General features: G+C 42.5%; 4 protein-coding genes across 4 annotated transcripts; 2 read left to right on the top strand and 2 right to left on the bottom strand.

Moving 5' to 3' along the window:
• Positions 1-9,074: 9,074 nt before the first annotated feature.
• Positions 9,075-11,098, top strand: mnx1 (motor neuron and pancreas homeobox 1). The gene is made up of 3 exons (XM_064943734.1): positions 9,075-9,549; positions 10,426-10,586; positions 10,811-11,098. The coding sequence occupies exons 1-3, from the start codon at positions 9,075-9,077 to the stop codon at positions 11,096-11,098; spliced, it is 924 nt and encodes a 307-aa protein (XP_064799806.1).
• Positions 11,099-18,861: 7,763 nt separating this feature from the next.
• nom1 (nucleolar protein with MIF4G domain 1) lies at positions 18,862-26,309 on the bottom strand. Its single transcript, XM_064941883.1, has 11 exons — positions 25,000-26,309; positions 24,667-24,779; positions 23,881-24,076; positions 22,933-23,256; positions 22,627-22,737; positions 22,089-22,259; positions 21,667-21,788; positions 21,428-21,560; positions 20,400-20,531; positions 20,063-20,172; positions 18,862-19,751 (listed from the first exon to the last, which is right to left on the bottom strand). Exons 1-11 carry the CDS (start codon positions 25,945-25,947, stop codon positions 19,574-19,576), a joined length of 2,538 nt encoding a protein of 845 aa, XP_064797955.1. The 5' UTR covers positions 25,948-26,309; the 3' UTR covers positions 18,862-19,573.
• A 40-nt stretch (positions 26,310-26,349) lies between these two features.
• On the top strand, positions 26,350-79,134 carry lmbr1 (limb development membrane protein 1). Its single transcript, XM_064941885.1, has 17 exons — positions 26,350-26,593; positions 34,581-34,653; positions 35,724-35,763; positions 37,128-37,267; positions 38,271-38,374; positions 50,588-50,714; positions 50,932-51,000; positions 51,256-51,320; positions 51,683-51,755; positions 56,172-56,261; positions 58,317-58,393; positions 58,970-59,047; positions 63,088-63,161; positions 63,569-63,659; positions 64,319-64,385; positions 73,101-73,262; positions 76,275-79,134. The coding sequence occupies exons 1-17, from the start codon at positions 26,531-26,533 to the stop codon at positions 76,358-76,360; spliced, it is 1,479 nt and encodes a 492-aa protein (XP_064797957.1). The 5' UTR covers positions 26,350-26,530; the 3' UTR covers positions 76,361-79,134.
• Positions 79,135-85,501: 6,367 nt separating this feature from the next.
• Positions 85,502-94,893, bottom strand: rnf32 (ring finger protein 32). Its single transcript, XM_064943733.1, has 6 exons — positions 94,725-94,893; positions 94,412-94,554; positions 91,599-91,756; positions 91,246-91,354; positions 87,154-87,321; positions 85,502-86,011 (listed from the first exon to the last, which is right to left on the bottom strand). The coding sequence occupies exons 1-6, from the start codon at positions 94,804-94,806 to the stop codon at positions 85,775-85,777; spliced, it is 897 nt and encodes a 298-aa protein (XP_064799805.1). The 5' UTR covers positions 94,807-94,893; the 3' UTR covers positions 85,502-85,774.
• Positions 94,894-119,168: the final 24,275 nt, after the last annotated feature.

Raw genomic sequence — 119,168 nt, 5'->3', positions numbered from 1 at the left:
ATCAACATACAGCAGTGGTTCTTAACCAGGGGTACTAGGACCCCTGTGGGTACTTCGACAATCCACAGGGGGTACTTGAGAACATTTATGAGATGCATGAGGTAAAATGCACAAGAGGCGGTCCCCGAGCCGAGCAAAATTCAGTTGGTGGTACAGTAATTGAAAAAGGTTGGGAACCACTGACATACAGTATGCTAATATTATTTATACTGCAATAGACATTAGAGTATACAATAGGCCTAGTTCAACTTCAGCTATCTCTAAAGAAGAGAGAGAAAATATATATAGCTCTGTGATATGCAATATGAATACAATGTAGGATGCATTAATAGTGTACATTTATGAATGGAAAGAAGACAATATGTCAAGATATCCAAACCTTAAAACATATTGTTTTATTATACAGGTTTATGTAAATTACTTGTGCATATGACCCTGGCTGTCTTATTTAGGAGTGGACTTGAAACTGCTGCTGTTCATCAGTAACATGCATGCCCCGCCCACCTGACTATCTGTATGTTTCACCCATCTATAGTATTTCCTGTGTTGGAGGGGTCCAAAATCTACTTGGCACTTCAATCTCGCTGGATTGATTGCTTGTATTTTACTCCTGCGACTCATTCTTCCTCTTGCTTGTGCCTGTCGTTTTTTCGTTAACGTTTTGACCACCGAAACGTTTTAATGACCTGTCCAAAAACTCTGGTAATGTTTGAAATACTCATCTATAAGAATGCTTAGTCAGGGCACTTTGTAAGTCGCTTTGTAAGTCGCTCTGGATAAGAGCGTCTGCTAAATGACTTAAATGTAAATGTAAATGTACTTACATCACAAGAAAGATAATAAATAACTTTATTTTAATGAGTTTTCATTTTTTTGTGGAATTGAAAAAGTTTAATTTAATACAGTTGAAATGTTTACAAATTAGATGCACTGAAATGTAAGCAACTAACGAAAATGACACCTGGATTATCCTGCTATTGACACACTTGTTGAATTATGCAACATAATTTGACAACAAAATTAATGAGGCAGTCTCAACAGCGCAGGTGTAGGTAGGCGTCATATTAGCTCTCAAACTCTAGGTGGCATTCTGCCATTTTCAGCCATTAGCTTTGCCCGCTACTACCTCACGTGAACTACAATCCCAATGCTGTTTTTAAAGTTTAACCGTGTTAATAATCATGTCATCAAATCAAATGTTATTGGTCACATGCACATGGTTAGCAGATGTTAATGCGAGTGTAGCAAAATGCTTATGCTTCGAGTTTCTGACAGTACAGTAATATCGAACAAGTAATTTCTGACAGTGCAGTAATATCGAACAAGTAATCTAACAATTTCCCAACAACTACCTAATACACACAAATCTGAAGGGGTGAATGAGAATATGTACATAGAAATATATGGATGAGCGATGGCCAAGCGGCATATGCAAGGTGCAACAGATGGTATAAAAACAGTATATACATTTGATATGAGTAATGTAAGATATGTAAACATTATTAAAGTGACATTGTTTAAAGTGACTAGTGATCCATTTTTTAAAGTGGCCAGTCACTAACTCAACAGCTCCTTCTGCTGTTTCCTGAAGTCCATGATCTTCTCCTTTGTTTTGTTGACATTGAGTGAGAGGTTGTTTTCCTGACACCACACTCCGATTGCCCTAACCTCCTCCCTGTAGGCTGTCTCGTTGTTGTTGGTAATGGCCACACAGTCGTGGGTGAACAGGGAATACAGGAGGGGGTTGAGCACGCACCCTTGTGGGGCCCCAGTGTTGAGGATCAGCGAAGTGGAGATGTTGTTTCCTACCTTCACCACCTGGGGGAGGCCCAACAGAAAGTCCATGACCCAATTGCACAGGGCAGTGTGCAGTGTGATGGTGATTGCATCGTCTGTGGACCTGTTGGGGCGGTATATACAAACTGAAGTGGGTCTAGGGTGGCCGGTAAGGTGGAGGTGATATGATCCTTGACTAGTCTCTCAAAGCACTTCATGATGATAGAAGTGAGTACTACGGGGCGGTAGTAATTTAGTTCAGTTATCTTTGCCTTCTTGGGTACAGGAACAATGATGGCCATCTTGAAGTATGTAGGGACAGCAGACTGGGATAGGGAGTGATTGAATATATCCGCAAACATACCATTTGATTGATCTTGTGTGATATGTCTTTGGAAGCTTATGGCCCTTATCTTTCATCAGCGAGAAAGAATCCTTCCAATAAAAAATATTCACTTACTGTAGTAGTTTTGCATAGATCCATACAGCTATGGGTGCCTCCATCCAACTAGACTACACTTCTGTTACACTTCCCAAGGTATTCTTACCCACATGTGTTTGGAGCATGCTAGAAAGCTAATTAGCGCTGGTCTTCCTTCTGTTTTCTGTAAACAATCGCTGTAACATGGATATATGGAAACACTAAGCCTAACAAGGTGTGTATCAATTGAACCTTTTGTTTTTTGACAATAATTTCTTGCTGATATGAAAGATACGACGGTCCTTATGCTTCCAAAACCATACCTCAAGCAACGCATGTTAATATTCAGATTGAGGGTTGGGGCTCTAAACAAAACTCCCCCATACAGGTTGTGCTTTCATCCAATGACTCTTATGTGTAATGGAACTGAGAGTCATGATCAAGGGCTAGCCTCATATATACTACAGTCATTTTCCTAAATAGAGCATGTTTTGATGATTGAGTTGGAGGCGTGCATGGCCACGCAGTCGTGGGTGAACAGGGAGTACAGGAGAGGGCTCAGAACGCACCCTTGTGTGGCCCCAGTGTTGGAGATGTGTTGGAGATGTTGTTGCCTACCCTCACCACCTGGGGACGGCCCGTCAGGAAGTCCAGTACCCAGTTGTAGAGGGCGGGGTCGAGACCCAGGGTCTCGAGCATGATGACGAGCTTGGAGGGTACTATGGTGTTAAATGCCGAGCTGTAGTCGATGAACAGCATTCTCACATAGGTATTCCTCTTGTCCAGATGGGTTAGGGCAGTGTGCAGTGTGGTTGAGATTGCATCGTCTGTGGACCTATTTGGGCGGTGGAGGTGATATGGTCCTTGACTAGTCTCTCAAAGCACTTCATGATCACGGAAGTGAGTGCTACGGGGCGGTAGTCGTTTAGCTCAGTTACCTTAGCTTTCTTGGGAACAGGAACAATGGTGGCCCTCTTGAAGCATGTGGGAACAGCAGACTGAGACAGGGATTGATTGAATATGTCCGTAAACACACCAGCCAGCTGGTCTGCGCATGCTCTGAGGGCGCGGCTGGGGATGCCGTCTGGGCCTGCAGCTTTGCGAGGGTTAACACGTTTAAATGTTTTACTCACCTTGGCTGCAGTGAAGGAGAGTCTGCATGTTTTTCGTTGCAGGCCGTGTCAGTGGCACTGTATTGTCCTCAAAGCGGGCAAAAAAGTTATTTAGTCTGCCTGGGCGCAAGACATCCTGGTCCGTGACTGGGCTGGTTTTCTTTTTGTAATCCGTGATTGACTGTAGACCCTGCCACATACCTCTTGTGTCTGAGCCGTTGAATTGAGATTCTACTTTGTCTCTATACTGACGCTTAGCTTGTTTGATTGCCTTGCGGAGGGAATAGCTGCACTGTTTGTATTCGGTCATGTTTCCAGTCACCTTGCCCTGATTAAAAGCAGTGGTTCGCGCTTTCAGTTTCACGCGAATGCTGCCATCAATCCACGGTTTCTGGTTTGGAAAAGTTTTAATTGTTGCTATGGGAACGACATCTTCAACGCACGTTCTAATGAACTCGCACACCGAATCAGCGTATTCGTCAATGTTGTTGTCTGACACAATACGAAACATATGCCAGTCCACGTGATGGAAGCAGTCTTGGAGTGTGGAATGGACAGACCTCAGCGTGGGAGCTTCTTGTTTTAGTTTGTGTATGTAGGCAGGGATCAACAAAATGGAGTCGTGGTCAGCTTTTCCAAAAACTGACCACGACCACGGATTTATTTATGCAAATAATTGTCTTTCTTTTAACACAAAATATAAACACAATATATATGAGTGTATTCTAAGAAAGAAGGTGACGTTTTACATTAAATTGAATCCCTAACCTCCATTCATTATTTGTCTGTGCTATAATTCAGTCAATATCAGAAGGATTTTTACAATTCTAAAAGTTCGGATCCATTGTCCAACTGTTGCAGTTATTAGAATTGTTTAATAATTTTGATTACCAATACTACTGTTCCCTCGATCTCCCATTTCTGTTCAGAAGGATTGATTGATGTAATCCTTTTTCTGTGTGAAAAGAGATATAAAGAGCTAATCCAGTAACTCTCCTGAGATACTTAAGCCACTTTCCACCCTCCGTTAAGTCAAAGAAGGTCAATCATTTGTGCCATTTTATGTGCAATTAGAAGTCATACAGTATATCATTGTCAAGATATTTTCATTATTTTATTGTTACAGTGATCTGCAGAAATTTCAGACATCAAGTTTTCAGTTTGCCTGCTCACCCCCACAATCATTTCTGTCTTAAAAACACTTCCGTGAAAACTTATCAACACATTCGCACTGCACAGCTGAACAATCTCTTAACGTGGACAAATCACAAGTGGTAAGTTAGCTGTTTAGAGTTGCCACAGTAATGGACAAAGGATAAAGGCACCCATTATGGCCTCACATTTTGTGCTTATACATGTTAACTTGTTTTTGTCTCAGGACAAAGTCAAGACATCAAGATCGGGACTATAGGTACACATTTCAAGATACCATAAACCTCTGGCCTGTCAAAGATTAATTCAGCATTGAAAAAAGGAAGGACTGCATGGTGTTGTAGCTACATCTAATCAATTTAAGCACACAGGTTTGAAGTGTCTTTTTATAAAATAAATCATCATAATGTACTGTCTGTGGGATGTCACTACACTACATTTCCCCTGAATACGAAATGGAAAGGCTTGACAGAAAATAAGGAGAAACGGGTTTTTGGGTGATGGATGCTCCTCAAGGAAATGCATTGCAGTTTGCTAATGGATAAAAAGACGCTTTAGGGGGTGCAAATGTTAGTATATTGTTTTCTTAAAAACACTTGATGTAAAAGTCTAAACAGTGATAGTGTTAATCATACTCAACTGCGTCATCATCAATGTATTGCTTTTGAGCAGAAGGCATTGAACATTCATTGTGCTGAACACAAGTGCACTTTATTCTTTATTATATTTAAATAGCGCCCTGTTTTGTCACATCCATTAGTTGTGATTTTCTTTGCTTGTGTTTAAAAATCCATGAAGGCAATATATTAATTAAATAACAAATCACAGCGAGATTTCTTATTAGCATGCAGGTTGACCAGCTGCTGCTTCTGCAAAACCAAATAAACAAATAGCCCTCCTTCAGAAAAAAAGAAAACGTCGGCCTAATAACTTAAAATAGCCAGGTTCGAAGATCTGTAAAGTAATTCTATTAAATAATAAACATGGTTGCTTTACACTTTGACAGGTGCACAATGAATCAATTCCATTGTCAGTTGGAAACAAACTTTCGAAGATTCCCTCGACAACATTTCAGGTCGTCAATCACCGTGTCTCGTGTCATGGCGGAATGAATGGCCTATCTCGCGTCATCTCGTTTGGTTGAAAACACTAAAGCAGACTGATTTGACCGTCACTCCATGTAATTGAAAATGTCCGTTGGGTTCATGAAATAAAATAGTTTCACCGTAAACACGTTGGATTACAGAAAGGTAAACCTATAACTTTTTAAGGGTATAATTCCAGCAGACTATAGGTGGATGGTGGTGTTGATGATTGGCCTAGGCTACTTGTTGTTTATGACGATGTGATTGGCCTAAACAACAATAACACCAATATGGATAATAATATTAATAATAATTTATTTTTTAACAATGTTGCACTATTAACAATAATGGATATTTATCTTAGAAAGAAAATTATCAACAATTTTGAATAAAACTTTTTAAGTTTTGAATAATTTTCATTCATTGGATGTTTACTCAAAATAAATTATTAGGCCATTGCAATTGGTCACTTTTTTATGAGATCCTTAAAAACGACTGCTATTTTCCTCCAAAATAAAACAAGATCTGCATTATAATAGGCCTATAGCACAAGTTACATTCTATTGAGTGGTTCATGTCACCATGCTGAAGGACATTGAGATAAATGATCAATAGTTCTCTGCAGCCAAACAAAATTGATGGCACGTCTCCAACAAATTAGCCAGCAATACTGAATTTCAAGAAGGACGTTTAGACATATTGCGTGTGTTGCAGAGAAATTAGATCTCTACTCAGGTCCAACAGTCTACAAAAAGCATATGCACAGGTCTTGCAGAATGTAATATTCCCACTAATGATATTCAGTAATGGAGTCTATCCTCCAAGGTCTTATATGGAAAGAAATAGGCCTGCTCTGCTTCCTCAACAAATGACATTGAGAAAATGATTATGTGCCACAAATGTGCTTAAAAACAATCCTATACATTTCAAGCCAGTGGTCATTTGTGCCAATTTAATTGAATGTGTTTATTGCAATAGAAGAGACAGTGCAGGTCCCCTTTAAATTGCATTTGCACAATGAACACATTTACCGAGGGTAATTAATATATAAACTATCTCGATTTGTCACTTTGATTTGTATTTTAGTTAATTGTGAAAGTAATTACGGTGCAAATGAACACCTTTCAGGAAAGACTGGGGTTTTAGGGTCCTCTTCCATCTCAGGGTGCCATATTAATTTTACCTCCTGTTGATGTGATGAAAAAGGGGAATAAATCTCCGTGATTGGTGCAGGCCAATAGTAAATGGCTTCATATTTCACTGGTGCTTTAATAGAAATATTCATGTGGCCCCTTAATGAAATTAAAACGGGGGTGGGGACAAAGCACAGATCTAACGGTGTGGCACTGTTAAGATATTAAGAAAATAATGAAAGCGAGATGTTTTAGTGATTCAGAAGGCACAGATGCTGTTCATAAATTCCAAAACTACCGAAATTGGACTGTCAAAACGTTTTCTTAATGGATCTCAAAGCTCATCATAAAAAAATACAAATTAATCCATGTTCGAAACGTCGAAAGGAGAAAATTATCTGAGGCCTGAGCGAGATAAAAGTCATATCAAGATAACCCCAATGCCATTATTTGATTAACTTTTAGGTTCAGGTTTAAGCCTTCTAATTTTGTGGTGCATACATGGATTCACTTTACATGATGCCACACATCAATCTAAGACTCAGCTATTATTCCGTAATCGGTCATGATATTATCAAGGTTTCCAATTAAATGGTGATCCTTTACTTGGAACTACCCAGTGACTTGTTGATTTCCCCAGAGCAAATAAACGTCTGCGCCGTTCCCAAGAGAGTGGTTAGCTGATGAATTGACAAAAACTAATCAGCTTTATTGGGAGACAAGTTAAGGGCAACAGGGTGTCAATAATTCTCATCTTGACCTCTTCTTCCATTAACTTTAAGTGGCTTATTAGACCAAAAGGCAACCACCCCAGAGCTATAGGCCTACACGGAGCCTATAGCTCAAATAACTAACTAATCTATGCTTCATATTTTGTGCGCTCAATTGTATCCGGCTACTACGGATTTTTCACACATTTTTGTCTCAATTGATGACAATTAGTGCACTTTCATAATTGCGTTTCCATAATTGCCATACATTGGAGCCTAAAATCTCAAAAATGTGTCGTGGTTTTGCATGTTTTCTTGGAAAACGAAGTCTACAGCATGAGGCGGGGTGTGTATTTAGCAGCTGCAAGCCGAGACATAAAGGAATAGATCCAGGGGGCAGCTAGGTGAGTTCAGAATCTTCAAATATATATGGTCTTACCCTAATTAGAAATATTTTATAATTTAATACACTTTGAAAAGTCAAATATAATTAAAGGAGTTAAAAAATGAAAATGTGTTGCATTGAGTTCATCCCAGAACACACAAAAAAAACTCCAGTCATCATATAACCTTTATTTTTTCAGGGTTCCGGGAGGCTATGCACTCCATGATATCAAGACAGTTAGGCCTACATTTCACATTTATATTGTGGGACAGAGCAAAAAATGTAGGCCTTTTCGATCTCTCGGGTTTGGGTAGTGGCATAAGGCAGGCTCTTAGCTAGATTTCCCAGTTGGGCTCGTAAGATCTCCGGGTCATGCATAGACACAGTTTTTCATTTGTGACGTTAAACTTTCGGGGGGAGGAAAATGTATTGCATGGCGCGATGAAGGCATACGTTTTCAGACATAACAAAATGCTACTATTATGCTACTGTATAGGCCTCATCCAAAATATTTTGGGGAATATGTATGTCATTACCAAAATGACGAAAACGTAGGCTAGATAAACCATGAAAATCCAAAATATTGAATAGGCCTACATGGTTGTGGGGCAAAAAGTAGGCCTAATGAAATGCATGCGACAATATCGAAAATTGGAAATGCGCGCGGATCTGAAGTTAGGATTCCCCTAGCCCCTCGATGCCCACCCATTGTCTTACATTGCAGAAATAAATAAATATATATTGTAGTCTACAATAACTATCCCTGTCACTACGGTGAATGGCAAACGATTCTCTTCACAAAGATGTAAACAAAACAAAACATTTTAATAGTTTCCCATGGTTGCAATCACCAGGCGTTGAAGTCTTCACAGTGGAATTAAATTAAAGTTACATAATGTAACTCGAAATCATGTCAATACAAGCTCTCAAACATTTTTTATTAAATGTATCCGTTTTATGCATCATTTCGATCATTTTCCTTGTAAAATGAAAATATGATTTTTTTAAACTTATTTAAAAACAACAACCAAAGTGGGGCGGTTCATTTATTGGAGAGGTATGCAATGTGCCGAAAAAACGCACCGTGAACATGTCTTGAATTGACCAATGGGACAACTCCATGCCAAACGGGTGGAACCAATCCCCTACCGAATAGGAATTAAGTGTCATGTGGAGTTTCACCGTTCACACTTTAACCGAGATCAAAACTTTGAGAGGTGGAACAACAACGACACTTCAACATCGTTTTGATAGGCAACTAACTGTTCAACGTCTGCAAACGACGGGGACACTGGTTCAAATGGAGAAATCTACAAATTTCCGCATCGATGCGCTTCTCGCTGTTGACCCGCCGAAGGTGCAGACATCTCCGCTTGCGCTTGTGACTTCTTTATCCTCCTCTTCAATTTCATCGTCCGGAAGTGTACACGCCTCAGAATTGAATGCCGACTCTTTAAGGACTGAGACTCCGTCTCCACCGAGGATTTCCTCCTGTGGTTTGATTCCTAAACCGGGCTTCTTGAACAGTCCCCACAGTATTGTTGGATTACATCCACAGAGTAGCGCAGGGATCCCTCCCCAGGCTCTCTACGGCCACCCCATGTATACCTACTCCCTCGGGCAGCACCCTGCCCTGTCCTATTCATATCCTCATGGGTCCCATCACCACCATCCCAGTGACTCCCTCAAACTGTCTGCCGGGACCTTTCAGCTCGACCACTGGCTGCGAGTCTCCACAGCGGGAATGATGCTACCCAAAATGCCCGATTTTAACTGTGAGTATTGTGAGTATACCTGTTTATTTTTCATCGTTTTGTCGTCTATGCTTTTACATTATTTTTGGACTTCTAATAAATAATTGTTTTTGCTTTACACGTGGCGAGTAAATTCATGCATTTTACATTATTGATCCAGTGATGCCTTTACATTATGGCCCTGTGACTTGAAGAAATGTTCCCAGCCAAAAAGGCTGTTTGAGTGAGAGGAGAGAGGGTGATAGGTTTTCAGAGAGGAACTAAAATGGACAGATAATGGACAGTGGGAAAGTGACAGAAGAGTGTGAAACCCACAGCCGACACACTGTTTGCTCACCAGATACTGCCTTTTTGTCCCTGTTCGTTTTAACAGATTTGTTCAAAATGAGGTGGCAAATAGCTTAGGTCTCATTGAGTACTTATTCTATGGCAATGTTAGATGTTGGCTCCAACAATATTTTGGCAATTTTGAACCGGAACTCGTACTGTTTCTTGAGGAGGCAGTGCATAAACGCAGACATTTTTCAAAGGCTATGTGGTCTCTATATATGTTCAATTTAAATCGGTTTCAGTTCAAGCTTTTCGCCATTTAATATTCAGCAACAAATTCCCCATTTTAACCTAAAAGTATTACCGTTTGTTTTTCAAAATTGTATCTTGCAAGCCAATATCATAGGTTTAAATGAAATTGCTATCTCAATTAGGACCCATATGCCTATTATTCCTCCGTTTTGCAGGCATATAAGGGTTATTAATATAGCCTAGGTCTGCTATATACTGCCTATCGAATAATGCATCCAAATGCGTGAATATTCCTAATGTCAAAACATGCACGCCCGTTGTCATGCTTTTTTCTTGACCTTATTACTAGAAATTGACTTATATTTTGTTTTCTAGCTCAGGCCCAATCAAACTTGCTTGGAAAATGCAGAAGACCAAGGACTGCATTCACAAGTCAGCAGCTCCTGGAGCTGGAGCATCAATTCAAACTGAATAAGTATCTGTCGCGACCAAAGCGCTTTGAAGTGGCTACATCCTTGATGCTGACGGAAACGCAGGTATATAAAGAGCTACATTTCTAACAAATACATGATTGTTTGAGAGACATTGTAAAACATACCACTATTAGGCTATTCAATCAGTTTTACACTGTTATTTAGTTGTGTGTTATATAGTCAAGTCAGGTGGTGCTGGAGGTGCCCATTATGCACGGCGCTTACGCGTATTCAAAAACGACCAATTAATAATTGAATAACGTAATATTTGTTATTTTCATTTTCAGGTGAAAATTTGGTTCCAGAACAGGCGGATGAAGTGGAAACGGAGCAAGAAGGCCAAAGAGCAAGCCGCGCAGGAGGCAGAGAATAAGAAAAACAACAAAAACGGCCAGGAGAAATCTGACGGACAGGAACAAACGGATTATCAAAAGACTGGTTCTGCAAAAAGTAACAGAATAAGAGACTTCAGGGACAGTGACGATGATGACGGTGGCAACTTCCTGTACAACTCCTCGGATTGCTCTACAGACGACGAGAGAAACCACACCAGTGATATAAGTCCACAACCTTGAGACAGGGACAAGGAAACGTGCATTTTTGAAAAACTATACACTCCTTAAACTACAGATGCATGTAGGCCTACAGTAATAAAAACATTAAAACCTACCCGGAAATTCAGAAATTAAATGAGAATAATTTGGAAAACACTAAAGGATCCATGCCTGACTGAGATTCAGTGAGTGCAGAATGGCTCTAGCAAGCAAGGTCAGATTGACGTTTTAGAAGGTAGTATTGAGGTACATTATTTGTAACATTGCATGGTTTTATGTGACAATGTCATGTTTTCACTCAGTTGTTTTAGGACCCTAATGTCCACTACAATCATATGGGTTCTCCACTATAGGGGTTATTATCATAATATTTTGATATGGCGACCAACTGTAAATTCAGACATGCCACATTTTGCATTTTCTTTTGTTTCATGTTTTTGAACATTGTGTGGTTTTACACTTATGTCATTGCGTCATATAGGCCTACCATTTACGTGCAGAAAAATGTTATGCGTTTATTTTTGTACACTGTGTTTATAAAATGTCTACATGTCTGCATGCTAAATTATTGTTTACCGTCTCCCATGGTACAGACGACATTAAATAAATGTGTTTTTCAATGCTGACGAATGTGAATCTATAAAACACACTTTTCCAACTATGATCCCATTTTGGTCTTAGTTTAGAGGTCATTATTTTTTACTTAACTAGGCAAGTCAGTTAAGAACACATTCTTATTTTCAATGACGGCCTAGGAACAGTGGGTTAACTGCCTTGTTCAGGGGTAGTACAACACATTTTTACCTCGTCAGCTCGGGGATTCGATTTCGCAACATTTCGGTTCCTATTCCAACGGTTTAACCACTAGGCTACCCTGCCGCCCCATCATTTCCCTTCAGGTCTCAGTATAACTTTGATTGATAAAGACTGTTGATTTTGTTTGATCAACACATAGTCCGGGAAGTCTGTCATTTTGCACAGGATGCAATAATGTTGATGACTAAATGCATATTGTGGTGCATAACGTACATTGTGCGAACAAGCAGGTTATTTTAATTAGTCACGATGTCATGTCTATATTTAGCAGATCGAATGGCAATCGGATGAGTTCAAGCCTTTGAAAATAATGCTTGTGTTGTGTATCTGCCTATACTGATTAACGCGCGGTTTCAAAGGTTTATGAATACGATCCCCTTGTTGGTTTGTTTGCTCTCCCAGCACGTTTGCACAGATCCAATAGTGCTATTGCGATTCCCATGACCCGACCTGTCAGACCAAGGAGGAAGACAGAATCTTCAAAAGTGTATAATAGCCTACTTAACATGTGTAGATTACATGAACCACATACTATAATGCAGGTCTTTCTGGATTAGACTATGTTATATGCAACTCAACAACATGTATGCCTTTATGCGTCAAATGTATAAAAGGCAACAACATTAAAGGCTACTGAGGTCACTATGGGAAGAAAGTAGAGCACTTAGTAATTGCAATGGCATTTGTGGCGATGTAATTCAGTCCAGGTTAGTAGTCATGCTATATATATATATACTAATTAGGCCTACATAGCACCTAAGAAGTTCTATGTCAGATATATTCCACTTCTATTAGCCATAATGCCTTTTCTAATATCTCTCTATATCCAATAGCTCTCCTATGATCCACATGTTTTGGTTGCCTGTTCACATTCACATGCAGTGTCTTTTTGTTCAGGAAACACAGACGTGTTACGTTGCAGCTATACATTTATAAAGTGTGAAGTGTTTAACAGTGTACCATGCTTCTCATTCAAGTTCGGCCAAATGCATTATGCATTTTTTTTTACTGAGAAAACAAGTGTTCCAAAATTTGTTACAAAAGTTTGGAGTTCCTGCTGTGTTAGTATTGGTTATTGATTGAGGAGTAATTCCTCACAGCTGAGTTTGCCCAGCTGTGTGGGTATATAGAGAGCGAGCTCCTTTATCAGCTCATCAACACCTCCCAGCCAGGTATTGGATGGGAAAACTTGTTGGGAGGGCATGACAGGGAGCAAAGCTTGAGGAAACATAGCTTTGAACAGTAGACAAGAGTCGTTACGTGTCCCAAATGGCACCCTATTCCTTTTAAAGTGCACTCCTCTTGACCAGGGCCCACAGGGCTCTCGTCAAAAGTAGTACACTATATAGGGAATAAGTTGCCTTTTGTGATTTACCAGAGTTAGTCTGAATGGAACACACACAGCCAACCATTGATAGTTGCAATCAACACACAGAAATAGGCAATTACAGTCACTGTACTACAGTGTAAGCGTTGTAAAATATTGAGCTCTTAGGCTAATAATAGGCCTAGCTTCTCCATATTTAGTTTATTCCTGTGTGACTATGTTAGTACTGTATAGTGTTGATTAAGTAGTACGTACTACAGATGATGGGATTACAGACACCTAACTGGCTGGTTGTGTTTGCTATCTGGACAGGTTTCAGTAGAACATCTTAGCAGACCTATTACAGCAGGGTCACCCAGGGGTCAATACCAACCTGATGACTCCCACCTGCATACAATAGCCTGTGTGATCTTCACTGACTCGTCTGTCTATTTATCTTGCAGTCCCAATCTGCCTCTAGTTGACTCACTGGGTTTTCTCGTTGTAAACCACAGAGACTGACTCATTCAGACCAGCAATATTATCATGGGAGTCTCTTCATGTAGCAGTTCAGAAAATGCATATGATTCAACTTTCGCATTCATCAAAATACATAAATATTAGACATCACAAAGGCTTTGAGGACGAAGGCACTGCCACCCTCCCAAAGAAGCCATTGTAAGGTCTGAGAGAGAGATGTTTCCTCTGAGTGACCCCTGTGGCCCTGTCTCACCCTCTGGCCACTCAGGCCCACACACAGATGAATGCAAACGTTATTAATGGAGCTAATTAATAGTAGCAGGCATCAAATGTAACGCAATGACTCTGCTATGCGACGCATGCAGCCACTGTTGTCAGAGACGGAATAAAAACCCAGTGTCCTTTCATTCTGATGGGTAGTCTACACAGAATATGAATGAACATGAGATTAGACATCACAAATACTCATTAACGAAATGTTGATACATTCAAGGGGGGAAAAACACCAAAAGATTGAATAGTGATTCAGTTGGCACATCTAGAAGAAGGCGTAAACATGGACGCTTGCGCATTGGAAGAGGTCAATCATTTCACAGAGGAACGCTAATGGCGTTGACAACAGATTAGAAAGTGACCTATAAAGTTGGCTATGGACAAGCAGATGCCACTGGCATACATAAAGCCATTCATTTTCTCCTCAACCACCTCCTCCTCAGCCGCAAGTCATGGTTAAGGTTGTACACCAAGGAAATGTAACTGTGTAGAATTTATAATTGAATATAGGGAGTGCACAACCCCTTGTTATTCAGAAAGATGATTAATCAACTAGAGATTCAAGCTTAAAACAGGCTTCAATAGACTGCTTTAGTACAATGTAATATTAATATACAGTACCTATAAAAACATACAAGTAGTGATGATGGTCCCGTAAATTCTATATGAATGCTCAGACATTGTTTCACACTGCCCCCGAGAGGATTATTTCTTATAACTATGGTGTCTGCTCAAAACAGGCTCCTAGATTGTATGACCACGGGTCTCCAACCTTTTCTAGCATGAGAGCTACTTCCCAAAAAAATCAAAACATGTGGCAAGCTACTAATTTTTTTTCATAGCTTTCACATAGGCACATTCTTCTCTTATCCTCTACCCTGCAACTCTTCCCCGGGTCTTTGGTGCACAAGAGGTGTGTTTTCTGTCAATATACAGTACCAGTCAAACGTTTGGACACACCTACTCATTCAAGGGTTTTTCATTATTTTTTACTATTTTCTACATTGTAGAATAATAGTGAAGACATGAAAACTAGGAAATAACACATGGAATCATGTAACCAAAAATGTGTTAAACAAATCTAAATGCATTTTATATTTGAGATTATTCAAAGTAAACACCGTTTGCTTTGATGACAGCTTTGCACAGTCTTGGCATTCTCTCAACCAGCTTCATGAGGAATGCTTTTCCAACAATCTTGATGGAGTTTCCACATATACTGAGCACTTGCTGGCTGCATTCCTTCACTCTTAGGTCTAACTCATCCCAAACCATCTCAATTGGGTTGAGGTCGGGTGATTGTGGAGGCCAGGTCATCTGATACAGCACCCGACCACTCTCCCTCTTGGTCAAATAGCCTTTACACAGCCTGGAGGTGTGTTTTGGGTCATTGTCCTGTTAAAAAATAAATGACAGTCCCACTAAGTGCAAACCAGATGGGATGGTGTATCTTTGCAGAATGCTGTGGTAGCCATGCTGGTTAAGTGTGCCTTAAATTCTAAATTACTGACATTGTCACCAGCAAAGCACCCACACACCATCTCATCTCCTCCTCCATGCTTCATCGTGGGAACCACACATGCAGAGATCATCCGTTCACTTACTCTGCATCTCACGAAGACGTCAGTTGGAACCAAAAATGTCAAATTTGGAATTCCAGAATTCCACCGGTCTAATGTCCATTACTCGTGATTCTTGGTCCAAGCAAGTCTCTTCTTCTTATTGGTGTCCTTTAGTAGTGGTTTCTTTGCAGCTATTCGACCATGAAGGCCTGATTCACGCAGTCTCCTCTGAACAGATGTTGAAATTAGTCTTTTACTTGAACTCTGCAAAGCATTTATTTGGGCTGCAATCTGAGGCTGATAACTCTAATGAAATTATCCTCTGCAGCAGAGGTGGCTCTGGGTCTTCCTTTCCTGTGGCGGCTCTCATGAGAACCAGTTTCATCATAGCGCTTGATAGTTTTTGTGACTGCACTTGAAAAAATGTTCAAACTTTCATGTCTTAATGTAATGATGGACTGTCGTTTCTCTTTGCTTATTTGAGTTGTTCTTGCCATAATATGAATTTAGTATTTTACCAAATAGGGCTATCATCTGTATACCTCTCCTACCTTGTCACAACACAACTGATTGGCTCAAATGCATTAGGAAGGAAAGAAATTCCGCAAATTAACTTTTAACAAGGCACACCTGCTAATTGAAATGCATTCCAGGCGACTACCTCATGAAGCTGCCTGAGAGAATGCCAAGAGTGTGCAAAGCTGTCATCAAGGCAAAGGGTGGCTACTTTGAAGAATCCCAAATATACTTAGATTTTTTTTAACACTTTTTTGTTAACTACATGATTCCATGTGTTATTTCATAATGTTGGTGTCTTCACTATTATTTTACAATGTAGAAAATAGCAAAAATAATGAAAAACCCTGAAATGAGTAGGTGTGTCCAAACTTTTGACTGGTACTGTACTTGATAAAATAATGGTTAATAAACAACTCTTAGAGCCCCATAAAATTATATTTAGTATTTTCTGTAATTCTGTTTGTTTTACTCTCAGTATTACAATTCTTCTTAGAGAAACAACAAAAATGTATGTTGTGAGTCTATGTCAATGATGAAATCACATCAGAAGACCAATTTTGAGGTCTGAAAATTTTTTAATAAAAGTGATTAAAAAAATAAGTAATTCTCCTTCAATTGAGCATTAATAAAACAAAAGAGAATAATGTATCAGTTTAGCAATGTTACTGGGTCATCAATAGTTAATAAAGCAAGAGAGGAATTTGTCGGTCAAGCATGTTACTGGGTCATCACTAGATAATAAAGCAAAAGAGGAATTTGTCTGTCAAGCGATGTTTCTGAGTCGTCACGAGTTACTACAGCCACAAAGTCATAAACTCCACCTATTTCCACAATGTCTCTAATTAAAATCTGTTTCTAAACCTAACCACACTGCTAACTTCTATCCACAAGAAGGTTATCATTAGTAACGCTAGCTGGTTACATACGGAATAATAGACAAATGTGTGAAACAGACAGAGGGTAATTTTGCTGGAAATTAATTGGCATATAAACTCAGTAAACTTTATGACTTTCAGGACCCTGTCTTTCAAAGATAATTCGTAAACATCCAAATAACTTCACAGATCTTTCCCATGCTTGTTCAATGAACCATAAACAATTAATGAACATGCACCTGTGGAACGGTCATTAAGACACTAACAGCTTACAGACGGTAGGCAATTAATTAAAACTTAGGACACTAAAGAGGCATTTCTACTGACTCTGAAAAACACCAAAAGAAAGATTCCCAGGGTCCCTGCTCATCTGCGTGAACATGCCTTAGGCATGCTGCAAGGAGGCATGAGGACTGCAGATGTGGCCAGGGCAATAAATTGCAATGTCCGTACTGTGAGACGTCTAAGACAGCGCTACAGGGAGACAGGAAGGGCAGCTGATTGTCCTCGCTGTGGCAGACTATGTGTAACAACACCTGCACAGGATCAGTACATCCTAACATCACACCTGCGGGACATGTACAGGATGGCAACAACTGCCCGAGTTACACCAGGAACGCACAATCCCTCCATCAGTGCTCAGACTGTCCGCAATAGGCTGAGAGAGGCTCGACTGAGGGCTTGTAGGCCTGTTGTAAGGCAGGTCCTCACGAGACATCACCGGCAACAATGCCGCCTATGGGCACAAACCCACCGTCGCTGGACCAGACAGGACTGGCAAAAAGTACTCTTCACTGACGAGTCGCGGTTTTGTCTCACTATGGGTGATGGTCGGATTCACATTTATAGTCGAGGGAATGAGTGTTACAGAGGCCTGTACTCTGGAGCGGGATCGATTTGGAGGTGGAGGTTCCGTCATGGTCTGGGGAGGTGTGTCACAGCATCATCGGACTGAGTTTGTTGTCATTGCAGGCAATCTCAACGCTGTGCATTACAGGGAAGACATCCTCCTCCCTCGTGTGGTACCCTTCCTGCAGGCTCATCCTGACATGACCCTCCAGCATGACAATTCCACCAGCCACACTGCTCGTTCTGTGCGTGATTTCCTGCAAGACAGGAATGTCAGTGTTCTGCTATGGCCAGCGAAGAGCCCGGATCTCAATCCCATTAAGCACGTCTGGGACCTGTTGGATTCGAGGGTGAGGGCTAGGGCCATTCCCCCAGAAATGTCCGGGAACTTGCAGGTGCCTTGGTGGAAGAGTGGGGTAACCTCTCACAGCAAGAACTGGAAAACCTGGTGCAGTCCAGGAGATGCACTGCAGTACTTAATGCAGCTGGTGGCCATACCAGATACTGACTGTTACTTTTGATTTTGACCCCACCTTGGTTCAGGGACACATTATTCCATTTCTTTTAGTCACATGACAATGGAACTTGTTCAGTTTATGTCTCAGTTGTTGAATCATGTTATGTTCATACAAATATTTACACATGCTAAGTTTGCTGAAAATAAACGCAGTTGACAGTGAGAGGACGTTTCTTTTTTTGCTGAGTTTATATTACGTTGGGCTTTTTAACACAATATTTGCTAACTAGTAGTGGGATAATGTCAGGCTTTGATTGGATAGTAGACGGGAACTTTATGTTTCTGAAAGATTGAGATGGGACACGTGGGGAAAAAATGCATTTACTTTCAGAAATGCTTGGCAGCTCGCTATCCACCTGTTGGAGAGCTCTTCACTAGACACTAAATTGAAGAATACACACCGTAACTGGGAAGAACTGCCTTTAGTTGTCAAATAAGAAACCCCCGTTTTCATTTTCCATAGCAAAATATTTTCCATTTTGCTACTGTGTACATTAATGAATATGACCCCAGTTTGACTGCTATTGACATTATGCAAATAAAGTTAATTAATGCACTGCCATGAAAAAAACACAAATGCATTGCGACCCAGTTAACCAGTTTAATCAACGTGAAAAAAAGGCTTATTATTGCCTCATGCACCGACATCAAATGTTTATAAACAGTTTGGAAACATTTTACTGGGTTAATCCTGTATTCATCTGTAAAATACATTTTAGTACACTACAAAATCGGTTGGGAACTGCTCACAACTGGAGGGTTGCTGGTATCAAATCCTCAATGCCGTTAACTGCACTCTGGAAATATTTTCCACTGTCATGTTCATTAGCAGTGCCACTTGATGAAGCCCCTACTTCATTTGGATATTTACAATGTCATCAGAAGTCATCTCTGTTGTTTACGAAACGGAGATCATTCAAATGAGGTCTGTCCTTATTTGGGGCAATCCTCAAACTCACACAAACACAAATTGGAGAAATCTTTAAAGGAATAGTGCAACTTAGCCAGAGTCAGATGAACTCGTGGGTTACCATTTTTGTGTCTCCGTGCGCAGTATGAAGGATGTTAGAGGTAGTTTCTCGAACCAATGCTAACGAGCGTTAGCGTAATGACTGGAAGTCTACAGGTACGCTAGCATGCCACATTGGCTCGCAAAACTACCTCTTAACCACCTTCATACTGCACGCAGAGACAAACATCTCTTGGGTTTGTTGTCTGTAAAAAAAACGAGCATGTTCCCCCAACAGGGCTCCTTTGTTCTCCTGGTGTTCTCCCAGGGTCTCAGTGTGTGTTTGTGTTTTACAGTTTGAGTTTAGTCTCTTTGGCCTCCATGGCCTTGGTGGCAACCTCGGCTCGCTCTGACAGAAGGTCTGCTTGCTCAGCTGGTCCCTGCGACTGGGCATTCTTCAGTAGGAAGTGACTGATGAACAGCTTCAAGCCCTCCCGCAGCATTCCTAGCTTGGGAATTCCCGAAATCCTGAGGAGACCGAACACAATGAAAGACATTGATACCAGACGTTTCACATAGTCAAACGTCAGCGGGGCGGTTTTACAGGATAGCCAAAGTACAAGGAGGAGAAGTTTTCATGACTGGGAGAGAAGAGCAATCTGGCCCTGATAGAATTTCTTCTCAACAAATTATAGAATGACTCAGAAAATGTATACGTGATGAAAACACGTGTTTATCATTGATATACCCTGGCCCGTATGCAAAATGTCATTAACGGAAACTGAGAAACTCAGTCTAAACTCAGTTTGGACTGGAATGTGATGCATTACGTCACTCACCTTCCAAATATGTTTGTAAGATCCTCCATCTCTGTGTCTTTTAACAGCTTAGTCAATACCTGACGCAGGAACTTGACTTTAGGCTTGTCCAACTCACCAAACTCTATCACCTACAAAGAGACCAAAAGTTAATTTGAAGGTAAGTTAGCGAGCTGACGTTTGTAGTGGCAGTTTAAAGAAACCCAAACCACGGATTTGTTTCTCCTGGCCCATAGACTACTTTCAGGGTCAGAAGAAAACCTAACATTAGGTTGTAAAATACTGAACTTCCCCTTTAACATTCATTAAATCACTTCCCTATGACCAGATTTCATCTCTATAACATGGTGTGTCAGACCTTGAGTATGGAGAGGGAGAGGCACTTTCTCCGGAGGAAGCGTGTGACCAGCTGGACCAGGTTGCTGAAGGTGCTGGTGGATAGGCTGGACAGGTCCTTGAATTTGTCCCACAGACTGAACTGAAATGTCATCTGGGGAAACATACAACAGAGGATCTGTGGGACTACTGGGGGTTTGGAGGATATGGAAGAATTCCAACAGTCTATCCTAGTTCCCCTAATCAATTCAAAAGCCTGGGGCCGTCTCAGAGTACCAGTGCATGTGCAATCATGTTCACTAAGATCCAAGAGAGAAAAAAAATAACAGATCCCAGTTCAGCATACCTACTCTGAGACGCTTTATGAATACGGGCCCAGTATTACAATCCATGACCCATTCCAACCACAGGAGGTTTCTGAAGGGAGAACTACTCATAATAATGGCCGGAACATAGTGACTGGAATGGCATCAAACACCTGGAAACCATGCGTTTGATATATTTGATACCATTCCATGAGCTCCGCTCCGGTCCTTACCACGTTCTCCCCAGTTAAAGGTGACACCAACCTCCTGTGATTCCAACCCATTAAATACAGCAAGCAAACGCATAATCCTGATCTAATCTGCTTGTGAACACCAAACATTTGCACCGCTTCAGATGAAAGCTCTTTAATGGGACACTGGTTATCACTATCATAGATGGGGTAGTAATCGAAAGGGAAGCTTAAGGGGAAGTGAGGGGTTATGACCATTGTCTACTTGCACAGCATGAAATGAAACATCAGAAAGGTGCGAGAGGGAGTAGAGACACTCCCTTGTTTTCCCCACACCGTTGAGGTGAACTGAGGGTCATAGTTGGGTGGCTATAGAGTGAATGTCCCAATCACAACGCATTGGAGCAATTAAGAACCACCAGAATGCCTGAGCAATCATTAAGCTCAGAGTAGGAGACTGTCCATGTTATCTTACTCAGTATGATCTAAAAGGCTAAACTGATTGTAGATCGGCACTCTGAGAGGCTTTCTAATTACGGGCACTGTTCTCTTACCTGGAACCGCCTGTCGTGCTCACAGAACTTCTCTCCCAGTACAGCATAGAAGGCATTGAAGCTCTTCTCCTGGAGGCAGCAGTCCATCAGCACGTGGACGATCTCCCTCTCCTGCTGGTCCTTCAGCCCCAGCCTGCGCACAGAAAACAACATAGTGCCAGATATTAAAACATGTGGCAGTGGCTAGCTTGGTATGCAAGCATTTCAATGTTGCAAAAGGGTAGGGAAACAAAACACACCGTATCAGCTTCTCAAAGGCATCGAGGTAATCCTCGCTGGTCATGATCACGCAGAATATATTTCTCCTGATGTCCGTGTTCATCCGCTGTTTCCGGGCCAGGTCTAAGACCTTGGCGCTGAACTGAGGAGACGGATGAAGGGAAATTGCCATTATGATCAGTAAAATACATTGAAACTGCTGTCCAGTTCAGAATGGCCACTCAAATGTTAATATGAAAGAGCTGCAGTAATGATTTAGTGGAGCAACAGGGGCCATGTGTATAAAACAGCTCAGAGTGGTCGTGCTGATGTAGGATCAGGTCTGCCCCTGTCAATATAATCTTACTCATTTTGATCAAAAAGACTAAAATGATCCTAAACCAGCACGCCTACTCTGAGACACATGATGCATACGGCTCCAGATCTTTTAGTTTTTTTGTACCTTTCCTTCTGCAGTAGTCTGTTTTGAGGTCTTGTTGCCCTGGCCACCCATCATGGGGAGTCCGGACCACGATGAGCCCACGATCCACCAGCGACCCACCTGCTCTGCAGCCAGGAGGTTTTCCAGGGAGACCCTCAGCTTCACATCACTGCCCCCCGAACTCTGGTGGATCTGAACTCAACAGTTACAACTCATTCACGTAATGCTCTGGGGTGAAGTTTCCCCTGAATAGAGATCTAGGATAAATTTATCCTTACCCAATCCCAACCTTCAATGTTAGCGGGGGAAATGCAAAACTGACCTAAAATCAGTGTCTAGTGGCAACCCCACCTTACTTCTTCATGCTCCCCTAATCTGGGTGCTCAAACCTATCACATAAACTGCTAAATGAGATTATAGCGCCCCCTGGCGGTTTTAGCTAAAAGATACCAGGGGAAACGTCAACAATGGAAGAATATTTCATGGCTGAGCAAAGAATGGTTTTGAGGATATGGTATGACAGTTGTAAAGGTGTAAGTCAATCAGATCCGTAACCCACCAGAGTTCTCTGCAGCTTTCTGAGTCTCTCAACAGGCTCTGGGTCGTAGCCAGGGATCTTCCTCATATCGTTGTTCTTCAGAGCCAACATGGTCTCCAGCATGAAGCGCACCTAAAGATTGAGAAGATATTCAGAAGACAGTTGGCTTGCTAATACATTTGACTTGCAAGTTGCTCTGGACAGGAGTCTCTGTCAAATGACCAAAATCAAAGTGTAAAATGACCCTGGTTGAATAATGTTACCAACAATGAGGTGCGTATAGACAGTGGGTGATGTTGAGAGTGGTGTTGCTGTGACAAACCATACCCTATTTTCGTCCTGGAACTTGGTGCCCACACCACTGGCCTTGCTCTGGGCCTCAGAGATGAGTTCTTTCAGCGCAAGGGCATCATCCTTCCGCAGGGCGAATCCTACGTTCTTCAGCACGAACAGGACCAGCTCAATGTCCTTCTCGGCGAAGGCCCCCAACAGCATCTTCAGGATGTCAAAGATAAGGAGGGCGTGCACCACCTGGAAGTTGTAGAGATGTGCCACCATGGCCACCAGGTTGTCACACTCCTTGCCTTCGCCGGGGCTCTTGTACAACTCAGCGAACTGCCGCACCACCGTCTCCAAGAAATTAGCCCCCACCTGCAAAATGGTACATCATGTCAAAGGTCAGAAAATAGAGCAAAGAAGTCAATGGAACCCAGAATGCTGGGGGCGCTGTGAATGTGTGTATGTGGCTATTTACTGATGGGTGGGGAGTAAACAAGACTGAAAGAGATAATGCTAATAGGAAGGTGTGAATTGCTACTTCACCATTCATCAAAAGGGGAGGAATTAGGTTATAAAGGAACTGGAGACAAGTCACACTGACGACGTATATCAAACAAACCACAAGCTAACGATCTTTCACAGGTTAAATGGTTACTCCTTTTCTCACACCGACTGTTACAAAATACTATTTTCTTCTTTTCGTGCTCTTATCAGAAGAGCATACAGGGGTGAACTAAAGGTCACCAAGAGAGAACAGAGGTCAAAACATTTATACCTGTTACCAATCCATTAGGATTCAACTGTCATTTATAGCTGATTGTGACTAACCCCCTCACTTATAAAACTATGCCTATGTCCCAAAGAGCAACATATTCCCTATAGAGTGCTACTTTTGACCAGAGGCCTGCACTATATAGGGAATAGGGTGCCATTTGAGACACAGCTGTGTGTGTGTGTTGAATGACAGGTAATTGTGTTAATGCGGTTCAAACCTACCTCAAGTCCCACTGTGTGATGCAGGATGCTGACAAGCAGGACGTGTTCCATGAGCAGTCTGTCAGGCATCAGGGCTGGGGTGACACAGGCTGCCAGGAGGATCTCCGTCAGGGTGTCGTTCATGTCCTTCCGGCTGGAGCTCATGTACAGCTCTTCCAGCTGGCCACTGATGGACGCCATGTTGGCCTCACTGAGCCTACGGAGGAGAATGCAGCACAGGACGACAATGTTTGAACCAAGATGGACACCAAAACAGGGGTTGTATGTTTACATGTGACATTTTAGTCATTTAGCGGACGCTCTTACTCAGAGCGACTTACAGTAGCAACTGCATACATTTTCGTACTGGTCCCCTGTGGGAACCGAACCCTGGCATTGCAAGCTCCATGCTCTACCAACTGAGCTACACAGGCATCTCAGAGTAGGAGTGCTGATTTAGGATGAGTTTATCATTTTCAGTCGATTACACGGACAAGGGGGACCTGGACCCGTATCCACAAAGCATCCCAGAGTAAGTGTGCTGATATAGGATCTGTCCATATAATAGCATTCATTATGATCTAAAAGCTCAATCTGATCTTAGATCAGCATTCCTACTCTGAGATGCTTTGTGGATACAGGCCCAGATCAGCACTCCTTCTCTGAGACGCTTGATACATATGGACCTTGAGCACCACTTGCACCAAAATATGAATTGAGACAAATCCAGTGTGACATCAGATAAAACAGTGCCACAGTACATTAAGATGAAAGAGCATTTAGTAGTCAAGATCATCACACCATTACCTGTTCACAAGTCCTTTGACTTGTCTCTTCAGTCTCTCCAACTCAGCTCTGCGCTTATCATCCCCGGTGTCCCGTAGGTGAGGGGGCACGTATTTTCCTGCTGACGGGACAGCCTATACATACAGAGTAGTGTTTCATTCTCAGTCTATACATTTAGGTCCGGTTTCCCAGACACAGATTAAATCTAATGCTGGACTAAAAAGTGTTTTCAGCAGAGATTCTCCCACTGAGCTTGATTTTTTTTGTCCAGGACAAGGCTTAATCGATGTCTTGGGAAACAGGTCCTTAAATTTAGCTGAAATTCACAAATTAGATTCTAATTGGGCAACTTACAGTGTCAGCTTTCGGCCCTGCAAGCATCGAGTCTCCACTCTCATCTCCCTCATCCTTTACATTCTCTTCTTCCGAAGCTATTCCACCACTCTCATCCATCTCACTTTCGCTATCCTCATCCATTCCATCTTCTTCCTCCTCCTCATCTATCTCATCTTCCTCGATGGTATCCAGGTCTCCATCTCTGCCTAGTTCACTGCCCTCCTCTTCAGAGTCATCTCCTTGTTCTTCCTCCTCTTCGCCGGACATTTCAGATTCACTGTCTTCCAATTTCCTTAATTTCTCTTTGGCAATGTCCATGTCATCATCACTGTCATGCATTATCCCCGAAGCTGCCGATCCAGCATCCAGCACCCCCAAAATGTAATCCAGTCCATCATCAGCGAATGACTGGGGAAGTTTTTGTTTGTTTTTCCTTTTGTTATACCCAAGAGATCGCTCCAACCTCTTAATTTCTCTGTCCTCAGCAATATTTGCTTCCAAAAGGGCTTTTTTTCTTGATTCCTCAAGTTTGTTTCTTTTCTTTTCTTTCTTAGAAGGTTTCTTAGGTCCTTTTTTCTCAGCCTTCTCTCCTGCGGCAGTCTCAACAGGAGTTGACTTGGGTTGTTGAGATACCGGCTCGTCTTTCTTGACTTTTCCATTAACCTTCTTTGTTTGTTGTTTATCAGATAGGGTTGCAACTTCCTCACTGTCACCAGTGGAGGCTTTGAGAGCCTTGTAGCCTTCATAGTGATTCTTAATTTTAGCCTTTTTCATCTTTCTTTGCTCCTTACGCATTTCTTTTCTATTTTTCTTCTTAACAAATCTCAAGCCACTGCCATCTTCCGTTTCTTCAGTTTCACCACAGCCTACCTTACTTTTTACAAAGTCGTTAACTGTCATCATATACTTTTGCAATTTACCAGTGTCTTTCTTTCCTTTCCTCTTTGCTTTCCCCTTGCCTTTCATCTCTGCAACAGATATAACTAACTATCGATAACTACCTAGCTATGCTATTATTATTACTTGGCGAAAGACACTGACTTTTATAATTAAATTATTTTCTGTGTCTCACCGAGTTTAAAGCGTGGCGAGAAGCAAACAAGCTCGTTTATGATTATGAAGCAAGAAAAGCTTGTTTATGAAGCAAAGAGGTACCAAAAAGTTTCAAATAAATAAAAATATAAAACCTACCAGTCGTTACCTTGGAACACATGAAATATATAAACAACACTATCTTAAAACGTCAAATTATAGACACGTGTATATTCATGACGGCAGCCATTGTTGTTGACAATCGACCCAGGAAACACACACACCGGGGGGAAAAACAGCTTCCGGGTCATTATTTTTCGTCGAGGAATGATGATGTAATTTATTTTGGGGCGTTTTTTTGGGCGGTGGAAAATGAGCGGACTTCGTTGGAACGGCAACAGTGAGCTTTGGCTGTTACCTGAGCTGTTTTTCTTTTGACCATAGACAGGTTTTTATGGACGTTAGTTGTACGACTAGTGTGTAGTGAGGCAATTTACTTGCATTTGCAATATGAAGAATGGAAGAAGACGATGTTACTATCAGAGAACAGAATTTCCACAGCCAAGTTCGAGAATACATTGTAAGTTCGTCTCTCCAGCTTGCTAACGTTTGATATGTGGCGATGCTGCTTACAGCTGACAGGTCAAAACCAGCTAAGCTAACTTTGGCTTGTTAGATAGCAAGTTGCACGTAACTAGCTACCAGTGCCAATAGTCTAAGGTTACCCACAATGTAAACGGTTGACTATGCGTTCAAAATGTATAAGAGTAGTTAACTAGCTAGCTGGTTAGCTCGCTTTTATTTGAGCTCCACAACGATGGTTAGCTACGTTGAATCTCCAAGTTTTGTATTTTTTTATTTCACCTTTATTTAGCCAGTTAGGCTAGTTGAGAACAAGTTCTCATTTATAACTGCGACCTGGCCAAGATAAAGCAAGGCAGTGCGACACAAACAACAACACAGAGTTACAAATGGAATAGACAAAACATACAGTCAATAACACAATAGATAAAAAGCCTATAAACTGTGTGCAAATGAGGTAGGATAAGGGAGGTAAGGAAATAAACTAGGTCACAGTGGCAAAATAATTACAATTTAGCAATAAAACACTGGTGTGATAGATGTGCAGAAGATAAATGTGCCAGTTGAGATACTGGGGTGCATAGGAGCAACAAAAAAATAATAACAGTATGGGGATAAGGTAGTTGGATGGGCTATTCAAAAATAGGCTATTTACAGGTGCAGTGAGCTGCTCTGACAGCTGGTGCTTAAAGTTAGTGAGGGAGATATTAGTCTCCAGCTTCAGTGATTTTTGCAATAAGTTCCAGTCATTGGCAGCAGAGAACTGGAAGGAAAGGCGACCAAAGGAGGAGTTGGCTTTGGGGGAGACCAGTGAAATATACCTGTTGGAGCGTGTGCTACGGGTGGGTGCTGCTATGGTGACCAGTGAGCTGAGATTAGGCGGGGCTTTACCGAGCAAAGACTTATAGATGGCCTGGAGCCATCTATAAGTCTGGTGACGAATATGAAGCGAGGGCTAGCCACCGAGTGCATATAGGTCACAGTGGTGGGTAGTATATGGGGCTTTGGTGACAAAATGGATGGCACTGTGATAGACTGCATCCAATTTGCTGAGTAGAGTGTTGGAGGCTATTTTGTAAATTACATCGCCGAAGTCAAGGATCTGTAGGATAGTCAGTTTTACGAGGGTGTGTTTGGCAGCATGAATGAAGGATGCTTTGCTGTGAAATAGGAAGCCGATACTATATTACATTTTGGATTGGAGATGATTAATGTGAGTCTGGAAGGAGAGTTTACACTCTAACCAGACACCTAGGTATTTGTAGATGTCAACATATTCTAAATCAGGGCAGGTGCTGGTAGTGATCGGTTGAAGAGCATGCATTTAGTTTGACTTGCAGTTGGAGGCCACGGAAGGAGAGTTGTATGGCATTGAAGCTCATCTGGGGGTTAGTTAACACAGTGTCCAAAGAAGGGCCAGAAGTATACAGAATGGTATCGTCTGCGTAGAGGTGGATCAGAGAATCACCAGCAGCAAGAGCGACATCATTGATGTATACAGAGAAAAGAGTCGGCCCGAGAATTGAACCCTGTGGCACCCCCATAGAGACTGCCAGAGGTCCGGACAACAGGCCTTCCAATTAGACACACTGAACTCTGTCTGAGAAGTAGTTGGTGAACCAGGCGAGGCAGTCATTTGAGAAACCAAGGCTGTTGAGTCTGCCGATAAGAATGTGGTGATTGACAGTCGAAAGCCTTGGCCAGGTCGATGAATACAGCTGCACAGTATTGTCTCTTATCGATGGAGGTTAAGTAAGTTAGCTAGTTAATTAACTTGTCATTGTTCAATATGATGGTAGCGGCTACCCAATTAGCTTTCCACATCGCTTGCCTTAATCCATTAGGATTATTATCTTGCTTGCTAAGAGCTAGGACAGTAACAGTTAAACACACTAAACTGGTTCTGATAGAGCTGCCTCTTACATGGTGCTCTCTTGGGCGTAACGTTGTTGTTCAAATCAAGCTCTCATCTGTCTCATATTCTAACTATGTAAAACTGAAACTGCTTGACTATGCTGTCCTATGGATGTGTTAATACTTGGTTACCCAAACTCGGCCCTGCAGACCCCAGGAGATGCTAAGTATTTGTTGTTGCCCTAGCACTACACTGCTGATGCAAGTAATCAACTAATCATCAAGCATTGGTTATGTGAATCAGCTGTGTAGTGTTAGGGCAAAAACTAAACGGGAACCCATTGGGGTCCCCAGGACCGAGTTTCGTAACCGCTGTCCTAATTATAACTTGTTTAGCCTACTTATGTCACTGGCATCACACATTTGACTTTCACGTGTATATGACTATAAAGTGTATTTGCAGCTAAACCAGGGTGTATAGGGTTTCTTGCACCAGACAGGCCAGAGTGTGTTATTGATATGTGTGAAGTAATAATGACATGAACTGCAGGATGGCACTTCAATGCCCCCCTACCTTCAGAGTCATTCCATGTCATTTCAGCAAGCTATGACACCCACCGTCTCAGATGGTTCTGAAATCAATTCTGCACTTAGAAACAGATTAGTATTCCTGTAAAATTATCTTGTTAAAATTGTATTTGATCTCTGTAGAAATGAAGCTAATTGATTGTACCCAAATAGTCCCTTTACATTTTTAGAATAAACATGTTATGTTCAGAAATCCACAGGCTCGAGCGGTCACGACAACGCAGATGGAAATTCCAAATAGTATTTGTAATGTCCACAGAAACATGTCAAATGCTTTTTATAATCAGTCCTTTAAAATATTTAATCGATAATACGATGGCTGCCCAAGCTCTGTTGCGCAAGCAAAACTCATGTGAACACCTGATGCGATGTTATCTTTCTCGCTCATTTTTCAAAATAAAAGCCTGAAACTATGTCTAAAGACTTGACACCTTGATATCTCTTTAAATGGAGCGAAGGCAGGCTATGGAGCTTTCAAAATAGAAGCCACATCCTGGTTTGATTTTCCTCAGGTTTTCACCTGCAATATCAGTTCTGTTATACTCACAGACAATATTTTGACAGTTTTGGAAACTTTAGAGCATTTTCTATCCTAATCTGTCAATTACATGCATATTCTAGCATATGGGCCTGAGAAATACGTTTAATTTGGGAACGTTATTTTTCAAAAAATAAAAATAGTGTCCCCCTAGCTGAAAGAGGTTAACTGACACCACACTCTGAGGGCACTCACCTCCTCCCTGTAGGCCGTCTCGTCATTGTTGGAAATCAAGCTTGGTGGAGATGTTGTTTCCTACCTTCACCACCTGGGGTCGGCCCGTCAGGCAGTCTAGGACCCAGTTGCACAGGGCGGGGTCGAGACCCAGGAGGGTAATATGGTGTTAAATGCCGAGCTGAAGTCAATGAACAGCATTCTTACATAGGTATTCCACTTGTCCAGATTGGTTAGGGCAGTGTCATTGTGATTGCGTCGTCTGTGGGCCTATTGGGGTGGTAGGCAAATTGGAGTGGGTCTAGGTTATCAGGTAGGGTGGAGGTGATATGATCCTTGACTAGTCTCTCAAAGCACTTCATTGTGACAAAAATGAGTGCTACGAGGCGATAGTCGTTTAGCTCAGTTACCTTCGCTTTCTTGGAACATGAACAATGGTGGCCCTCTTGAAGCATGTGGGCACAGCAGACTGGGATAGGGATTGATTGTATATGTCCGTAAACACACCAGCCAGCTGGTCTGCGCATGCTCTGAGGATGAGGCTAGGGATACCATCTGGGCCAGCAGCCCTGCGAGGGTTAACACGTTTAAAGGTTTTACTCATGTTGGCCACGGTGAAGGAGAGCCCACGGGTAGCATGGACCATGTCAGTGGCACTGTATTGTCCTCAAAGCGAGCAAAAAGTTGTTTAATTTGTCTGGGAGCAAGACGTCGGTGTCTGTGACGAGGCTGGGTTTCTTTTTGTCATCCGTGATTGACTGTAGACCCTGCCACATACGTCTCGTGTTTTGAGCCTTAGAATTGCGACTCTACTTCGTCTCTATAGTGACGCTTAGCTTGCTTGATTGTCTTGCGAAGGGAGTAGCTACACTGTTTGTTTTCTGTCATGTTTCCGGTCACCTTGCCATGATTAAAAGCGGTGGTTCGCGCTTTGTTTTGTACGCATGCTGCCATCTATGGAGCTGCGGCTTGGACTATACCATCTTCATCTTATGTAATGCTGTGAATCTGATTGTTGTTTTTTCCCCTGTTCAGATAACTTACCTGTTGAAGTTACTTGCGTTATTTATAAATTATAGGGCTGTGAATTGTCAGGGACAAGCTTTGTTAATCTGTAAACCGACAGTTTTTTTTGTGTGAAGATTTACAGTTGAAGTCGGAAGTTTGCATACACTTAGGTTGGAGTCATTAAAAATTGTTTTTCAACCACTCCACACATTTCTTGTTAACCAACTATAGTTCTGGCAAGTCGTTTAGGACATCTACTTTGTGCATGACACAAGTAATTTTTCCAACAATTGTTTACAGACAGATTATTTCACTTATAATTCACTGTATCACAATTCCAGTGGGTCAGAAGTTTACATACACTAAGTTGACTGTGCCTTTAAACAGCTTGGAAAATTACAGAAAATGATGTCATGGCTTTAGAAGCTTCTGATAGGCTAATTTACATCATTTGAGTCATTTGGAGGAGTACCTGTGGATATATTTCAAGGCCTTCCTTCAAACTTAATGCCTCTTTGCTTGACATCATGGGAAAATCAAAAGAAATCCAAGACCTCAGAAAACAATTGTAGACCTCCAAAAGTCTGATTCATCCTTGGGAACAATTTCCAAACGCCTTAGGGTACCACGTTCATCTGTACAAACAATAGTACGCAAGTATGAACACCATGGGACCACGCAGCCATCCTACTGCTCAGGAAGAAGACGCGTTCTGTCTCCTTGAGATGAACGTACTTTGTTGAGAAAAGTGCAAATCAGTCCCAGAACAACAGCAAAGGACCTTGTGAAGATGTTGGAGGAAACAGGTGCAAACGTATCTATATCCACAGTAAAACAAGTCATATCGACATAACCTGAAAGGCCGCTCAGCAAGGAAGAAGCCAGTGCTCCAAAACTGCCATAAAAAAAGCCAGACTACGGTTTGCAACTGCACATGGGGACAAAGATTGTACTTTTTGGAGAAATGTCCTCTGGTCTGATGAAACAAAAAATAGAACTGTTTGGCCATAATGACCATCGTTATGTTTGGAGGAAAAGGGGGAGGCTTGCAAGCCGAAGAACACCAACCCAACCGTGAAGCACAGGGATGGCAGCATCATGTTGTCGGAGTGCATTGCTGCAGGAGGGACTGGTGCACTTCACAAAATAGATGGCATCATGAGGGAGGAAAAGTTTGTGGATGTATTGAAGCAACATCTCAAGTAGAGGTCGACCGATTATGATTTTTCAACGCCGATACCGATTATTGGAAGACCAAAAAAGCCGATACCGATTAATCGGCCAATTTAAAAATAAATAAATAACTAAAAAAAAACTTTTTTATTTGTAATAATGACAATTACAACAATACTGAATGAACACTTATTTTAACTTAATATAATACATCAATAAAGTCAATTTAGCCTCAAGTAAATAATGAAACATGTTCAATTTGGTTTAAATAATGCAAAAAATTGTGTTGGAGAAGAAAGTAAAAGTGCAATATGTGCTATGTAAGAAAGCTAACGTTTCAGTTCCTTGTTCAGAACATGAGAACATATGAAAGCTGGTGGTTCCTTTTAACATGAGTCTTCAATATTCCCAGGTAAGAAGTTTTAGGTTGTAGGAATTACAGGACTATTTCCCTCTATACCATTTGTATTTCATTAACCTTTGACTATTGGATGTTCTTTCAGGCACTTTAGTATTGCCAGTGTAACAGTATAGCTTCCATCCCTCTAGTTAGCACACGCTAACTAGCTAGCCATTTCACTCTGGTTACACCAGCCTCATCTCAGGAGTTGATAGGCTTGAAGTCATAAACAGCACAATGCTTGACACACAACAAAGAGCTGCTGGCAAAACGCACGAAAGTGCTGTTTGAATGAATGTTTACGCGCCTGCTTCTACCTACCACCACTCAGTCAGATACTTGTATGCTCAGCCAGATTATATGCAACGCAGGACACGCTAGATAATATCTAGTAATATCATCAACCATGTGTAGTTAACTAGTGATTATGATTGATTGTTTTTTATAAGATAAGTTTAATGCTAGCTAGCAACTTACCTTTGCTTACTGCATTCACGTAACAGGCTGTCTCCTTGTGGAGTGCCACGAGAGAGAGGCAGGTCGTTATTGCACTGGACTAGTTAAATGTAAGGTTGCAAGATTGGATCCCCTGAGCTGACAAGGTGAACATCTATCGTTCTGCCCCTGAACAAGGCAGTTAACCCACCGTTCCTAGGCCGTCATTGAAAATAAGAATGTGTTCTTAACTGACCTGCCTAGTTAAATAAAGGTATACAAAGAAATGACTAGTCTATAATTTTAATGGTAGGTTTATTTGAACAGTGAGAGACAGAAAAACAAAACAAAAATCGCATGCGTTTTTCTGGATTTTGTTTTGTTTTTCTGTCTCTCGCTGTTCAAATAAACCTACCATTAAAATTATAGACTGGTAATTTCTTTGTCAGTGGGCAAACGTACAAATCAGCAGGGGATCAAATACTTTATTCACTCACTGTATATGTATGTGTATGTATGAATGCATGCATGTATGTATGTGTGTGTGTGTGTATTATTATTATTATTACTATATATATTTTTTGATCCATTCTTTATCTATGCGTACTTTAGCCAGGTTGAATGTGTCTTGTCTGCCTGCACTCTTGCTGACTCTTGTCGTGTTGTGTAATGTGGAGACGGGAGATGGTGCTGATAGTGCCGCTGCTGCAGAGGAGGATGATTCTAACGTTAGGCCTAGTTGCTGTCTGTCCCACTGTCCGAAGGGGAATGTGGGATATTTCTGTCAATGCTGGGTCTCTGAGGACCAGGGTTTGGGAATGGCACTCTGAACATTTCATTCAGTCGTTGTTAGAAGGCCTAATTCCAGATCATGCTGCATGTCGACTAATTAATGAATTAGCCTAGTTTGTGGCGTTCGTTCAAATTGGAAATGTTGGCCTATCTCGTGTCAAACTATGATGACTTGTGGTTTAACCCAGTCTTATGGCCTTTTTACATGAACAGTATATGTGAAGTAAGATCTGCCTTCGACATCAAATGCAACTATTCTGTTTACACAATTTGCTTTGGATGTGGTGTGGCCTGTAACCTGATTCATAAAGTCTCTCAGACTAGGAGCGCTGACCTAGGATCAGTTTCAACTTTTGGATCATCATGAATAAGATCACACGGACACAAGGGACCTGATCCGACATCGGCGGTCCTACTCTGAGACGTAGACTGGGCATGTATGTATTCATTAAACAAGACAAGGTGCTGTTGAATAATGGGCAGCAACAGTTTCGGCACCCTCCCACCCAGGCTATTCGTTCCCTGTATGAGTGAATTACCTAGACTTGAGAGAGGCCTTTCGGGGGGGGGGTAACCTGATCAAGGCTACATGTCTGTAACCTGATCAAGGCTACATGCATGATTGGTATTCATCCAGGCAACCATCCCAACTTCCGTCAATCATAGCTGTCCTAAGGAACTAACTCCATGTATACGGTACATGATGCCAATGATGCATATCCTAGCACACTAGCTGTCATAGACCACGTGTCGCCTGTTTATTATATTAGTATAGTAAATGTAGTAGTACCATATCAGGTTCCCGAAATGGAGCCCCATGGGCCCTGGTCAAAAGTCGTGCACTCAGTAGGGAATAGGGAGCCATTTGGGATGGCGCCCATGCTTGTAGGGGAGGCTAATAGTGTGTCAAGTTGTGCTACGCGTTCACGTCAGCGCCATGCCGGATATTGTAAACCTTGATCATGTATGTACACTAGGGCAGTTTTCTAAGTGTTCATAATTGTTTTTTGTTTGTCTTTTCAGATTTGTTTCCTACTGTTTGCGGTACTCTACATTGTGTCGTATTGCATCATCACCAGGTACAAGAGGAAAACAGGTTAGTGGTCATGTTCTGTTTTTATGGTGAATATTGTACTTAAAATAGCAAAATATGCGGTGGTACCAACTTCACATCTATCAATAAAAAAAGTCTATGTAGTACTCGCACACCTAATACTTGTACACACAGTCCCATTTGTTTCCACAGCAAATATTGCAACGCTCTGTCTTTTGTTCATGCTGTGTTTGCACATAGACCCTCACATGTGTAAAGACTGTATATGACTATGTTAAGTACATTAGACACACCTCATGGTAAATGAGTGACGAGGAGCTGACCTGTGTCTGACTGGCAGAAAGACATATCCCCAACCCAGCATATTATACTATGAGATTTGTACCTGGTGAAAATGCATGTACATCTGATGCATTTCCAGTAGTGGACAGCATATGCAATCACCCTTTTGATATTCATTCGGAGGGAAGCAATTCTCTCAAGATGAACGCATATGGCTTTCCATATTATGTTCCATACGATGCAAATAATGACCCCACACCCACATTGAAGTGTGTTGATATTATAGACAGATGGTCCATAATCATGTGAAAAAAGGGTCCTATAGCCAGCCTAACTGCAAGTTGGACAATATGTAGAATCAAAGAAGAATCACTCTAACGAGGCGTCATGAAGTCTGTTCTACACTCGTTGTTCTTGGACAAATGTGGGATGCCTAGGTCGCCCTGGTTTCTCGAAAGCTCCTTTAAAAGTAGACCACGTCAAAGATCCTCTGGGGATTGTTGTGCCCACAAAAGCTAGGTTGTTCTTTTCTCTGCACCCAGTACAGTAGCTAAACCATCCCAAATGGCACCATATTCCCTACATAGGCCTCGTGGACACTGGTCAAAAGTAGTGTACTATATAGTGAATATTAAGTCATTTGGTACTGGTCCGTAGACTAGGACTGTAGGAAAAAGGGACTCCCTAAGTTTCATTGATGCATTAATTGTCGTACCATCTGGGATTTGAACCAGGCAACATGGGGTTTGTAATCCCAAGAGGCCCATTGGCTGTCTCTGTAAGGTTCACTTGCTGTACCTGCTGTGACTAAGTGGTTTCCCCTCCCTCAGATGACCAGGAGGATGAAGATGCTGTCGTCAACAGAATATCGTGAGTGGAACTACTTTCGATAAAGCGGTTGAGCAATCGCTTTACTTTTAGTATCTCAGTGTTTCCTGAACCGATCCTCGTGACCCTCAGCCATTCCACATATTTGATTCAACGAGCCAACTAATCAGCCAGTCCTGTTTTGATGAATCAGGTGTGCTAATGTTGGAATAGACCAGATATGTGGAATGGCTGAGGGTCAGGCAGTCAGGTTTTGGAGAAACAACAGCATAGCCTGTCTCGGTTTGAATGGCTGATGTGACTTGTCACCCCCGTTGCATCACCACTGCACGCAGGGCCTGACACAACTCTGGTAATGAAGCAATAACAATGGCCTTTACGTGGCCATGTGTTTGCCGCCCCCTTTGTCATTTGTCCTCTTTGGTCCAGCTGACGGTGATATTGCAAGGGGAAACGGCTGAGCCAAGTAAATGGTTCAACATTTTAAATGAATTAGGTTCTCAAGCCATATATCAAAGCGGCGACCTTGCCCGCTTCCCGCGGAGAACCAGAGCAGATGGTGTGGTGTCGTCCTCTGGGCAGCAGAATCTGGCAACCTCCACGTGCAGGCTGCAGCCCAGGGCCCTGCTCGGCTGGGATGCCAGGTTGTCGGGGTGGAGAGGGTCATATTGACATTTAGCTCATAGATACTGAAGTGGCCATCCGCACCACTAGTATTTAAGTTAAGTTGTCGACTGCGATGCGTCCCAAATTGATCCCTATTCCCTATGTAGTGCTGTGCACTACTTTTGACCAGGGTTTATAGGGCTCTGGTCAAAAGTAGTGCACTATATAGGGAATAGGGGGCCATTTGGGAGGCTCCCTGGGACACTCAACAACTTCATTCCCTTATTGTTAATCCCTGTCACACTGTATTCACCGGCAGAGTCGCTATTAATGCGACGTGTAATCTAACACTAATCCTTAAATGACAGTTGGCCGGCCTATAGTTATACTTGAGTAATACAATTTTGTCAAATGATTCATAGCCCGCTGCGTGAATGTCGCCATTGTATGTATTTGAATGCTGATGTGCAGAGCTTTGACACTGACAATTTTATATGAATAAATACTACGATACATGTCATTTAACAATTTCTTAAACCTAGAATTCTTAATTACAAACAAGTTTTATAGTTTTAACCATGTTTTGAGGCTGTACAGTGTTTGTTTACAAACATTGGCGTAAAACTAACAACTCATTAGTTATATTCTTCAAGAATCAATGGGCATATATGAAAATTGCTAAAGCAAGTAAGGATTCTATTTTTAACAACTGATACCACAGCAAACTAGACTTTCTTACTAATTCCTCTCATTCACTGTGTGTGTGTGTGTGTGTGTGTGTGTGTGGCTCCTCCCCACAGACTGTACATGTGCACCTTCACCCTGGCCATGTCGGGTGGGGCTGTTCTCCTCCTGCCTTTCTCAATCATCAGCAATGAGATCCTGCTCTCCTTCCCCAGAAACTACTACATTCAGTGGCTCAATGGCTCCCTCATCCATGGTCAGTACTGTCATTCATTTTTTGTCTGCGTCCTGAATGGCACCCAATATAGTACACTACTTTTGACCCGGACCCATAGGGTTCTGGTCAAAAGTATTGCACTGTGTAGGGAATAGGGTGCCATTTAGGATGGTGGTTCAATGTGGACTGACTTCCTTGTTTTGAGTGCTTTTCGCTCACTTAACCACATGTAACATAACAGAATCGCTCCTTTTATACATTGTGTCACAAAGATCTGTTTCCCACAGAAACTGGCGGGAATGTGTCCTAAATGACACCCTATTCCCTGTTAAGTGCACTACTTTTGACCAGAGCCCTGTGGGCCCTCATCAAAATAAGTGCACTTCAAAGGGAATAGGGTGCCATTTTGGACAGAACCCAGTGGTCTATCAGAGAAAATTACATTTGTCAAGACTTGATTTATATTTGTGCATGACTGCAAAGTTTGCCTAAAACATGACCCCAACGGCAATAGTCACCAACCACAGTCCCGGTGGCCTGCAGGGTGCCACATTCTACACACCTGACTCAGTCATTAACATATCATTAGCTGAAACAGGTGTGATTAGTTGTTTCCTAGAACAAAGGTCTGCACACCCATACATCTACAAGACCAGGGTAGTAAAAACATCTTGCTTTCCAGCCACAAGGGGTCATCAGAGTCCACGGTTTAGCAGATGACTGCAGGAATGAATTGTGTCCAGTGGACGCAGCAGTGCTTTCTATCTATCCAAAGCAACTCTTTCTCATGACTCAAGAGATGTGTCACAAATGGCGCCCTATTCCCTGTATATTGCACTACATAGTGCACAACTTTTGACCAGAGCCTTATAGGCCCTGGTCAAAAGTAATGCACTGTGGAGAATATGGTGGCATTTAGTATGCAGCTGAGGTCTGAGGAGGAGGTGTTTTATTGTAAGTTGTGATTTCTGTCATGTTGTATTTGGCTTGGTGACAATCTTGAAAGACTGATTGTTAAGTATATAAAATGTTGCCCATACAGGCCTGTGGAATCTGGTGTCGCTCTTCTCCAATCTCTGCCTCTTCGTCCTGATGCCCTTTGCCTATTTCTTTCTGGAGTCCGAGGGATTTGCTGGATCAAAAAAGGTACAAAATGCACGGTTGCTAACAACCTGCTAAAACCTGTGTATTTTGGTTTTTGTAGTATTGGTGAACTGGTGATCTTTTGTGATTGATTTCTCCGTTGTCACACAACTGTTTGAATTTTTCCGCTGTGCCTTATCAAAACAGCACCGTTTTCATCGGTCATTAATCCTTTTGATTATGACCAATGGCTGTTGAGTTGACTGGCTTAAGCAGAGCAGGTTTCAGAGTAGATTGTTCTGTTTGCCTGCCTTTCATTGTTTAAGAATCTCTATCTATTCCTGTTTACGTTCTGTCTGTCTCTGTCTGATTTGAGAGGATGTCTAGTGGCAGCAGCAGGTGCCTGGTCATTACTCTTTCTCTGACTCTCATCAGTTGACCGTAAAACTGCGGCCGCAAAAACCTCATTAACCATGAAACGGCGACAATCTGGTCTTCGACGGCCGCCACATCCTGACAAGCCGTTCCAATAAGCCAGACGCTGCAAACAGTTCAACACCACGACATCGGCCCCCGTGATTTAGGGCCTGATTCGGGCCTCCCTCCTCCGCCCTGAAATAAAACTTCAAAAGGACAGCCTAATAATCGAGTTGTAAGGCTCCGCGAACTTCCTCGTTTGAATTAATTATCCCGAAAAAAAAAAAAGTCAGTGGCCCGTGTTCTGCGAGTCCATAAAGACGGAACAACATGACAGCACAATAGAGCCCAAATAGAGAGGGGGGTGGTTACTTTTAAATGCACCTCTATTCTATGTCACAGTTTGAAACCCCTCTGGTTTATGTCCCTCCTGGCAAACTTACATAAAAATTTGTCTCTTACTGTAGTTTACGGCCCCGTTTGTTTGGGGCCCGGCTGCTAATTTGTTTCGGTTGGATTTCTTGTAATGAAGTCCACGATGGCTAGGAAGTGGAACACACCAGCCTCTGCCACTTTATGGTTTTGTACTCTTTCATTTTGAACTTCTATGACTGTTTCTTGCTACTGATCGTCCATACGTTTTCTGAGAGGAAGCACTGCTTAATGTTGGCTACACATCCAGGTATATTGTGTGTGTGAACAGAGAAAAGGGCCGGGACCCAACTGCTCTCATTTGGCCAAATAAAGCACCCCGCTGAGTCACTCAACAAACTGACCACAGGATGACATGAAAGGCGTATTTCCGTTTTTATAATGTGATATTAGCCCTCTCCCGATAAGAGTATTAGAGACTGAGTATTACATCTCAGGGGTTTATGTGGCCATAATGGGACGCCACTGAAAAAGTCCCTTTGACTGCGGAAATGAAGTGAACGATGAATTGAACTGGTAACGGTTTAAGTCAGGCTTTTCAAGTGGCTTTGTTTTAGTTTTGATGAGGGCACTAAAGTTCTCCGAGTTGAATCGAGATTGAAATCTCTGCTTTAAAAAAAATAATTATTAGCTTACTCTTCAAAGGTTCTGCTGCCCAGGTGATTTACCAGTCTTTCAAATTGTCTAAATTGTGGATGAATCGGATTGACTTACTGTCAAAATGTGGGTATGAACAAACTTTATTCACCAACATGAAATACCCAATACTAACCATATTACCTCTTGTACTCTCTCGGACTGACTCTCAAATCTTACCTGCAATTATTAATTACTAATGGTTGCAAAATGCTTTTTAAATACATTGCAGAGAAGTGGCAGATTTTTAAATGTCATCTTATAGTTGAGCGTTTTGGCTCAAGAAACCCATTTACGCTGCAGCCCGTGTGCCAACCCGCTATCACCTCACGCTTATAAAGAGATATTAGACCAGCTCTATTTTGTGATGAAGGGCCAGATCATTTAGACTTTAAATCAAACCGTCCCCCCCTTCACATTTTGGCTATGATTCCCGCATATTAAGTAATTTTTTTGTTGTTGAAGATATTAACAACATTATCTTTTGGTCAATGATCCCTCTGGCATGGAGGGAAAAGGGACTGTTGTGTATGCACCAGGGGTTGGAACTGAATGTCTTTTTCCCCAATCGTTTCATCCGCCGGTGATTGTCAAGCAAATAACTGTCTCACGACCGTTAATTAACATAAACACATTTAGCATCTCCTTGCTCCTACACCTACAAGCCACTGATGCAGACCTTTGGAACATCTACATTTAAAATGTTAAAAAGTCAAATAAATCCATGTTAATATAGCCTACACCTTCACAATAAATCTGTTTTTATTTTAGACTGGTCTAAAGAAGCATGATATGAAGAAAATGTAGTCTATTTCAGAAGAACAGAATAGCATACTCTTGAGTTGTCCTTATGTTAGGTCCTGATCTGGCTATGCCATATGACTGTGGGTTACACTAGTTAATTTAGCAGACAAGATTTGCTTGGAATTCCGTGGCATTATTTTATAGTATGAAGAATACAATTGAACACAGCTGAATATAATATAAATTTTTTCTCCAAGCGATTTGAGGGAGTGCGCACATGCGGCTATTCTGTGTTGAGCGTGCTCCTAAGCGCCTCTCACTCACACGGCTCTCCCATCACATGAGCAGGTCTTTCTCACAGGCTGCAAGTGAAGACAGACACATCGGGGACGCAACTGGACGCGTCCTTATCCAATTTCGAGGTGCATGTTGAAGATATTGGAAGAACTGTCCACATTTACTTTTTTTCGGAACAGAACATTTCGCTTATAATGTTGACGATAAACCTTTAGGCCATTTCTTCACATTATAAGCGCAGCAATGTACCCATAGCAGTAGGCTATAAGCGCAAATGTTCCATTAGCGGGAAAACACCATTTATCAAAAGTGACCGCAAATGTGATTATGCATGTAATGCTTTTATTATGAAGGTGCATTTTTATGGTGAACATTTTCTTCCCCAAACTTGAAACTCTCACACTGTTTATGTATGCCAGTTAGGCTCTAAACCCCTTGTAAAGTTGCTTAATGTGCTTAATTTTTAAAAGATATTTGGCCACTTTAGTTATCTGAAAAAACATATAGGCCTATGGGCTAGGCTACATGATGTGTGCGGCTATGATTAGAAAAAATGCTGGGCCCATAGGCCTACATGTTTTTGATAAGGTTTGCATCACTACTAAATATATAATTTACAAGTGATAGGCTAATATTGTCACCCGTCAGCCTATTCTTGATTGAATCTTTTCTTTACATATACTAAATAATATGTGTGAAATTTGTTTTGATTTAGAATGGACCATTTTCATGCACCTGTCTTGAAGCAGGAGAAACGGGGAAAAATACATGGCATCTATGAGCTTAAATAGCGAATGGAGGACGCTTTTCCCGTGGTTCATTTTCATGCCAGCCAGGTTGGCTATACTCCTGTTGTAAAGATAAACAATGTGCTTAAAATGAGGAAAGTTGAGAAATAAATATAGTAGGCCTAGCCTATAGAAAGCTGATGGGATCCTCCTGTTTTTAGTAGAGGCCATCACTCTGTTTTCTCACGCGATTGCATAGCCTATAGAAATGTTGTGCAACATGAGCTCATGGGCTCTCATTCAGTGTTTGATTCGTTTTTCATTGGTGTCAGAGTGCTTAGAAGGACAATAGAGTGCTGAGTACCAAGTTTGGTTGGCTACTAATGACCATCAGCAGCATCAAAGCTTGGAGAAGCCTAATTACCATGACTAAACGGTCACATGGAATTTGACTGCCTTCATGACTAGTGACCTCCAGTGTGACGGTAATAGGTCACCGCAACAGTCCTAAACAGAACCATTTTAATGTTTAAAAATAGTTTCGTTACACTATTCCGCAAAATAAAGTCCTGAACCGATTCATACCCCAACAAAGTACAGGTTTATCATTACTTTGTTCCTTGGAGGAGGTTTAGCTAGTAGCGCTGCGTTATCTGAATTAGGACCACAGAATTTTTCCTACGTAGGAGAGGCTTATATGGTCATGTATAGAAGAAATCCAGCCTTTGTCAAGTTTATTTTTTGTTAACTCTAACCCTTTTCCTAACCTTAACAAAATTATCCTTATCTGCCAAGTTAATTCTCCTAACCTGTTGCCAAAGTTCTTCTAAACCTGCTACAAAAAGTAAATTCATTCAAATCGGTGATCCCTTTGAGCAATGACCGGCTTTGAATGTCTTTGAACTTCCGAGAGTCGGCTTAATGTTGGACCAGAGCTAGCTAGCTAACATGCTTGAGTGTGCGCAGAGCGGCACCAGAATTAAAAACGTCTTACCTTTTTGTACTTAATTAATCCAATGTGAAACGTGAGAACTATAGCATCCGAGAAATCTCTCCCTAAAAATTTCTGAATAACGCTTGTAATATCAGTCGGTTGCACGCTTTGGAGGGGCAACACACACGCTCACAAACACTGGCAAATGTTTTCAGCTGGCAGGCAGACACTGGAATACATTTCTGAGTGACAGAGTGAGGGCTTTGCATAGGCGTATTGTAAAATAACGTTATTAACCTCTCTGGCCCACCCGGGACTCAACCGCACCCCCTGCCAACAATAAATGCAAACGCGCTACGCCAAATGCTAATAGCACTCGTTAAAACTCAAACGTTCATTAAAATTCACATGCAGGGTTGTCAATTCAAGCTACACTCGTTGTGAATCAAGCCAACGAGTCAGATTTGTAAAATGCTTTTCGGCAAAAGCATGAGTAGCTATTATCTGATAGCAGGCAACACGCCGAAATACCAGAAGGGACGTAAACAAAGGAATTAGCGTAGCCGGCGCTACACAAAACGCAGAAATAAAATATAAAACATTCATTACCTTTGACAAGATTCTTTGTTGGCACTCCTATATGTCCCATAAACATCACAATTGGGTCTTTTTTTCGATTAAATCGGTCCTTGTGTACCCAAAATGTCAATTTATGAACACCGTCAGATCCAGTAAAAACACATTTTTTAAACGCGACGTTATTTTTTTAAATTAAAAAAGTTGCCTATAAACTTTGACAAAACACTTCGAACTACTTCTGTAATCCAACTTTAGGTATTACTAAACGTTAATAAACGATCAAATTGATCACGGAGCGATCTGTATTCAATAAGCACGAGTTTGGGAAACATAACTAACTTTTCCGGTTCCATTGTTTACAGCTGTGGACTTGACAACCGGATGTGGCTATTACTCAGATGACCAACGATTTAGTTGAATCGAAATCACAACACTGGCGACATCGTGTGGAAGCTGTAGGAACTGTAATCTCACCCTTAAGTATTTTTCCTTCCAATAGACAATACATGGGCTGGCGGATTGATTTTTTTCTTTGTCGATTTAGTGACCAGGTTTTCTGGCGATTTTGACCACGGAATTCGTTCTGTTATAGTCACAGACACCATTGAACCAGTTCTAGAAACTTCAGAGTGTGTTCTATGCACACATACTAATCATATGCATATACTATATTCTTGGCATGAGTAGCAGGACGTTGAAATGTTGCGTGATTTTTAACAGAATGTTGAAAAAAGTAGCCCGATCTCTAAGAGGTTTTAACTGCTTCCCATGCTTTTAAAATAACGGTTCTGTTCTGGAACAGTGTAGATCACTTTCGTTCCCGGTTCGGATTCTGTTCCTCGAAAAATGTAATTGTTCGGTTCTGTTCCCTGAACCGGTTACAAGCCCTAGTATGCACCACCAGTAAATAGCATTGTTAGAATGGTCGGTCAATATTTGTATGATGGACCACGCCGACTTAGGTTACGTTCACAGCACTATACAGTAGGGCTGTGACGATGCTGGTATAGTCCCGGCCCAACTATATAGGGCATAGGGTTCCATTTGGTACAGAGACTTAGTCTGACTGGGAAAATGTCCCAGCTATGGGCCAGCGGTTTTCATCTGTTGCTTAAAGAAGCTCCTCATTAATCTGCAGGCCAAGGCTAAAGCCTGTGATTTAAAAATAAAAAAGTGTTTTATTACGGAGGCAAACCGCCTTGTGCTAGTTACTAAGATACTCTTCTTTGTTGGTGCTCCACAATGGAGCCTGGATATTTATTTCAAATCTCCCTGCACATGTAGACATTTTTCCCAGGCCTTCGCTCTGGCAAGTGATGTTTACGTACCTTCCTTTAAGGTCAGAATGTCTTGCGAAAAGCCCCTCCTTTACAATGTCCGTCACCATGGCAACACATTGCTTGAGCAGAGCATTTGAAAAGTGCACTGTTCAGGATTTTCTTCTTCTCTGTCTTTCAAACAAAATGATCAGCTCCTAGAGAGGGACTGCGTTTGAATTGTTGGATGAAATTGTCTGTTTATTTTCTAGCTAGCTGGTGGTAGTGTTTACACATATTTCTGTCTAAAATTATAGTGCTTGACATACAAGCCTGAGATTCACATCAAATGTTATTTGTTTACTTGGATCACAAGAAAAAGTCTTATTCATTGGTTTGATCCCGGGTTTTGTCAAAGGGGAAAAATGTTGTATTCACGATTTAAGGATGATTTTCAGTTATGTTATTGAGGTTGCTTGTTGGCAGGCCTTCTCTATTGAGCCACTCTGTGCTCGTCGATATAACCGTCCTCTTGTCTTGACAAAACCCAGGTGACAGTCATTTATTCTTTGGAGACTTATCAGCCTGACACCTCTTGGTAATGACAACAAGATGGAGTCACTGTAGGGGGAAAACAAACGATGGAGCTACAACGGGAAGCAAACGGTTTCCCCATGCGCCTACTGCCGTGTCTTTAGAAGTTTTAGTTTGCGACGGCTTTACAGGGGAGGCTCTCCAGTCCAGCGGCTCCCTCTCTGTTTTCTGTCTCTGACACGGCCAGAGCTGAAGGCCGGGGCTGAAGGGTACACTAATAAGGGCCCTTGGCATCTGGCGCGGCAGAGGTAGAGAAGTGGACTGGCTGGGAGTGGTGGGATGGGTTTCGGCTCCCTCCCTCCATCCCACACGGCCCTGTCAGGAAGAGGAGTGATGGGCAGTGGGATGATCTCTGCCGCTGTGCTGACCCGCTGCAGATTAATGGGTGGGCTGGAAGCTCCTCTCTTATCAGTATCTCTCTCTGTGGCTCTCCGCGTTTCCTATGCATCCTCTTCTTTATTCTATCGTTGTGAGATTTACTGTAGTCCCTCTCCTCTTTCCTTATTCTCCTGTCCCCCTCTCTCTGTCTCTCTGCAGCGTGGCCCCGCCCTTTCTTTTCTGTTTTCTCCCCCACTCCCCGTTTTATCCCTCTCTCTGTACCATCTCCTCCTCTCTCTTTCTCTTCTCTTTCTCTTTCTCTCTCGCTGTCTCTGTCTGTATTTCGCTCTCTCTTCTCTCTGCCTTTCTCTGCCCTGGGGAAGTGGAGGGAATAGCACACCATGGCACAATGACATTCAGCTCCCAGAGAACTGGCTCTCTATTTGATGAAACACCGTGTGTCTGCATCCCGAATGGCACCCTGTTCCCTATATAGTGGATTGCTTTTGACCTGACCCCCAAAGTAGCGCACTCAATAGGGAATTAGGCCGCCATTTGGGACACAGGCACTGCCTAGCTATGCTTCTCCAAGGACATGTTACAGGGATGCATGTAGCCATTGCAGTTCCCAGATATGTAATTCCTGATCCTACGGAGTAAAAGGATGTTCAGTTTTGGTATTAAGCGATCCAGTGATTCTCTGTAGAGGTCTTCACGGGTCCCAAAAAGTTGGATCCAACCAGGACTGGACCCCTCGATTTCCTTCACAAACCCGAACGGACCCGATAACAACTTGATTTATTTGTTGTCAGCTAAGTTATTCAGGTTAATATGTAGTTGGAGAGGCTTAATATAAGTCAACAACTTCCCCTTATTAACCTAAAAGCAATAGGCTTTATGCAGAGCTGTGGTCTGGTCCACTCCGGTATATCAGCTATAATTGCATAGATCCAAGGCCCCGTTTGCACTCTGACCTGTTTCGGAGTTCGGGCCGGGTCTCAGGTTTTTTGAGTTGCGGTGGACCTGTGAAGACCTCTGATTCAGTATCCCCTGGGTTGCTGGTGGTTTGGGATGGGTCTGGATGAGCATACACACACACAGTGCAGTGTCTCACACGCATTTCTTCGAAGTCTCTGATTCCCTGGTATTCCAGTGGAGCTGCACTAGGCAGAGCAGGCAGCTATCCCCATGCTCGGCGGAGTGAGGATCGAGGGGGGGGATGCTGAATATTTCAGAGCTGCTATATATAGAGGTGGTGTACACATTTTAGAATGGCAAGAATAGAAACTCTCGGCTCTGGGTGGCTCTGGGTGGCTCTGGGTGGCTCTGGATGGCTCTGGGTGGCGCTGGGCTCTGGATGGCTCTGGGTGGCTCTGGATGGCGCTGGGCTCTGGATGGCTCTGGATGACGCTGGGCTCTGGATGGCTCTGGATGACGCTGGGCTCTGGATGGCTCTGGATGGCTCTGGATGGCGGATGGCTGGGCTCTGGATGGCGCAGATCCTTTTCCATGTTTCTCCCTTTCTTTTTCCCGGGAGACAGTCGCTGCGACGTGATCAGCGGGGATTTGATTTGCCTGTTTTTAAACGAGCGTTGTCTACGTTTTCCACATTTCGATGATTGTGGCAACTGTCTGCATTGCTTACAATCGGCATGAAAAAATACATCTATTTAAGAATAAAATCAACGCTTATTTATGAAAGAGAAACAAGGACAATTCAGAGTATAAGTAATGCAATATGCCATATGTTAAGTGATTAATTCAAGGGCTTACAATTTAGACCCTCTGTTTCCAAACACTTTTTTCTGACACTCCACTTGGCCCTCCAATACACCTGAAACCAGGAATAACATTTGGGGAAGTGACAGGCATTGCCTTTGCCCTAAATGATCTGAATGGGTAATGATTTTAGGCTTATAAATGATTGAGAGGCCCGGACTAGAGGAGATACACCTTCAGCATGGCATGGGCTGCTGGTTAAGGTGGACCGAGGTACCTGAGTGGAGCCGCCTCCTGCAGCAAGCCCGTGCACGGTCCTATCTGTCCCAAGGCCTCCTTAAGAGAGCGCGTGTGGGACGTGACAGAAGTCTCTGAAAGCATTCCTCTCTCACCTCTGGGGACGAGATGCTCGCAGACGTTCTTCTCTCTCTCCTCCTCCCCCATCTATCTATATCTCTCCCTCCCCTTCTTTCTCTCTCATCTCCTCTTCTCCGACGTTGAGATCTCCTCACTGGCCAGTTCAGGTCTGATGTGAGCTGCTAGACTGCAGTCAGCATCACAGTAGTTATGTAGCCTATGTCCAGTAGGAAGAACTGAGCACATGGGAGGGTAGGGGTTTCACTAGGGGTTTCACTAGGGGTTTCACTAGGGGTTTCACTAGGGGTTTCAGTGAGCAGGTCAGATGAAGGGCCTGTCATTATACCATTTTAGACCTTTCCATATCTTGAACATGAGACGCTAGTCTAGATAGGTTTTAATAACGGCTACCGGGGGAATTATTTTGCGTCTAAAATGGCACCCTATTCACTATGTAGTGTACTACTTTTTTTTTACCAGGGCCCGGATGGTTAAATGGAGAATAGGGTGTAATTTGGGACGCACTTTAGAGACTCGGGGCGGCCTGCTCAACCTGCGAATTTGCGGCTGTATCAGACGTGGCCACACTGGGGCGCTCTAGACTCGACACCCACGGCTGTGCTAGAACTTTCTACAGTTGTCCCTTCCATCGAGCCTTCATGATGCTGTGAGGTAGAGAGAATGAGAAGTCTTGGACGTGTCCCAAACGGCACCCTATTCCCTATATGGTGCACTGCATTTGACCAGGGCTCGAAAGTAGTGCACTATATAGGGAACAGGGTGCCATTTGGGACGCAGATGAAGATTTTACAGCTGTGTAGATGAGACCCATTTGCCGAACGTGATTTGATTATCAGAATGGTTGGAATGACAGTGGTACTAGTGGCGATGGTCATAGGTAACCTTAGAGTTCAGACAGGGGATCAACAACTGTTAAGTGACATGAAAGGACGCTTTCAAACAGAGGATCACTGCACTATGTATAGTACCTGATCATAAATACGCCACACATCAGTTAGCACATCATCAGCTACCTAGTAACAAATTGATTAGATGCCCAATTTGAGGCTATCCGCAAGCCATGTGTAAGTCATTCTTTGCAGCCCATTCCTGTAAGTGCCAGACGGTATCTCCTCTACAGTGTTGTAGGCAGAGGGTGTGTCTCAAATGGCACCCTACCCCTTTATAGTACACTTGTTTTGACCAGAGCCATATGGGCCTTGGTCAAAAGTAGTGTGAAATACAGGAAATAGGGGGCCATTTGGGACACAGACAGAGCCTGTCCACCTCCACCGGTGGGTGGGGGGGGGGGGTGGTCTCTGTTTGAACAGGTAGAGAGGACTTTATTAACCACTCAGCGGTCTGTGACCCGGAAAACCCAAATTACCCCAACTCCTGTCTGCGTTGGGCCGCCGGGCAATGGGCGCGTTAAGAGCCCCCCTAATCACCCCCAGATGTAACGGGAGGCCTGCTCTTAATCTGCAGACAGTAGTGAGGCTTCACTTCAGCTCGTTTTTATGCTTTAACCTCCAGTCTGCTCCGAGCCCCGGCTGGGAGTCTGGTTAGACCCTTTTTATAGGCCCAATATACTGTTAGAAAAGGTGCTTTAACGTGGACTTCACCGGGATCAGTTAAGTAAGTGTGGGGCTGCAATCTGGAACTTGGCTGCGTTGCAAAACAGCATCCTATTCCCTACACGGTGCACTACTTTTGACCAGGCCCCTATGAGGTACTACATACGGAATAGGCTGCCGTTTGGGACGCAGCATGAATGTAAAACAATGCCGTTTTTAATATGAGAGCGCAAGATTATTGCGGGTGATTTTATAGAGAAGGTATAAATGCTTCACAGTGTATGTGATGTAAACAGAGAGGTCTACTTTCTTGGGGATCTGAATATTGACTGGTTTTCATCAATCTGTCCACTCAAGAGGAAGCTTCTCACTGTAACCAGTGCCTGTAATCTGGCTCAGGTTATTAATCAACCTACCAGGGTGTTAACAAACATTACAGGAACTAGATCATCCACATGTATCGATCATATTTTTAATAATACTGTAGAACTTTGTTCTGAAGCTGTATCCGTACCCATTGGATGCAGTGATCACAATATAGTGGCTATGTCCAGGAAGCCACAATAAATACAAAAAAACTGTGCCTAAAATAGTGTGTAAGGGATCATACTAAAGATTTTGCAGTGACTCTTATGTGGATGATGATAAAAAAGGAGGGGCAAAAGGAGCAGCTAATAAGTCTGACTGCACCTCTGACTGGCTGACTTTCCAATGACTATTTAATTTTTAATGATTGCCCACTTTGCCAATGAAGTAAACTTAGGCAGGATATGCCAACAGTGAGTCATCGTACTCGTACATAAAAAATCATTAAAAAATGAAAGAAAAGCCTTGTGTAAGTTTGAATTTTGTCAAGTTAGCGTGGGAGAGGTGTTAAAAAAAAAAGATTGTTATCGATCAATAATTACAAACAAATGACAAATGGTGTTTGACCAAATACAATGCAATTTCTCTATAAACAAATGAACAACGGACTTTCGGCCTGCTTATAGAGAAGGGTACTCTACATGCACTGCACTGACACAAATGACTGGTGATTGAAAGAAATTGATAATGAGACGATTGTGGGAGCTGTACTGTTCGATTTCAGTCCAGCCTTTGATATTATTGACCATAGCCTCTCCCCCTATGTGACCACCGGGTGTATGTGCTGACATGGATGTGTAACGGATCGATCTACATGCACACTGCACGTTCATGTTTTTAAATGTACGTCAATTGTCATTTTGTCTGTAATGTCTTTTTCGTCATGTGTCGGCCGCCAGTAAGACAAGCCGTCGCTAATGGGGATCCTAATAAATCCGGTCAAAACCCTGTAGTACTATATAGAGGTGGGGTTGAGTGGAGTCCTACAAAATAATCAAAAATTGGACCTGATGCCTCTGCTCAGTGTTCAGGAGAAGGGTTCAGGGTAAATCCCTGCAATAGACTAGCTTCCTGTCCAGAAACAGTAGATGGGCTCCTGCCCTATGGGCTGTTCCGGCTCGGACAACACTTACCATAGGGCTGTGGTCCAAAGTCGTGCACTATGTAGGGAATAGGGCACAATTTGTTTTGCCGTCCCTTCCTTGCAAGGCGAATGGCCTCGGGAGAACTGGGGGAAAATCCCAGCTTGTTATGAATAAAAACGGTGACGTGGCTCTTTCTGTTCCTCACGTCTCCCCCCCACCCCTGTCTGTGTTTCTTCGCAGGGCATTAAGTCACGGGTTCTAGAGACCTTTGTGATGCTCTTCCTCCTCGGACTGCTCATCCTAGGAATAGTCTGGGTGGCGTCGGCGCTCATCGACAATGACGCAGCCAGTATGGAGTCGCTCTATGGTAAGGCTATGGGGATTCTGACGTGTTGTCTCAGATGACACCCTATTCCCTCCCCAGTGCACTACTTTGGACCAAGACCTCTATGGACCCTGGTCGAAAGTAGTGCACTGCCCAGGGAAAAGGGTGTCATTTGGGAACGCGGCTGGTCTGTATTTGTCAAGCTGTGGTTGAATGTGTTTGTTCAGGTCTGGATAATGTTTCCTCTCCTTTCCTTCAGATCTCTGGGAGTACTATTTACCGTACCTCTACTCCTGTATCTCTCTGATGGGGGGACTGCTCCTCCTGAGTGAGTGTTGGTGTTGGGTCGTAAGATTTTAAAAGGAATATTATCTCAGTTGACGATCGATGTGCGGCAAGTTCATGTAACACGTTTTGAAGAGGTCCCCAAAGTGTACCAAGTTTCATGCTTTTAGGGAAAATTGTGTGGTGGTTGGTTGGGGATCACACATCGCTTGGACTAAAATACCATTTCTGTAATCATCCCTAAGTCCTAGAAGTGTTTTGATTGTGTCTCACCACTTGTAACTTGCTTCGTACCCAGTGTGTACTCCTGTGGGCCTGTCCAGGATGTTCACAGTCATGGGCCAGTTACTAGTCAAACCAACCGTGAGTAGTAATTTCCATTCACTATCTTAAAAATGCCTTAATCAGTGTGTTTTATAAGTGTCAGATGGCAGCCAAATAGCTGTCTACCTAATTGACTTCAACAAATTGGGTGGTAGCAGGTCCCCCCCCACACACTGCTTAATTTATTAATGTGTACTGTAATACAACATGAGTGACTGTTTATAAGTTTGACAGACATATTGGATGTCTAGCTTTCCTCTGTCAGACTCTGGAAAACGGGTACTTTTTTGAGTTGTTAACGCACTCGACTTGAGGACACGATGACTACAAATATGTAACCAACCAATTCACCCATCTGTTTCTTCCCGGCCCCACTCTGGGCCATATCCTCCCTTCCTCAGATCCTGGAGGACCTGGATGAGCAGATTTACTGCGTCACTTTGCAAGAAGAAGCCCTTCAAAGGAGATTGAACGGTAGGTTGTTCGTACGTCCGTGTCCCAAATAACACCCTACGCCCTATTTGGTGAGCGAAATGGTCAACTAAATTGACCGGAGCCATATGGGGCCCTAGTCAAATGTAGTGCACTATATAGGGAGTGGAGTGGCATTTTGGGACGTAGGCCAGGAAATGTGATGGCTCATTACAGGGAGATGACTACCCCATTAGGTGTGATGGAGCACTGCCGCACTGAAATCGATTAGCATTGACAAATCAGCCTCCCCACTCTGTCGCTTTCTCTCTTCTCGCTCTCTCTTGTCCTCGCTCACTTTCTCTCGTTCTCGCATCCTCTCGCTTTCTCTCGCCTTCTCTCGTTCTCGCCCTCTCTCTCGTTCTCGCCCTCTCTCTCGTTCTCGCCCTCTCTCTCGTTCTCGCCCTCTCTCTCGTTCTCTCTCTCGTTCTCGCCCTCTCTCTCATTCTCGCCCTCTCTCTCGTTCTCGCCCTCTCTCTCGTTCTCGCCCTCTCTCTCATTCTCGCTCTCCGTCGTTCTCGTTCTCTCGTTCGTTCTCGTTCTCTCTCGTTCTCTCTCTCGCGCTCCTTGTCTCTCGCGTTTTCTCTCTCAAGGACATACTGCAGCTGCCATGGTCGGAGACCATAAATTGCGTTGGTGGAGAGTTTTAGAGTCAATTTAAGAAGTCTGAGCACACGCCACACTCACTACTGGCCAGGTGATTTCCTCATTTGATCTCAAGCCCCCAGACGGGTAATTACCGGCCCCTCATTATGAGGGAATGTAAATCATCCTGGACAATGGTTGTCTCAAATGGCACACTGTGTAGGGAATAGGGTGCCATTTGTGATTCTGATGGTGGTGTATTAGATGTTGATAAACTACAACTAACTAGGCTATAGTTTAAGTACGGTGGACTCTGATTCAACCTGGAAAGGCTCTGGTTTAGGGAAGTAGCTCAGTAAAATACACAATTTGTAAACCTGCCTGCATTGCCTTTTTATCTACCGCCACTGTTCCCAGATTCCTTCCTTTAGTGTTGAGGAATCCCTCAAAGCAGGAAGTATTTGAGAGTACCGCCAAACTTACTTTAACATCAAGTGAAGCACGCAACCAAGTGTACAGATGCAAGTAAATAAAGAGGATGAGTGTCTTTACAAACCAGGGAGGTACGGGAGATGGCTTGGGCTGATAACGCTGTTTTCAAACGCTCCGCCGCTCCTCCTCTCAATAGGCCTTCTCTTTAGCTGCTTGGTGTCCTAGGGCTTACGCCAAACGCTGGTGCTTTGAACACCTGATTAAATAAGTATAATCTGTTCCTTTATCGTCGGGCCGAGCAGGATGGGAAAAGAGCTCTCGCTCAGGCGTTGAGTAGTGAGATCCGTGTCGCCTTATCGGGAATCCCAGGATTTTTGGGGGAGGGGGTCGCCACACACATACTCGGGTGAAACTCGGAGGGTACGAGTGGAGGCTAAGGTTCCCTCTGATCTTTCCCGAGAAGGGGAGAAGAAGGAAGAGGTTCAGGGATAGTTCACAGGACACACTCCACAAGCGCCCAATGTCCTCTCCTCGCTTGGCCTGTGTCCTCCGCATCTCTCGCCCGACATCCCGTAGATTAGACCTCTCTCGTTAAACTTTGTTTATGTTTGCTGTTTGGGATTATTGAGTGGAGTCAAGGGATTGTGTTGATGTATATTTACTCTTCGGGGGGTTAAGTTTGCATCTCTTTGTGCAATTACATCCCAAATTACATTTAGGATTTGTTTGTTTGCTCTAGATGGAAAAGAGTGGTGTGTTATTCCGGCTGTGTGTGTGTGTGTGTGTGTGTGTTTACTCTGCGAGAGGTTTGATAGGACCATACGAACCGCCGGTAGACATGCAGTGGCACGCTCATTAAAATATCAGATCTGGCTTCCTGGCCAGTCATGGGAAAGCAAGCTTGTCCTTTAAAAAAAATAAATTATGTCTTGCGTATGTGTAAGGTTGAACTGCCTGTCATTCATGTCAAGATCGTTTACGTATGCATAGTTTACTGGCCTGACAAAATGGTGCAATCTGATTTGGTACAACCCCTCCACCAGGTGTCCCTGTTTGCTATGCTATAGCCTATTTTTATTGAGAGAGTCTAGCTACGTCCCAATTTATCTCTGCTTCCAAAGTATGCACTTGTTCACTTCCCTTTACTGATTCGAAATGAGTATAAGAAATAAGGCAGAAACTCCCTCTAGGCAATGATTTTTGATTTGTGGGAAGTAGTGAACGAGTTTACACTTCAGGAGAAAGGAGATCAAATTTGGACGCATCTTTCATTAAGTTATTGCAGTTTGGGGCATTGGGATTAATAAAGTGTGTTTGGTCATTTTGAGGAAATTGATTATGCACGTTAGGCTACAAATGATATGGCACAATAATATCTTGACAATGGATTAAGATATCAAATTCTCCCTTTTTCATAGCTTTACTTCCCGTACTTTGCTGTCAATGCTTCGGTCCATGTAGTTTTACGGCGTTCCGTTGAGGGTAACAAGGATTGGTTTCATTTTGTACCTCATGCCACATCCTCTGACGCAGTTCCCAATTCGGCGAGAGGGCGACGTAACAATAGGAGGCAGGCAGCCTAGCGGTGAAGAAGGGTTGTCGGCGGTTCACTGAAAGGTCGCTGGTTTGAATCCCGAGCCGACGAGGTGGGAAAAATCTGCCTGTGCCCTTGAGCAAGGCACTTAACCCTAATTGCGCCTGTAAGTCGCTCTGGAAAAGAGTGTCTGCTAAATGACTACAATGGGAAGTATGTGTCCGAGGCTCGCTAGCCTCTCTGGTTCACGCGGTGTGTTGCGAGGCAGCAGCCGTGTACTCTGGTCCAGATGCTATGCAACACGACGACCTTGCCGGTGCCTCCGTCCGGCACCTCAGCATCCTGCTTAGCATAATGCTAGGTGACGTAATCGCTAAGCTATGGTGAAGGTTGGAAAGTGAAATTATTTTTCGAAACATGTAGCAGCGGCTGTACGTGCACTAACTCTGGAAATCTTTTCTTTTTTTGGGGGGAGGGGGGGTGCGCTGTCTACTCTGCTTACTTTTGCTTGAGCGATGTCTCTTCTTAAAATGCTATTATGCACATTTCCTTTATCTCCTGCGTTAGATTTTTTTATCATGTAATGATGTTGTTCTTGGTTGGTTTTCAGATGAATTGATGTTCCTAATAATAGTCACGTCTAGTTGGAGCCTGAAATGTATTTGGAGTCGGTGTAATAAAAGGATTACTGTGGTAAGGTGAGGGTGCAGAGTTTGTTTGGATCCGTTCTCCCAGATAGATGAGCGATTTTAGATAAGGTATGTTGTGGCTGAACAGCCACGGCGCCCCTCAGGGCTCAATGTTGTGTCCGACTCAAATCACGTCCTGTTGAACTACTAGTGTCATTTCCTGTTGCACCGTGACTGCATTTGGGTTGAGGATTCAATGTTTCCAAATTGTGTTCCTGGGACATGTATTAGACAGGGCACAGACAGGATCCACTCTTCTTTTTTTTCTCTCTCTCCATTTACTCTGTTGTTTTTAAAAGTTTTTTTTTCTCTCTTTTTGGATCCCAAAGCCCATCCAGACAGGGTGTGTCATAATAGTTGGGTGGAAAAAAGATTTGATAGAAGTGATTGGTTCTTCACCCCTGTAACAAAGATGAAGGATCATATTTTATTGCACGCTAGTAACAGTGTAACATTGAACTAATTGGTCTTGATCTGCCAATCACCCCAGGGGATGCAAATGGTTACTCTTTCCACTTGGCTTTGAGGCCTCCAAACTGTATGTCATGGCTGGAAGTAAAACCAAATAAATTAGCCTTAAATGAGCTGCCCTTGCGGTTTTCATGGAGAATCCCTTGCTGTCTTATCCCGAGTCCCGGGACTAGTTGGAGCATGCACCCATTCGCTCGCTAGACAGCACTGACACACAAGATTATATATATATATATATATATATTTTAAACTTTGTTTGAGAGATCACGTTGTTATGTACTAAGCAGGATTACCCATTCCGATAAAATAAGTGAAATGCCATAAAGGTTGAGGTAGGAAAATACATATGTGAAGTTGACACGCTCTTAATTATGGCATTTAGTGCAAACCCACTTCAACCTTTTCTGGAGAAATAACTGTACTTACGTGAGCAGTGACAAATGATTCATCTAACCGTTAAAGGGACACTACTTGCTCTCCGACTATGAGCACGTCTTTGACATTGATCACGTGTAGCTAGTCGAACAGTCCGTTTAGCCTTCCTATTTCTATCAAATGAACAAACTTTGCCCGATACTTGGCAGTTTAATCACAATGACTTAAGTGGCGCCTGGGTGAGTGAAGCGTAAAAGAATAACGATGGATGACAACCAGTCAAAAGCTTTGACAAAACCCTCGTTTTGACGTGGTTGTTTCCTTGTTCCGCAGGGTCAACATCATCTCACTCTCGTTCCCACGGAAACGCTCACCGACTCAACAAAGAACTGGACATCGTCCGAGATCAGAGGAATAAACTGGGTGAGTTCCGCTGCCGCGTTTTTACGCTTCACTCGAATGATAGTATGTATGGACAGATGCTGTCTTTCAGGACTTCCTGTTCAATTTCCCATTGAAACACGTGTAAAAAAAGAAAAGTAGGCTTTTCGGATATTGCTAAGAGTCGGCGACCCCTTTCTCCTCCCTCCTCGGTCTTGTTTCTTAATTTGGACAACTTCCAAAGCATTTCTGCTTAATAATTATTCTTTCCTGTGCTTTTTAGGATATTATAAATGAGGTACAGTGGGTGCACGCCGAGGCTTTTTGGTGGGGGTTAGGAGGGGGAGAGGAGGCCACAAAGGCACTTACGATATTAGACAAGATGCAAACTTTTATCTTGTGCCCAGCCTTTTAGTGATGTCATTAATTTAGCAGAATGGTGCATATAGAGTGCGCCTTGGCAAACTTCACAGGCCGCCCAGGCTGGCACAGAGGGAGAGAGAGAAAATAAACCCAAAAATACAACAAAAAAATATGATTTTTCAGAGAAGATGCAGATGAGCAATTGAGTTTTGGAAACATCTACAATATAGTGACCCCCCCCCCCCCCTCATATCATGAACAAGCCCTGCAATGCCAAGAGCTGAACAAAGAATTGAGTCCCCTCATCTAGCTGGTCCTGGGGCTGAGTTCACAAACCTGTTCTACCAACACACTGAAGCCTCAGGACAAGAACATCCAATCACAGTCAAAATAAAACTACAGTGCTTATTGAGAAACAGGCACAACTATTTGACCATTTTTACTGGTCAAAAGCTTAAAAAAACCTTGGCGAAGTAGGAGGGGTGGCAGGAGGGAGGGAGGGAGAGGTGGAGTCGGAGAGGTGGAGTCGGAGAGGTGGAGTCGGGGAGAGGTGGAGTCGGGGAGAGGTGGAGTCGGGGAGAGGTGGAGTCGGGGAGAGGTGGAGTCGGGGAGAGGTGGAGTCAGGGAGAGGTGGAGTCGGGGAGGGGTGGAGTCGGGGAGGGGTGGAGTCGGGGAGGGGTGGAGTCGGGGAGGGGTGGAGTCGGGGAGGGGTGGAGTCGGGGAGGGGTGGAGGGGTGGAGTCGGGGAGGGAGAGGTGAGGAGAGAGAGAGAGGTGAGGAGAGAGAGAGAGGTGGAGTCAGGGGGAGAGAGAGAGAGGTGGAGTCAGGGGGAGAGAGAGAGAGGTGGACCACAGTGTTATAAAGTGATTTCAAAACGGTCATTACATCACAAGTCCTTTACTGTCCATGGCCCATCAGTCCATCTTCAGAAGCCATCAATGCTGACGTGTTACTATGGTCAGGCAGGTTCTCAATGTGTAGAGTGATTTAAAACGATTGAGACCTCATCTCTGCAACCATCTGTTTATATCTGAACAAGAAGGCATATCAGCAGCAGCAGCACGACCTCTCAGCACGACCTCTTGATTTTTAACAGGTAGACTTAAAAATCAAGTTGTTCATCAGAATCTCAGCTTTTGTTTAATCTATTTCTATAATGAAGATTTGTCTGACTAATTAACAAGGAAGACTGTGATTTTTCTGGTTCGTTGTGAAGGCCATTTTACTTTCAGCCCCTCTGGGCCCTGAGAGAAGAGATGGTGTTAATACGCCTTCACCAGATGTTGAACCAAACCAACTAACTCTAAATAAACCCTGAGGCCATGAGGTGTTACTACTCACCTTTTAATATCTTTGATATATTAATGAGCCAATTTAGGAAAACAGTCTAATAATATCGGAGGTGATTCGCTCTTGATTTAACTTAACCAGGCGTAGATGAAACTCCTGAGCGGGTTGGCAAAAGAACCCCCAGAAGTGTCTGTTTTTGCTTCCGCCTCCCCTCTCCTTTCCCCCTGAAAACCGGATGCTTCCGGTTTCTACCAGACCGGCGCGGAGGGGTGCTCTTGATTGATTTGAGGCGTTGCTCGTATTTGCATATAAGGTAGAAATTCTGCAAATGTGGTGGTTTTTCAACACTGACCTCTCTCTCCGCACGCTGTCTCTTCCTCTCTGTCTCTCTCTACCCCTCCTCATCCTCTTTCTCTCCCCTGCCTTTCCTTCTTCCTTCCCCTAGAGAGGAGGAAGAAAGCCTCTGCATGGGAGAAGAACCTGCTGTACCCCATTGTGATGTTAATACTGCTCACAGGGACGGTGAGTCTTCACATTGATACTACCTCAGCCAGTCAGTCCCACTAAAGCCCCCCCCCTGTTTACCCATGGCGTATATAAAGTAGAAAACCTTGGTGATGGCTGGGGGTGTATTCCTGGGTCAACTCAGTCTACGTCCCAAATGGCCCCATATTCCTAATATGGTTCGCTGCTTTGGACCAAATAGTGCACTGTATCGGGAACAGGGAGCCACCCGACCCCCGTCTGTAGCACTGAGCATCAAGCCCCAGGGTGTGGTGTCTTTTGTCGACCGTGTTTAAGGAAAGGCTCGGCTAAATAGTCACCGCTGCGACAGCTGGGCTTTCAATTGAACCACACACACACATAACACACACAGAGTAATCTGCCTCTCTTAGCATGCTCAGTGTTGTACAGCGACAGTGCGTTTGCTGAGCCCAAGTGCCCGAGATTCTTCAAGCTAAGTGTGGAACCGCTTACAGAACACACGCATTCCAGGGGACGGACAAAACGACCACTTATTGATTTAGTTCTGTGTTGTCTTTGACCTAATCATGTTAAAACCCCTCTTGTTTCTCGGCTCCTTCCCTTCCTCCGTAGACCATCTCAGTCCTGCTGGTGGCGCTGAATATCCTTTATCTGCTGGTGGATGAGACGGCCATGCCAAAGGGATCAACGGTAGGCCTGGCTAGAGTACTTCCTGGTCCCCCCTTTTAAACAGATGCACACTGGAGCCCGTTTTCTCACACACACACACACACACACACACACACACACACACACACACACACACACACACACACACACACACACACACACACACACACACACACACACACACACACACAACACAGATAAACTCAGAGCCAGGCCGCTACTAAACTAGACCGTTGCGAAGCTGCTCGGCAGTCGCCGGGGACATAAATCAAATTCCGGATATGCTCAGGTGCATGTTGGGAAGAAAGGAGAGAGAGCTCTGGGCCAGATGTTTATCGTAGCAGATCCCCTTTTTGTTGTGCTGCTCCTCATTGAAAGTCATTTCACAGTGGTATACAGACGAAACGTGTGATGTGTGTGTGACCACGGCAGGTGAAATAAGCTGCATTTACCCTCTCCTCTGTGTGTGTGTGTGTGTGTGTGTGTGTGTGTGTGAGAATTCAGTCAGTAGCTCTGTGGTACTGTGTGCACCAGGCAGGCCAGGTGAACTCCTTTCATGAGTCGGTCTGTCTGACTGGAGTGCTTAATGGCCCTCCAGATTGCATCTCCTCTTGCATGCAATGTACTTTCTTAATCTCTTTATCTCGTTTCATCTGGTACGACCGAGGTGTGCGTGTGCGCTAGTGTCGTGCGTGTGTGTGTGTTTTTTCCTTTCGTCTGACAAAGGCAACAAAATGTATCTTATTTCTGCCTCATTTCTCGGCTCATCTTGCGGGCGAATGGCTGCCCTCCTCGACATTCCAATTATTTTATCGAGGAGATATTTTCTTTGGCATGACGCATCGCTGAAAATCCCCCAAATTACGCTTGTCATGCAGCTTGAGTCCTCCCTCCCTCCCCCTGACAGCCACAGCACTGCTAAATGGTTTACGAGTTTGATGAGCTGGATGGATGCCACGCCTCTGATCTCACATCGCTACGGCGACGGGGTGGGGGGGGTTGCGTCCCAATGCCCTCATACGCCGCCTATGCGCTCAGAGAGAAGAGGGCGAGAGGGGAAGGAGGAGGGGGAAAAGGGGGAGAGCGGGAGGACTGGGCCAGGTGGGATAAAGAGATGGAGAAGGGACAGGGAGAAAGGAAGATGGAAGGGGGGGGGGGAGAGGGCCCATGACCTCCAGACTGTGGGAAAGTCAAATGAGCCGTAGGGCCAGGAGCAGAGCACAGCAGCACAATGGAACGGCACTGCGGATGTTTGTCCGTACCCCTCCCTCCCCTCTCTCGCTCCCTCACAACACCGCGTGGCACTCGGCATACTGAGTACCACAGGCTGCTCCGACCTCCAGCATCCTCCACCTCTCTCTGACTCAGACAGCCTGGGAGGAGAGGAGAGGAGGCCGATCCAGGGCCTTTTACAGCTTGGCGAACAGGTGTTAAGAGGACCAATCATTATTATTTTTTTTGTGTGTTATTGCCGGATCATCCCCTGTGAAATTAGGGCCGTCACAGCATCGCACGGTTTTAGTAAAAAGCTGAGGGATGGGCCTGAAGAAATGTAACCACTCTAAAATTCATTAGAGCTATTGATGAAATGACTGACCAATCCAAGATAAACACATTCATAGTTTTAAACGTATTTTTGTCTCATTGGAGTAAAACAGGCTCATATTTTGGGTTCTGATTGGCGTCTGACAGTTGAACTAAGCTCACGAGGCATTCTTAGGTTTCTTAGGTTCGACTCATTGAGTGTATTTCATTCATTTCTAAATTCCAAAAATGGATGTAGCAACTGTGGATTGTCCCATTTTTTTTTTTTTTTTTAATATATATTTTTTTTAAGGTTACAATTGCGGAAGCTGATCCTAGATCTGTACCTAGGGAAACCTTCCTCCAGAGCCCCACATCCCCACCACCGCATACCTCTGAACGTTTGACTGATGACTCGGGTTGCAAAATTCCTGGAACTTTCAATAAATTCCCTGGTTTTCAAGAAATCCCGGGTTGGAGGATTCGGGATTTCCTGCTTATTCCCTCCCTGTTCCGCAAAATCCTCCAACTGGGATTTTGAGAAAACCAGGGAATGTATTGAAAGTTCCCAGAGTTTTGTAAACCCTACTGATGACAGTAAGTTCCTTGTCAGTCTGCAGCTTTGCAACAACAACAAAAAAACATCTTAATCCACAGAATATATATATATTTTTCTTTCTGTTATTATCCGTCATTAAAACTATGTGAAGTACATCAAAGTGTGGAGGAGGAGGACGGGACACACCTGAAGGGCCCAGCGGGCCCCGACCGCTGTGTGTGTACACGCTCTGCACTTGGGCTCACGACCTCACCTGCACACAGGTGCTGCTCACCGCTAATCCCAGAAGCAACAAACACACCAAGGCGTGTCTGAATGAGCCAGCCGCGGCAGGCTGCGACCGACACCGACCTTACCCTCTGCCCCAGCCCGCCCCAACCCACCACTAGAATGCAAAGGAGACCAGGTTGGAGAGAGGCGGAATGAGAAAGCTGCCACGTACACACACACACACACACACACACACACACACACACACACACACACACACACACACACACACACACACCTGCCACTTTGACATGTTAATATCTTTACAAAATGGCAGAACGGTAACACTGAAGAGTTTACCTTTCCCATAGCGTTGACACACTCAAGCATAACACACTCCCTCTCCCACACACACAACCCCTCCCGCTCCACTATTAATAGATGACACCAGATGCTGTGTGCTAATTCTCTGAGGGGGCCTCTGCAGCACATCTCCACAGTAAGCTCCTTTAGATGCCACTTGCATAAAAATGCGTGAAACGACCTGTCAGGCTTCCCTTTTTTTCCTCTTTGTGTGTGTGTGTGTGTGTGTGTGTTGCGTGCTCCAGTGATCGCTTGTGTTAGAGCAAGTGTGCAGAGTGTATGAACAAGTGTTTTATTTATTTTTTAAGGTTTGAATGCTGTCGCGGCTAGCTCCTCGTCGTGACGCTGGTGAAGTGTTCAACTTGATAGAAATGCAGCACTCTGAACAATGACGTGTCCCTGTGCTACTGTGCGCCACAGCATAGATCTCTCCAATGGACAGGCCAGCATCCCAAATGCCACCATCTTCTGTAAACCATGCACTACTTTTGAGAATAGCCCCCACGGGCCCTGGTCCAAAGTAGTGCACCACAGCAGACAAAGACTTTGGTTGTGTCCCAAATTGGCGCCCTACTCGGTATATGCACTGCTTTTGAAAATGAGCCCCTTGGGCCGTGGTGAAGTGCCCTGTAAAGGGAATAGGGTGCCATTTGGGACTCAGGGGTTGTCTTCCTCTGCTGTGTCGCTCCAACACAGAGAAAGCGGCTCATTGAGCATTGGATTGAAGTAAAAAAGTGGTTAACGTAAACAGTTAAGGTGCCAAGTCTGACAAAAGTAAATATCCCACAGATGCCGAGGCTAGTGGCGTGTGTATATATAGATGTATCTCTTTCCCGGCACAAACTTCAAACGGGCAGGGCAGAAAAGATCCGATATGTTTGCCAAAGTATTTGTTTTTGTTTTTTTTCAATATTCCACGTTTTTTTACCGTCAGCACTTCAATGCCTTTTTTGCTTGTTTGAACACCTGTTCACATGCTGTGTGATCGACAGTGATTTAAAAAGGGAGTATTTTTCTCTTTCATCACTTTCCGTCCATTACTAAGCCGGTTTTGATTCTGTCTGTGTTGAAGAGAGAACTTTGATTTGTACCAAGTCGGAACTTCTCCTTCTGTAATCACATGCCCACAGATTATAGAACCTCACGAAGTACTTCACTTTAACTTTGTCACGTACAATTATTATACTCATGATTTATTTGTGTTCTTCTGACTACGCAACGACATGAGAGATCCTAATTTTGAATGGTGATTTGATTTATGGTCTAGCCTTGTTGGTCACTACCACCTGCAGCATGGGATTTGAATCCAGCCCATTTGCTATTTCAGCACAATCTCTCCTTTCCTCATCTCTATCCTATCTAAGTTGTCCTTAACAAAACACACTCTCCCTCTCTGTCGTTCCAGGATCGGGGACTTGGGAACACCTCACTGTCCACGTTCGGAGTCGTCCAGGCCGTGGTGGAGATCGTCCTCATGTTGTATCCTTTTAATGACCCCCTCTGCACCGGGGCCAGATCTGTATAAAGTGTCTCCAGGTAAGGAGTACTGATCCAGGATCAGGTCCTCTCTGGCCATGTAATCGTGTTCATTGTGATCGTAAAGGCAAAACTGATCCTAGATCAGCAGTCCTACTCTTAAGACACTTGATACATATGGGCCCCTGCTCCGTGGTGACCCCAGTGACATTCCTAGGACTGGTGGTGTTGACTTAAGACGTAGCTTAGCCGGACACTTCCCGGGACATTCTGTTGTGTTTCGTCACCTCTTTTCACCTTTACCCTTGGTGAAAAGGTGCCAACTTACCACTTGAAATGTCATTAAATGTCCATGTTACGGCGTTTTGTCTCGAAAGCGTAAGGATGTCTTGTCCTTGATTCAGCAACAGCTATTTGATGGTGTCCTCCGTTGTCGGCTTCTACAGCTTGCGAGTGTTTGAAGGCCTCACTCCCAGGAAAGACGACACGACCATGACAACGGTAAATACACACACATGAAGAAGGTGATATATTTAGGCCTCCTTTTGTTTCATCCTCTTCAGCCCTTGCTTTCTCTCTCTCTCTCTTCCTTGCTTTCATTCTTTCTCTCTCACTCCTCTCCTCTGGCATCTTCCTCACCAGCCCTCAACCTGAATAGTTCAGTTGACCTCTCGCCCCAATATTTGTTTGTGTGTTGCGTAAACACGGACGCCGTGCAAGCTCTTATTTTCAGTGAGAGAGAATCGGGGGGGGGGGTGTGTGTGTGTGTACTCTGTTTAGCCCACGGTGGCAGCCATTCACTTGGTAATGAGCAGGGGGAACGGTGAGGCTTTGTAACTAGCCAGGACGACTCGGTGAAAGGACTCGAAAGCCACAAAGGAGCAGAACCTGGTAATGAGCATCTTCAGAGGTACTAATTGCACAATATGTGGAATCCATTTACTCTGAAGAGGTGTGTGTGTGTGTGTGTGTGTGTGTGTGTGTGTGTGTGTGTGTGTGTGTGTGTGTGTGTGTGTGTGTGTGTGTGTGTGTGACTTGCGAAGCTATTCTCGCCCTCCCAGTTCTCACACTCAAGCGTTTCATCGCGGCCTATCTATTTGTTAACCCGAGTTCACGAGTTAAAGTTCTAAACTCTAACCCTGTCTGTCACCCTTATGTAGATCATTGGTTGCTGTGTGTCCATCCTGGTGCTGAGTTCAGCCCTGCCAGTCATGTCCAGAACACTTGGTGAGTCTCGCCTGCCATTCATTCAACCTTTTTTTTATATTTTGGGGTGGGGGGGGTCCCAGATGGCACCCCGTTCCCTACGTAGCTCACTGCAGCATAGTTGATGGAACCGCTAGGTGATCACAGATGTACGTGTTTAGTGGACTGCTTTGGATCGATTTCACGACGAACGTATTGGAGGGCAGTGATGGAGGGAGGTGAGGTGACCATCCCATTCCCGGTCTTAAGTAAACGACCATGAGGGCCGGTCAGAGAACTTCAGCCATCCCCTGCCGTCTTCAAACCGTTATGGTTAACAAGTTCAATTCCTTCACAGTTTGCCATGGCGATTTGAGAAGAGAATGGAGCAAGAGAGGGAGAAATGACAGGTTTAGCAGCGCATTCACAATGGTACTAATGGACACGCAGTGAGCAGGCCACAGCTGTTTAAATAGCGTCGTCTGTGTGCGTGTTGGCGTACAGTGAGTCGTAGGGAGCGTTGCAAAATACCAACAGGTTCTGCTCTGTGACGCTGAATAGATGAGATGGATTAAACGTATGAAGGCTACCCTCATCCAAAGCCCTCCGGAGGAAGACATGGGGAGATGGAGTTTTGGATATGTGTGTTATGGGAAATCGAAACTCTTCATTGTTACCTTCTGCCATTTTGTGAAGATATTAACGTGTTTGTGAGAGAGAAAACCGGAGGGCATGGTCAATTTAAGCAAAGTAAGTCCGATGACTTGGGTTTCAACTGTTTGGGAAAATCCTTTCCTGGCTTAACAAACCAATAGGAAAGTCTCCAAATTGTAAATACTACCCATCTGGCATTCCAGGCAGACTCGAGCAAACTCTCAACGTATTTGAAAGACATTTTTCAAGTATTTGAACCCAGGACTGACATGAACACAAACATCACTAAGAATTGAGGTGATGTGGGAGAAAATGGGTCTGATGCCTTTGTGATAACCGCTGCTTGTACAGAATTCCTGTCGGACGGACGCCATGTTTTATTTAAGCTTCTCTTGAAAGGGAGCCTTGGGACATGTGACGCTGCTGAAATGGGAGTGCTCTGTACTGTTGTTTCCCCCCCGTGGCAGGGTTAGTCAGGGTCCAGACAAGGGTAAAAGTCCCATAAACACATTTTATTTCAGGGAGGGGAAACGGACGGATAAAAACGACCAGTTATGTAAGTGTGTGTGTTTGAAAGCATCAGAGTGATATAGCCTGCCCCCGAAATGGCACCCTATTCCCAGGCTCAAAAGTGTGAATATTTTACTTGCATATGCGCCTAAATATTTGCGGCGCGACCAGGAATTGTAATTTAGGAGCACCAGTGCGCCTATGGAAAAAGAAAATAAATAAATCGCCCTGATGATAATTGTTGCAATGATTACTTCACTGTACCGCAGCCCCTGAGTGCCATGGAGAGGACAATGAGCGCAGATTCATGACCGTCATGATTGCACGATTACTACAAAGACAACGTCTTGTTACCTCAAATATTTTTCATTGTGCTCCTCCATTTCTTTGTGTGCTCCTCCATTTTTCAACTTGTGAAAAGGTCCGTGTCGAGCCCTATTACTACCAACATAGTGCACTACTTGAACCATGGTGAATTGGGTGCCATTAAGGACGAAGGCATGCACTAGAAACCCCGCCCCCATTGAGAAGTTACTTTTCTTCCCATGTATGTTTGTGTAACCTTTATCTGCAGTGTCCCCAAAAGCAAAGTGAGAGACTGCAGCAAAGAGGACTCTAGTCACTCCTGTCAGCCTGGCTGCTGTTCCTGGGATAATACACTGTGGCTGGGCAAAAGTAGCGCACTATATAAGGAACAGGGTGCCATTTGGTGCGCACACTATCAAACGGAGTACAACCATCTCAGAAAATCACCATTTATTACATAGATGCTATTCCAGTTGTCCTTTTATCATTCTTAATCTGTCGATTGAATACATAAGCCACCTTTCTCCGCCGATTTTAGTGGATGTATTATTAAAAATGAATCCGTTAATGTAATCACCACGGCGTCATCCATCTTACTTGGAATGGATGGTGAGACGAGATGGATTCCACTTGGCCCACACACACACACACACACACACACACACACACACACAATGCTACTGATGTGAAACGAGTGATCAGAGGAAGACCGGTTCTTCTAAGAGGGGTTACATCATCTCTAGACATATGCCATATAGCCCTATGGGTCGTGGTCAAAAGTAGTGCACTATATAAGGAACAGGGTGCCATTTGGGACGTAAGTGTTGTCTCCTCTAATGCCAAGAACCCCTTTACTTCCCATCAGCTTTTCTCCTAATACCAAACCCGAGATCTAAACCTTTAGCATTAGAAATTAATTTAGCTTGACCGTACTGGCATGGTGTATTGACTGCGGTCCCTCTCCACCCCCTCTTCCTGTCTCTTTACAGGCAATTTGGTTAAAGGCCCTCGATGCTCGCCAACTGCTTGCAGAGGCTGTAAATACATCTTTACAGACACTCAATCAATCTCCTAATCTAATTGTTGTGCAGCGGTTTCACAGGCATTACCGAATAAAAATAAATAAAAAATCCACAAATATTACCTCAGTGAGCTATGACAGTTTTGGAATAGCTAAATGTGATGAATTGAATGGTTGGTTGATGTATCTATATTGGGTATGCTTGTCGTGTTTTAATAAAAAATGTATGCACACACAACTTATGTGCATGCACTGTGAGTTAGTTCACACTCAGAACATTGAAAGAAAGCACAGGAATGAATGATAAGTTTAGCATATTTACCGCTGAAGAATTGTAATCCACCTCAGGGTAAATTATCCTCCTGTTAGTGTCACTAATTTTTTATTTATTTATTTTTTAAAGAGCACTAAAACACTTACTATTCTCCACATGAAGTCATGTGGTTTTTCCGTATGATTTCACAAGTACTGGAAACGATAGAACACTGAAAAATCGGGGAAACCAGGCCTAGCATTCATAGCTGACTTTGAAAAGGCTTTTGATAAAGTACAACTGGAATTTATATATGAATGACTGGAATATTAACATTTTAGAGAATCTCGTATACAATGGGTTAAAGTCATGTACAATAACCCTAGGTGTAAAATAGTAAATAATGGCAATTTCTCAAAGTATTAAACTGTCAGAGTAAAACAAGGTTGTCCACTATCAGTATATCTATTTATTATGGCCACCGAAATGTCAGCTATAAAATTCAGCTCCAACAATAATATCAAGGGGCTAGAAATCCAGGGCTTAAAAACAAAGGTGTCATTGTACGCTGATGATTCATGTTTTCTTTTAAATCCACAATTTGGATCCCTCCACAGCCCCATAGATGTGGCAGGTAGCCTAGTGGTTAGAGCGTTGGGCCAGTAAATGAAAGGTTGTTAGATTGAATCCCAGACTGGACAATGTAAAAATCTGTTATTCTGCCCCTGAACAAGGCCTCTAGGCGGTCATGGTAAATAAGAATTTGTTCTTAACTGTCTTGCCTAGTTAAATAAAGGTACAATTAAAAATAGAGGATCTTGATAATTTTTCTTACAACCAAATTTTTTCTTACAACCAAATTACTATATTACTTATTGGATCACAACAAAAATAGAACTTTTACATTCACGTGTCGTTTACCAATAGAATGGTGTTTTTATTTTATTTATTTATTTATTTAACCTTTATTTAACTAGGCAAGTCAGTTGAGAACAAATTCTTATTTACAATGACGGCCTACACCGGCCAAACCTGGATGACGTTGGGCCAATTGTGCACTGCCCTATGGGACTCCCAATCATAGCCGGTTGTGATACAGCCTGGATTTGAACCAGGGTGTCTTTAGTGACGCCTCAAGCACTGAGATGCAGTGCCTTCGACCGCTGCGCCACTCGAGAGCAAAGGTGAAGTGGACATACTAGGTATTCATATTCCGAAAGAAAGAAATTCTCTTTACAATACATTTTTAATAGAAAGTTAGCAAAAATAGATAAGATCTTGTTAAGGAAAAGGAAAATACCTGTCTATTTGTGGAAAAATCATCCTGATTTTAACATTTTAGTCATATCCCAGTTTACCTATTTGTCTATGGCCCTGCCTACACCTAACGGCTTGTTTTTTTTTAATTATATGAATAAAAAATATTGCATTTAATTTGGAATGGCAAGCCAGACAAAATTAAACAGGCCTATTTATTTAATGAATATGAATTTGGAGGTCAGAAACTATTAAATATTAAAGCATTAGATCTGTCACTAAAGGTTTCAGTCATACAAAACTATACTTAAATCAGAATTGGTTCGCTATCAGATTAGTAAGAATTGCTCACCTGGTGTTCAAGAATGCACTTTTTCCCTTTATTCAGATTACAACATCTCACATTTGGTTGTTTGAAAATTAAATGATCTCCAAAATGTCACTTTTTAAAACAAGCCATAGAAAGTTGGTTGCTATTTCAGATTAATCCACCAGAAAAGACCGAACAAATATTACGGTTAAACTGAAATATACTAATTGATGAAAAAAAAAATATATTTTTTGGGGGGGGGTTAAAATCGGTTTAATCTTTGTAAATATATCATAAATCGGACTGGTGGAGTTGTCTCACAAATGCAGCTAACAAGAATACATGGAAATGTATGCTCTATTCAAAATTACAACCAACTAATTGCATCATTACTGCAAAAATGGAAGAGACGGGGGGAGAAGGTAAGGAACTTGTTTGTTGTCCTTGCATTAAAGACATATTGGTTATAGAAAAAAAGTATACCAGTTTTATTTAAGGACCAAAAAAATGACAGCTGTGCTATACAAGTTGAAAAATAGCACATGGTTTATGAATTGATACACAAAATGAGTTTTTCAATTGAAATTATTATATAAAATCCTTTCAACCAACAGAATGTGCTATATGGGGGGGATAAATAAACAGACACTCTTCTGTCTCTGTCAGTGCTGAAGAGATAGATGAAGGAGAGAATCAACCTCACCATGCACTGGCACTGTCTGCAGCAGGTCTCACATGAATTCCTCATCAGAATAACCCAGAGGTGTGCACAGCCACATAGAGGACAGGAGGAAGTGGCTACCTGGCCCTATTATCTCAGGGATGAGCATTTTTGCCAGCAATAATATCATTGTGAAGTCTACAAGTCGTTTTTGTGAAGTTCTAATGAAGTTTAGGCGTTGTTCTGTTTATGATTCATACTAAGCATACACTGAGACCAGTGGAGGCTGCTGAGGGGAGGACGGCTCATAATAATGTTTGGAATGGATTCAATGGAATGGTATCAAACACATCAAAGTTGTGGTTTCCATGTGGTTCATACCATTCCATTGACTCCATTCCAACCATTATTATTAGCCGTCCTCCCCTCAGCAGCTTCCACGGACTCAGATGAGACATGGCGTGAATGTCTCCGAGTGGCCTGAATGGAGGATTCCCTCTCGGCAGGGGGTCAGACCTGCCCGCCATGAGTTGCACAATCTTGGCTACAGCGGAAACCTACAAGATTCTGCTTGTTTACTGTTTGAATTAGATATGTGTACTTCAGAGCAGTTGACTCAGGTGTATGTGTGCAGGTGACGGTGGTCTCATTGATAACCATGATGCCTGGGGTGTTGCTCATTTCTTTCTTTTTTTCCCCCACTCGGTTTTTACACGCTAACAAATTGTCCAAGGTCCAACTAACAAAACCGTTTCCTATGAAAGGAATAATATGTAATCCGTCAGACAATGAAAATGACCTTTTCTCAGGAAGAGTGGCATTGGCTGCTAAATCCGTTACATAAAGGGTTTGTCTATCCTGGATCCGTCATAGCCTGAGTATCTTAATATGCAGTGTACATCAAATGGTTTTGGGGTATAAGCCCTTCTTTCAATTTGGCCTTTCTTGCCTGTTGAAAGAGTTGGCTTATTGAAGAGAGACACTTTCCAAAGTGCCTCAACTGCCGAAAGAACAGGCATTCTTAAATAGTTAATTCACTGAAACCCCATGCAGTCGTGGAAAGGGAAGGGTTTGTGCTTATAAACACAGTGATCGTCTTGCCAAAGGTGTTTGGGGAAAAAAGAACATGTACAGTGGGGCAAAAAAGTATTTAGTCAGCCACCAATTGTGCAAGTTCTCCCACTTAAAAAAGATGAGGCCTGTAATTTTCATCATAGGTACACTTCAACTATGACAGACAAAATGAGAAAAAAAATCCAGAAAACCACATTGTAGGATTTTTAATGAATTTATTTGCAAATTATGGTGGAAAATAAGTATTTGGTCACCTACAAACAAGCAAGATTTCTGCCTCTCACAGACCTGTAACTTCTTCTTTAAGAGGTTCCTCTGTCCTCCACTCGTTACCTGTATTAATGGCACCTGTTTGAACTTGTTATCAGTATAAAAGACACCTGTCCACAACCTCAAACAGTCACACTCCAAACTCCACGATGGCCAAGACCAAAGAGCTGTCAAAGGACACTAGAAACAAAATTGTAGACCTGCACCAGGCTGGGAAGACTGAATCTGCAAAAGGTAAGCAGCTTGGTTTGAAGAAATCAACTGTAGGAGCAATTATTAGGAAATGGAAGACATACAAGACCACTGATAATCTCCCTCGATCTGGGGCTCCACGCAAGATCTCACCCCGTGGGGTCCAAATGATCACAAGAACGGTGAGCAAAAATCTCAGAACCACATGGGGGGACCTAGTGAATGACCCGCAGAGAGCTGGGACCAAAGTAACAAAGCCTACCATCAGTAACACACTATGCCGCCAGGGACTCAAATCCTGCAGTGCCAGACGTGTCCCCCTGCTTAAGCCAGTACATGTCCAGGCCCTTCTGAAGTTTGCTAGAGAGCATTTGGATGATCCAATAAAAAGATTGGGAGAATGTCATATGGTCAGATGAAACCCAAATATAACTTTTTGGTAAAAACTCAACTCGTCGTGTTTGGCGGACAAAGAATGCTGAGTTGCATCCAAAGAACACCATACCTACTGTGAAGCATGGGGGTGGAAACATCATGTTTTGGGGCTGTTCTTCTGCAAATGGACCAGGACGACTGATCCGTGTAAAGGAAAGAATGAATGGGGCCATGTATCGTGAGATTTTTAGTGAAAACCTCCTTCCATCAGCAAGGGCATTGAAGATGAAACGTGGCTGGGTCTTTCAGCATGATCCCAAACACACCGCCCGGGCAACGAAGGAGTGGCTTTGTAAGAAGCATTTCAAGGTCCTGGAGAGTGGCCTAGCCAGTCCCCAGATCTCAACCCCATAGAAAATCTTTGGAGGGAGTTGAAAGTCCGTGTTGCCCAGCAACAGCCCCAAAACATCACTGCTCTAGAGGAGATCTGCATGGAGGAATGGGCCAAAATACCAGCAACAGTGTGTGAAAACCTTGTTAAGACTTACAGAAAATGTTTGACCTCTGTCATTGCCAACAAAGGGTATATAACAAAGTATTGAAATTTTTGTTATTGACCAAATATTCATTTTCCACCATAATTTACAAATAAATTCCTTAAAAATCCTACAATGTGATTTTCTGGGTTTTTTTCTCATTTTGTCTGTCATAGTTGAAGTGTACCAATGATGAAAATTACAGGCCTCTCATCTTTTTAAGTGGGAGAACTTGCACAATTGGTGGCTGACTAAATACTTTTTTGCCCCACTGTATATTTAGTGCCGGTCTCTGGGAAAGAATCAAGCTATATTTTTCCCTCCAGATGTTTGCCCTGTGTTTGTATTGATTCCTCTTGGTTTTCAGTCCATCAATAAAGTCCAATCATGTAATGCTGCTCATCACTACATCTCAATGGGAATCCTAGAATATTGATAGGCCTACATTACACATTAGTTTGACAGATAACTCAACCAGGGGTAAGAGCTGGTGTCAGTAACCAGGTTTCCAAGGCTGGTGGAAATAGGAAATATTTTTGTCTGTAAAATGTATTATGCAAGAAATGGCAGTTGAAACACCTTTACGTGCACATATTGATATAATAACCATCATTACGTATAGGCCTACAACCACGATGTGGAAAAGCAGGACAAGTTTTTATAGGCAGATGAAACAAGTTATGATGCACTTCATATGGTGGTCAAGTGCACGGTGACCATGGACATTTCCAATAGGCTAAATATTGCGCGAATGCTGCTATTTGAATTCTGGTGACATGATGATCGGTGTTTGGCTTCCAATTATCAAGTAAAATGATATTTCTCTTATGCGTATCTCATCTTATCTGTGTACTCTTGTCTAGAGAGCATGCGCCAAAACCAGATTGGTTAAGTTCGCTATTTAGTGTTCGATGAAACCGTCGGTAGAGATGAAAAATGAGATGGAAACCAATGAACAGAATAACAACTTTTGTATTTGTTGTTCGGTACATTGGAATTGAATCGCAAAAAAATATATATTTTAATGAGCACTACGTCATCATGCATGTAGTCTTTTATCCACAACAAGTCAGTTTGATGGAAACATCTCTGGTGTGAAAATGTGCAGATTTGAGAATATTCACATGAAATATGTCGCCAATTTAGATGGAAACCTAGCAAATGATGTAGAATTATCAGTGTGCAAAATAATGTTGCGTTTCATGAGAAACCCCTATGTTCCAGTATCTCAAAATCATCATGATATAGTAGATTGTTTTGTGTTCATGAAATCCATCCACTCAAATGGAAGAACATTGCATCTGGTGGTCTTTTATTTAATATCTTAACACTTCACAGGTATCACCAGGTTTGACCTTCTTGGAGACTTTGGGAGATTCAATTGGCTGGGAAACTTCTATATCGTCCTGTCGTACAACTTGCTGTTTGCCGTGGTAACTACCCTCTGCCTAGTCCGGAAGTTCACCTCAGCGATCAGAGAGGAACTCTTGAAAGCATTAGGTAACATCTTTATATTCATATACTCATGTTCATGTCAAACAAAGCAGAAATTACAAACTGACTGGTTCATTGAGTTACCGGTGTTCTTAAAGAATGCATTGCTTTTTACAATAATTAAGCCTAGTCATAGATTAATACAGGCAATGAGAACAATCCGAGGACACTGTTTTCAACAATTGATTGCTTACAGGTTAATTTATGTGTTATTTAAGAACATATTGCTATCTATAATAAAGTTGTATGAAAAGAAAGGCAAGCCCATTTCTCAAAGATTATTACAGACATCTAGAAAAATCCAAGGATATTGTTTTCAGTTGTTAATTTCTTACTTTATCCAGCCCCGGCGGCAGACTTGCTCAGCCAGGCTTCATCGTCTAAATGTGAGGAGTTTGCGTTATATTTCCTTGTAGAAATGGTTAACATAAGCTATGGCATTGCAGTGCAGTCCTGAACCAGATTGTCCCATAACTCAGCCTCCCACCGTTGAGCTAGTTTTCCATAAATGAAAGAGCATTTGAAATCCTCCACCTGTACAGAGTCTTTGATTTAAATGCCATTTTTGATACTTTTGACCATAAGATATTGATAGAACTGGTAGTCTGGAGAAATGGTTTGGTCTTTCTGATACTGTGCTAAACTGGTTTGATCCCAATCTGCCTGGGGAAGTATGTATCAGGGAGAGCAGATATCACCTGTGGAGTCCCTCAAGGATCTATTCTTGGTACTCTTTTGTTCTCGCTAGACATGTTACACCTTCATAGCTATGCAGATGACATGCAGCTAGATATATGTGCAGCACCAGATGACCCTAATGCTATCAACTGATAGGTTAGTTGTTTTTGGGAGCCTTAATACATTTAATGTCCAACAACTTGGTACATTTGAAGGAAGACAAGACTGAGGATCTGGTGATTTGGCTTAAGAGTCCAGAGGGGACAGAAAACTTGGTCACCTTGCACTAGTAAAAAGGAGGTTAGGAACTTAGGGGTCATCCTCGACTCATGGTGTGTCTCGTACTTAACCCATAGCCTACAGTGGTCGCGCCCAGATTTAAATATAATTAACATAACACAAGAATCTCCATAAAAATCTGTCTAAGCTGGAGACATGATTTTTTTTTTGCGTGGGCTGTCTCAATCAACTCCATCCGCCGATACCTCCTGCAGTGAAAGGTGGCAGAGCTACAGCGGTGTTTGTCAGACCATGAGACATCCCGAAAATCGTTTTTCTCACAAAATCGTATGTTGCGTCTGACCAGTTTGGCTTACAAACTCTATTGAAAGATGACTCTCAAGAACACAGTGGTGTTCTCCGTTTTGCTCTAGGGTGCCAAAAAAACTCAAAAAAGCTGAGTCTCACAAATTATGAAAATGTCTAGGTCCGTCTGGCTGGTCGGCCAGCCGGACTTGGACTCATCTGAAGGTCCCCAGTACCCGTTTAACTTTTTTTTATGGAAGTATATATGGAGGTAGTTTAATGGCTAAAATAAGGGGATAAATACATGAAAAAAATCCTGCTCTTCTATCGCTGAGATAGAATAAACTTCCTTTAGATTTTTTGGGGGACTTTTCTTTGGACACTCGGTTACTCTGCGCATTTCTATTGGCTAATAGCAGTAACTCCAAATTCTATGTTTCATCCAATATATATTTGTTGATACCTCCAGGGGTCTTAAATGTCAAAATCAAAGGGCTAAATAATCCTTGGTATGACCATTTTTTAAAAACAATTCCATATGTTCGCTAAGAACCCTCCCCCGGCTTAGACAGGGCTTAGAGTCCAGAGGTTGAAGGCCTGGTACAGATACAACAACCGTCATAAGCAGAGATGAGACAAAACCAGACAGTCGTATAATTTTTTTCTAAGCTTTCTAAAGATAAAAAAAATAATAAGATGGTTGGTTGACTGTTTCTACGGTAACGATGTCTCTGTGCAATGACTTGATAAAACTTTTGAAACCAAGTTGTTTGGTCGTTTTGTATCAGTGTTTCAGCAGACAAGTATCATAGAATACATACGCCAGAAACAGGGCACACTTTGACCTGTCAGGAAAAATATCAGCAATTTAAGCTAGCTATTAACTACAGCAAATAGCTAGCTTGCTGTCTTCTTGGCTAAACACAGAGCGTCTTGTCAGTTTAGTCAATCAAAGAAAAAAATGCTAAGTGTCGTTTCGCGTCTTTCGAAAAGATTTGACAGGTTTAATCTTGGAAACTTCAGCGGCCATCATGAGACGTTCTAAAACTAGACCGTTCAGATCAAGCGAACGTCGTTGTAAAGCCAAGTAACACAACTACCAGGACAAGACATGACGGTATCTGTACCGGGCTTAAGACTCACCCTTTTAGCATGCTTTGAATTAGTCTGGATATTTTAGATTTAGTTGACTTTGTCTTATTTTAATATCCTATTAATATTCTCGTGTCCTATCCTGTTTGTACTTTTGTATTTGTATTTTTTTGCAGCTTTACTGGTTTGTCATTTCTTTCTCTATTTTGTATTATTTTATATGTACAGCACATTGAGTTGCTGCCTCTGTATGAATTGTGCCAAATGAATAAAGTTGTATTATTATTATACACTTTGTGCTCAGATTGACGGAACAGAATTAGTGCTGTATGATTGCATGCTCTGTCATTTTTACCATAGTTATTTGCACTGACGAGACGTTTTAACCTTTTGGTTTTTGGTCATTTCAGTAATAATCAATCCAAATGACATCATATGTCATAGAGAGATGGCGGCTTTTGTCATAACTCATAACCTGTTCCAAGGCTGCCTGGGTCTGCAGCCAGGTAGATAGATATCAAAATCCACTGTGCCTTTGGACTGATGTGAAGATGACGAGGCAAAGGGGGAAAGTCTCTAAAGCTTGTTGTGACAGGCCCAGGATGTCTGATGTCGGAAATGTCAAATGACGGAGGCAGTGTTTAAAAAATATATATATCTACATATTCATCATCTGTGTGTGTCTTGTAATGACATTTCTGCCCCTTATCTCCTCCTGGCCAGGTCTGGATAAATTACAACTGTCAAACAGCCCCACAGACCCTGAGTCTGGGAAGATCGCGGCCAACGGGCATCAGAAGACTCTGTGAAAGAGACAACCGACACACACACACACGCCTCATGGCAGCCAAAGGGAGATTTTGAGAGTACTGGGATTGAGTCTGTGCAAGAGACTTAGTATACACCGACAGTGTCTGACGGCACTGCGAGCTGAGGGGAAGAGTAATTTAGCTTTGTGACATTCCATCCTCTTCCTCCTGGATCGATGGATGCAGGACTTGGACAGGGACACATTTGAGCCCCCTGACAGGCTGGCATCATCACAACAGTTGATGTTGACCTCAACAGTGACTCTGACCATGGGCCACTCAGCCGATGTCTGGGGGACTTTCTCTCAGCACTAATGTCCTTCTCCCCCCCCCCCCTCAATCTTTTCATACATCCGAATTCTACCCTCTACCCATCTCACTCTAACCTCTTGCGTTCCGTGCTTCCCTGATCACTTTTTTATCTGTTATCTCCCCCACCCCCCCGTAATTGCACTATGCCCTATTGGCTCGGAGGTGCAATGTAACCTTTTGATGCAGAGGCTGAAGAGATGCTCGCTGACTAGTAGCCATTTTTACACTTATGTCCTATTTCAATGTCTGTCTGTTTCCAACCTGTTCTATTTCCACCACAGTTACTGAGCCCATGCAGTGCATTTCACCAATTTTAAAACCCATTTTGGTTATAAAATGCACCTCAGTGTGTTATTTGGAGAGAGAGAAAAAACAGCACCTTCTCACAAGTATAATGAGAAGATAATTCCTTTTTTTGAGAATCAGGAAGTAAATGTGACGTGTATCAGTGGCCCATGGGGCATTCACAATAGAATATCTGTATAATATGTAAAGACTTGGTGGTCTCCCATAGTCACCTTATTCAGTATCTCGTATGTATAGCAGGGCTCGCCAACCCTGGTCACGAAGAGCTAACCTGTAGGTTTTCGCTCCAACCCCAGTTGTAACCAGGTGTGATGGATTAGAGTTGGAGACAAACCTACAGGACAGTAACTCTCCAGGAAAAGGGTTGGCGAGCCCTGGTGTATAGTATTTGGTATGGATGGCTTCTGGTTTGATAAGTGGACATTTTTTTTTTTTTTTTTAAATATCCACACATTTTGAAAAGACGAGGGCATTATTTGATAGACTTACTTGATGTTGAACTCTCCTGCATTAAAAAAAAATAGTACTGATTATTCTTATTCATTTTGCATATCACTTTTAGCCGTTTTACATGTCCTCACAGGCGTCTGTGTATCACCACGTCTTCCCTCTTTGCAGAGCTTGCTGGTGCATTTAGTACCCGTTCACACCAGAGATCAGTCAGTCTCCTCCATTGACACAGACTGAATGGGGAGGAACTAGCCCATCCTTACATCTTTCTGGTGGTCTCAGGCCAGTTGTGAATGTGTCACAATGTGCTCATTTTATTTTGCGTCGCCCACTCTGTACTGTGCGTTCATTATTTTGTCTCAATTTGAATGACTCTTGTTTAGTTGCTGTTGATTGCGATAACTCTCGAGATGGGAAAACTATAGTGTTCCACACGTCTATTTTTTGCTTTCAAAGTTTGGTACTGTGGGTGGATGTTCTGAAAATGTTGTGTGTTGGTAAGCTTGATCTCCCCAAATAACTACTATGCTATTTTAACATCTTTTTTAAATGTAATTCACGGGGCACTAAGCTTTGTTGAACCTCCTTTTTATTGTACATTTTGTAAAGTTCATTATGAAGAATAATCTCAAAGTGCATAATATAAAAAAATCGAAATACATATTTTAATGCAACTAGACCGGGTCACTGAGACAAAGATCCCAGCTGACACTACAAGCACAGCTGTCAACAGAAAGCCTTCCTAAAGAGAAAGGTCTTTAGACCCGTTTTAAAGGAGCCCAGAGTCTGTGGTGCCTTCAGGTGGTCCGGGAGAACGTTCCAGAGGCTGGGGGCAGTCGAACTGAATGTCACAATATTATCGTCAATAGCAAATTATCCCAAATGGCACCCTATCCCCAAAAGTAGTGCAATATGTAGGGAATAGAGTGCCATTTGGGACAAACATAACCAGACGGAATTATGCTGTCGCTGCATATTATTGGTTGAGGGAGCACACCATAAGCACAAGATTACAATCATACTTTTCCAATGAGTTTGAGGTGCACACGGTCTGGGCCTGTTCCAGCCCAAGGGAACAGTTTTGGTTGCCTTAGTTTTCCCTCACTTGCCGAGGGTTTGAAATGTTGAAGCGTGACCTGTACTGTAGGTGGAGTAGCTAATCAGAAGCGTTATACCCACAGGGGCATGTGCCCCCTCAGATTTGTCCTGTTTAGTTGTTTCTCTGTAATACTGCTAGACCTAGAAATGTCATGAAGTAGGTTACCAACATAACTAGCCACCAAAAAGCCATTTTAAAGCGATCCGTAAAGTTCGAGTAGCTAGCTCGTCTAACTATCTGAGCTGGTATGCCTGCTGGCAAATTTTAGAAAAGCAAGCAATAACTTAGTGTACTGAATGAGACTTGCATTTAAAAATGAACCAGGAGGATACAGACCGCTCGAGGTATGCTTAGATATATAGAAAAAGCATGATTATGGCTCTAGAATGCAGTAAAAACTGATGTTTGAAAAATTCTAAATTCTCTAACCTACACCCCCCCAGCCATTCTCACATACTTCGTGCCCCCTCTCACATTTTTGGATGTAGCTATAGTTTGTGTCTCTGCATATAATTTCCTGCAAATTAACATGAATGTGTTTTTTTTTTACCATGTTCTTGGCTATTTGTGTTTGTTGGTTTGTTTGCAAATAAAACAATGAACTTTTTATTTATTTATTTCACCTTTTATTTAACCAGGTAGGCAAGTTGAGAACAAGTTTTCATTTACAACTCATGTTTAAGTTGACATTGCTTTTTCATCTGTAACTTCAACAGCATTTGTGGTGTACATCACAGGCTTCTTTTTTACATAAGATCACACTTGGCACAAGTTTGCTTGCTTTTACCATGGCAGTATGTCTATGAACTTCTGACAAGTCACCGTATTCTGGAGGACTGAGACTTGAGGAAGAATTGCACTTTATTGGTATGGATGCCTGAAAGTGATAATTGTTTTGTGCCTTTATCCTTTGATGAATGCATTTAAAGTCTGTTCATTAAACAACAGGAATAACTTCCTGTTTTAATTAACCTTCCTTCCTTCTGTAATTTACAGCCTGCAAAACCACATGACCTGCTGGAAGAGCTCAATCTAAACATTGACAAATTTATATACGATTTCTCAAATGTTTAAATATAATTTATTTGACTCGATACTCCAGCATTTTGGACCCGTTTTATGATACTACAGTACAGAATGTTACATTGAGGGTGTTTTCATACCCGTTTTACCATTTAGAAATTGATGCACTATGTATCTAGTCCCTCCATTTTGAAGGTGTCATAAGTATTGACAAACTCACTTTTGTGTTAAATTGTCAAGTTTAGTATTTGGTCCCATATTCTAAATAAGAATAGTGTGATTCTGAATACTTCTACATGTTACCATGATTAAGGATAATCATGAGTGAGAAAGGTAGATGCAGAAAGATCATGCCCCCAAAACATGCTAACGTTAAACCATTACAATAACAAGAGGTTAGCATTTTCTAGAGTATATCTAGTGCCTTCCGAAAGTATTCAGATCCCTTGACGTTTTCCACATTTTGATACGTTACAGCCTTATTCTAAAATTGATAGTTTTTTCCCCCATCAATCTACACAATGACAAAGGAACAAGTTAGTTTACATTTGAAATAATTTATAAAAAAATTATCACAAGTATTCAGACCCTTTACTTAGTACTTTGTTGAAGCACCTTTGGCAGCGATTACAGCAGAGTCTTCTCTGCAGATCCTCTCAAGCTCTGTCAGGTTGGATGTGCAGCAACGCTCCCCGTCTAGTTTCAGGTCTCTCCAGAAATGTTAGATTGGGTTCATGTTCGGTCTCTGGCTGGGCCACTCAATGACATTCAGGGACTTGTCCCAAAGCAACTACTGTGTTGTCTTGGCTGTGTGCTTAGGATCGTTGTCCTGTTGGAAGGTGAACCTTCACCCCAGTCTGAGGTCCTGAGCACTCTGAAGCAGGTTTTCATCAAGGATCTCTTTGTACTTTGCCTCGTTCCTGACTAGTCTCCCAGTCCCTGCTGCTGAAAAACATCCCCCACAGCATGATACTGCCACCACCATGCTTAACCCTAGGGATGGTGCCAGGTTCTCTATACGTGGCGCTTGGTATTCAGGCAAAAGTGTTCTGTCTTGGTTTCATCAGACCAGAGAATCTTGTTTCTCATGGTCTGAGTGTCTTAAGTGCTTTTGGCAAACTTCAAGCGGGCTGTCATGTGCCTGTTACTGAGGAGTGGCTTCCATCTGGCCAGTCTACAATAAAGGCCTGATTGGTGGAGTGCTGCAGAGATGATTGTCCTTCTGGAAGGTTCTCCCATCCCCACAGAGGAGCTCTGTCAGAGTGACCATCGGGTTCTTGGTCACCTCCCTGACCAATGCCCTTCTCCCCCGATTGCTCAGTTTGGCTGGGCGGCCAGCTCTAGGAAGAGTCTTGGTGGTTCCAAACTTCTTCCATTTAAACATGGAGGCCACTGTGTTCTTGGGAACCATCAATGCTGCAGAAATGTTTTGCGACTCTTCCCCAGAGCTGTCCCAATCGACACAATCCTGCCTCGGAGCCCTACGGACTATTCCTTTGACCTCATGGCTTGGTTTTTGCGGGACCTTAGACAGGTGTGTGTCTTTCCAAATCATGTCCAGTCAATTGATTTTACCACAGGTGGACTCCAATAAAGTTGTAGAAACACCTCAAGGATGATCAATGGAAACCAAGATGCACCTGAGCTCAATTTAGAGTCACAAAGGGTCTGAATTTTTTTATTATTTATTTATTTAACCAGGTAGGCAAGTTGAACAAGTTCTCATTTACAATTGCGACCTGGCCAGGATAAAGCAAAGCAGTTCGACACACAACGACACAGAGTTACACATGGAGTAAAACAAACATACAGTCAATAATACAGCATAAACAAGTCTATATACGATGTGAGCAAATGAGGTGAGATAAGGGAGGTAAAGGCAAAAAAGGCTATGGTGGCAAAGTAAATAGAATATAGCAAGTAAAACACTGGAATGGTAGATTTGCAATGGAAGAATGTGCAAAGTAGAAATAAATCAAATTTTATTTGTCACATACACATGGTTAGCAGATGTTAATGCGGGTGTAGCGAAATGCTTGTGCTTCTAGTTCCGACAATGCAGTAATAACCAACAAGTAATCTAACTAACAATTCCAAAACTGTCTTATACACAGTGTAAGGGGATAAAGAATATGTACATAAGGATATATGAATGAGTGATGGTACAGAGCAGCATAGGCAAGATACAGTAGATGGTATCGAGTACAGTATATACATATGAGATGAGTATGTAAGCAAAGTGGCATAGTTAGTGGCTAGTGATACATGTATTACATAAGGATGCAGTCGATGATATAGAGTACAGTATATACGTATGCATATGAGATGAATAATGTAGGGTAAGTAACATTATATAAGGTAGCATTGTTTAAAGTGGCTAGTGATATATTTACATTTCCCATCAATTCCCATTATTAAAGTGGCTGGAGTTGAGTCAGTGTCAGTGTGTTGGCAGCAGCCACTCAATGTTAGTGGTGGCTGTTTAACAGTCTGATGGCCTTGAGATAGAAGCTGTTTTTCAGTCTCTCGGTCCCAGCTTTGATGCACCTGTACTGACCTCGCCTTCTGGATGATAGCGGGGTGAACAGGCAGTGGCTCGGGTGGTTGATGTCCTTGATGATCTTTATGGCCTTCCTGTAACATCGGGTGGTGTAGGTGTCCTGGAGGGCAGGTAGTTTGCCCCCGGTGATGCGTTGTGCAGACCTCACTACCCTCTGGAGAGCCTTGCGGTTGAGGGCGGAGCAGTTGCCGTACCAGGCGGTGATACAGCCCGCCAGGATGCTCTCGATTGTGCATCTGTAGAAGTTTGTGTGCTTTTGGTGACAAGCCGAATTTCTTCAGCCTCCTGAGGTTGAAGAGGCGCTGCTGCGCCTTCTTCACGATGCTGTCTGTGTGAGTGGACCAATTCAGTTTGTCTGTGATGTGTATGCCGAGGAACTTAAAACTCACTACCTTTTCCACTACTGTTCCATCAATGTGGATAGGGGGGTGTTCCCTCTGCTGTTTCCTGAAGTCCACAATCATCTCCTTAGTTTTGTTGACGTTGAGTGTGAGGTTATTTTCCTGACACCACACTCTGAGGGCCCTCACCTCCTCCCTGTAGGACGTCTCGTCGTTGTTGGTAATCAAGCCTACCACTGTTGTGTCGTCCGCAAATGGGGTGCAAAGGAGCAAAATAAATAAATAAAATACAGTAGGGAAAGAGGTAGTTGTTTGGGCTAAAATATAGGTGGGCTATGTACAGGTGCAATAATCTGTGAGCTGCTCTGACAGTTGGTGCTTAAAGCTAGTGAGGGAGATAAGTGTTTCCAGTTTCAGTGCTTTTTGTAGTTCGTTCCAGTCATTGGCAGCAGAGAACTGGAAGGAGAGGCGGCCAAAGAAAGAATTGGTTTTGGGGGTGACTAGAGATATACCTGTTGGAGCGTGTGCTACAGGTGGGAGATGCTATGGTGACCAGCGAGCTGAGATAAGGGGGGACTTTACCTAGCAGGGTCTTGTAGATGACATGGAGCCAGTGGGTTTGGCGACGAGTATGAAGCGAGGGCCAGCCAACGAGAGCGTACAGGTCGCAATGGTGGGTAGTATATGGGGCTTTGGTGACAAAATGGATTGCACTGTGATAGACTGCATCCAATTTGTTGAGTAGGGTTTTGGAGGCTATTTTGTAAATGACGTCGCCAAAGTCGAGGATTGGTAGGATGGTCAGTTTTACAAGGGTATGTTTGGCAGCATGAGTGAAGGATGCTTTGTTGCGAAATAGGAAGCCAATTCTAGATTTAACTTTGGATTGGAGATATTTGATATGGGTCTGGAAGGAGAGTTTACAGTCTAACCAGACACCTAAGTATTTGTAGTTGTCCACGTATTCTAAGTCCGAGCCGTCCAGAGTAGTGATGTTGGACAGGCGGGCAGATGCGGGTAGCGATCGGTTGAAGAGCATGCATTTAGTTTTACTTGTATTGAAGAGCAATTGGAGGCCACGGAAGGAGAGTTGTATGGCATTGAAGCTTGCCTGGAGAGTTGTTAACACAGTGTCCAAAGAAGGGCCAGAAGTATACAGAATGGTGTTGGCTGCGTAGAGGTGGATCAGAGACTCACCAGCAGCAAGAGCGACTTCATTGATGTATACAGAGAAGAGAGTCAGTCCAAGAATTGAACCCTGTGGCACCCCCATAGACTGCCAGAGGTCCGGACAGCAGACCCTCCGATTTGACACACTGAACTCGATCAGAGAAGTAGTTGGTGAACCAGGCGAGGCAATCATTTGAAAAACCAAGGCTGTCGAGTCTGCCGATGAGGATGTGGTGATTGACAGAGTTGAAAGCCTTGGCCAGATCAATGAACACGGCTGCACAGTAATGTTTCTTATCGATGGCGGTTAAGATATCGTTTAGGACCTTGAGCGTGGCTGAGGTGCACCCATGACCAGCTCTGAAACCAGATTGCATAGCAGAGAAGGTAGGGTGAGATTCTAAATGGTCGGTAATCTGTTTGTTGACTTGGCTTTCGAAGACCTTAGAAAGGCATGGTAGGATAGATATAGGTCTGTAGCAGTTTGGGTCAAGAATGTCCCCCCCTTTGAAGACGGGGATGACCGCAGCTGCTTTCCAATCTTTGGGAATCTCAGATGACACGAAAGAGGTTGAACAGGCTTGTAATAGGGGTGGCAACAATTTCGGCAGATCATTTTAGAAAGAAAGGGTCCAGATTGTCTAGCCCGGCTGATTTGTAGGGGTCCAGATTTTGCAGCTCTTTCAGAACATCAGCTGAACGGATTTGGGAGAAGAAGAAATGGGGAAGGCTTGGGCGAGTTGCTGTGGGCGGTGCAGTGCTGTTGACCGGGGTAGGAGTAGCCAGGTGGAAAGCATGGCCAGCCGTAGAAAAATGCTTATTGAAATTCTCAATTATGGTGGATTTATCAGTGGTGACAGTGTTTCCTATCTTCAGTGCAGTGGGCAGCTGCTCTTATTCTCCATGGACTTTACAGTGTCCCAGAACTTTTTTGAGTTAGTGTTGCAGGAAGCAAATTTCTGCTTGAAAAAGCTAGCCTTGGCTTTTCTAACTGCCTGTGTATAATGGTTTCTTGCTTCCCTGAACAGCTGCATTTCACAGGGGCTGTTCGATGCTAATGCAGAACGCCATAGGATGTTTTTGTGTTGGTTAAGGGCAGTCAGGTCTGGGGAGAACCAAGGGCTATATCTATTCCTGGTTCTAAATTTCTTGAATGGGGCGTTTATTTAAGATGGTTAGGAAGGCATTTTTTTAAAATATCCAGGCATCCTCTACTGACGGGATGAGATCAATATCCTTCCAGGATACCCCGGCCAGGTCGATTAGAAAGGCCTGCTCGCTGAAGTGTTTCAGGGAGCGTTTTACAGTGATGAGTGGAGGTCGTTTGACCGCTGAACCATTACGGATGCAGGCAATGAGGCAGTGATCGCTGAGATCTTGGTTGAAGACAGCAGAGGTGTATTTAGAGGGCAAGTTGGTTAGGATGATATCTATGAGGGTGCCCGTGTTTAAGGCTTTGGGGAGGTACCTGGTAGGTATAAATACTTATATGAATACTATTTGTATGAATACTTATTTACATACGGTATTTCTGTTAATTTGCAAACATTTAAAAAAAAAACTTTTTGCTTCATCATTATGGGGTGTTGTGTGTAGATTGCTGAGGATTATTTATTTAATACATTTTAGAATAAGGCTGTAACCTAACAAAATGTTGAAAGTCAAGGGATCTGAATACTTTGCGAAGCCACTATATGCATCTAACTTTCTCATTATTTACGATTAATTCGTAATCATGGTAGCATCCACATTAATGTAGAAGTGTAGAAACATTCTATTCTTATTTACAAAAAGTGACTCATAACATTCCATAATCTGAAACAAGTTGGTAGAGTCACAAGCTTGATGTCATTGCGTTCTAGAAATATGCGACCAAATACTAAAGGTTTGACATTTTAATGCACTAAGTGAATTTGTCCAAATAGTTATGACACCTTCAAATGGGGGGACTAGACACAAAGTACTTCAATTTCTAAACAGTGAAACATGTATATAAATACAAAAATAAGAGATCTTATTCAAAATACTGGCTTACAGAGCCAAATTAAAAGTTTTCGCTTCATTGTCCAAATACATACGTAGGGGAGTGCGTATGTTTTACTTACATCCAACTATCTTTCATATTATGAAGTTCTATATCAACTATTCTGAGGTCAGACCAGTATTTTGTGGTAGGGAGACCTGCACAGAGGACATGTAGGTCGGCCCTCCACACAGAAGGCTTCGAAGGCTTCCAGGCAGGGCTGGTGGAAGAGGTGTGAGCAGGACAGGAGCACAGTGCGTCTGTTGCTGGGGTGTGGGGCGAGTGTCCTCCCTGCCTCCGTCTCTAGTCTGGCGCTGCACAGAGCGGTGAGACAGATGGGACAGTCCTGTGTATCTCTCTGGATGACCTGTGACAGTGGATACAGACAGGGCTGTAGGGATGGACCAGTATTCCAAAAACTAAAAGCTGTCTTCAATAAAATACCGCCACACTACCACATCGGGTTGGGGTCAATACCATTTCAATTCCGGAAGGAAACTGAAATTCCAATTTTCCTCAATGCCTCTAGGAGAAAAATGTTGAATAGAAATCAATCTACTTCCCGAATTGACTTGAATTTACCCCAACCCTGCAACCAGACATTTATCTGGCTATCTTCTCTCACAATAGCTTCCATACACACCCCTTTATCTTAAGTTCAATGGACATTATCTGGTTTAGCGTGTCACACAAGTTTGATTGTTTGGCCGTGTGTCTCTGAGATACCGTTGTGGGGCAGGTATCTACTGCAGCTCCACCAATAATTAACTTCCTTCCTTTATTCAGAAAACGGTCAACGCGCTCAAGGCTTAAACGCTTGATAATGAGCTTTGCGGCATTTATGGTGTTTACCTTCACCAGGAAGGTGCACCGTGTGCGATAAACACGCAAGTTCACTGTTTGATTCTCTCCGTGCGAGTCGAGGTTGAGCAACACCTGTTGCCCTGCGCACAACCTTTTTAACACGATCATTTTTTATTTATTTAAAACACCCTTTTCAACCCGTGGGATTGTGGGAAACTCCATTGGCTGGCATTGAAAGGCCCTATATACTGTACAACAGAGCCTATGGAACAGCAAATCTAGATCTCTTTTCAATTTGAACCACAGTACAGATGGCTCAGACGGGACGATGAAAGGGTTGGCGTGCATTATTAGACTGGCTCTGTTTTCTTGTAAACACAGAGGATTATTTCCTTCATTCATTTGGAAAAAAGTGAATGATCATTTCTAGGAGATTTGACTTTGTGTAGCAGCTGCAGCACAGCCTCTCCTGGACAAGCATTAGCATGTTGAATGAATGGCATGGCTACAGGGAGAATTAGACCAGGATTAGGACTTCATGAGAGTCTTTTTGATAGTGCACCGTGGTATTTGTATGGTGAGTTTTTTTTCTCCCCACAGTAGGGTTGCACAATTCCCAAAATGTTCAGGTTGTCCAGAAATCCTACGTGGAGATTTCCGGAAAGCCTGAGAATGTTACAGGAATTTTGCAACCCTATTCCAAACCTTTTCCTGTATTTTCTGCCAGTCGTCTTCCTGCGGCTCCGAGACGTGCTCTCTCTCAAACTGATGGAACACTCTTCTGCTTGATGACACCGACTGGTCGATATCGTTCAGGAAAGCCTCTACGTCCATATGACAGTATTGGACAAAGCTGTCATTCAACTCCTGCAACTAATTGGAAACAATTTAGTTACACAAAGGGGAATCATTCAATAGGACACCAAATAGAGTTCCGTTTCTTTATCAGATGTAATTGGTGCTATATTGTAATGCTTGAAGCCTGCTGACAAAGTCAAGTTGTTTAACAGGCCAGATCGATACTGACACGTCTCAGACTTACAAGGAAAATGTATGGAAACCAGTGAAAAGATAGCCGGTGCTGGGAAACGTACACACACACAAAGGCCATCCCTCAGGCTGCCCCACCGAGCTCGCTCCTGTCACAGTGACATCCCAAGTACTTTATTGCTGGGCTTTTATCACTAATTAAACAACTGTTAGCCATTCAGATGAAGTTTTATGGGCTGACTTTTCCACAGTGAAGGCAAACAACACGGGCCCTGGTGAACTTTGCCTTGTCTCACTGCAGAGGACAAGGAAAAGGGACAGAGCAAGGGGAACAAAGGAATGGGGGGATGGAATGGCGTTGTCTCACCGCAATCCATCTTGATGTCAGCAGTTATCCTCCTTAATGTGTTGACTTAGGGTCGGACCTCAAAAAGCTAAAAATGGAAAGCTGGTCATCGGAATCACCTGATAAGACTGAAAACTAGAATATCTTAAAGGCTTTGCTGCCTGGGGGCAACTGTGGCTTTACCGTGAGGATGACAGACACGTTGACACTCCCAAATTACACCATATTCCCAAAGTAGTGCAATACTTTTGACCAGGGCCCACAGGGCTCTGGTCAAAAGTAGTGCACTACATAGAGAATAGGATGCCATTGGGACTCAACTTGTCTCTATGTGATGGAGGAAGTCCTACTCTGTCATCACCAGGATGGGGCTAATGTTTTCCAACAGAGTTAATTAGACCAATAAAATTGCTGCTCGTGTTTACGTGACATGCTAAAGCAGTGTTTATAGATGGAGGATGAGAGAAGAGGATTGTGGGTAGGACATTGACCTCTCCGAGCACATTACAAGTTGGGCGTAATCAAGGTGTCACTCGTAATATCGGTCTCTCTGAACCCACTGAAGCACTCTGATTGATTACAAAGAGCTCTAGATAGAGCGACATGAGTGGCATCTCTTGAATTAGCTATCAGAAAGGCTAGTGATGGAATGGACCCCTAACCAAGGATGAGTCCCAAATGGAACCCTATTCCCATACAGTGCACTACTTTTTACCAGAGCCCAATGCAAAAGCAGTGCACTATATAGGGAACCGGCTGCATTTGTTAGACATCCCAAGGCTCACACAAATTCACCAGTAAAATCAGTATATGTGCTTCAAGCGCGTTTACTATTCAGCTGTGTCTCTGCAAATCGCCACTACAGTCCGAGGTAAGTCAGCACCGTGGAGGGGGAGATTTCAGTCTCACTAGGTGGCAATCTATCCTTTTCCAGGGAGCCACAGACTAGAGAAGGCAGAGGCCTTAGTGTCGATTGGATGGGGGCCTGTTGCTGGAACCCACCAACAGCCAGCCAAAGCTGAAAGCACTAACCCCTTTATAATGTGTATTCTGTCCTCAGATCAAAGTCAAATCCTGTGGAATATTTTAGTTCTTAAGTGGGACAGTGAAGAAAGCCAGTGCAAATGACAACCAGGGAACCTGCCACAAATATGCACCCTCCCTCAACCCCCTCTTTCCGAGGGGGGTGCAAGCACACAGACAAACACACAGTGGGCCCTTGCTTTTGTGTTGACCCTGGAATGTCCAGACTGTTTGACCAAAACACACACTCTTCGTAATTAGTTTACAAACAGTGTATGATTCACATGGCATCAAAGGCCCTCTGAAGCTGCTTAGAGAGTTGGGTTCCCCTACCCTGCACCTCCACCGATGCCCGTGTCCACTCCACACTGACCTGGGATCAGATCTGCTGTCGATCCGTCAATCACGGCAACCTAAAGTCCACCACTGCTAAATAGGTGAGGAATGTCTGGCAGGGTGAGTTTCAGGAAGAATGGAGACTTGCATCCCAAATGACACCCTATTACCTCTGGTCAAAAGCAGTGCACTATGGGGAAAAGGGCGCCATTTGGGACAAAAGCTTATAGGAGTGGGGAAAGCCTCGGCAATGTGACCTGGTAGTCACCAGTGGACCGACTCGCCAGATAAGAGCACATGTTTTGACGCTACATGACATTGTTCAGTATATAGTAAGTAGAAGAACTACAGTTAAAGTCAGAAGTTTACATACACTTATGTTGAAGTCATTAACTCGTTTTTCAACCATTCCACAAATGTATTGTTAAACTAATTTTGGAAAGTCTTAGGACAAGTCATTTTTCCAACAATTGTTTAGACAGATTATTTCAGATTATTTTCACTGTATCACAATTCCAGTGGGTCAGAAGTTTATATACATTAAGTTGACTGTGCCTTTATACAGCTTGGAAAATTCCAAAAAATGATGTCATGGCTTTAGAAGCTTCTGATAGGCTAATTTACATCATTTGAGTCAATTGGAGGTGTACCTGTGGATGTATTTCAAGGTCTACCTTCAAACTCAGTGCCTCTTTGCTTGACATCATAGGAAAATCTAAAGAAATCAGCCAAGGCCTCAGAGAAAAAAATTGTAGACAAGTCTGGTTCATCCTTGGGAGCAATTTCCAAACGCCTGAAGGTAAAACGTTCATCTGTACAAACAATAGTATGTAAGTATAAACACCATGGGACCCCGCAGCCATCCAACCGCTCAGGAAGGAAATGCATTCGGTCTCCTAGAGATTAACGTACTTTAGTGCAAAAAGTGCAAATAAATTCCAGAACAACAGCAAAGGAACTTGTGAAGATGCTGGAGGAAACAGGTACAAAAGTATCTATATCCACAGTAAAACGAGTCCTATATCGACATACCCTGAAAGGCTGCTCCACAAGGAAGAAGCCACTGTTCCAAAACCGCCATAACAATGCCAGACTACAGTTTGCAACTACACATGGGGACAAAGATCGTACTTTTTGGAGAAATGTCCTCTGGTCTGATGAAACATAAATATAACTGTTTGGCCATAATGACCATTGTTATGTCTGGAGGAAAAAGGGGGAGGCTTGTAAGTCGAAGAAGACCATCCCAACCGTGAAGCACGGCGGTGGCTCCATCATGTTGTGGGGGTGCTTTGCTGCAGGAGGGACTGGTGAACTTCACAAAATAGATGGCATCATGAGGTAGGTCAATTATGTGGATATTTTGAAGCAACATCTAAAAACATCAGTCAGGAAGTTAAAGCTTGGTTCCAAATGGACAATGACCCCAACCATACTTCCAAAGTTGTGGCAAAATTGCTTAAGGACAACAGAGTCAAGGTACTGGAGTGGCCATCACAAAGCCCTGACCTCAATCCTATAGAACATTTGTGGGCAGAACTGAAAAGGTGTGTGTGAGCAAGGAGGCCTACAAACCTGACTCAGTTACAAAATTCACCCAACTTATTGTGGGAAGCTTGTGGAAGGCTACCTGAAACGTTTGATCCAAGTTAAACAATTTAAAAGACAACGCTACCAAATAGTAATTCAGTGTATGTAAACTTCTGACCCACTGGGAATGTGATGAAAGAAATAAAAGCTGAAAGAAATAATTCTCTCTACAATTATACTGACATTTCACATTCTAACTGACCTAAGACAGGGGAAAAACGGAGTTTAAATGTATTTGACTAAGGTGTATGTAAACTTCAGACTTCAACTGTACATGATGTGGAACCTTCTCAGGGGTTTGATGTTTACATCTTTCATAATCAGTGTACATAATACACATATCAGTCCCTCCTCATCAGGGTTGGGTTGAATTGCTTTTCCATTCAGGAAATCAACTGAAATTCCCCCAAAAAATGTATCTCTGAGAATTTCATTTTACTTCCTGAATTGACTGAATCGAAAAGGAATTGACCTCAACCCTACTCCTAAAATGACACAGTTGTTAAAATTACCTTTGTCTCAAAGAATTTTCGTCGTAGCTGTTTGTCTTTTGGGGGAACTGTTTTCCTCATATGACCGTACCACTTCCGAACAACATAGCCACGCCAACACGCTTGAATTCTATCATTGACCATATGAAAAACATTTAAGTAGGTAAAACAGCAAGGATACAGGCCTAACACAGGGTGAACATGGTAACTTGATCAATAAGGTATGGTTTTCCTGGATCTAGATTAGGCCTAAAATTAGTCTTGGATTAAAAATCATTCTCAGTGGGGAATCTCCATTGAGTATGCTTTTTAGTCCATGCCGAGGTTTAATCTGATTCCAGGAAACATGCAGTCCAATCTCTGGAGAGGTTTACCTGATGGCACACCTCTCTTTGAAGAGGCGAGCTCCATCGTGGATCACTCTGGTCTCATACTGCTCCTTCCTGCACATAGGACAGCACTTCCTGCCTGAAAACCTCTCAAAGGCCTGCAGACAGGCTCTGTGAAACACATGGGAGCAGGAGAGCAAAACCTAGACACAATATGAATATCATTATTAGTGTTGATTGTTGAATATTATACAGTATACTTATGCATTATATAATCACTTATATAAATATAGTTATTTTAATTAAATCAGCTTTAGTCTTACCTAGATTTTTCATTTTTGTTTTTAAATCGGTCCCCCTTATACTTCTGAAATTCCCTTGGCATTTCACTGAATGACTTGTCATTTTGAAATGATTGTGGCATGCAGAGCCTCCTGGGTATGCTGGTGTGTATGTATTGGTTTTCAACATCTCTTAAGTGTTTTTGGTGAGTCCTGTGAGAGGTGTGTGTGGGGGTCTTCTATTCAAAAGTCCCCACATCCCTATGAGGACAAAGACTATTTTAAGCTTAGGGTTACAATTAGAATTAGGGTAAGGGGTTTAGGGTTATGGTTAGGGAAAATAGGATTTTGAATAGAAATAAATGTGAGGTCCCCATGAGGATAGAAGAACATAACGTGTGTGTGTGTGGTGTACTATTTGCTCAGGAGCCAGTGGGAGTCAGCGAGCCCATGCTGGGAGGGCTGGGACCTGGGGCTGCAGTCTCCTCTCCTCCACCTCCCACAGACTCTTTTGTCGTCTGCACTCACAAGGAGAGAGGAGACAGCAGCCCCAGCTATGGTGATTGGCACACACAAACCAGTGTACTCAAAGCTCTGCAGGGCATGGGGAGCCATATTGATTTCCCATTGTTTTTGGCCCAACCAACATACTCCATCACCAGTGAAAGGCCCCCCTGCAGTGCACAATCTATATCTAGGAGCTCGACAAGCCATTAGACTGGAGTGAATTTTAGCTCTTGCAAGCAAAGTCTGCTTTACCCCACAGGCTACAAGCTTCACAGAGAGAGGCTGAATATGGAGGACTGGGAAACCGAGAGACCGTTTTTGAGACACTTCTGAATGTTTTTACATGGTACTGTTTTATAGTATTTTTTTATTGATTTATTATTTCACCTTTATTTAACCAGTTCAGCCAGTTGAACAAGTTCTCATTTACAACTGTGACCTGGCCAAGATAAAGCAAAGCAGTGCGACAAAACAACAACAGTTACAAACAAACGTAGTCAATAACACAATAGAAAAATCTATGTACAATGTGTGCAAATGTAGAGTAGGGAGGTAAGGCAATAAATAGGCCATAGAGGCGAGATAATTACAATTTAGCATTAACACTAGAATGACAGATGTGCAGATGATGATGTGCAAGTAGAGAATAGAAATACTGGGGTGCAAAAGAGCAAGAAATAAATAAATACAGTATGGGGATGAGGTAGTTGGATGGGATATTTACAGATGGGCTATGTACAGGTGCAGTGATCTGTGAGCTGCTCTGACAGCTGGTGCTTAAAGTTAGTGAGGGAGATATGACTCCAGCTTCAGTGATTTTTGCAATTCGTTTCCAGTCATTGGCAGCAGAGAACTGGAAGGAAAGGCGGCCAAAGGAAGTGTTGGCTTTGGGGATGAGCAGTGAAATATACCTGCTGGAGTGCGTGCTACGGGTGGGTGTTGCTATGGCTTTACCTAGCAAAGACTTATACATGGCCTGGAGCCAGTGGGTTTGGTGACGAATATGTAGTGAGGACCAGCCAACGAAAGCATACAGGTCGCAGTGGTGGGTAGTATATGGGGCTTTGGTGACAAAGCGGATGGCACTGTGATAGACTACATCCATTTTGCTGAGTAGAGTGTTGGAGGCTATTTTGTAAATTACATAGCTAAAGTCAAGGATTGGTAGGATAGTCCGTTTTACGAGGGTATGTTTGGCAGCATGAGTGAAGGAGGCTTTGTTGCAAAATAATAGGAAGCCAATTCTAGATTGAATTTTGGATTGGAGAGGCTTAATGTGAGTCTGGAAGGAGAGTTTACTCCTAACCAGACACCTAGGTATTTGTAGTTGTCCACATATTCTAAGTCAGAACCGTCCAGAGTAGTGATGCAAGTTGGGCGGGAGGGTGCGGGCAGCAATCGGTTGAAGAGCATACGGTTAGTTTTTACTGGCATTTAAAAGCAGTTGGAGGCCACGGAAGGATGGTCTGTGGTTGGTGTTCGTAAAGTGTTAAATAGCTGAAATCATAGTCAGCCATAATTGATGTTGAAATGATTTAGGCCTGCAAAAATGGCTTAAACCTCTTAAAATACCATTTCAAATCATTGCAGTTTCACTAATAACAAACCCATTTAACATGTTTTTGTCAAACAGATCAACAAATCCACAAAGATTCACATTTGTCCCTTTCCCTTGTTAGCAGGCTATAATTAACATTTTTCCCTCGAGTCAAATTAATATTTACACGTGCATCTATGGAAACTGTGCTTTGTAAGGCTGTCTATTCTACCCCGCATTCTTCAGGAGATTGGCATCTTAAAAGGGGATCAGAAAGGTGTAAAAGACTGAACGACCCTCACAGGAACACACTGATTGCTACATCATCATGTCACAGTTGAGTTCCAAGGCAGTATGGGTAAATTTGTACAGTTGTCTACACAGATTAGAACACACAGGGACCTAAGGGAGGGGGAGAGAGTGTGTTTGGGAAGGGGAGTGGGCTGCCCTAGAGGGGTGAAAACTTGTTTTTTTTTTAATAGTCCTCTGACTGACTTGAGAATAAACACCAGGTATTGTGAACAGAGGAATACCTGAGTCTGTAAGCGAAACTCCTCCCTGCAGATCACACAGGGCTGCTTGGAGTCCCCTTCATGAATAGACCTCGACTTGACCTGACTCCATTCATCTACCGTCAGTTTTCTGGCCGGGGACTGCACCAAACCCAGTTTCTGGGCTGGAGAGGCAGACAACAACCCAATATCAAACAACAAATGAAAAAAGTCATGCATAATAGCTCAGGTCTCACAATGAGACCTCCTCGTTCCCAAAGTGTTGTTGAACTAGTTCCCAACTGCTGATGTAACAAGGCTTTATAAGAATACATTTGATTGATTGCTAGCTTACCTAATGTCAGTGGTGGAGCTGCTGGGTCAAGCACGTACTCTTTCTCCTCTCCATCGTGTTGCTGGGGCCCTTTCTGTTTCATAGTTCCATGGTTTCGTTTGCAGTGTGTCTCAGTGGCGGCTCTTCGGCACCATCTTGTCTTCACAGGGTCACACAGTGACAAATTCTGAAGCAGCAAGTTTCGTGCGATATGGTCTTGAAGAGCAACTGAGGTGATTGCCAACTTTCCACTGGTTGCTTTTGAGTTCAAGCCCTGTAAAATGAGAGGAACGTTTGACTTAGTAAATCTGACCTTCGATTGTGGAAATGTACACACGTTGAAAAAGGTATTTAGCCAAATGGGACATGCATCCGTTCTGTTGCTTTATGGCAATCAAATAGGCTACGTGTGGCCCCTTCGAAGACTCATAACCATATCAATGTCTATGGTTGGACCCAAAAATCTAAATCCATGCATTATCTGTTTATGAGAAATGCACTTTCTTATTTTCAAACATTGTTTCTCAGATCACAAGCATAACGCGCAACTTTTCTGAAGACGTTACTATGTCACTCACTCTGAAAGATGCCCACGTAACTTATTAGTTAGCCATCTAGCGAGCTAACGTTACATTGTTACATTTTGCTAAGCAACTGCTAACGTTACAAGTAAATTAACATAAACGACTTGCTAAATATGCATGCGTCTGAAATAGTGTCGGGAAAGGACACTTGCTACAATTGTTGCAAAAACTATTACATGAGCGAAATGATTCGGGGGGAAAAATACCAACAAGTAAAATTCAAACCTTCCGCATTGTGATCTGTTGGAGGTAGTGTTTGTATGGTTACGTTACTTAGTAACCAAGGAGGTAGTCCTCCATCCCAACAAGTTCCTTAATCAATTGAATCAGTAGCTAGGTTTCCATCCAATTAGCGACAGTTTTTCATGCGAATTTTCTAGAATCGGCATAAAGAAACTATGCGCATTTTCCCACCAGCGGAGTGTTTCCACTAAACGGATTTGTGGATAAAAATCAGTGCGCGATGACGTAGTTCACACCAAATGTAGGTTAATTTTTCGCTTACATTTTTTCTGTTTCTCTACTGAAGACACATCTAAAGTTCAATGTGTTTCCATCGCATTTTCAACTCTACCGATAGTTTGGTCACAAAAAACGTTGGGAAAATAGCAAATGTGCATACTATGGTTTTGGCACGAGCACTCTTGCCAAATTGCTCGCGGATACTGTGCTGGTAGGCTAGTCTACGTGATGAGATTATTATTATGGATAAGAGCGAGAATATTTGTATTTGTCAAACGGAAATCAAGCTTCGGTCGTCATGTCACTAGAATAAGACCCTCGACATTTATTTGAAAGGAGCATCAAGTTCACCGTGCACTTTCACCACTCTGTGAAGTTCAACATCATTTATTTCATCTGTAGCCTTAACAGTGGTTCCCGAACTGTGGGGCGCGAAGGATCGTCAGGGGAGGCACGAAGGTCCCCCTTCTCCCCCATTATTTTTTTAATGAACTAATTCCGGCTTTAAACGTACTCTTGAAAGTTGTAATAGAAGAATGCACAAGGTGCAATTTCGAAATTGGGTAGTGCATCATTAGTTCCTCTTGTCATGTCACTCATTGCATACTTTAGAGAGCTATTTATAATTTGTCAGGGATGTTCCCCAATGCTGGAAAAAGTTCCCCAATGCCCTTTAGTGAAAAAGTTTGGGAACCCCTGGCCCCTTAGTGAAAAAGTTTGGGAACCCCTGGCCCTTTAGTGAACAAGTTTGGGAACCCCTGGCCTAATAGGCTAAACTGCATGGTTTCTCGAGTCATAGAGGGAGGACCACACACCATACCATCGCGTAACTCCCAAGTTTACTTCGATATGATGGTTATTATATCAATATTTGGTGTAATATTCAATCGACATTTCTTGCATAATTAATTTTACAGGCACAAAAAGATCCCTCAATGTAAAACGAACAATTTATCTTGTCGGCATTAAACAAATTGTACCAAAACTTGCTGTTTCCATCACAGCTGTCATACTTTTTTTTATACAGTATAAAAACTCTTGATGAAAACTTGGTTTGTTTCAATTAACTTGTCCAGAGATATTTTGTCAACATTTACAAAGTTCACATAGAAAACATATGTGACAAGTGCCTGCTAGGCTGCGTTTCCATTTGAATAGTTTATCTTCTGTCGACAAAAAAAACAGCTGGACGAAATGACGTCACACACACACACACACATCTAATTTTCTCTAAAAACCCACTAGTGTCTAATAAAAATACTACCCTAAACATCCCTACCCTAAACTTAACCCTTACACCAATCATTCTAAATGTCAACTTCAATGGGGTAGTGCTGTCCCAAGGATCCCGGATAGCATGGAATAATAGAAATCTAGTCTAGTGGTTGAAGTGTTTCGATTACCCATTTAGGCAAATTGCGCGTTAATACATTGGCGACCTGTATGTCCTCCCACCTATCTGTTTAATGTCTCAGGTAGCCTGAGAAAGCCAGCATTGATAGAATGCAATCATTGACTAATAGGCTATTTGCCATATTCTAATAATTTACATGCGCCAATTTATCACCATGTTTCGTGCCATGGTGAAACATGCACTCCTGTTCTGAAATAAATGGATGGTGACGCTTGCCAGCCAACCAGATTAGCAAGGCGACAAGATTCAGGGAATCTTGAAAGTCAGGACAATCCTAGTTCTGCAAAGTAACATAATTTTTATAGTTAAAAAATAGATTTAGCAAGCAGTAGACATATATAATTAATTGTAGAGTGGAACGTTATGGTTACGTGATCAAGTGCCCCGCGTACCTTCATAATTTATTCGAAAAACGCCGTTGCCATTTGTCGCGAAAAAGAACGTTCTGTCGCATTCACATACTAGTCAGAACTAGGAAATTCTGAAATGTTCGTCTTGCTGATTCGTTAAACGCAGCACGTGTATAACTACAACCAGTTAACAAATGGTATATTTCAGAGTTTCCTACTTCCGAATAGCACATGAACGTCGCATAAACAAAATAAAAAATCCATCACTGTCGAATTGGTAAAAAACACAAAATACTCCATAATGACTAAGCGAAAACGTTTTTTTTTTTTACATTTTAGCTAATTTATTCCAAATGAAAACAGAAATACCTTATTTACATAAGTATTCAGACCCTTTGCTCTGAGACTAAATTTAGCTCAGGTGCATCCTGTTTCCATTGGTCATCTTGAGATGTTTTTACAAGTTGATTGGAGTCCACCTGGGGTAAATTCATTTCATTGGACATTATCTGGAAAGGCACACACCTGTGTATATAAGGTCCCACAGTTGACAAGTGCATTTCAGAGCAAAAACCAAGCCATAAGGTCGAAGGAATTGTCCGTAGAGCTCTGAGACAGGATTCTGTCGAGGCACAGACCTGGGGAAGGGTAACAAAACATTTCTGAAGAATTGAAAGTCCCCAAGAGCACAGTGGCCTCCATAATTCTTAAATGGAAGAAGTTTGGAACCACCAAGACTCTTCCTAGAGCTGCCCGCCCGAACAAACTGAGCAATCGGGGGAGAAGGGCCTTGGTCAGGGATGTGACCAAGAAACCGATGGTCACTCTGACAGAGCTCCAATGTTCCTCTGTGGAGATGGGAAAACCTTCCAGAAGGACAACCATCTCCGCAGCACTCCACCAGTCAGGCCTTTATGGTAGAGTGGCCTGACAGAAGCCACTCCTCAGTAAAAGGCACATGACAGACCGCTTGGAGTTTGCCAAAAGGCACCTAAAGACTCAGACCATGAGAAACAAGATTCTCTGGTCTGAAGAACACAAGATTGAACTCTTTGGCCTGAATACCCAGCGTCACATCTGGATGAAACCTGGCATCATCCCTACTGTGAAGCATGGGGGTGGCAGCATCATGCTGTGGGGATGTTTTTCAGTGGCAGGGACTGGGAGACTAGTCATGATCGACGGAAAGATGAACGGAGCAAAGTACAGAGATCCTTCAAAACCTGCCCCAGAGTGCTCAGGACCTCTGACTGGGGTGAAGGTTCCACCTTCCAACAGGACAACAGCCAAGCCAACGCAGGAGTGGCTTCGGGGACAAGTCTCTGAATGTCCTTGAGTAGCCTAGCCAGAGCCCCAACTCTTCAGGACTCTGGAGAGACTGGAAAATAGCTGTGCAGCAACACTCACCATCCGAACTGACAGAGCTTGAGAGGATCTGCAGAGAAGAATGGGACAAACTCCCCAAATACAGGTGTGCCAAGCTTGTAGCGTCATACCCAAGAAGACTCAAGGCTGTAGTCAGTGCCAAAGGTGCTTCAACAAAGTACTGAGTGAAAGGTCTGAATACTAATGTAAATGTGACATTTCAGTTTATTTATTTTTATACATTTGCAAAAATGTATAAAAACCTGTTTTTGCTTTGTCATTATGGTGTATTGTGTAGATTGTTGGTGAAAACAACTATTTAATTGATTTTAGAATAAGGCTCTAATGTAACAAAATGTGGAAAAAGTCAAGGGGTTACATTATTGAAATTGTGATTTGTTACCAAGTAAGCGGTTCATTTTTTTTTAAGTGTCTTAATCAATAATGTAGCCTATATAAAACCTGGATGACTGACGGTTGCGCTGTATTGAAGCCACACTTACTTAAATACACATAATTTTGTCCTTGAAACATTGAATTAAAATATAATGGAATTCCATTCTTTCCGGTGGAGGACTGCTCCTAATGAAGAGTGCCAATATGGCCGACTGGCGGCTCCAAAAACCTCTCAATGACCAATAAATAGCATCAGCAATCCAGGGTTTATACTCATCATTGGTCTGAACCAGGCTACTCAGATTTTACTGCCTAAAAGTTTAATGAAAAGAGACTGCTTTTTATAGGGCTGCTTTTATAAAAATATGTTTGTATTCAGGGATCTAATAGCATGATAATAATAATAATAATAATGTTTGGATGTTATTGTTGTTGAGCCCTGACTGTCTAGCTACCTTCAGGAGTTGAACCTGAATAGGCAGGCCTACCACACCTATTTTCCAATCATCACATTCACACATCCTAAAATGCTGTTTATTCCACGATTCAATATTAATTGATGAATTGTATCAACAGCATCTAATATTTCTGTTATGATATTTAATGGGTTCACACCAGAGACTGTAAAAAGCACAGTTTCACACTGTAAGCTATAGATGCAGTTGGAACAGATGTGGTTCTGTGAACAACTCTTGCATGAGTAACCTTGTCTGAAACTCAAAGTCTTGTATTAGCTCCCTGTAATAATTCCTAGGCTTTCGCTCACTGGGCTAATACACTCTTGTGGCACAATACCCAGCCCGTCACAATGGTCAACTTGGATTCATCTCTCACGTCACTATACAGTGTATAGTCATGTTGATGTTTTCCTTTTGACCTAAATCAGAATAATCTTTTCTTCCCCCGCAAAAAAAAATTGAACTGCGATTTCTGTATTCACTACAGGTGATTCCTTTGATGTCAAGAGATGGCACTGAAGGCTTAGACCACATGACCAAAAAAGGTCAGTCAATGTTGGGGTGAAATTACTCACCGAGCTGTTGTCAGAGCTGGAGCAGAACATAGCGAAGCTGCTCATACCTGTGCTATGAGCTAAGGGATCCATCTCAGGTCACCCAACATGGAAAACCATACACACAAACGCTGGAGTTCCTAACAATCTTTTTCTGTGGGGTCGATGAAAGTTAGCCTTATTTCTCACACTGTATGGTTGGGTGTGTGTCTTTTTAAAATGCTTTGCGGCTTTGATTGACTTTGATGTGCTGGGACAGAATCAGTGCAAACAGATGGCTGAGGAGAGGGCCCAACGATGAGGCCTGTCAATCTGGGGAGCCCTCTAAGAAAACAAAATGAGGAGCCCACTCTCAGAGAGGAGGGAAGCCCTGTGCTTCTCAAGAGGCTGGCACATTCTTGAGATTAGAGAAAGAAAAACGCAGACCACTGCCGTTAATGCCTCAGACAAAGGCGCGGAACAATTTATTAGTTAAGAATTCAAGCCTTAGAGCCCCAATCAAAGGACTGCCATCCACAATGCCAGACTAGGGCCCTCGTTTGTGTTTTTAAGTAAATAATCGTGGTTAAAAGATACAGCAAAAATGGAGCTCAAGTCCTTCATAAAGCCATGCATTCTTCCAACTGTCATCAGAATGGATTTCAGTATGCTTTTATTTTCAACAGGGACACTGTTTGTCTTTTTCTTTATAAATACCATTTTAAAGAGCTTTTTATTTAACTTTCTTCCCCCCGAACCTCTTTACATGCTCTGTGGTATTTTGAAAAGAAAAACTCACCTTGTTGTGCAAAGAGCTGACGACTTAAGGAAATTTAAAATAAAAAAAAAGTGGTCTGTAGTGGTAAAGCTTTGAAAGAGAACCCTTTGCAGCGAACAACAACTTGAAAAGGAAAAGTAACTCCACAATTTTTCTATATTGTAAAACACATGCAGGTTAGGTGATTAGTGTCCAGACGCCAGGAACACAAAAAATGATGTTCTAATGGTTAATATGATATCACATGTTTATTAAACCACTGATGTATTTTTTTTTTAATACGACTATTAACGACAAGAATGACAAACATTTTATACAGTAATTCTCTCAGATACCACTGTAAATGATTCAGTTTTATACAATTCTTTTCACATTGCTGTTTAAAGTAAGGTGACCCATGATTTTTAAATCAACTTTTCATTTTAGTCTTGTCAATCCTTGTATTGTCTCTCTTAAGAAAACAGTCTTCTCCTTTTCTCATTTTTTGACCCTGCCTTATCGAAAAAAACCCACATGTTTTCAGATGTGAAATCTCCACGTTTTGCACATGTAACATTTTATTTCACATGTGAAATCATGTGGTTTTGGAACACTTTACATGTGATGATATTTCACATGAAGTTTCAAATGTTTATTTTCACGTGACCTTTCACATGTGGATTCAAATTTGCACATGTCAATATTTTTCACGTGAGATTTCATAGGTCATGCCCGGCATTAGGTGGCCCCAGAACGTCACGCAGTGTTTTCAGTTTACATATTTGACATACAGTGGGGCAAAAAAGTATTTAGTCAGCCACCAATTGTGCAAGTTCTCCCACTTAAAAAGATGAGAGAGGCCTGTCATTTTCATCATACGTACACTTCAACTATGACAGTCAAAATGAGAAAAATAATTCTCCAGAAAATCACATTGTAGGATTTTTTATGAATTTATTTGCAAATTATGGTGGAAAATAAGTATTTGGTCAATAACAAAAGTTTATCTCAATACTTTGTTATATACCCTTTGTTGGCAAAGTCTTCACAAGGTTTTCACACACTTGCTGGTATTTTGGCTCATTCCTCCATGCAGATCTAAAAATTAAAAATCCTACAAAGTGATTACCTGGATTTTTTTTCTCATTTTGTCTGTCATAGTTGAAGTGTACCTATGATGAAAATTACAGGCCTCTCTCATCTTTTTAAGTGGGAGAAGTTGCAAAATTGGTGGCTGACTAAATACTTTTTTGCCCCACTGTACATGATTACAAATGAGTATGTTTGTTTATTTACAGTAATTTACAGTAATTATTATTTAATATGTTCTCACCTGGGATTTGAACTCACAACCTCTTGGTTCACAGCATTCTGATCTTCCTGCTACACCACCATTTCTGTGTCAATAACTGATTTCACCTCTATTCCTACACTTTGGACTTCCTATACACTCAAGAAAAACTATTATATTTATCATAGTGATTCAGGAGTAACATTAAAACAGAATAATATGCCTCACCAACATTAGACAACTATACAGAAAACCCTCAAATTGCTGAAAGAAGCTAATTAAATCAATGATGAGAGAATAGTCAGAATAAGTAAAATATCTGTTTTCACATGTTGAGCTGAAATTTTCACTTGAAAACAAAAGACACACAGGTGAGGTCAGTTGTTCACATGCATTAAATGCATAGTTTGCATGTTAACACCACATTTTCACATGTGAGGAGAATAACACATTTTTGAAATGTGAAATTTGCCTTTTCACATGTGAAAATTGCATTTGCAAGAAACATTTACATGTGAAAATCTAACATGTGGAATTGGATTTTCACATGTTTATTTTACCTTCATGTAACTAGGCAAGTCAGTTAAGAACAGTGGGTTAAACAGTGGGTTAACTGCCTGTTCAAGGGCAGAACAACAGATTTGTACCTTGTCAGCTCAGGGATTTGAACTTGCAACCTTCCGGTTACTAGTCCAACACTCTAACCACTAGGTTACCCTGCCACCCCATGAAATTTGAATTTACAATTTCATATAGATTTTTACATGTTAAACCTTTTCCTAATTCTCACATGTAGAATATAATTTTCACGTGTAAAAAACATTCCATGTGCAAATCAAATTGACAGTTTTACATGTAAAGAATATTTTCACATGTGAAAGAAATTGCACGGTCATATGTGATAACAAACACGTGAAAATGTAAATTGTAGTTCCACATGTAAAAAACATTCACATGTGAAAATATAATTTTCATTTTTACATTTTTACAAACATTAAAATGTTGTCACGTGTAGTTTCATAGTACCACATGCTGAAATGTTGCATCCCTAGTTATTTCACATACCATTTTTGTCACATGAGCTCAATTTATTTCACGTGTAGTTTTATGTTATCACATGTTGCTTTTACATGTTGTCACATGTTATTGCATTAACTTCACAGTAGATCACATGTGAAATTCATGTGGTTTTTCCATAAGGTTTGGACTTGACCTAATCCAAAATTAAATCTAGAATCGGCTTCCTATTTCGCAACAAAGCATCCTTCACTCATGCTGCCAAACATACCCTCGTAAAACTGACCATCCTACCAATCCTCGATTTCGGCGATGTCATTTACAAAATAGCCTCCAACACTCTACTCAACAAAATGGATGCAGTCTATCACAGTGCCATCCATTTTGTCACCAAAGCCCCATATACTACCCACCACTGCGACCTGTACGCTCTCGTTGGCTGGCCCTCGCTTCATACACGTCGCCAAACCCACTGGCTCCAGGTCATCTACAAGGCTTTGCTAGGTAAAGCCCCGCCTTATCTCAGCTCACTGGTCACCATAGCAGCACCGACCCGTAGCACGCACACCAGCAGGTATATTTCACTGGGTCCAAAGCCAATTCCTACTTTGGCCGCATTTCCTTCCAGTTCTCTGCTGCCAATGACTGGAACGAACTGCAAAAATCACTGAAGCTGGAGACTCATATCTCCCTCACTAACTTTAAGCACCAGTTGTTAGAGCAGCTCACAGATCACTGCACCTGTACATAGCCCATTTGTAAATATCCCATCCAACTACCTCATCCCCATACTGTATTTATTTATTTATCTTGATCCTTTGGACCCCAATATCTCTACTTGCACATTCATCTTTTGCACATCTATCACTCCAGTGTTTAATTGCTATATTGTAAATACTTCGCCACCGTGGCCTATTTATTGCCTTATCTTACCTCATTTGCACACACTATATATATACTTTTTCTACTGTATTATTGACTGTATGTTTGTTTATTCCATGTGTAACTATGTGTTGTTGTATGTGTCGAACTGCTTTGCTTTATCTTGGCCAGGTCGCAGTTGTAAATGAGAACTTGTTCTCCACTAGCCTACCTGGTTAAATAAAGGTGAATTTAAAAAAATCTTTAAAAATAAAATATCACTGGTAAGTATCCACAAAGTCACACAGCCTGTTTCCAACATCCATTTTTCTCTCTATGAACTGGGTCTGCCTTATGTTTACTTGGATGGACAAGGCATTGAACGGTGCATCAAAGCTGGGACCTAGAGACTGAAAAACAGCTTCTGTCTCAAGGCCATCAGACTGTTAAACAGCCATCACTAACATTGAGTGGCTGCTGCCAACATACTGACTCAATCCGCTTTTCCACAATCCACTTTCTCTATCCACTTTAATAATTCATAATTGGATGTAATAAATGTATCACTAGTCACTTTAAACAATGCCACTTTATATAATGTTTACATACCCTACATTACTCCTCTCATATGTACTGTATATACTGTACTCTATACCATCTACTGCATCTTGCCTAAGCTGCACGGCCATCAATCCATATATTTCTATTTATATATTCTTATTCATTCCTTTACACTTGTGTGTATAAGGTAGTTGTTGTGAAATTGTTAGATTACTTGTTATATATTGCTGCACGGTCGGAACTACAAGCACAAAGCATTTGGCTAACCTCACATTAACATCCGCTAACCATGTGTATGTGACCAAAAAAAAAATGATTTGATTTGATATAGCACTATATCTGATGAGTAGGTTGACTGAACTATTTAATATGCAGTAAAATAAAAAAAACTGACGCCTGAAATATATTTGTTTATCAAATACTTGTTTATTTATATACTGGGAATGACTTGCAATGTTTGTCATATTATGATTACATTTTCATATGGAAATCAATATGTAACGTAATGTCTAGACTGGATTGTAAATATATAACCATTTCAGGACACTGTGTCAGTCTGTGGTAATATCACACGTGATATATGGCATTGTTTTCAAATGAATAATTGGCCAGAGATGACATTTCTGGGGGAGAGAGGGCAAGCCATAATGGTTCATTAACAATTATGTCAGCCACTGCAGATGACCTAGTAGACCAATCACTTTGATAGGAGACAGTGGAGAGGACAGAAATCAAATCATTTTACGACTCCCCCACATAAAGGTTTCCTAATATGACTTTAATCACCTTATGGTGAATAGGACTCCCTCCCCTGGTTATCTGAGAAAGAACCAATCAAAGATGGAAGACAGAAAGGTTCTACTATTTGCTGTAATCTCCTGCGTCATAGGCTCATTGCTGACTAAAAAAAACATGGCCGTCATTACAGCATATTCTATGAGTTTCAAAGAGATGGAACTCCTAATGATTAGACGTGTCCTTTGTAAATGAAATACAAATCACTGAGTGCTTTTGGTTTTACTTCATTTACTAAGTGCTACATTACCTCATACTTTGGACCTAACAATCAATTTCCCATAAATCTCTGCACAGTTGAAATAACGAACGGGCTCACATATTACCAAATGTGCCAGCGCTTATTAGCACTTGAGAAGTTATCGATTGACCATTTTGATTAATCTCTGGCAGGGGCCTTGGTGGCTCTCAGAGTCATTCTCAGGCCCTCCAGTAGGACTGGCTTCCACATCTTCTTCTCAATTAGCTTCAGTTTGTGCTGACTGCTGTGGCTGAACCCTGGCAAGAGGACGTCCACTGCAGTGCCCCAGTGCCAGGAGAAGAGTTATAGGAACTAACTCAACCTCTGTTGCCTGTTTCTGTTCTACTTGTCTTGATTATACAAGCACCACTGCAGGTTATGCAAATAGCATTATACTGTGCCTTCAAAAAGTATTCATACCCCTTGACTTTTTCCAAATGGTGCTGTGTTACAAATGGTGCTGTGCCTGAATTCAAAATGGATTACATTGAGATTTTGTGTCACTGGCCTACACACATTACCCTCAAAGTGGAAGGATGTTTTTATAATGTTTTATAAATTAATTAAAAATGAAAAGCTGACATGTATTAATGTCTATTGATAAATAAGTTCAGGAGAAAAATGTTGCTTAAAAAGTCACGTAATAAGTTGCAAGGACTTTGAGTGACTACCTTGCAAAGAAGGGGACTTATTGTTAGGTGAGTAAAACGTTGAATATCTTTTTGAGCATTGTTAAGTTATTAATTACACTTTGTATGGTGTATCAATACACCCAGTCACTACAAAGATACAGGCATCCTTCCTAACTCAGTTGCCGGAGAGGAAGGAAACCATTCAGGGATTTCACCATGAGGCCAATGTTGACTTTAAAACAATTACAAAGTAGAATGGCTGTGATAGGAGAAAATTGAGTATGGATCAACATCATTGCAGTTACACCACAATACTAACCTAAATGACAGAGTGAAAAGAAGGAAGCCTGTACAGAATACAAATATTCCAAAACATGCATCCTGTTTGCAATAAGGCTCTAAAGTAAAAAATGCACAACATATGGCAAAGAAATTCACTTGAACTTTATTAACTTTATACAAAGTGTTATGTTTGTGGCAAATCCAAAACAACACATCATTGAGTACCACTCTTCATATGTTCAAGCATGGTGGTGGCTGCATTATGTTAAGGGTATGCTTGTCATTGCAAGGGAGTTTTTTTCTATTCCATTTAAAAATTAATTGAACATTTATTAAACATAAGAATGAGTGTGAGTTGTTGTCACAACCCTGCTCGTGGGAAGTGACTAAGAGCTCTTATAGGACCAGGGCACAAATAATTATATAATATGAATCAATCATTTTGCTCTTTATTTAGCCATCTTACATATATAATCTCATTTGTTCATCAAAAAAATTGAATAACTCACCACAGGTTAAGGAGAAGGGTGTGCTTGAAAGGATGCACATAACTCTGCAATGTCGGGTTGTATTGGAGAGAGTCTCAGTCTTAAATAATTTTCCACACACAGTCTGTGCCTGTATTTAGTTTACATGCTAGTGAGGCCCGAGAATCCACTCTCACATTGGTACGTGGTTGCAAAGGGCATCAGTGTCTTAACAGCTCGATTTGCCAAGGCGGGATACTCTGAGCGCAGCCCAATCCAGAAATCTGTCAGTGGCTTCTGATTTAATAAAATTTTCACAGAACCGAGCTTGTTGCAATTTCGATGAGGCACTCTTGTTCAGATATCGGTATGTGGACTGGAGGCAGGGCACGAAAGGGATAACGAATCCAGTTGTTTGTGTCATCCGTTTCGGGAAAGTACCTGCGTAATTGTGCACCCAGCTCACTCAGGTGCTTCACTATACCACATTTGACATTGTCCGTAAGCTCATATGATGATGGAAAGACCTGTGTGTTGCAGACAGAGAAGATCTCCAACTTCTTAATCATAGCCTCAATTTTGTCCCACACATTGACTACAGTTGCGGAGAGTCCCTGTAATCCTAGATTCAGATCATTCAGGAGAGAAAAAACATCACCCAGATAGGCCAGTCATGTGAGAAACTCGTCATCATGTAAGCGGTCAGACAAGTGAAAGTTATGATCAGTAAAGAGAACTTTAAGCCTGTCTCTCAATTTAAAAAAACGTGTCAATACTTTGCCCCTTGATAACCAGCGCACGTCTGTATGTTGTAAAAACGGTACATGGTTGTTGCCCATATCGTTGCATAATGCAGAAAATACACAAGAGTTCAGGCGCCTTGCTTTAAGACAGTTAACCATTTTCACTGTAGTGTCCAAAACATATTTCAAGCTGTCAGGCATTCCCTAGGCAGCAAGAGCCTCTCGGTGGATGCTGCAGTGTACCCAAGTGGCGTCGGGAGCAACTGCTTGCACGTGCGTTAACACTCCACTACGTCTTCCTGTCATGGCTTTTGTGCCACCAGTACAGATACCAACACATCTTGACCAACAAAGTCCATTTGATGTCCCAAAGCTGTCCAGTACTTTAAAAATATATTCTCCTGTTGTCCTGGTTTCCAGTGGTTTGCAGAAGAGGATGTCTTCCTTAATTGACCCCCCATAAACATATCGGACATATACTGTACCAATAGCTGTGCCAGGCCCGTCACGTCTGTTGACTCATCCAGCTGTAACGCATAGAATTCACTGGCTTGTATGCGAAGCAGTAATTGTTTCAAAACATCTCCTGCCATATCACCGATGCGTTGTGAAACACTGTTGTTTGATGAATGTCTGTATAGTTTTGTGGGCCTTTTCCCTCAGCATTGTCCCAGCCATATCCATGGCAGCAGGAAGAATTAAGTCCTTCACAATAGTATTGGGCTTGCCTGTCCTAGCCACTCGGTAGCTCACCATATAAGATGCTTCTAGCCCCTTCTTATTAATGGTATCTGTTGCTTTTATACATGTCTTACTACTCGAAAGTCATCTTAATTCTTGCAACAAAAAAACTCCCGTGGCTTAGTTTTCAAATTGTCATGTTTCGTTTCTAAATATCTGCTCAAGAGAGAAGGTTTCCCGCGAGAGAGTAACAGTTCATGTGATTTGATGTTAATTATTTGACTAGGCTACCTGTATTTGACATTGTGTTGTTATTTCGCTGAACACTAGATGGTTAAATTTTATTTTTGCCAGTGAAATGAGGCTATTCGGGTGAGAAAAAAACATCACACTGCAGCATCCACCGAGAGGCTCTTGCTGCCTAGGGAATGCCTGACAGCTTGAAAGACGTTTTGGACACTACATTGAAGTATAGCCTCGTTGGAAAATATTTGACTGTTTGAAAATGTGAATCACATTTTTATTTGGCGTACGCCCGACGGCCTGGTGTACCCCTGGGGGTATGCGTACCCCAGTTTGGGAATAGCTGACCTAGAGGAAAACCTGGTTCAGTCTGGTTTCCAACAGACACTGGAAGACAAATTCACCTTTTAGCAGGACAATAACCTAAAACACAAGGCCAAATATACGGTGGAGTTCCTGAGTGGCCTAGTTAAAGTTTTGACTTAAATTGGCTTGAAGATCTATGGCAAGACTTGTAAATGGCTGTCAAACCAATGACCAACAACCAACTTGACAGAGCTTGAAGAATCTTAAAAAGAAGTGTGCAAATATTGTACAATTCAAGTGTGCAAAGCTCTTAGAGTCTTACCCAGATTGACACACAGCTGTAATCACTGCAGAAGGTGATTATAACATGTATTGACTTAGAGGGTTGAATACGCATCTAGTCAAGATATATTAGGGTTTTATTTCTCAAAGATCCATTTTAATCGCATTTTGTAGCACAACAAAATGTAGAAAAAGGTCAAAGGGTGTGAATACGTTCTGAAGGCACTGCCTCAAACTGAACCAAGTGAACCACCTTTCATGCTTTCATATTTGTACATATCACCTGGACTATTAGGAGAGTTTGCATACAGTTAGTGATGGGTACTTATTCATCGTCAGTGCAATTATGTTGAGTATGTAGAGCATTTACCAATGAATTGATCAACTACAGATACCTATTATGAGAATGCAGGGAGAAAGCAGGAACACAGCCACCAGCCATTGCACAGTAGTGCATTAGAAATACATACCGGTACCCGTTGCTGAGCTGAGCTACATGTGCAAAGTGGATTTCACAGTGGATGTCACAGCCGTAACCAATAATTCTTGTCACGCATGTTAGGCCTTCTCTCTCCACAATGGACAATAATCGAGCAGAATCCATCGCTGTGGCTAAAAATAGACTCACATCATGGTCATACATTGGAATTATCTGAGGATATCTGACCAACCTCGCTGTGTCTGAAAAGCAGTGAAACTTCCATGGAGGGGTTGGTATTTATCCTCAACTGCATGCAGATTACATACGTGGTACATAGAAAGGATTCAAATGATACCTTTCTCAGTACATGGGTCCATGCCTAAAATACATTGTGAGCACAGTGAACAGGTTTTTCCCTGTTCGTAATTACATTGAGCCTGTTGAATAAACAGAATAACAATTGGAATCTACATGGAATCTCACTCTGATCAATATATTGGATGAAAATTGTCTTGTGCAAAAGTCAATGACAATTTAGAGAGATCATGTTATTGACAGCAATGTTTTCACCATAGTGATCCCATGCTTCTATATTTAATGCTATGGTTTTCACACCCTACCTAAGGAGGTCATATTGAAGGGTGGAGGTGTGAGGTGAAAATACTGCAGGTTGTTTGTTGTAGTATGGATTTATTAGCATAGTCATTAATTTTGCCAACCCCTTCCCAAAGAAAAGGTAATTAACTGATTTAATTTTAAAAAGTGAATTGAAAAACTAAGCCTGGAGACTTCCTTCGAAATACACCATAAATCAGTAGCTATTTCATCTGATTTATTAATGAATGAGTGAGTGAGTAAGGCAGCCTTAAGTTTGCCGTTGCTGTGCTTGGTGGAATGTGTTTTGTGGTGAGTCTCATAAATTCCAAGTTCTTTGGGCAATAAGAATAAATATTACAACCACTCTCTAGAATTACCACATAATTGGGGACTTTCAGCGTCTGCAGTACAGGACCCCACTGTTTCCTCCCCTCTGCTTGTATGAATCCATGTTCAGGTGATGAGAGCTGGCAACATGGCCGAGATGTCCTTGTGCCAGTCACAAAGAGTTAAACAACAAAACACAGGATTTCGGAACTACTCAAAAACAACTACAACGGTACTTGAGGTTTGTGGTTAAATGTACATTTCCAAGTAAACTGACAGATCTCTGCACATTCCTTGATTTTTTTGACTGGTCTTCTGTGCTTACTTGAAAATGCAAATAATGTTGAAAGTTAAAAGGTTTTTTTGCGGCAGGTGTACCTTTGTTGCCATTGCCACCACAAGTGAACTCAATACCACCACATTTGTCATTATACATGACCATATATTTTAGCATTGGTTACACTTTCGTGCCAGTATAGCACACGGGATTAACCTCTCTCAAACATTTCCTTAACTACATTTTTTTTAATGGTTTAATTGTCAAAAGCCAAGAAGAATACAAATGAATAAAAATACAAATAAATCCAACAGTCTAAATGGCCGTTCAGAAGGCAAGTCATTAATCACAGCTTTGATACTTCAAAGTATGTTGAGGTTGTGCAAATGCAAGTCGTCTTTTGGCCTCTTGTTGTAATTCCAGACGGCGATGAAAGGTAAAGTAGCATCACACATTTACTTGTTTTTCAATGTGCCAAAGGTACAGCGAGTTGTGTTTGTGTTTCCATTCTCTATCTGATCAAACCCTCCCCCCCACCCCTCTATCACGTGACTAATGTTAATCTATGAACCTCAACCTCGGGTTTGTGGTGAAATGAGGCCTAGATCTAATAACTCATCGAGGAATCGAGAATGTTCAAAAACATACTTTTTTTTAAACAATTCATCTCATTACACAAGTCAAAGTTCATGACATCTGTGAGACACAAAACGCAGGTCAATTTTCTAACCGGCAATTCTTTTATTGCTTTTATCTGTGGCAAGGAACCGTGGTATAAGCGGAATAAACCCCTCCAGGCTGCGTAGAACACCGAAGAAACCAAAGACACCAGTTTGTGAAGAACAGTCCAGTGTCTGGGGCCGTACTACACAGCCAAGTGAAGGTTTATTTTCATACCCCAGTAGTTTATTTATTTTTCTAAGGTTCGGGACATGTTATGAATGTGCAACAAGTGCACTGTGTTTCTATGAATATGAGGTCAGTGCAAATCACTCTCTGGCTAAGGGCTTCTTCTGTGGTGCAGGGTGGTTTAGTAAGGCATGATGTTGTGACACCTTGATTGTCACCTCATAATTGGTGCATTCATCAGCTGCGTGGCGAAATACTTTGAAACGTCGGCTTGATGACAAGGAGGAGGCAGGAGAGTTTGATTTGCTCTGTTGCCGGCTGTTAACGTTGCAGAGACAAAGCTCTTGACTTGAATGAGTAATACACACATACAGACATGGGACGTATCGTCCCGTGTCAGAGACAAATGGAGGCCTTACATGCACCGTTAAATGTAATATGTAATGTATAACTTTGGAGTCAGCTTGCGAATAGGACACTGGTTGACAATGTAATGCGTATATTGCTTTGTGCTAGCAAACCTGTTTGAAACCTCTTTGGTCACATTTGTGCTATGTTTAGGAGGTCAAAGGAGCTTGAAGTTCATTGGTCAGTTATGGTCACATGGATGAGTAACTTTTGGATGAGTGACTTAGAACTTGGGCTAGCTCCCTAAGCTAATGCCTAGGCTTTAGCTCAGCAAGCTAACATAGTCATTAGTCACATCAAAGATCTGAGTTCGGTCTCCAATCAGTTGCACATATGGTATGTGATTATGTTCACATCTGTCTTTGAGCTACAATGTATACTGCAATATGTTCCACCATGTATGGTGTCCATATTAGGACAGCCTCCGTCTCTGCAGGACTCGTTTCAATCTGTGATTATGTTTCACTTTTGTGAGTAGCCATGTAACTGTCCAGCTACAGTATTAAATAAGTATTCATAAACACTCAATAGACTCCTTAATGTCGTTCTGATTACTGTTCAGGTGTTAGGATGTGCCTCTTGCATCAACAAAGCCTCCTCCCTAAAACATCCCTGCCTGCCTAGGGGAATTAGAGAAGATGTTACTCTTAATATGCCACTATCGAACTAACGTCATGTTCATTAATGGAGGATATGTTTACGTTTGAGAGCACGGCTGGAGTCCATTCCAGGCTTATGACATGGTTCAGTTTGATTAGCCTGTCGCCTTATTGACATGGATACACTGACATCCTCGAACTCTACTGTTCCTGAAATGTTCCGACTATGACTACGGATGCCCCACTATAGTGTTATTATGTGCCGTGTCAGATAGCCTTTTCTGTAAGTGTCGTGAAGGGACATTACTGTGTGATCAAATTGGAGAGATGACATCTCATTGGCTGTCTGCCTGCTAAAGTCTTCCTTGCCAAAGTAAACAGACGAACTTCCCATCTCTTCACACCTCCCCAGCTCCAGCTCTACGACAGTACATGGAATACAACCAAAAGGAAGCCCATGTACTTTTCTTCTTTTTTTTTACTATTGAAAGTTTGCCTCCTCACCTGCTTCCACACATGTAACACCTATTTTATTCAATGTGCCATAGTACATTTTAGCATTAGCATTAGTTTGCATAGCTAGACACCCTTGGTTCTCCCATTGGTTCTAGCGTCTTGAAACGCTAGCTACGGCAGCAAGGCACATCACCAGATTGGACATCTTTCAGGTGTCCCCCTAAAAAAGATCATAACTTCTGTTTGAAGCATATTCCCCCCAAAAATGTAAATGAATCATGCTGGGAGCAGGTCCTGCAGTAGTGGTGTTGCTCCTAAACTCCACTTGCCCCTGGAGGCAGGGGTTTGATCCCCCATTCACTTTCTCTGCTGGCTCTCTATCTATCTATTGTAGATAGAGAGCCAGCAGAGAAAGTGATATATATATATATACAGTGCCTTGCGAAAGTATTCGGCCCCCTTGAACTTTGCGACCTTTTGCCACATTTCAGGCTTCAAACATAAAGACATAAAACTGTATTTTTTTGTGAAGAATCAACAACAAGTGGGACACAATCATGAAGTGGAACGACATTTATTGGATATTTCAAACTTTTTTAACAAATCAAAAACGGAAAAATTGGGCGTGCAAAATTATTCAGCCCCCTTAAGTTAATACTTTGTAGCGCCACCTTTTGCTGCGATTACAGCTGTAAGTCACTTGGGGTATGTCTCTATCAGTTTTGCACATCGAGAGACTGAAATTTTTCTCATTCCTCCTTGCAAAACAGCTCGAGCTCAGTGAGGTTGGATGGAGAGCATTTGTGAACAGCAGTTTTCAGTTCTTTCCACAGATTCTCGATTGGATTCAGGTCTGGACTTTGACTTGGCCATTCTAACACCTGAATATGTTTATTTTTGAACCATTCCATTGTAGATTTTGCTTTATGTTTTGGATCATTATCTTGTTGGAAGACAAATCTCCGTCCCAGTCTCAGGTCTTTTGCAGACTCCATCAGGTTTTCTTCCAGAATGGTCCTGTATTTGGTTGGCTCCATCCATCTTCCCATCAATTTTAACCATCTTCCCTGTCCCTGCTGAAGAAAAGCAGGCCCAAACCATGATGCTGCCACCACCATGTTTGACAGTGGGGATGGTGTGTTCAAGGTGATGAGCTGTGTTGTTTTTACGCCAAACATAACGTTTTGCATTGTTGCCAAAAAGTTCAATTTTGGTTTCATCTGACCAGAGCACCTTCTTCCACATGTTTGGTGTGTCTCCCAGGTGGCTTGTGGCAAACTTTAAACAACACTTTTATGGATATCTTTAAGAAATGGCTTTCTTCTTGCCACTCTTCCATAAAGGCCAGATTTGTGCAATATACGACTGAAAGTTGTCCTATGGACAGAGTCTCCCACCTCAACTGTAGATCTCTGCAGTTCATCCAGAGTGATCATGGGCCTCTTGGCTGCATCTCTGATCAGTCTTCTCCTTGTATGAGCTGAAAGTTTAGAGGGACGGCCAGGTCTTGGTAGATTTGCAGTGGTCTGATACTCCTTCCATTTCAATATTATCGCTTGCACAGTGCTCCTTGGGATGTTTAAAGCTTGGGAAATATTTTTGTATCCAAATCCGGCTTTAAACATCTTCACAACAGTATCTCGGACCTGCCTGGTGTGTTCCTTGTTCTTCATGATGCTCTCTGCGCTTTTAACGGACCTCTGAGACTATCACAGTGCAGGTGCATTTATACGGAGACTTGATTACACACAGGTGGATTGTATTTATCATCATTAGTCATTTAGGTCCACATTGGATCATTCAGAGATCCTCACTGAACTTCTGGAGAGAGTTTGCTGCACTGAAAGTAAAGGGGGCTGAATAATTCTGCACGCCCAATTTTTCCGTTTTTGATTTGTTAAAAAAGTTTGAAATATCCAATAAATGTCGTTCCACTTCATGATTGTGTCCCACTTGTTGTTGATTCTTCACAAAAAAATACAGTTTTATATCTTTATGTTTGAAGCCTGAAATGTGGCAAAAGGTCGCAAAGTTCAAGGGGGCCGAATACTTTCGCAAGGCACTGTATATATATATAAGGGAGATGTCACTTCAGTCCAAGGGGGCTGTGATTGCCTGCTAGATTGGTCTCACGTTGCGGTGAGGCAGAGGACCTGTCCCCGGGCTGGAGAGGTGACATTGAATCCCAAGGCCACGGCGTGCAGTGCCTTTACATTCTCCTCTGATGTCCCACTCAACATCTCCCACTTGACACCGTAGATCAATATCAGACCAGATTAAGTGGTGAGGAAGTCAGGGAATCCGAACCTCTTCGGTGACCTGTCTTTCAATTCACGTGGCCTTTCGGTGGGTTGAATAAGGGCTATGCCAGTCAAGCCGCACGGTTCCGGTGATGCTGTTGAGTTTGTCAGACGCTTGGACCGGGAACAAAAAGTGTCACAGCTGGCTGATGGGTATCAAGGACGCCACGGGGACAGTTGTTCGTCGTTCAGTTCATTGAGGAACTTACGGTTTTTGAGCTGTCAAACTCAATTCATTCATTTAGGCTGAATATGATATGTGAGGCTAAACAAGTTGTCATGTAAGCAGGTGGCCGCAAGACATTTTAAAGAACATGGCAACCCCAGCTGAGTATTCCTGACCCCCCCCCCACACACACACACACACACACGCACAAGCTGCACCACGGACTTCAAAAGAGACGTGGAGATAAAACAAAAATGAATCTCAGACACATCAAGCCTCCCATGCCCTTTAAAGCTTAATTATACGTGTTGGAGTGATGAGAGACACATCACAGAACCCAATGATTAATAAACAAATGCCGCATCCCATAAAGCGTCCAACAAGTCCCTGCTCATCGCCCTGCACCGCACACAGTCTGGGCTGCTCATGTGACGTGTACATATCAAAGGGTATCAAACCCAACAAATTTAGTTTAGACCAACACCGGCCTGGGTTTAACCCCCACTTCACTTCCCACCACCACCACCACAAGTCTCTCTCTCGGACCTCTCGACAGCAGACTCTTCCACCTGTCTAATTGAAGGCCGATGAGAGCATCAACCCGACACGTGCGCGGAGCTCTAGCCTCAGTCTGGCTTTCATCTTTCACTCCCTGTGCCGCGATCACTCGACTCACTCGACTGGGGCTTTGTACCCGCCGACTGGGTAAGTGTCGCGTTTGCTGGGTTTTGTAAACAGACACACCTTTTGTGAAAGAATATGTCCAGAGATGAAGTTACTAACTGCTTTAGCTCGGTCTGTGTTGCTGAAATAACACGAGGAAAAAGTGGATGACCCGAGGCGGAGGTCATATTAGATTGCCCTTTGAAAGGCTTATGTGTGGAGTGAATTTAGAAGGTTCAGCTGGCATAGCTGTACACACACATGGATACACACTTGCATGTGGGCACGTATGTACCACATGCGCACACGTACACACACATGTATATATATATATACACACACACACACACACACACACACACACACACACACACACACACACACACACACACACACACACACACACACACACACACACACACACACACACACACACACACACACACACACACACACACACTTCCCTAATTGTTCTCTCCAGGGTAGTAATGACAATGTGTCACTTGATAAGAACTTCTTTGTCCGCGTTGAAGGTGTCTTTTCTCATGTCTGTTTACATGTCCATAGAGGGGCCAACTTTGTATCTGACGTTTGAGAATGGGCTTTGTTATTGATCACTTTGTTATTGATTACTGAAACCGCTCTCACCTGACCTGGAGTAAATTATCAACCTCAAAAACAACGAGGAAATAGTCGGCCATCACCATGGTACTACAAAATACCTAAGCCAACCTGGACACCTAAACATTGAGTTCACCATGAGAGATTTGCATTCTCTACATGAAGATTATTGCCATTAATTAAAAATAAATGTTCTAGTAAGCTATTTCAACATCCTAATGCTAATGTCTAAACGTGATAGAACTCAACTCTGGTGGTGCCATGCCGTGGCACACAAACAATGTGGACATTTGACCATTGTTCGGGTTGTTGCAGTATTTTGGCATAAGCCCCTCTCCAGTCAGCGTGTTATTACCCTATTGGTGATGAATGTTCCTTGCTTAAATCTGCTTTAGCCAACCAAGTGTGATCCAGGCTAATCATTTCACTCAAACAATTTGCTATTGTTTTGTTGTCCCCCCCCCCACACACACACACACACACTTTTTATCCACCAGTTTGACTCATTTAAAATAAAGACGCTTGATTTGCTTTAATGGAAAGTTAGGATACATGTCCATTCAATCAGGATTAATACAGGAAATACAGTTTCTATGGAGATAGGTGGACTTTCTGTCAATCTTGGAGAGTTTGTGCAAGGTTTGAACCCTAGAAATAGAATCACTAGAAAGGATGACATTTTTATGGTTTAACGCTGGTGAGCACTGTGTGAGTGAGTGAGTGAGTGAGTGAGTGAGTGAGTGAGTGGTGAGTGAGTGAGTGAGTGAGTGAGTGAGTGAGTGAGTGAGTGAGTGAGTGAGTGAGTGAGTGAGTGAGGACGAGAGGGTGGTAGGGAGGTGGGGGAGTGAGGGAGGTAATCACTGCAATCTCATAGAATTGCTACCTTGTAAGTTTGGGTCCAGACTCTCCAATGGTCAAAGCCTCTCTCTGCAGCTGCATGTTCAGAGAAGTGTATCTGAAGGTTGCTTAGCTGCTCCTTGTTTTAGTGTGTAGAACAGGTGTCCTATGAGTATTTGAATGTTTTGCGACCTGAAATGCTGTTTTATGTTGGCTGTTGTTGTAGTTGTCATTGGCGATTTGTGTGCCAGGCCAAACCTTCCCCTAACCTTAACCCTAACCCTTTTAGCTAACCCTTCCCCTAACCCTAACCTTAACCCTTTTAGCTGACCCTTCCCCTAACCCTAACCTTAACCCTTTTAGCTAACCCTCCCCCTAACCCTAACCTTAACCCTTTTAGCTAACCCTTCCCCTAACCCTAACCTTAACCCTTTTAGCTAACCCTCCCCCTAACCCTGTTCTGAGACCAGGTTGGGAGTAGACCTATGCTGCCATGGGACAAGATCACAGCCAACACAGGTGAGCTTTTAGGAAGCATGATTGATAAAAAATCACTTTGGCGTAAATATAATATTTTCAATGCTTCCGAGCTTCCTTATGATTGTAGCCGTTCTTTCCAGTTGGTTTGGGACCTGCATATGTCCCCTACTGCACATTGCGGAGATGCAAGCTACTTATTGTGTGTCATACTCATGTTTTTGTCATATTTGGGGCAATTATGAGTGCCTGCATGTTGCAATGCACTGGCATGGTGATAGAGTGAGACCAAATCAAAAGGAAGAAACAGGCACAATATACGTGTGGTAAAAGTATAAAGGATCATACCGTATCATAGATTTAACTAATGATGAGTGCTCAAAGAGCAACAATAGTCATTTTGCCATAAAACTGTCAGCAGTTAATCAGTCGTGTTAAGGGTTCGCCTGCTTCAGCTTTGTTAAACCGTTCATAAGCACAAGCGTGGACTTGCTTAGTTCGTCTGCCCTGTAAACAAAGCGAGTCCAGATGTTGAGGAAGATATTTCAGGTCCTTGCTTTTATGACGTTCACGTTAGTCTGACAGTCTGTCATTTTCTTCTGAATAACATGATAGGAGTAGAGGTCGACAGTATTTAACAGTTTTACACCACCATGCCCCTTTTGCAGCCGGATGGAATGACAGTTTCTATTTTCACTTGCATCCAAGTTTTTTTTGTCGTACAGTATATTCTGTCTGAGCTCCCC

This window comes from Oncorhynchus masou, chromosome 28 (genome assembly GCF_036934945.1).
Source record: "Oncorhynchus masou masou isolate Uvic2021 chromosome 28, UVic_Omas_1.1, whole genome shotgun sequence".
NCBI classification, from domain to species: Eukaryota; Metazoa; Chordata; class Actinopteri; order Salmoniformes; family Salmonidae; genus Oncorhynchus; species Oncorhynchus masou.
This window is presented reverse-complemented; position numbering and strand designations above follow the sequence as displayed.

Bases quoted from the DNA above. Each gene is read 5' to 3' on its own strand.
- nom1 (XM_064941883.1), bottom strand. From the start codon at position 25,947: ATGAAAGGCAAGGGGAAAGCAAAGAGGAAAGGAAAGAAAGACACTGGT. The intron at 24,780-24,999 runs GTAAGTTGCCCA...CTGTATGTATAG, and splicing joins CAGGGCCGAAAGCTGACACT to GCTGTCCCGTCAGCAGGAAA. The intron at 20,173-20,399 runs GTCTGACACACC...GTCTCTTTGTAG, and splicing joins TCTCCCTCTCCATACTCAAG to GTGATAGAGTTTGGTGAGTT.
- rnf32 (XM_064943733.1), bottom strand. From the start codon at position 94,806: ATGAAACAGAAAGGGCCCCAGCAACACGATGGAGAGGAGAAAGAGTAC. The intron at 94,555-94,724 runs GTAAGCTAGCAA...CTGCCTCTCCAG, and splicing joins AGCTCCACCACTGACATTAG to CCCAGAAACTGGGTTTGGTG. The intron at 91,355-91,598 runs GTAAACCTCTCC...GGTCAATGATAG, and splicing joins AAAGAGAGGTGTGCCATCAG to AATTCAAGCGTGTTGGCGTG.
- mnx1 (XM_064943734.1), top strand. From the start codon at position 9,075: ATGGAGAAATCTACAAATTTCCGCATCGATGCGCTTCTCGCTGTTGAC. The intron at 9,550-10,425 runs GTGAGTATTGTG...TTTGTTTTCTAG, and splicing joins CAAAATGCCCGATTTTAACT to CTCAGGCCCAATCAAACTTG. The intron at 10,587-10,810 runs GTATATAAAGAG...TTTCATTTTCAG, and splicing joins TGATGCTGACGGAAACGCAG to GTGAAAATTTGGTTCCAGAA.
- lmbr1 (XM_064941885.1), top strand. From the start codon at position 26,531: ATGGAAGAAGACGATGTTACTATCAGAGAACAGAATTTCCACAGCCAA. The intron at 38,375-50,587 runs GTACAAAATGCA...GTTTCTTCGCAG, and splicing joins GATTTGCTGGATCAAAAAAG to GGCATTAAGTCACGGGTTCT. The intron at 51,756-56,171 runs GTAGGTTGTTCG...CTTGTTCCGCAG, and splicing joins CCTTCAAAGGAGATTGAACG to GGTCAACATCATCTCACTCT.